The 137009-nt window shown below is 40.2% G+C and overlaps 8 protein-coding genes across 14 annotated transcripts; 2 read left to right on the forward strand and 6 right to left on the reverse strand.

Annotated features, from left to right (window-relative positions):
• The first annotated feature begins 11962 nt into the window (after window positions 1-11962).
• Window positions 11963-14530, forward strand: nanp (N-acetylneuraminic acid phosphatase). The gene is made up of 2 exons (XM_062430779.1): window positions 11963-12076; window positions 13885-14530. The coding sequence occupies exons 1-2, from the start codon at window positions 11987-11989 to the stop codon at window positions 14524-14526; spliced, it is 732 nt and encodes a 243-aa protein (XP_062286763.1). The 5' UTR covers window positions 11963-11986; the 3' UTR covers window positions 14527-14530.
• Window positions 14531-15193: 663 nt separating this feature from the next.
• polr1b (RNA polymerase I subunit B) lies at window positions 15194-21319 on the reverse strand. The gene is made up of 15 exons (XM_062430212.1): window positions 21130-21319; window positions 20472-20639; window positions 20229-20375; window positions 20005-20137; window positions 19784-19920; window positions 19365-19588; window positions 19061-19232; window positions 18646-18814; window positions 18274-18555; window positions 18024-18157; window positions 17769-17939; window positions 17507-17663; window positions 17201-17397; window positions 16871-17121; window positions 15194-16394 (listed from the first exon to the last, which is right to left on the reverse strand). Exons 1-15 carry the CDS (start codon window positions 21304-21306, stop codon window positions 15512-15514), a joined length of 3402 nt encoding a protein of 1133 aa, XP_062286196.1. The 5' UTR covers window positions 21307-21319; the 3' UTR covers window positions 15194-15511.
• Window positions 21320-28679: 7360 nt separating this feature from the next.
• ttl (tubulin tyrosine ligase) lies at window positions 28680-35810 on the reverse strand. Its single transcript, XM_062431060.1, has 7 exons — window positions 35104-35810; window positions 34823-34901; window positions 34476-34708; window positions 34152-34287; window positions 33777-34046; window positions 32382-32525; window positions 28680-32129 (listed from the first exon to the last, which is right to left on the reverse strand). Exons 1-7 carry the CDS (start codon window positions 35270-35272, stop codon window positions 31925-31927), a joined length of 1236 nt encoding a protein of 411 aa, XP_062287044.1. The 5' UTR covers window positions 35273-35810; the 3' UTR covers window positions 28680-31924.
• Window positions 35811-36563: 753 nt separating this feature from the next.
• Window positions 36564-40554, forward strand: fignl1 (fidgetin-like 1). The gene is made up of 2 exons (XM_062430532.1): window positions 36564-36669; window positions 37854-40554. Exon 2 carries the CDS (start codon window positions 37871-37873, stop codon window positions 39815-39817), a length of 1947 nt encoding a protein of 648 aa, XP_062286516.1. The 5' UTR covers window positions 36564-36669; window positions 37854-37870; the 3' UTR covers window positions 39818-40554.
• A 4156-nt stretch (window positions 40555-44710) lies between these two features.
• Window positions 44711-62912, reverse strand: ikzf1 (IKAROS family zinc finger 1 (Ikaros)). Of its 6 annotated transcripts, none has more exons than XM_062430376.1 (8): window positions 62347-62499; window positions 57554-57607; window positions 57281-57394; window positions 50596-50865; window positions 48814-48981; window positions 46634-46759; window positions 46031-46162; window positions 44711-45505 (listed from the first exon to the last, which is right to left on the reverse strand). In XM_062430376.1, the coding sequence occupies exons 1-8, from the start codon at window positions 62489-62491 to the stop codon at window positions 44808-44810; spliced, it is 1707 nt and encodes a 568-aa protein (XP_062286360.1). In that variant the 5' UTR covers window positions 62492-62499; the 3' UTR covers window positions 44711-44807. The 6 variants fall into 6 exon arrangements, with proteins under 6 accessions (XP_062286360.1, XP_062286359.1, XP_062286363.1 ...); XM_062430375.1 differs by having other exon boundaries at window positions 46031-46165; XM_062430379.1 differs by lacking the exon at window positions 50596-50865.
• A 3550-nt stretch (window positions 62913-66462) lies between these two features.
• Window positions 66463-75472, reverse strand: LOC133992274 (protein SPMIP7). The gene is made up of 8 exons (XM_062430992.1): window positions 75067-75472; window positions 73071-73144; window positions 71476-71558; window positions 70850-70988; window positions 69088-69155; window positions 68744-68851; window positions 68514-68591; window positions 66463-66604 (listed from the first exon to the last, which is right to left on the reverse strand). The coding sequence occupies exons 1-8, from the start codon at window positions 75470-75472 to the stop codon at window positions 66463-66465; spliced, it is 1098 nt and encodes a 365-aa protein (XP_062286976.1).
• Window positions 75473-91316: 15844 nt separating this feature from the next.
• On the reverse strand, window positions 91317-110702 carry vwc2 (von Willebrand factor C domain containing 2). The gene is made up of 3 exons (XM_062429972.1): window positions 110052-110702; window positions 108503-108632; window positions 91317-91468 (listed from the first exon to the last, which is right to left on the reverse strand). The coding sequence occupies exons 1-3, from the start codon at window positions 110700-110702 to the stop codon at window positions 91317-91319; spliced, it is 933 nt and encodes a 310-aa protein (XP_062285956.1).
• Window positions 110703-123281: 12579 nt separating this feature from the next.
• On the reverse strand, window positions 123282-134039 carry zgc:110045 (uncharacterized protein LOC664755 homolog). 2 transcript variants are annotated; one of them, XM_062429985.1, is made up of 13 exons: window positions 133905-134039; window positions 131120-131233; window positions 130918-130941; window positions 130758-130790; window positions 130527-130643; window positions 130190-130321; window positions 129645-129773; window positions 128099-128188; window positions 127410-127451; window positions 126914-126989; window positions 125971-126023; window positions 124862-125031; window positions 123282-123571 (listed from the first exon to the last, which is right to left on the reverse strand). In XM_062429985.1, exons 2-13 carry the CDS (start codon window positions 131198-131200, stop codon window positions 123535-123537), a joined length of 984 nt encoding a protein of 327 aa, XP_062285969.1. In that variant the 5' UTR covers window positions 131201-131233; window positions 133905-134039; the 3' UTR covers window positions 123282-123534. The 2 variants fall into 2 exon arrangements, with proteins under 2 accessions (XP_062285969.1, XP_062285970.1); XM_062429986.1 differs by lacking the exon at window positions 123282-123571 and adding an exon at window positions 123932-124496.
• Between the last annotated feature and the right edge of the window lie 2970 nt (window positions 134040-137009).

A 137009-nucleotide genomic window follows, 5' to 3' on the forward strand; every position in this document is an offset into this window, starting at 1 on the left:
TATTTTTCCTTAGAAAAAAATATTTGTTGACTTATATCCCTTCTGGGTTTACATTACAGTAAAACATAATCCAGCCTCATTTCATTCCCAAATGCTGAGATTTGTGCCGCTTCACTGGGAACCAGCACTTACCTCTAATCTCTTTGATCGAGGCCTTTTCAATGACACTCGAGTTGGGCCTCCACCTGCAGCGCAACCAAAATAAGTGTTTGGTAATTACCGGACTGCCAACGGTGGCACTGACAGCTTCCCTTTGTGTTGTGTAAGCCCCGTCGATCCTCCTCTGTTGACATGTGTGTGCTGAATTTAACAGTTACCAAAGAACTTAGTGACAAACCTTTGTTTTCGTATGTTTACTCGTTGCTAATTGATGTCAACATCTGCTACTTTCCTTCCTCCGCCGCGAGTTAAATATAACACGTAGGGCTAAAACAACATGCAATCCATGAAAGTCAAAAGCCATCATTGAAATAGAGTATGATTCATCAAACAGGGCAGTGATGAGATGAATGTATATTATTTTATTGCTGGTAAACCATTTTGGGTGTGAGTGGAACTCACTTAAGTATAACGTGACTCTACCTTCATACAGAAATGTCATCACCATGGATAGTATGTTTTTACAGGCATTTAGGTGTATTAAGGAAATCTCTGTCCCACCCTGGGAAATAAAGCAATGCACATCAACTGGAACCGTGTGTGAAAAGAGCGAGAAGAAACCTCCTGGGTAATGGTGATAAAATAAAACTCTATCTGTGTCACGGTCTGCACAACCTGCCCCCCCGCCCCTCCCGTGCACCAGCTGACATGTTTCCTATAAAATGATTGTCTACCTGTGCAGTACGTGATATTGCCACATTCCTATTTTTAACGCTGATGTATTCGCTAATGGTTGCCATTGTGTTTGCACAGTTGGCTATGTTTCTGTTGCTTTGATGTTTGGTTGGAAAATAACCGCCAGGCCAGGTAATCAACAATGTGGTGCCATTTTGTCTGTCTCTTTTTTATCAAACCGTTTTACAGCTTCCTTGTTTTGGATTTAGGGGACGGAGAGAAGAAAAAAAACAAGTCCGTCTCACCTACTTATCACATCATTTCCAATGCTGTAAAAGACAAATATAAATGTGTGTGTGTGCATCCGTATCCATGGATGTGCCAACACTGTGTTTGTTAGTAATGAGCAGAATAATTCATATAAGAGACCAGGTCTGAAGTATTTAAAGATAAGAGTTGCTAAATTTGTTGGTGCGGTCATTTTGATTAAATCTAATAAAAAGAGATCACCTGTGGTCACTTGTGGATAAGTTTTAACCCACAAATAAGGTACAAACAGGATATCATTGCTGCCTTTGCTGGTATGTTGAAACTTTCATTCATAAGGCTGCAGATGAAGTATAATAGAGCAGCAGTGATTCAACCGGATACATTATGCATTTTACTATGCTGAGCTGTACACAGTCGTGCAGCCTGATACATGTCATGAGAAAGATAATCCAGAGGCGGGATTAGGCAATAAGACCCAACAATTATCTGCACTCCAAACATGCTGTTTCCCCCTGCGAGCCAGTTTGAGTCACTAACATCATTCCAGGAATGTAACCATAGTCTGGGTCATCATTAGCTTAGCACGCTGTACCAGCCTTTACAAACCCAAGTCCTGACACATCATTACCAGCTTACTGCTTAGTCATGGAAAATGATCTAAGCTTTAAAATCATTTTCAACCAGTACATTATGTACCCATAGGTTACATCGCTCTCATCAACAGAGGCATTTTTATGCAATAAGTCAGACTGGATGTTAGTTTACTCCACAGGTTGATTTCCTCTTATAAGCTTCAGTCATAATGGAATTAAACTCTGTTAAATAATCAAGGTTTTTTATTTAACTTTCTAAATGTTAAATTAAGAGCCATTACAATTTCTTTCATTCATCTTTTCTTTAAAAAAAATGAAATTTTAATTTTTCTATCTATATTCTTACATAAATGAGAATCTATTATAGCGTCTGCTTATAGAAGTTGAAACCTCTGTATTTATAACAAATTTTAAATAACAATTATTCCCAGTATTAACAAAAAATGGATCCAAACTTTTAGCTCTGTCCTGCTGTTATTACAGATATTCTGGATTAGCTGTGGCCACTCAGCAGAATGTGACAGTTCACATGATCGTCTACGGAAAGTAAAATAACTACAAAATAACTATATTTACAAAAATATGTTATAAGAAGTGGACTGTGCATCATACTGTTAGTAATTTGCGTTATTACAAATATTTAAGTGATTTTTGAATCAAGTTTTCACACTGCTGAAACAGAACATTAAAGTCTGTGTAAAGTCAATTCATTGATTTACTTCTTAACATATTATACATGTTGGAAAATGGCTACAGAAAACATGTGAAAAGGCTGATAACTATGCAGTACTGAATTGTGGAGATAGAGCCTTGAACTGTTTCTCACCTTCTCATTTTTCCTGATTTTCTGAGCCTGCAAAAAAGGGCTACTCCGTGACGTTACCTTGCTCTCTCCCCTACTATTTAAGACCCTGAGTCTGCTCTCCTCAGTGGTTAACCTGCCTAGTGGTGAGTTATTGTTAATATCTAACACTACTACTTCTACTACAGTCTACAGTTAGCCAGTTAGCTGCCGAGTTAGCCGCCGAGCTAGCCGCAGAAAGCTCTCAGACGTAGCGTCCATGTTTCTGGTAGAGGTGGTGACTTTGATTGACAGGGGACACTTGGTAGGGGGCGGGGTTTCAGCAAACTCGGCGGGCACGCCCACAGCGTTTGGGAGAAGAGAAAGAGGCTGATTTTTACACAACTTTGAAGCCTAATTTCATATATTTGGCAATTTTTTTAATCATTCCAATTCGACAGGGTGGTTAACAACACACTTTTCTGTGGTATGTCAAACTCAGAACACATATTTATTCTTACTTTACACAGACTTTAAGGTTTCAGTTTCACGTTGGCACTTTATAAAGTTGTTGCAACAAACATGAAATGACATATCCAGCAAACCCAATGAGGAACGTTAGCATTTATTCACAGTCACGTTTGTTTCCAATATTCATACTCCTTTTAGCTCCTGCCTGCTGTGGCTGGATGAAAACAAAGAAACTGAACCAGAACAACAAAGTCTGCACCCGTAAAACATAAAAAAATGAACAGAAAGATGTTAAAGGTTCAGTAAAGGTGAAGGGTAGTTACTGCAGAGTCAAGTGAGAGATTTCTACTTTGTCTCGTCAAGTTTCATATTACGTCATTCAATCCATTGTCAATATAAAATAGGCTATTGATTAGTGCAGCTTTAATTACTATTAATTTACTTATTTAGCTACTTTATTTTTTACTATGTTTCCTGTTTTTCTATGTCCCCCCCACTTATATTTTTCTTTCCCATAATGTTTACTGCACACTCAAGATTGCAGCTGTTGATAGCACCATGAATTGCACATCACTATCTGCCCTGCCTCAAGGTCCAGTTCACAAAAGATGTTGCGTTAATGATATTAGAGTGCAAACACGCAGCAAAGGTTTTACAGCTGTGTGCAATTATCCATGTGGCAAAGTATAAACGCTGCCTTTTTACGCCAAGAACACAGACAAGACAATGACAGAGAAAAAGAGAAAAATGACATTTTCATACCACGGGTTTCAAGTCCTGACCACCGAAATGCAGATTCCTGCAAACTTCAGCCAAGGAATTTCAATGTGACTCAGAGAAAGCGTATTTGGGATTTAATATCTCAATCTGTCAAGTTCTGTTGGTTTATCCAAACGCACACCTTCAGACTGCAAAAAAGAAGATGGCGTGATTTGAAAAGAAAATAATACACCACCAAGTCTCTGAAGACGCCAATAATTTCCCTCTAACTGTGTGTGGTTATTGGTGCTGGTCTTTGTGAACTGGACTGTTTTAGCAATGAGGTTCATTTGCATAGAAATAGGGCAGTTTTGTGCCAAATGTATGCATATTACCTCATTTAAATACATGCAGAGGGCAAAGGAGCACTGAGATACTATTTGCTTGGCAGTGCTGTTAAAGGTGCATTTCACTCTTTGCAGGTGCTTTGTGAGGGATTTTTTGTCTCATTTGTGCAGGTTTAGTGGTGTAAAAGCAGCATAGTCCTATTCTGAATCCGCCCCTCCACTTTGAGGACTACATGCTGTTATAGTTTGTTATTATTTCTGTATTGCAATGTGCAAACTCATTGGGCCGTAGCAGGGCCGATCATTTGATTTCCCTCAGCCATATAACAGAGGATAAACACTGCAGCTCTACCCACATCATAGACAGAGACACAGGTGTACTTGTGTCCTCAGAGCAGAGCTTACTCATGAGAAAAAAGGGGGTTGCTACCCAACAGAAAAAAGCCTCTTTGTTGTCCGTTGGTGCTGCCATGCTGACAACAAAGGTTCCCTTGAGTGTCTGAGGGCCAGGTCAGAGGTCTCGTTCCTCTCAGCCAGGTGGGATAAAAGAAGGGTCCCGCTATCAGTGTCTGTCAGAAGCCCTTATCAGCATCTGCTCATAAGAGAGCACAGAAAAAAAGGCTCCAGGATGTTCAGTGTGGAATGTAATTGACTGACACTCCTCAACCTCTTTGATTACTCCCAGAGTTTCCTTAAAATTGTATTTATCCTCTTTAAATGTTCTATAAAGTCATTTCATCGTGTTATATTGTACAGTGTTTGCAGCAGTGTGTTGATGGGAACTGATTAGTATAGTTTGGAGCATGCCTTCCTCCATCGCCTTGGAAACAAATTCCACTTGATCCAATTATGTAATGACATAAGCCATATAGTCACTGCTAAAAGAAGAAATCTTTGCAGACTTTTCCAAACCCCCTGAGGCGAAGGATGCACGAGGAAAACAACAAATACTGCAAATGACCACAACCTCTGTGTTTTTTGCATGCTACTGGTGATGTGTGCCATTATGTAGTTGGTGCACAAACATTAAAAAACATAAAATAAATTGCAAACAAAGTAAAGGAAAAGGCAAATTTTAACAACGTGCGAGTGGATTTTCTTCAAGAAACCTCACAGATTACATCAGTCTGATATAAATGACTGTTAATAAGACACCACAGGTTTTTTTCTACATTTAATTACACTGTATCTATGTTTTCAGCTGGCAGGAAGGTTGATTACTAAGTACGTTTTTGGAGCTAAGAGGCATTCAGAATTTCTTCTCACAGATGTTTTTGAACCCCTGTTAACCACAACTACAATTAATCCACTACACTAAGCTTTAAATTAGCTCTAAAACTTAGGGAAATGTTTTTCAATTTCACAAATAGATGTGGGTACGATTAATCTGTAAGGGTTTACATCTCCCTCTAAATACAAAAAGCATCCATATTTCATTTTAAAATTGCTCTTAAGTTCATTTGAAAGACCATAATGCTTTTTCCAAGGTTGTATAACCTAGAGAGAAATATCCAGCACTTTATTCCGTCTGTGTTTGTGTGTGTATGTCTGTGTGCAAGTATGTGTCAAATGATCACATCAGCTTTGACCGTCTGTCTGTATCAGTTGGACGAGTTGCGTGTGTCAAACTGTCTATTTCATTTGGCACTGTGAGCAGAAACAGAGAGTTATTTTTTTACATGCAGGAAGTATATCAGCATGAGAACTACTGTATCACCTGCTGCAAAGATTTACGTGACTAAATGTTGTTATAACTGTAGGGAGGCATTGTCTATTTATATAGTTTGATTAAAAGTCAAGACAAGAATTTGTCTGAAAAGCAGTGTAGCTTCACTTTAGTTGTTAAAAGTACACATAAAAGATTTAAATAGGTAATAACTGGAAATGATCACGGACTACTGCTTCTATGAAGAACTCTTTCATACTACATGGAAAGAGAAATGTTTTCTTCTTTTTGACTCTTATGCCAAACTCATATGTTTGAGGTGACGGGTGGATGATCTCACACTGAACTCATATATACACGGACGGGCAGGAGTGACACACAGAATCCATATGGAGTCATGTCTCCTCCACGTCAACGCCAGACCCTCCATCTGGAAGCCTCTTTTCAAAAAGTCCTGCAGTTGACACTGAGCATGTCATGTCATCAACACTCCTCCCAGATGAAGGGAGAGAAAAAAAACTTCAAATGGAAAGTGTCAGTGCCGGGTGCTGTCAGAGTCGAGCAGTTACACACCATCTGTTCTCTCCACTCCCAGCGTTTCTGCATCGCACATCATGATCCAATCAGGGAGTAATATTTACTTGGATTTAAATGGAGCAGTTATTTCAACGTTCTGTTTTAAAACTCATCACAACTAAATGAAGAAAGAAAAGTCCTGTATTTATTTTTAATACCAAATGTAAGTTCTTTCTGGAAGCATCCAATACCACTGGTGGAAGAAGTATTCAGATCCTTAACTTAAGTACTAATATTACAATGTAAAAATACTCCTTTATAAATAAAAGTCCTGCATGAAAGGTCCCACAGTAAAAATATATAAGTAGTATAGGCTTGGTCTAGTTAAAGTATTCGAGTAAAAGTACTGCAGTATTATGAGTGATGTAGTATGCAGTATTACAGTAAAAGTAGTGGTTTGGTCCCTCTGACTGATATATTATTATATATGACATCATTAGATTATTAATACATCAGTGTTAGAGCAGCATGTTACTGTTGTAGCTGCTGGAGGTGGAGCTAGTTTACACTACTTTATATACAGTTAGCTAGTTTAGTCTAGTGGTTCCCAACCTAGGAGTCGGGCCCCTCAAAGGGTCAGCAGATAAATGTGAGGGGTCGTGAGATGATAAATGGGAGAGGAAAGAAGAAAAAACATAGTTCTGATACACATTTTCAGTTTTTTGGACTTTTTCTCTAATCTTTGATTTTTGCCGAAATATTGGATCATTTGAACATTTATTCATATGAAACCATGTGATCGGGGTATAGAGGGAAAAATCACTATTTGGTGGAGCTGTTAACAACTCATAGACATCTGAAATGTGAGCCTGACTACACACTGCTTTTTGCAAGACGTCAAAAGACAAAAAGGTTGGAAACCACTGGTATAAGCTTGTTATATTATCCATTGAGTCACATCTTCATCTGAAAAGTAACTAAAGCAATCAAATAAATGTAGTGGAGTAGAAAGTACAATATATTTATAATATAATATATTTCCCACTGATTATTATAAAATTACATCCTGTGACCTCTCAGAATTGTCTTTGCAACCCATTTGAGGGTCCTGACCCTCAGGTTGGGAACCACAACGATTCTATAATTGGAGACATTTTGTACGATTTTATGTTCAGACAACACAACTTCAAAGGAGAGATATGCTGTGAGTTTGCAACTTTGTACTGTAGGAGTAATCATCTGACACTCGATGAGGCAGCGCTGTTGTCAGGTGATTGAAACATCTCAACTTTCTGAATGTCCCTTCAGGGTTTTCCCAAGACAAACGTTGGGTACAAACCCATGATGTCAGAGTTTCAAAATGACATGGGGAAGTAGTAGTTGTAGAGAAATTCACAAAAATTCAGGTCACAAAGTTGACTATTTCTAGTGTTGAATTGAAGTTCTTTCATAAATTTCCCCAGATGCTACAATGACCTGGATGACAGTATTTCTGTAGTTGCAGCCATCATCTGTATTGGTCAAAACTATGAAAAAAAGCCTTCTGCTCTGTTACCTTTTTTGCTATTTGATATCACAATATGTTAGATGTCAAAAAAATCTGGCATAAAGTACAGACTGGGTGAAAACAAGTTGTGTCAGTGTTGTGGTTCGCCTTACATGTGTCAGAGAGAAGCATCAAAGCCTCAGATACACCTCATCCATTCCCCTGTCTCAGCCTGTCCCATCTCGTACTCGTCCAGTCAGCCTGAAAAATGCACCTTAGGGATACGGTGACGTGATGTACAATTCCTCAGAGTCCTCCATCACACACGCATCCAATATCATCCCATACCATTACTCTGGGCTACCAATACTTCACGATGAGTCAGCAAAAAAAAAGTCATCTTCAAACAATCTCTGACACATCGGGGTGCGTTTTGCTTCTTTATGAAAATGTATCATTTACATTTTTTAAGCTGAAGAAGCAACGGCATTGCCATTAATACAATACTGACATGGTAATTTACTTAGGTTGTTTATGTACCTCTCGTAAAAAATGTGTCATTATAATTACTGTCAGTGACTTGCCAGCAGAGCAGTGCCAGATACCTGAGCTCAGGCTGTTGCTACTTGTTGGTCGCTGACAGAAATTAGAGTCAAAGATTACTTAAAGTCACAATTACACCGTGCTTCAACACCCTGATACCTTTGCGTGATTTATCTCCCATTCAAACACAAACTGGAATCAGACACAGTGAATGTGAATCATACTATATCAGCTTTCTTTCAAGTGAAGCAGGAGGGGCAAGTTTGTTGTGAAATCTGCAATTGATTTATTAGTTGGGAGTTTTCTGTCAACCTGCTGCATCATTTGTAGACTTATAAATTATACAAGGAGACTGTTATTTTCTTTGAAATATTATGGCTGTTAATTACAATCAGTTTGATTGTGTTTTGCCATAGCAATGATAATACTTTACATAATACAGCCAACATAAACCATCATCATGCCATCAGGCTGCAGCTTAAAACTTATCATTTTTAATAGAGGGTTTGAATTACAAAGTGAAGGTTTTGTGAGTGAAAGATGCTGGATCCAGCATGTTCTGAGTTTAGCCCATATTATGCAACTAAAAGTCAGGAAATGACAGTCTTGCCTGCTTCAGTTTTGAATAAACATTTTCTCTATTTTCTTTGCATTTTAGCCTTTTTTTATAGGTACTTAGAACACTTAGAAACCTCTTTTTTGAATCTGTCTCCTGTGAGTCTTCCAACTTTATGGAAGTCTATTTCTAAATCACTGGATCACTCCTTCACATGCTCTTCTTCTTCTTCACACACACACACACACACACACACACACACACACACACACACACACACACACACACACACACACACACACACACACATAAACTTGTTTTTGCTATGATATAGTATTGACTTAACCCTAATCTTTACCAAAAACCCCCAAAATGTAATGGTTTACCTTGTTGGGCCTTGATTTTCATCCTAAAATGTGAGTGTGCTAACAGTGAGTACAAACATTTCAATCTGGATCCTAACTTCCCAGCTCCCCTGGTGTGCCCCTCATTACTTTGAGATTGGGGGATCTTCCAGAGCTCTTGGTACTATACTCCAGTGACCACACATAGTTTGTCTCCCTCCCTGCTGCTTCTGCACTGGTTCAGTGGCCGGTCAGAAGAACTCAGGTGTATCAGCACAGAGACGGGGGCTACTGGAAAACTGCCAGACAACTATGGGAGGTCCTGTGTTTTCATAAAGCAAGAACACTCAGCGTACCCTCATTTCAAATGATGCACAATATTACCCCACAAATCCCACTTAGAAAAAAAATCATTTTGTGTTTTTGTGTTTCTGAATTGATACAGCCAGATGCAAAAAAAATGTGATTTGACAATGATAGTGATGTTTATGGGGGATAGACTGCAAGAGGTCCCTAACACACAATTTACGTAAGCTTTGCAAAAAATCATATCGCTCCTTCATCGTGGAGAGCATTGCATAACCGCCCGAAGAGGCACCATCCTGCCCCAGATCATGTTGTTTTTGTTTGTGTGTACGTGCAGGTTGCCAGACTCCCCCAGTTACCATGACAAGTGCCATTAAGCACACCAGTGTCTCTCTATTTAGACTGTCGTTCATACATTCCCCTGCCCTCGATAAAATCTCACATCTATGTGTGTTTGTGTGTGTGTGTGTGTGTGTGTGTGTGTGTGTGTGTGTGTGTGTGTGTGTGTGTGTGTGTGTGTGTGTGTGTGTGTGTGTGTGTGTGTGTGTGTGTGTGTGTGTGTGTGTGTGTGTGGGGCTGGAGTCTGTCTCTATATCAGAGGCGAGGCTACATGGGAGCACCTTGACAAAGAAAGTTCAAGTTAATGCTCTACATTCTATTGACATATTTGATCCAAATCTTTTAGACCTGGGGAATGTTCTATATTTCAGAGCGGAATGGCAAAGACGAGCCAAATCTTTGTGCGGTAATCCGCATATCTTGATTTGCAAGTGACCTGCACATTTTCTATTATACGTGCCTGCTGGCAGGTAGAGTTCAAACCACGAAGGCTCCGTTCTCCTCAAATTACCTGGCAGTGGTTAAAGTCCAGCAGCAACCCTGTCCTCTGTATCCCAGGTAATAAGCTCCTTCATCTCATGAAGACTCACCTGTTTCTGTGGTTTACACTTGTCCCATCCAGGCCTGACTCAGTCACACACACACACACACACATGTGGAGACACCCAAAGATCAGAAACACAAGTGGCTTAGATGAAAGCCCTAATAACAAAGAACCAAGGGAGGGGTCATATAATAAGTGATACTAAAGTCTTTAGACTAATGTGAATATAAGGCAGATCATGCAGTGGCTGAAAGGTGTTTTGGTGGAATGACATCTTTAATAATTGGCATTTGCGAGGGATTCGTGCCCAGCTGAGAGACAACGTGTGACTGTGCACCCACGGCATGGCCACCCACACAGATAAAAGAGGAATGGTGTCGTGCAGACAAAGACACCAGGAATCACAGCTCCTTGAAAATGCCTACACGTTCTTGAAAGAGTCACACACACACACACACAAACACACACACATGCACGGACTGTTAGGAAAGTCAGTTTACTTCTTTCTTTCTTTTTTTTCCTTCTCGCACATCAGAAGGGAAATTCCATCTTTACACTTGTAAATTCACTCTTCATGCATCCACTGTTTATGTTTCTCTTCCCTTTTTAAGGTCAAGTGTCATTAAAAAAAAAGAAGGGTTTTGAAGTTCATTTCCTGCACGTCTGTCATTTCAACATGCATATTCCTCCTTCGCATGCAAACGGCAGGTGTTGTTTGTTCTGATAGATAATAGCAGGTTAGGCTTCTCACACCATTTCTGATTTATAGTTTATCTTTGGCATTTTTTTGTCCAGAGTAATTGAAATAATCAGGTCAGGTTTCTGTTAAAGAAACATGCGCTCTCAGGTAATGTGAGAAAGGCTTGTTGTGATTTCTGATTGGCTTTGGTAGTGCAACAGGCCTGTACACTGTTGCGTGTGAACCTCTGGCACGTTGCCAGACAAGAGAGCGGGTTTAAGGACGGGTTACATAAGAATTGAAGTATGTTTTGATTTGGAAAGAGCGTATGTCACGGAATATGTGTTTAAATTGGCAATACGCATGATCACATCAGGCAAGACAAGTGATGGCACTGATGGTTTCTCCTTTATTTTTGATTCTCGTCATCCTTTCTAAAAATAATGTCGGTTGGTAATATAAGCTGGTCCCTGCCACAGCTCAGTCACCGATGATTGGAAAATGTGTCCATACTGGAAAATGATGCATGGCGTCTGAAACTCAGTGTAATAAAAGAGACAAGTGTGGTAGACTGCTCCATTTTGGTCATTTCCCATATAAAAATGATCCTTTCACATATCCCACATCACATATGGTGAGTTTGTCACGCACTTGTAGTGCTCATTATTTTATATTGTATATCTTATTTAATCACAGTTTTATTTATTTAAATATAAACAACCACAAGAACTAAAGTGTGCTCTATTGACTATACAGTATTATGTTTGCTAAATATTTATAATAACATTAATACATCTGTAATATTGTTAACAAAATGTTTTAATGCCTGTTCTTGTAATGGTCCTCATCATGTATCTTTCAAATGAACTGCTTTTTTTTTTTTTTTTTACATACAGGCGAGTAAATTGTATTTTGATTCACTGGCGCCCTCTAGAGGATGAAACTTACAAACACTGAACATTTAAACAAAACTACAACTCCCGTCATGCAGTTTGTACATCCTGCAGTACATCCGCAATTAAACAAGCTGTATGTGTGTGAAGTGACAGACAGTGTGAACTCCAGTAGACTAATGGACGGTAACACTGTAAAGGCGATATTGTTCGACTTGGACAACACGCTCATTGAAACAAGTCGAGCAGGCGGACATGCGATACAGAAGGTGAGGTTAAAGACTGTACTGTAAATGTATAAATGTAGTGTATGAAAGTTAACTTCCATAGCCATTTGTAACGTTAGTCTGAGGTAAATGCTCAATTCAATAGTGATATGTTGTCAGCGTCACACTGACTAATAATATCATATAGTGTGTGTGTGTAACTCAGGATGCGTTCATGTCCGTGTTAGCTGTTAAAACGTGGATTGTATGAATGGATGTGCTGATTGGCTGAGGTGCGTTCAAAGACAGTGGGAGGGAAATTATACATCCGGCTGTTCAGCTCATGTAGAAAATTTGATTTAACATGACAATATATATGAGTAAAAGTTAAAAAGGTATATAAAACAATTAAAATTAGCTCAACGTTTAACCAGCTACAGCATTAAAAAGCGTCTAACATATTTATGCATCCATTAAAATTATATATAATACTTAACTAAAGAGGCTGCATAAGAATACCTTTACTTCAGATTTTTGCTGACATAACTTCTGTACTTGTGATGGAGCTTTATTACTGCTTTTTTTTTACTGCTTTTTATTGCTGCTTTTACTTCAGTAAGGGATTAAAATATCACTGTAGCCATGGCAATAGGGTGCAAAATTAACTTTTTTGTAACACGGCCAAATGGCTAGTGAAGCCACTCAATAGATTACCTTTGTTTTTGGCTGATGAGTGAAATAAATCTATTTGACCAGCTTTTGGCTCATTATCAGGACCCTAAAATTTATGTTAAATTGACTTTAGCCATCATTTTTATTGTTTTCAACTTCGCTTTTTTATGTTGTGACATGTATTTCTTGGCTTTTCTCTTGTGAGTTTTGTTTGCACCTGTCATGGCACCGGGACAGCTCACACCTTTCATAAAAGTACATGCAGTTCAGTGACCTGACTTTATAACTTCAACCAGAACAGAAATTATTACTCAGCTGGGATGTGTAATAACACTTGTGTGGGTGTGCAGGGCGTTTCCATTTGATGCTACTTTACACCTCCACTTTTGATACCACTATATTAATTTAAAACTTACATTCAAAACATGATTATGTATATTATGAGGGGCAGAAGATCACACTTCTCAGTAGTGTATATAAAAATATAGTTTATAGTTTCACATTGAAAAACTGCTAAATTAAAAAGCACCTTGTGTGTTAATGCACCAGTAACAATCCAGTAATATATACTTTTATTAATATAACATCCTGAAATGAGTCATTCTGCATAGTGCTTTTGATACTTTCAGTGTATTTTGTTGATTTTATTACCATACTTATACTTGGGCATAGGTTTACATTTTTAATGCAAGACTTTTACTTGTAATGGAGTTTTGACATTGCTGTATTGCTACTGTTACCTGACTAAAGGGTCTAAATCAGGGGTGTCAAACTCAAACAGCCCAATGTTCATCTCATGTGGGCCAGAACATTAAAACCATTGCATAATGACCTGTAAATAATATATAATAATATTTATTATAACTTCACTATAATGAACCATCTATTCACAGAACAGATGAACAGCCTGAGGTGCCTTAAGGAAAATGATGCAATTTCAACAATATGATGTCTCAGTCTGAAACACAGTTTGATTGATGCTCATCACAGACAGCTTGTTCACAGTTAGGGCCCAACCGATACTGTATTTTGCGGGCTGATACCGATATTAGGGAATTCTGATATCGACATATTGACTGATAATCTTATATATACACAATATATATATAAAAAGGCACATTTTTAAAAATGTGGTTATCAAACACAACATTACTGCACTGAAACAGTAAACTTAAAATGTTATGCTTTGAATCTTACAGACCAGTGAACTTTTGAAGACCACGTTGGCCCTTGATGACGACACTATCATCACCATTTGTAACAAGTTCAAGCAGAAGCTCCAGCATGAGAGCTTTGACCCAGCTGCAAGCAGATCCATCGATGAGGTGCGCGCGGGTCACTGGGAGGAGAGCCTCAAGGAAACAGTGGGCAGCCGTTCCTCGCCTTCTCTGGCAGCTCAGTGCTACTACATGTGGAAAAACACTCGCCTGGAGGTTCTCAATCTGTCCCCGGAAATATGCAACCTGCTGAGAGAACTCCGGGGTAGATACAAGCTGCTGCTGCTGACCAACGGAATAACCCAGACCCAGAGGGAGAAAGTGGAGGCGGTGGGCTGCGAGGAGTTCTTCGATGCCATCGTGGTGGGGGGAGAGCACGCGGAGCAGAAACCGTTCGTCTCCATCTTCAAACTGTGTTTCAACATGCTGGGGGTGGAGGCCATGGACTGTGTTATGGTCGGAGACTCTCTGGACACGGATATTCAGGGAGGGTTCAACGCTGAGGTACGGGCCACAGTTTGGATCAGCAGTGCGGGAGGCGCTGTGCCAGATGGTTCAGTGAAACCAGACTACACTATCCCCACTGTGCTGGAGCTGCCACATGTTCTGGAACAGCTGAAATAAGGACAACTGGTGAATGGGGGGGGGCTGTCACCTCATGTGGGATCTTGTGGGAATATATAATTACAGATATGTTTAAAGATGAATGTTCTAACTGAAACTTCTTTCCACCAGGGTACTTTTTAATTGTTTTAAATATCTTTTGTTGTTTTTTCATCGTCACTTTTTAACTACATTGGAACAAATAGTGTGGACATTATTCACAATCTGTTGGGACAGAAAGTACATTTAATCAAGTATCATACTTAAATTCTATTTTGTGACTTACACTTGGTGCCATTTTCTGATTTTATATTCTTCTACCTCTACACTACATTTATCTGACAGCTATAGTCACTCTTCATATGACATGCTCATGAAATGCAATAGATGATGAAAGATTAAACCAGTGGTTCTCAATCATTTGGCTTGTGACATTCTTTTCCACCAATCAGACATTTTCCCTCCAATTTCTCTGATTGTTTTATTTAAATTTCAGTCAAAAATTATTTCCAGTCAAAAAAAGAGAATAAATCAGTCACGTGGGCTATTTTTCTATTAACCACTACTTTTAATTCTGATACTTAAAAATAGATTTTGCACCTGTTACATTGTATTTTTACGTCTATTTGTACAGGAGTATAAATATATTGTTGTATTAGCCATCTCAAGAAGAGAACAGTGATTCAGAGCTACAGCATTATTTTTATTCAACACTCAGAATAACTGTACAAGGAGCTATTTGGGATATGCAAATGAACAGATATATACCATCATATTCGGCTACTTAGCCACTTTCTTAAAGTCTTCTCATATTTAAAAAAACGCTTGTGACAAAGGAGATAAACAGTATAAATGTCTTTCTGTAGCATGGTTAATTCTAGCAGCTTCACTGGATATGAAGGCCCATTTTAAGAAAACACATGAACAACCCTTTGATAAAACAGACACTTTCCACTTTAGTCCGTCACTTTTAAGGCATGTTTCTTTCCTCGTCGTTCTGCAAACTTCACTTAACGTCTAATTTGACTTTGATGTTCATGGCTGCGAGCTCGGCTACAAAATAACGGAACACGTAAGGGACAGACACGGAGTCGATGGAGTCACTTTTGCCGCACAGGGTGCAGACAGTCTTGCGGTGGAGCATGGCCGACCAGTAAGGCGGCGGCTTCTCTAAAAGAGGAGAGATCAGGCTGCCGCAGTCCACGCACACCTGAGCCACGGAGCGGTCCGAGCAGTTGAAGAGGCGGTCGTGAAGCAGGAAGGAAGAGCCGTGGGCCAGCAGGGCGTCTCGCTCCATCTCCCCGAAACGGATGCCTCCCTGGATGTTCCTCCCTCCCACCGGCTGGTTGGTCACCTTGTCCCTCGCTCCCGTCGTCCTCACCTGGAACTTGTCGGAGACCATGTGACGTAGCCTCTGGTAATAGACGACGCCTATGAAGATGTCAGCCTCTAGCTCCAGGCCGCTCAGCCCGCTGTAGAGCCGCTCCGTGCCGTAGTAGTTGTAGCCGCCGGCCCGGAGCATTTTACCAAAGTACTCGAGCGCCGCGTCCTCCTCGGAGAAGGTGAAGGGCGTGGCGTCGTGGCTCAGGCCGTGCAGGGCGCCAGACTTTCCCGCCATGCTCTCGATCAGCATCCCGATGGTCATACGAGAGGGGAAGCCGTGGGGGTTGAACAGGATGTCTGGGCTCATGCCACTCTCTGTGAAGGGCATGTCCTCTGCGGGCCACAGGCGGCTCAGGATGCCTTTCTGGCCGTGGCGGCTGGCGAACTTGTCACCGATGGTCGGGTTACGGGGAATTCTTACAGTGATGCAGACGCGTTTGAACCGTCCTGAGCCGGTGTCGTTACTGCAGACCTTTATGTTGTCAACAACGCAGGCTTCTTGGCTCCTGAGGGAAGATGGAGAAAACAACATAAGATAACGAAACTTTATTTATATGGCACTTTTCAAGTTAATGTAGTTCAAAGTGCTTCAAAGCTGATTAACACGCTGATAATAAGACAGAACAAGTGTAGAATAAGGACAAAAAAGAAAAGGATAAAAATGATGAAGGAACAAAAACAAAGAACAAATTACAAAAGGATTTTAAAAAAAGACCAATGCACGTAAGAGAAAATAAGAGTGATGAAAATGTAAAATTAAAATAAAGTAAAATAAATAAGAGAAAAAAGATGAGAGAGTAAGAAAAAGTTTATTATAGTTATAAGTTGGAGGAAAAAAGAAAAGGAACAAAAACAAAGGTAAGAAAATGAGACTATTGCATGCTAGAATCAGAATCTTCATTTCACCGAGCTGATGGAGAGAGGAGAAAAAAATTCCCTCACCAAACACAAAAAAACACAGCTAAAGAATGCTGTCACTTACTTGTAGAAGGTGACGAAGGTCTGGCCGGTGTTGAGGTTGATGTAGCCGTAGAACGGATCTCCGTATTTAAGTGTGGATCCAATGTGAGGCAGCCCGTCCGCATCCAGTTTGTCCATCACCTTGGGGTCGTCCGGCTTGGCCCCGAACACCACGCTGTCATCTCCCCTCACTTTATCCGCCAGGTCCACCAGCTCCGTCTTGTAGATGGATCCATGAGCGAAGCCCCTCTCCCACGATGACTTGTTCACAATCTAAAAGAGATAAAAGTGTGTCAGGATATCCGTTCAAAGAGAGATAAAAATGACAGTAGCTGCTGCCTTTTTACTTTACCATTGCGTCTTCCATATCGTAGCCTGTGTAGGATACGACTGCCACGATGGCGTTGGTGCCGCTGGGGTAGTTGTCCAGGTTGTAGTGGTCGTACATGTAGGGCCTGACCAGTGGACTCTGTGGGGTCTGGAGCCGGTACAGCTTGTTATCTGAGCGATCCATGAACGAGTGCAGGGGGAAACCCATGGTCTGCTTACCTGCGAAGAGTACAAATCATCATCTAAGAGACTATTCGACGACTACAAGAAGATCTGAACACTTGTGTAGATCTATGTGGCTTTTAATGGGGTTTTTTCCCCCACTTACCCATCTGACACTGGTACATGTTCCTAGGACTCTGATTGTGGTCTGAGTAGGGAATGAAGTTGGCCACCACGCTCAGCATACTGTGAGGGAAGAGCTCCTGGTGTGTCGTCACACCCGGCTCGATCTCATTCTCCAAGATGCCCACATTGATGTAAAGCTGCAGCGACACACAAATAGATGATTAGATGAAAGTTTCGGTGTCTAGTATGCAAAAGAAACAACAAATCAGCCTTCAGAGTTATTGTTCTTAGTTTACACATACCTGTTCAAAGGTGCCAATCATCTCCTGCTGTCCGTGAGCTAAATTTCGTACAGGCCGCACCATCCGACAGGGCGTTGTGAAGAGGAACAGGCCGGGGTACAAGCTGGCTTTGCCCGTTTTGGGTACCAGAACAATCTCAGTCCATGGAGGGATCCTCTTCTCTCTCAGCACCTGGAGATATATATACGATTTAAACATCAGTTTTCTGCCTAAATAATGCGCCTGATGCAGCAAGGTGACGTTTTACCATCCTACCTTAAACCTGCGCAGAGAGTCAACCACAGTAGAGGCTAATTCAGTCTCCACCCAGCCTACGACAGCTCCGTCCAGGACCACGGGGTAGCAGTCAGAAAAGGCTTGGCCAGGAGTTCCATCCACTGCAGTAACGCCTGAACCACCACAGACAAAAACAATCACATGATGCTGTTTAATCCACTGAGACCTGCTTGAAACTGTGCGTTAGAGAAGATTTAAGGGCAGGACCCGCCCTGGACAGAGCGCTCACCTAGGGAACAGAGTAGACCAGGTAGTGATACGGTGGACAAGGTCTGCGCCACTATCTCACAGCTGGCAGTCATGTGGTTCATGAGTCCGCAAGGCTCTCCGTCTGGAGTGTGGACGGGACACATGAAGCCCCAGGACTCAGGCAGCAGCTTACGAACCGAAGTGGTCCTCATCTTGGCGAAGGCCGCTCCTCTGTGCACGCAGCGGAAATGCGACAGGTAGCGGATGAAGTTGAGCTTGTCGGCCACCACGCACAGGCCCGTGTTCTGCAGCATGCCGAGACCTGAGGGCGACGGGGAGGGAAGATGTTATTAATGGAGGAACCAAAATTTACACGGTAACATCTACTCATGCTCATGCGGTCTGGCCGTACCCGTCTTGGAGACGAGGTTCCCGGTGGCAAGCATGTATTCAAAGGGCCTGGTCACATCTGTGCCCAAGTTGAACATCTTCATCAGGTTCTCAGCAGTCAATGCGCTCAGTCTGCTGCCTCTCTTGTCAAAGGCCAACTTCACGGACACCAACCAGGCGGTCAGTCTTTCCTGTCAACATGTTTCACACAGCCAGCGTCACATGTTTGAACAGGAAGGTGTCGTTTTTATTTAATATACGATTTATTTGACTTCAAGATAAAAGCACGCTGCAGTTATACATTTCTGCACTGATTTAAATTGTGATCAGTGCCTTTAATGGATGTTTATATTTCTGACTATGTGCCCATACTCAGTTTTAAGGCGGTTCACACATCGCTCGATTCTTGTTCACACGACTCATTCGAATAACTTTACCTTCAGAAACATGAGGTAGAGCTGACCAGGAGTGAGCACCTCCTGACACATAATGCTGTCAGGGTTCTCCTCCATGCACTCCTGCTTGGCGTACGTGAAAAGCTTCCTGGTCATCAGACACAACAGGTAGAACTTCTCTATGCTGGATCTCAGGTGGATGCAGAGGCACTCACTGAACAAAACAGAAACAGAACTCACTTTACTTGATTGAAACCTACTAAATATTTAATGTAATAAGCTTAAAATTGTGTTTTCCAGCTGCAAGTAAAGAATAAAGGTCATGCATCTGTCTTTGAAAACTTACTCTAGCAGGAAGTTGGCACACTGCTCGTTTGTGTACCAGTCAGGAAGGCTCATCTTAACCCGGAAGCGCTCTCCGAGGTAATTGAGCACGCTGCTGCGGGTGATGCAGTTCTCCTCGTTGACGATGCGCAACATCTCGGAGACGCAGCTCTTGTAGAAGGAGTTGTCCTCACGGCCTTTGATGAGCTCCTGGTAGATCTGGTAGTCTGTGAAGTCCACCAGAGCCTGGAGGGAAAACAAGATGTGTTCAAAATCCACAGCAGAAAGCCTCATATTAAAATGAGAGCTATTAACTCATGATTGGTGCAAGTTTGGTGATTTCTAAAGTGCATTTAAAAAGGTCTGACTCAGTGAAAAAAGCATGGCTAGACACCAAGATACTATCAAATATTTCTTACTGCTATAAACTCTGATTACTACCTTAAGTGCGAAGCCTAGTGGGAGGAAGAAGAGCTCTTTCTGGTAGATGAAGTTGAGCATCACGGTCCCGTTTTCCAGATAATGCAGATTCATGTTGACGGCTGTGTGCTCATCCTTCACGCAGCGCATTGAAATACCTGTGAACAGGAGATGGAGCTTTAATCTAAAAGCTCATAATTAAAAAGAAATATTCCTGTGTGTGTGTGAGTGTATGTGTTTACCATACTGCGTGTATCCCTGCCCTCTGCTCTTCCACTTCGGTCTCGACATGGCGATCGGATAGTTCCTCCTCGGCATTATCAGCATACGAATGACCTTCTCGATGCCGTTCACGACAAAATAACCTCCCATTTCCTGTAAATGTTAAAGAGGCGGTTTGTAATTGAGTTGTAAAGGATGCGTGCATTGAATATCTCCTCAGTTTTACCACTTTCACATATCTCACCTCTGCTTCTTCATGGTGTTCCACAAGCTCTTTAGGGGACATGCCATGCAGGTTACACAGCTTTGTCTTCACCATAATCGGCACTTGACCCAGGGACTGTTTAATGATGCCTTTGGGGACGCCGTTGACCGACCAGCTGACGTCCGCCTGTCGTAATGCAAAACCATAACAGATTAAAGCTTTAACCAAAGTGTTATTGTCTTCTCACGTGTATTTTTGGCGCTCCCTACTTTGCACACTTACCACAATCTTGCCTTTGTAAGAGCATCTTCTCGCCCGACACTCTGCTGGAAACACCCTCATCTCCTTACAGATGCTCCCTTTGGCCACCATGGGGTTGTAGATCATGGCGTCGACGTAAGACAGGCTAATCCTTTCATTTCGGAACGTGAACTCCAAAGGTGGGATTGCCTGAGAAAGACAATACACATCACATGAGTACCAGCATATTACAATTCACATAAAACTAAACATACATCATCATTATGCTCTTAATAAAGCCTAAAAAACTAGAGTAAAACTTTGTGTTTCACCCAGCAGGTTATAACATGATCACTTCAATTGTCAGAAACAGCTTATGATAGTGGGTTTCAAAGTGAGGTCTGGGGATCCACAAGGCTCTTAGAGGGGCTTCCAGGGGGTCACAAGCAACAAAAAAGGGGTAATAATTCACTTTAATTATTAATCCATCCATCAGCAACACAGAGACAGAATATGTGACTGTTATGATGATGATAATAGCTATAATAAATGGGAGTGTCATTTCTGTCAGGTTAGGGAAATAGTTTAATCTGCCCTTCTTTGATCACAGTTTTTTTTAAGTGCGCCTTTAATACACAACTTCGGTATTTCTTCCATTGAGTCCTGTATTAATTACATGGTCAAATCAAGCTCCACTGACCTGCACGACCCGGCTCAGTCCATCAGTGACAGCCTGGTCAAATGACTCGATGTGAGCTTTAGTTAAGTCCTGAACAGCAGCATGTTGATCCTCCTTCAGGACCCCAAATCGTCCCTCTGTCAGATTCTTTAAACTAGGACCTTTTGGTAAATTAGTCCACTTAGTTGAGAAGTCCATGCTTGCACTTCAAGTTCTTCACATGCTTGTTTATCACATGTGCAGGGTAAGACCGGATCTACAGCAGGAAGTATTCCTCTTCACTAAGGCTTTGTTGTTGGTTTACTGCCATCTTGTGGTGGGAGTTATTTTTTCAGTCTCAGGTCGCCTTTTTGCCATATTCTGCATATTTTAAACTTATTCCGTTTTTTTTAAATTGCAGGTTTATTTACACAGAGATTGTTTACTGTATATGGTAACCTATTTTATTTTATTTTATTTTATCTTTCATTTGCACTGTATGTTCTTGTAATCATTTTAATGCTCTATTTTAGTCTAGCTTTTTGTTTTCTTCCTCTCTTCCTATTTTTTTGTACTTTGTTTTATTTTTATTATAATTGGGTTCTTTTTTATTTGTATGTTTTAATGTTTCCAATTTTACTGTTCAATTGTACTTTTTTCCTTTTTATTATAAGTGGGGGGTTTTAATTGTATGTTTTTATGCTTACAATTCTACTGTGAAATCATCAGATATTTAGTTTTTATGTAAAGCACATTGAGTTGCCACTGTGTGTGAAATGCACTGTATAAATAAAGCTGCCTTGCCTTTATTTTTCTTTATTTTTTTTTTTTTAATGTATTTTATTTTAGCACTTTCACCCTTACACTGCTACTCTTTCCCCACTGTACTGCTGTGTCAACTTAAACTTCTCCCAATTGGGATCAATAAAGATATTTATATCCTAACTAAGCCTCCGGCTGCAGGTGGAGTCAGAGTGTAGCTGTCAGGAAAGACAGACAGAGGCTGCATTTCCTACTGATTAAACAAGACAATTCTACTGGCTAAGAAGACTTCAAACTACAATATACACAGTTTTGATCTTATTAAACTACTCTTATGTCTTTCACTATTTACACAATGATGATACTTTCAGTTCAGTTTCTAGCTCTTTTTACTGGTGGCTGCCCAGGCTCTGGTTCTCTTGAAGTATCAACAGCATAAAGGCAACTTAAGCAGCTTAACTGCTTAACAAGTATTTGATAATGATGTGTGGGAAAGCTTTTATATATTGAAACAAATGACCAATAGATTTTTAAGTGATCATAAAAATTTGGCACTGATTTGATTGAAAGTGTCATGATTTGTCACAAAAACACCTCAGCATGTCAACAACCACTTCATGGTAGAAGATATTCTGAGAAAGATAATACTCAGTGAGGATGTTACACTATTATACATTCTTTACTTAAACCAATGATTTTGGTTAAAAGGGTTTTATTTTTTTGCTTATTTCATTTTCCCCAATCACAACATTTAAGACAAAGACAGAACCATGAACTGAGACGATTTTGAATTTTTTGACTTTTTATTTGAGGACTCTTTTTACACACTGTGAACATGTTAAACACTGTGGAAATCTTTCACTGTGTGAACAGCACTGCCCCGAGTCTTCTCTGCCGACTGGCCCCCAGCCTCTTTAAATGCATGGACTCCTGCTGCTCTCATCTTCATCTTCTGCGTCTTGTAGGAAGAAAAAGCATAAAGATACATTTAAAGATTTTAAACATAAAATAAAGATTCATCTCCTTCCTGTGGATACTTATAACCAACTTACCTCATCACTTCTTGGGTTTTTCTTCATCAGCTTTCTCCTCCTGGGCTTGTGTGCATTCTTCTCTGCTCTCTCTGTTTCTTCATCTTCATCCGTCTGTCGTCTCATGTCTCCTATTCAGGTCCTCTGGGGTCTTCTTTTCATCCAAGTACACTGAAAGAGAACAATCACAGAGAAAACAACCAGGCCAAGTACAATACAAACATTTATCTCCTACTGTTTGGGGTCAATAGTATAAACAATTTTTTTTAAAGTGTACATTTTGTAGTCATCAATTTCACTGTTTTATATTCCAGTTCTGACCCTCAGTCAAACAATCAGGTCAAATGTGACCCTGAGAAGGTGTCGCTTTTATGTTGACTCAGGGAAAATTCCATTACGAAGAAGATTAATCTTACTTACCATATTTTGATTTTTATATTTGGACTTTTTGGTCTTTTTTTCCTCCTTTTAGCCTCTTGGTTTCCCAAGCTGCACCACTGCACTGAATTTCTTGTCACTATTGACTATTCTGTATTCCTCTGTGACATCTTTTTCTCCTCTGCCAGAGAGGAGCTTCTCTGGGAGGGTGTAACATGTGGGAGGTTCACATTATCCCCCCCAGATCATCCCCAACTCTGGCAACACACTCTGACCCGAGTCACAAGTTCAACCACACCGACCTGAATTATCAGATGATCATCTCAAGTCAGAAAACCTTTACAATGTATCACCAAAAAACCTCACGATGCAGGACCTCAAAACCTCACACCACGAAAACAACACGTCACCAAAAAACCTCAAGTCCAGTGTTCACCCCACAGGGACAAGAGGGGGCCCGCCACAGTGATACCAGGGGGAGAACCTAGGAGACCTCAAAATCTCGCATCACAAAAACGACGCGTCACCAAAAAACGTTGCATCACCTCATGACGCATGACCTCAAATCCTCACATCACGAAAACGACGCATCACCGAAAAACCTCGCATCACGACGCATGACCTCATAACCTCACATCACGAAAACGACGCATCACCAAAAAAACCTTGAATCACAACGCATGACCTCATAATCTCACATCACGACGCATGACCTCGTAATCTCGCATCACAAAAACGCTGCGTCACCAAAAAACATCGCCTCACGACACATGACCTCAAAACCCTTCTCAGCCAAAGAGCTACATAAGCCCCTCTCAGACACTTTAATCTTAAATGTAGTTTCTAAGTTTGCTCCTGTTTTTCTGGGCTGGTTTGTTTTCATTTACTGTTTTTATGGATTGCACTTAGTTTTTTTCCTGTTTTTTTTAAATAACTTGTACGGAGTGGAATGATATTAAACTTAAACTTAAACTTAAACATCACATCACATCACATCACATCACGTCACATCACGTCACATCACATCGCATCACATCAAATGACATCAAATTACATTAAATTACATCAAATGAAATCACGTCACATCACGTCACATCACGTCACATCACATCACGTCACGTCACATCACATTATATCACATCAAATTACATCAAGTTACATCAAATGACATCAATTTACAACACATCACATCACATCACAACACGTCACGACACATCACATCACAACACGTCACGTCACAGCACGTCGCCTTGCATCACGTCACAAAATGTAACGTAAAAGAAATGCCAAGTTTTGTAAATTAACTTCTAGGGCGTTTTCCTGGAGGGACTCCGTCCACTTTTCCAGCAGCTCTCTTCTGTCCCCTGTTCCCACGCTGCTGGTTCCTCTCCTTAATAATGGCCTTCAGCTTCTTTACCCACTTTGGCGGTGGACCGGTGCTGATCAGCTGGCTGCTGCGACACATCTGGGGTCGGGCAGGGGGGCACGAGGTACTGGGCTGGCTGGGTGCTGCCGTCCTCTGAGGGGGGCTTCCTGGTGGTGGTTTCTTCAGGAAGACCTTGTTACGATCCTGCACCACTTCACAAGTCAGGTCTTCACCCTCTGGGACTAGAGGGGGCCCGCCACAGGAAGTCCAGGGGGAGATCTTTGGAGAGCTACAAGGGGAGCTACGAGGGGAGCTACAAGGGGAGCTGGACGAAGAAGAAGAGGAGGAGCTAGAAGATGAAGAAGAAGAGGAACGGCGGGAGCAAGGGGATGAGCAAGAGGAAAAAGAAGAGGAGGAGGAAGAGGAAGAGTAAGGGGGAGAGCTACAGGGTGAGCCAGAGAAAGAGCTGGAGAAGGAGGAGTTAGGGGAAGAGCAAAAGGAGGGGGGGGAAGAGGAATAGTAAGGAGGAGAACTACAGGGTGAGTCAAAGAAAGAGCTGAAGAAGGGGGAGTGAGAGGGAGAGCTTAGAGGGGAGTCAGAAGGAGAGTGAGAGGGTGACCTGAGTGTGGAGACCCTGTTGAGAACCAGTCTGGGACTGCCAGGCCTGCTGGGGTTTGGGAGGAGGGTGGCAGTCCAAGTGAAGCTCTGGTTGACCTGAAAGTACAAACAAAGCCAACATTTAAAAAACATCACATGTTATAGAAGTACAAGTCAACACATCACACCTCTGCTTCAACAGTATACTTACAGTAGTACTTTAAACCTGCTTAACAAGTTATATTTATTAGTTAATAGACCAGATAAATGAAGAGATTATGGGTTACGTTGTATCAAGTTCATGGAGACAAAACAGCCAGTCATTTAAAGTCATAATGTATTTTAATGTTGTTTTTACTGAAAAACTACACTGTCAATTAAAATAAGTGTGTACTGCTCTGTGCAAATATTACAAATTATGATTATTATTTTAATATGATGTAATAATAAATGTGAATGGTGATTCTAAACTGTTCAACTGAGGAAAAAAAAGCAGGAAAATTGATTTTAAAAATCCTGATTCCATTTCATATCAAAAGTCATGCATTTTTATTTCTGTTTTGAGTTGTAAATCAATGATGGACTCAAACACCTGTAAAACTTCATACTTATTTTTGCAAAGATTACTTTATTAACCTTCAAAATTTGTCAACACAACAAATTTGCATTAGTCCTTTTAAAGTCTTTAGAGAGTGAAGTTTGGTCAGAAAGTCAGACTTGTTAAATTGATCCTAAATAAGAGGTTCTGAATGTCTCAGTGGTTTAAAACACATTAAAACAACATGGACTTTAAAATAATACATCTCACAAGCAAGTGTGCTGCTATCAGTATCAGTCCATGTGCGATGATGGGGGTCTGTTTTAGCAGCTGTTTATGGATCTGTCTATATCGTAGGCCTATATATGTAGATTTTAAAGGCTTCATTTTGATCAACTAAACTAAAACTTAGATATTTTATAACTTCTACCACTTCATCCCCATTTCTAGACAGATTCAGAAATGTGGACACTTATTTTAGCTGATTTGTTTGCTTAAAAAAATCCATATCTTTCATCCTTTTGATTATATTTGTTGTTTATAGCTTGATTTTGCCTCAAATTGCTTCACAGAGGGCTTTCATCAGAACAATCATTGAGATACATTTACCAGCCTTAAATAAAATGATATGTAGCATCTAAGCTATTTTCCACTGAGATGAAGGCAGAATGATATGAAATCAGGTCCTATCTATGAACTTGTGGTCATATTAACATAAAGCAACATTTGCCTTTGACAGGTGCTTCATTTTCCTGTCATTTGGGACTAACTTAGGTTGGAGGGGTGTTCATGTCTGAGCCTTTTTACTAAACATGAGTGTCTTATGAGGGTTCTGAAAGTCTCGACGGTCAAATACATTGAAAACACCATAGACTTTCTAAAGTGCTCAAATCTCACATTTGCCATGATGAAAGTTTGCTTTCTCTCTGTCGTCAGTCTCTGTGAGTCTTTAGTCCTTGTCAGGATGTAAGAAGTCCTCACTAGAAGCGTTAATTTCAGAGAAATCGTCGAGTGAAAGTCAAGAAAAGTCACTTTTGTTGAGCATTCGGTGTTGTTTGTGTTTAAATGAGGATCATCTAGAAATGATGCGCCTGGACACCATAGCAACCATAGAATCCTCAGCGTCCATTTTGTACACATCTGTATTTATAGTCTTATTATCTCACCTCTGTGATATTAAGTTTCATCCAATCAACGTGCAAAAGTCCTGAGATCAAGTTAAAATCTAATTATTAAGAAATATATCGATCTCACTGCGCTCCGCGGTCACACTCTGCTCTCTCATTGACCAATACGTTTGGTTTCAGTCTGTATCAGAGTACAGTGTCCTTTAGGAGTCATAGCCTATTACTCATTATCAATTAAATGTCAAGCTCCCTTTTTGCAGGCTATTTATAGTCTATTTAATCTTTATCAAGGTCGCCAAATCTTGAGCGTTTCGCATCTCACACTTTCAGGTCAACCAGACAAAACTTCCGCAAAATAAATCACTCGTAAATGGAAAATTAGGGTTGAAGTGTCACATAGGACAACGTCAACTGTTTATAAGCTGTATTCAAGTATTTATTGTGGTATTTATTTGTATTATGTATGTATTTGAGTTTATGAAATAGATAACTTCCATCGGCAGGATCCATATGTGTCTCTCTCTGTCAATTGAGAGAGGGGCTGTGCGCATTTTACGCACGTGGCACAGCACCGGTAATGTGATTTCAATCACCTAAAAGATCAGTGAGGATTTAACGAGAATTGATCTTCAGTACTTTCACACACCAGACAGGTTTGATGTTGCACACTGATTTGGTTTGGGATGTGGAAGCCGTCCTCAGACACACAGGCCTTAGCATAGGCAGAAACTGTAACATCGATTCAACTCTTTAGGCTTAATGTTACAGCGTATATATAGTTTATATATATATATATATATAGTTTATATATATATATATATATATATATATATATATATATATATATATATATATGTATATATATATATATATATATATATATATATTGTGTGTGTGTGTGTGTGTGTGTGTGTGTGTGTGTGTGTGTGTAAATATATACAATAAAGCCTATAATATGCAAAAAGTTTGATCCAAAGAACTGAACAAAAAACGTATTTGATCAAATGGTCACTACCAAACTGACACATGGAAATCCTCCTTCAGATAGTTTTATTCCAGCTGGATGGTGTCTTGGTAGTTGCAAATAACAAAACTGCAATGTGTAGCTACTGTATAGTCTGCTGTGAAGATGACGATTGGAGTACAGCAGCAAACCTTTCTCTTGGGCCCCAAAATCTAACAATAACTTAATTTAATTTACAAATCCAAGTAAAATGATTTCCGTAAATAAATTATGTATGTGGGAGAAATGGAGCACAGTGGGAACACTCACCCTTTTGTTATTAGAACTTAACAGGTGAAATTAGTCCAATAAAGCCTCACAAATATAGTCCTCCACCACTTGAGGGCACAATAGGACAAAACGTGTCTGTAAGAGAATCAGACTTGGGGAGTTGAATAAAGAAAAGCAGAGTGGAAACAGCAGGAGATTATTATGATTATATGTGTACATATATGTGTGTAGTGTATATGTTTGATGCATACTTACATATACATTTGCGGATGTTCTCCATTACACATGTGGACTCATCTTTCACACTCAGATTCAACAGTGGGAAACATTTATAACTGCATATCTGATGGCTTATTGGAAAGATAGAAACCCCTGACTCTTTATCAGTGAGTTACTGTTTATAACTGTCAGTTTTTTTGCCTCTTAAGGCAGTTTGATGCATTGATGTAGTAATAACATCTACATTATCGACAGAAAAGGTTACATCAGCATAACATCAAAGAATGAATTCAACACACAAACTGAAGCAAAAACTGAACATTTATTACAGGACTGTTGTATTACATCAATCTTTACATGTTTTTTTCAGTTTATCATCCACAAGCTCACAGTCCAGATAAACTAAGCTTCCCTCATCTTGTTCAGTGTTGCTTTGTTGCCAGAAGAAATATACGGATATTAAAGAAACAGTCCAACATTATTGGATAAAGTACTTTTGTTTTCCATTTTGATGAGAATATCAGTTTCAAGTGAATCAAGTAGACGGCTTAGAGTAGAAATGTATGCATGACAGAAGCTCTATGATGTTTTTGTTTTTTTATTCTAGTAATATTGTTTCTGATAAAGACAAATGCTCATGCAAGATTCGGAATAAAACATCACCTATAAACAAAAACACAACACACACACATCCCTCTGAATATGACACTTGCTTTTTAAGATCATGTTGGCCAATTGATGCGATAATGTCCAGATTGCAGCAACTACAAAACATTATTAGACAGTGAAAATACAGCAGGAATTGTTTTTTTTCTTTGGTAAAAGATGAGGAAATCTAAGAAACATCAAAAAATAGTATAGAATATGAAACACATGAGAGGAAACATGATAATAAAAAAGAATGAGTCACATGTGCAAAGAAACTCTGAATAAGAGGAAACGACATCATTGTATCTAAAAAAGAGGTTGAATAATAAAAATGAGGCAAATTCACTTCAATACAAACAAACAAATGAAGGTGCATTTAAATGCTGGAGGACCATTGCTTCTTTTTTATCAATATGCAATTCCCTCTAAGGCACCCTTCCCTTTGATGGAAAGCATTTCCCTACAAATTCAACTTAAAAAAAAATACTGAAAGTTTGCTTTTGATATTTCCAAAAAAAAAATCAACAGTCATACCTGCATCCCATCTGTCAACACAATCATGACTTTATCTACTTCAATATATCTTTCCAAACCTTCCTTTCATCTACAACAGGGTTGTGTAATACTGAGCGTAGCAGAAATGGATTCATATTTTCTCTCAAATCGAGTTAAATAATTAATTTTTTTTTCATAGAATAATAATGAATTCATGTTGGCGTAACCTACCCTGTAACTATTCCATCTTTCTGACATTCGGCACATCACCCAAACTTATCACCGTCAGCCACTTAAACATCCTTCATTCTTCAGAGTTATCTTGTAAACACAAATACACAGTGATTAAAACATAAGTAAATGCTCTTATGGTGTCCCTTAACTTATGAAACTCAAGACATGACAAGCGAAGCCTCGGCGCATATGAAATTAGGTTAAAAAGAGAGGAACAGCGGGGGGGGGGGGGGGGGGGGGGGGGGGGTAGTGACATGATGACACGCCTACCTATTAAACCTCCTGTAGTGACTTATTATGTTAAATGAGTGTAGTTAAACTTAAATGAGCCGCTGGAAACGCTATGGTTGAATTTCAACGTGAAAAGTCGCCACTGGGGAGCAGGAAATCAACTATCTTACTGTCACAAGCTAATTTAAAGTTTCCTGTCTACAGGAACAAGTTTGCATTCCTATTTCAACGCACGGTAACATAATAAGTTTGGATACGAGTCATCTAGGACAGCTACAGCTCTACAAGGTCTCACCTATTCACAAAGAGGCCTACAGTCAAAAGAAAAATGGAGAAGTAAAATAGTTTAGCGACCCCATGAAATAAAATAAAAAAATCAGTCATTCATGATGAGAAATGTTTATAATACTTTTTAAAAAATAAGCCAACTGGTGACATGATTAAACACCAGTAGTAACTGAAGAGGAGGCAGTGATGAGATGAAGATCTGTGTATACTATGACTTTCTCACCTTGAAAGGTAGCTGGATTCACAAGATCATAACATCACGAGATACCGTTAGAACCCAGCTGCTTCTTAAGGTAAGGCGGTGATAGACAGATGGTTCATCCAATCACCTGCCAAGAATTTTCTTCAACGTGCTCGCCCTTTCATGGACGACTTCTCGGCTGGTTCAGTGATGTTCTGGGGCTGCTGCTTACTTCTCTTTGTTTAAAACATAATTTGACACAATGACAGTATAAATTAGGGCATGTTTAGTCATTATCAGGTTTTCCTTTCACGCAAAAATGTTGTTTATGGACGTGAAGTTTCATTTCATGGGGCCGTAGTAACACACTTTGTACAATCTACTCTACTTGCATTTCAAAAAACAGTTCAAAAATCCATACACATGTCGACAACACTTAACAATTTACAGTCTAGCTTCACGGAGCAGGAAAAGAAAAGAAAAAACGGTGTTGGATGTGGTATGAGGATGCAAACGTCTACATGCTTTCATAAAAACATGCTCTCTTTCTAATGAAAAACAAACCTAAAGACGTCTTCAGCTGTGAAGAACTGAGAACAGAGGCTAATACTTGGTGTGAGATTTTCCCTTACTGCAATTGAGAGGTCAAAAGGTCAGCGACACTTTGGCGGAGCTCGTTGGGACGGGATTAAACGTGGGATTCCCAGCTGAAGGACGGCCTCACCCTCCTCACTAATGCCCCCTCGTTTCCCCCCCATGTTAATAATATGTAGCGTCCCAACCGTCCAGTGAAGAGCAATGTTGATCTTAACATCTTGAATGTTTATCTCATCAGACACATTGGGTTAGTGTGTTAGTCTTTAGATGTTTAATCATATCCATCACAGCCTCTTTACTGCTAGCTGTAATAAAAAAAAAGATTCAAAAAATAAGAGAAAAAGTGTCTGATGAGAAAATTAGCATTCAAAACTCCACAAATTGACTAAGCTCTCAAATATCAACGTGTCTATTTTATGTTGATTCTTATGGACTGACCTGACCGAACAGACATATGGATGTATTGAGCAACAGTGCAAAGGCTTTTTAGAACAAGTACAAGTCACGCTAATAGAGCAAGCTATAACTGGCAGTCTTTTTTAAGGGAGCATGGTTGGAAATGTAAGGCACTACAGTCTCAGTTGGAGCGTCTCTGCATCCTTCAGACCTTCGTTCTGTTTGGGGAGAAACTGGTGGTGGTGGAACTGAGACAGAAGGGCTTCTGTCCTCGTTTGGACCTCCCAGAAAGTTTGTTTATCAGTTCGCCGCCATCTCTAGATTCATAATATGCATAATCAGAAGAGCGGAGATCGTTTTCCGCGGATCGGTGATTACCATAAAAAGAGAGACTTCCTCCGGGTATGACAGGCAAGGTACAATTAAAGGCATGTGCTACTTCTCAGGTGGAGGTTTTAGGAGTGAGGACAGAGCATGGAAGAAGCTTCTAGTGCGGAGGAGACGAGTGCGTGTGCTTACAGCCGAGTGAAAGGGCCCACGTGGAGGGGCCCTCTCAGTTTGGGGGAGGAGCAGTTGGTGGAGTTGGTGATGAACGTGGAGGACGGAGAGGAGGAGTAAGGAGAAGAGGAAGCTGATGAAGAGTCGCCACCGTTGTTCAAGGTGAAGGTGCTGGAAATAGCCACGTCCACAATGCCCTGACAGAGCTCTGGGTATAGTTTCCTGGGGGAGGAAGGGATAATATTAAAACAAATTAAAAAAGAAACTAAATTCAAATGCTCAGCTTTTAAAATAATAGAAACTTTCTGAAAGCAAAACACAGATTCCAACAAAGACACAGGATAATTTCAGATAATTCAGGTCCTATCTTTTGAAATCCATTCAAAGATAGTTTCCCTCCTATTGTAAAAAGAAGCCAAAATGAAATCCTAAAAAGACTATTTTTTAACATGCATCTGCTGCACTGGTACTGACTGTGCACAGGCTGGAGCTCCATTGATCTCAATGAGCCACACTTTGAAGCTCTCGTCGACCATGAAATCAAATCCAAAGAGCTGGAAGCTCTGGTAGGACAGGTGCTTGGTGCTGATGGCCGGCTCAATGCATGACAGACAGCTCCTGTAAAACCAGACAGTAAAATATATTTCAGCATTTTCATCTTTAATATTCCTCATGTGCATAGTTTCAAACTGCTTTACTCTTTACATTTATACTGCCTTATTACCAACTTGTCAGTCATCTAACAAAGACCAAAATGACTTAATGCCCTGTCCAATCATTTAATGGGTTGGTCTTTAAAACAACAGAAAAGTGTGAAAAATGCTCATCTAAACCTGAACTTATTCAATTTACTCTAATGTTAAACGATGGGCTCAAAGTCTTCCCAAGTGTGTCTTCAAACAGCAGTGTCTATATGAACACTAGAAGAGGTTTCCTCTCTATAATCATTCATGAAGGGATCTGCTAATGGCTAGTATGAAAAGGAGGGATGATTACGGAAAGAAAAACCCATTTCAATGTTAAATTGGGCATCTGACTGTTTATCTTAAGCAACTATTAGCAGCAAATGGTCTCATTTCAGAAGTTGAAACCATCAAATGTTTGGTATTTTTGCTTGAAAGCTGACTAAAACAATCGATTATCAAAATAGCTGCCAATTAATTCTCTGCTGATTGACTAATCTATGAATCGACTGATCCTTGCAGCTCGACGCTATATGGAACATTTCAGAGCAGCATGAAGTAATCACCAATCTTTGTGCTGTACTGTAGACCCAACTGTAATGTCTATTAAAGACGTGATAATCCGCAGTCTAAAAAAACACTTTATTATACCATCGTAATACTAAAATGATTTAAAACATTGATCACATTTTGTCCGTTGTTTTATCTTCAGTCATACTGCAGTTAAAATGCATTTAACTTGAATTTAAAAAAAAGCCAAAGCATCTTCAGAATATAATTAATCACTGAATGATTGAAAGTTTGCTTTTGTCAACAATCTCACAAATATGTGTTTGCAATATATACTGTGTTAGGTAGCAGTAAAGATGGAATCAGTGGCTCAGCACATGCTCCCATGCCCTCAAACTACAGCAAAGACAGAAGATCATCTAATGTTGCACCTGTTAACCTTGTTGTTGGTTTGCAGCTGTCTAAAAAAAATAAAATATCATCAAGCAATCATGAAACATAACAACTCAATCTGTCAGAAGCAAATTATGAAGAATGTCTCTACATGCACAAACAGTATGTGCTGGTTTCTGTGTTTGGATATAAAAACAATATATTCATTTAAAAACAGTGAACGCAGAAAGCTGTTAATCTCTGCATTAGTTGCAATCTGACAATTAAATCAAGAGGGACCTACTTTATGATCTGCTTGATCTGAGGTAATATGGTGGTCTCCAGGGTGACATTGTGAGTGTTCAGCATGTACACCCTGAACTCGTCAAAGAACATCTCATTCCCCTCCTCGTATCGTCCGTAGTTCTGCGAGTGCTCCTTCTGGATGCAGTGGTTGGTCAGGTGGCTGGTCATGTCCTGGAGGTCGGAGCTGTTGTAGGGCTCGGAGGAAGTCCGCAGCACGCCCTCGCGGTATAAATAGATGTTGTAATGATGGTCCACAAGCACCCAGCTCCTGGTAATAGCATAACATAAACCAGAAGGGCACATTCAGCACGAGTGATAAAGTCCAGACAGACTTGGATATTTTTTGATGGAGGTTTAAACATGAAAAACTTGCCTGATGTCAAATTTCCGATGTCCTGGCTGCAGAAGTAGAGGTTTCTCTAAATACTTCTGAATAACATGAACCTGTCCCTGATTGTCAATATACTCCAGCAGCTGATTAGCATCATGGGATATCAGAATACCAGCACCTGTTGCAATAAATCAGAATATGTTAAGATGCCACACCCTAAACTGCAGAACTCTTCCTTTTAAAGATCTTTTTAAAATAGACAGCATCATCTTTTCAATTCAATTCAATCTAAGAAAACATTATAAAGAGAGTGTCTGACTTCATCGATTGGATTTGTACCAATGTAACTTGAGTATTAGATTTTACCTTTAGCTCCAGCAGATGACTTGGCTATCCACACTGTTCCCTCCCCACTTTCTTTTTTAGTGTGATAGGAGGCCAAGAAAACTTCACGCTCATCAGTCTTGGGATTGTTCTTCAGATGGCTGATGCCGTTAGTAGCTGGAGCCACAGGAGTGTTGAGGTTAGTGGGATAGATAATGTAGGATTCTGGGAACCAGTTAGAGGAGTCGGACAGCTCTGGGCTGGTCTTTATGAGCCTGGCGGTGAAGAAGGATAATGGTCAGCTAATGTAATCCCTGTTGAATAATTTACTTACAGAGAAACGCATTACATAAGATATCGATTTATCATTTAACAAGGCAGAAACACACTTGACCAAAGATGCCTTCCTGCACAGCTTGTCTGCCCCTCTGTAGTAATTCACCAGTTGCACCAGTCCTGGTTCATGACCTGTAAAAGTCCAAGAAAAAAAAAAAATCATAAAACATTCAAATGGGCCTACACTGCACATTTCAATGAGGGCCACTGGCTGGATACATCTTCCAACAGGAAGCTGGAGCAAGCGGCCATGCACAGTCACAGCAGCTGTCTCATCCTGAGTGGGTGGACATCAAATAAAACACATTGTGGAGTAAGAAAACACACAGTTTACCTAGACGTCCAAAGGGTAATCTGTTCCTTTCACCGAGCATCAAGTTGAATCTGGGATTGTCTCTTTTCAGCCTCTTCCACTGTCCAGTCGAGAGGAGGATTTTGGAAACTTCTGCATAAACAGTGCTGTTTTCATCACGGGTGACAAAGGTATACACAGGGGAATTCATTGTGGCACAATAGACAGTGGTTAGGGGGGATCAAACAATAAAACAGCTAATAAAAGGACTTTGTTGCTAGTTGTGTTGCTGTCTGGTTGGCTCTGCAGCAGACAGACTGGTCAGGGTTATCTCCTCTGTCCGTGCCATGATGATGAGTCAGTCATATCCTGTCCACGTTTCCCTCGTTCACTTAATATCCACTTCAGACGTCAGAGGCTATAGCTATAAGGTTACAACACATGTCAACATATGAAGGATGGTAGTTTCTTATTGCTCGACAGACAGGGCTCCTCCAGTGTCCTCAGACAAGGGTGTGACTGCTTGCTGCTACCGGCTCCTGCGGCTGGTCCCGTCTGGATTTACATCCCGTCTCCGGTTTGGCTAACAAGCTGCGACCGTTGTTAGCAACTTTTCCGGTGTCCCTCCTCAATAAAATCCCTCCTTAATAATGAATAGGAGGGAACGTAAAGTCACTTGCTAGTTAGCTATACAGTATCACATACGCAGCATAATTGAGTGTGTTTTCATTCTCTGGAAGCTCCGCAGCCACTGCTGTCCACTGTCGACAGCATAAACACAAAGCTCCACGGCTCTGGTTAATGTAGTTTTTGTGTCCCCTGATATGTCGCATAGTACGTCATTTGTGTTTCTTTTATGTCATAAAAATAAACAAAGACGAGTTTGAATAGTTGAATAGTTTATAGATAGGTTAAAATGTGTTTGAAAATGCATGGTCATTGTAACTCAGTGTCCAGTTGAATTTTTAAGGTACACACAAACTACAATTCCCAGAATGCAAAGGGGTAAAGCGACCATTTGACCATTAATTGTGTTTCGCCCATTATGTCCACAAGATGGCGTCGTCGACCTCACTAGTTAACGGCTTGTGTACCAGCAATGTTGAAATCATAGTCCAAACAAAAATAGTTTAAAACTCAATAAGGGGTTTCGTTTCATGAGATTGATGGAATTATGTAGCGTTGACCAATTATTTATTTTTGATCAATAAGTTGTATTTAGAAGTTGATTAAGTCGTGTAATAACATATGGTGCCCGTTCTCCTGGCTTAACTGGAGTATAAATGGAGCACCCCCAAGTTGTGACAAGTCTGTCAAGTTCCAATATTTTAAATTTTGTTATTTGCTTTCTACAAAGCTCTTTATAGTTCCTAAATTTCCATCTCAACTCGATGATTTGGCAATTCAATAACGATAAAGTGGTATAAAAAGGTTGATGCCCGCTTGTTTTCTACACCCGGTGGAAGCGACGTTGAAAGGAACAAATGCGGGTTGTACAGAGAGCGATGTGGAACGAGACAGGAAGTGGTACCCTGGAGGAAGGAACCAGGTGGCGGGAACAAATGAGTCGTCCGGGGAGTTTACAGCAGTTTTCAACAAGTTAGCGTCGTAAGTTTATGCCCGTCTTGTTCTTAGTTTTGTCAGAATATCATAAGATAATATCATTTATAGTAACATGCGCAGTATTGATGTGTGTGTGTGTGTGTGTGTGTGTGTGTGTGTGTGTGTGTGTGTGTGTGTGTGTGTGTGTGTGTGTGTGTGTGTGTGTGTGTGTGTGTGTGTGTGTGTGTGTGTGTGTGTGTGTACGCGCGCGTGTTGTGGATTGAATGGATTGAATACAAACCTAAACCTAAACCTAAAGGAAACCGCAGTAGATTTATAAATGAACTTCCTTCCAGTGTAGCTAAGTTACACATCCCTCCAATGAGATATTTAACTGCTTGATAGTAAAAGAGGCATCCCACTAAGTTAACGTACTGAATTATACGGAATATTAAAGGCAGCTTGGTCTAATGATGATATGTCATTGATTTTGCATGATGGGAATTGTGGTATTTTCCAAGTTTAACCTAAACAGGCTAAAGGTCAGGATATCTCAGCCACTGCTCTTTCAGTTTTGACCATACTTCTTTTTTTTTTGTCCTTCTGACTCAACTGTGTGGGAGTGAAATATTGAATCACTGGTGTATTCATTAACAATAATAAACTTTATTTATCGCACAAATCATGCATAAAATGTGACACAAAGTGCTTATCTAAGCTTATCATAGCACTTATGATAAAACTATAAAAACAAGTAAAAATTTAAAAAATAATTAAAGACAAGATAAGATGGTGGAGCTCTTTAAACCCTCAGACAGACTGTTTCAGAATTTTGGGCCGTGATTTTAAAAAAGGCTGCCTCTCTGTGGCTTTCACTTCTGACCTCAGGAACAATCAAGAGGTTTGAGCCAGAAGATCCCAGGGACCCAGCAGGCACATGTGTCTCAACCATGACCCACAGATCAGAAGGGGCAAAGACATTCAGTGATATAAAAACAAATAAAAGAATGTTAAGATGAATTCTGTGACAAGACAGGTGACTAATGTAAAGATTTTAAAATTGGAGTAATGTGGGCTTTGTCTGATTTTCATCCGAACACGAGCTGTAAGAAGGTCCCTTTATCATATACTCACATCCAATGTAATATATGAGTCATAACTTTTGTGTGTGTGGGTCACAGGTAATGTGTGCCTTGGCTGTTACTGAGGTCATCTATTTTTAATCACTTTTCTCCCCTCTCCTTCATCAGGCTGGAGCAGGCCAGGCATGAGTGGTGCACACCTGGACGAGTGGCAGAGAAGGTCCTTTGACATTTCATCTGGCAACTGTACACCTGAACAGACGGCAGATTCCTACCGGGCCCACATCCTCTCCATTCAGTATGCATGGGCAAGCTCCCAGCTCTCTCAGGCCGGCATGGCCAGCCTGCTCAGGACCTACTCGGAGCGTTACGCCGCAGTGCTGGACTCAGATGACCCCCGCACAGGGCTTAACAACTATGCAGATAGTGCACTGCACCTGGCCCGCAATCAGAGGAACCACAGCGAAAAATGGGAGTCCTCCCTCACCGCGGACAGTGTGCTGGAGCTGCCCTGCGTGCAGAAGATGATTCAGGCAGGGACAGGGGGAGGAGGTTCCCTGGTGGCACCAGCAGATGTTAACATATCTGTTGGACAAGAGAGCAGAGTCAGCTCCCTGTCTGCTTCCCTTACTGGAGTCAGGTCAGAGGGTGCATTCTTCAAACCTGCAGGACCACCACAGCCTAAAACAGAGGTTAACCACACCGCCAGTAATCCTGCTGCTAATATTTTTGCAGAGAGGTCAAGAAGCTCTGAGGGAATCTCAGGTAATCCCAACTCATTCTCCCGACCTCCAGCCAGACCTCAGCCTGTGTTCAGTCATGTCCCCTCAGTTCCTCCACAGTGCAACCCCGGCCCTGCAGGCGGCACACAAAACTACCAGTCCTCCTTCTACCAGAACTCCAACCCGGCAAAGCGGAAGAATTTTTACAGCTCAAATGGAAATGATGGTGGCAGAGGAGCGCATGGAGGTCAAGCAGGCGCTGAACCGAGAGCTGCAGGTCAATTCAAAACAGCTCACCAGCAGTTTTTCATCGATCAACAGAAAAAACATTCCCATCAGCCCCAGAGAGGTCAGACGCCCGGGATGGCAGCGTGTGTGAAGAAATCCCTGGGCGCCAACAGGCCTAGAGGTACGTTTTCTAAATTTGTTTCACCTATACCAAGACAGGAAGAGGAAGAGGGCTGGGCACGACAGGATTCTAACCAGGAACCTCAGATTCTAGACGAGCGGTTGAAAAACTTCGAGCCGAAGATCGTGGAGCTGATCATGAGTGAGATCATGGACCACGGGCCTCCTGTGATCTGGGATGACATAGCAGGCCTGGAGTTTGCTAAGACTACCATAAAGGAGATCGTGGTTTGGCCCATGCTGAGACCCGACATCTTTACCGGCCTCCGCGGCCCACCCAAAGGCATCCTGCTGTTTGGACCCCCAGGAACCGGGAAAACCCTGATAGGAAAATGCATAGCTTGCCAGTCAGGCGCCACCTTCTTCAGCATCAGCGCTTCGTCACTCACATCTAAGTGGGTGGGCGAGGGAGAAAAAATGGTGCGAGCCCTGTTTGCCATCGCACGCTGCCACCAGCCCGCTGTCATTTTCATCGACGAAATCGACTCGCTGTTGTCCCAGAGGACAGACGGGGAGCACGACTCATCGCGCAGGATCAAGACCGAGTTCTTGGTTCAGCTGGACGGGGCGGCCACGGCGGCAGAGGACCGCATCCTGGTGGTGGGCGCCACTAACCGGCCACAGGAGATAGACGAGGCGGCCCGACGACGCCTGGCAAAGAGGTTATACATCCCCCTGCCCGAAGGAGCCGCCCGACGCCAGATAGTCATTAACCTCATGGCTCGGGAGAAGAACCAGCTGAGGGAGGAGGAGCTGGAGAGAGTGACGGAGGCCAGCGAGGGCTTCTCCGGAGCCGACATGACTCAGCTGTGTCGGGAGGCGGCACTGGGGCCCATCCGCAGCATCCAGCTCAGCGACATCGCCACTATCACGGCAGATCAGGTGCGCCCAATCCTCTACAGCGACTTCCAGGAGGCCCTGAAGACTGTACGACCCAGCGTCTCCTCTAAAGACCTGGAGCTGTACGAAGACTGGAACAAGACTTTTGGATGCGGGCGATGATGTCAGCTCACCTTCTCTCTCTGTTGAACCGATTGTTTATTAAACTCATAGATCTTTTAATATTTTCCTTGTTGAAAAGTGAAACAATTAGTCAACTGACAGGAAAGTAATTGGTGTCATTTTTCAAGCTTAAATCCCAAACATTTGTTTCCAGTTGTTAAATGTGAGAATTTGCTGCTGTATTTTGTCATATATGATGATAAACTGAATATCTGTATTTTGTTTTGCTGGTGAGACAAAACGAGACATGTGAGGATGACACATTGGTCTCAGGGGAAATTACAATGGACACACAGACAATATAGCAGTACAGAAACTGACACACTAACATAGTTTCCTTGATCCAGGGATTTACAACCATCCTGACTTTCTGCAAAAATGAATAAGAGAGCAATGTGTCAATATAATCTCTGAATTGCAGACATTTGCATGTAATCTTTGTGGTGAGAGAATGAAAGAAATGTTCTGTTTGGCAACGTTATTGAGAAATAGTTCTGCAAATAGTTTCAATTATGCATAAATAGTGTTGGGGTTTTTTTCAGTTGTGGGTTTGCGTGTAATGGCCAGACTGTCTCACTGTTGCTTTGGGATTTAGTGTGAGCATCAGGCACCATGTGTAAATGTTAATGTATGAAGTTATTCTTTTTAATTGTGTTCCAGACCTCTTTTGTAATACTGTAAATATGAACATTCATTCTCAGAGATATTCATGTTGAGACTGTTTCTTTGTACTGTTCTTTATTGTGTCGTCAAACTGTTTTTTTTCTAATAAAATACATTTATGTTAAGTAACTTCTGTCTAAACTTTTCTATTTATATAACAGCAAAGTAATAGTTTAATCCATTAAGAGCAGTGTGATCACTTTATTAACAGATAGCTCATCTCAGTATCGTTTCAGCAACATTTTGCCTTCAGTCTCTTCCTGAAATGTTCCTGAAGCTGGATGTGTTAATCATGTCACGGAAGTTGGGCAACAGCAATGCATCCAGAGTCTTATGTGAGCAAAAAAAACAAACTGTTGCCCTCTTGCCCCCCTGCCTTCCTTCCCGTTAGTGATTAAGACAGCTGTGAAGGGGAAACAGGAAAATTAGTTACTGCAATACATCTTTAATATTAGACAATAAGCATGTGCTCAGTGCGCTAAGGTGAACTGCTGATGGAGACGCTTCTCTGTGTTAATAAAGCTAAGCTGGCCACTAGCTAATGTCCCCCCTCACAGGCAGAGAGTCTCACTGGTCATACGCAGGCTGTGCCATTGAAGGGGACGATTATAGATTGTGCACACATGAAATGAAATTGTCATGTAATTTTAATGAAACGATCTTTGAAAATCTGGAAGACCATGAAAAAAGACTTTCATTTATTTTTCATCTTTTTGTCAAGTCCCTGATAAATATTTCAGACTGGTGTGGTTGGCCACTGTATTGAAACTTTGTTGAATTAGCCAGCAGTGAAAGGAGTCGCACACAACAACCCCACCCCGATCCGTCACCCCCCCGCCCCCCATGGGTGTCTCTGAACGTGGGGACTCCTCACAGCTGGACCGGGACAGATGCACAGAATTCCTCTGGTGCTGCCTGGATCCACAGAGTACGGACTGAGAACTGTGCCATATGGTGCATGCTTGTATCTTAATTTGACTGTGGCTGTGCAGCAGTGGTCACATCAGAGGTTGTGTATGAACACACACACATACACATAACAATACATTTACTTTTTTTTTAAACAATTAAAATTAATGTTGAAATACTTGACAGGGCTTCAACTAATGATTTTTGTATTTATTAACTTATTTTTACCTATTTAATACCTGTTTTCTTGATTAATCCGTAATTCTTATGGTCAATAAAATGGTGAACAACACCAAAGCTCAAGGGTGATTGTTTTATCCAAGAGTCAAAAACATAAAGATGTTTCATTTACTGTAATACAAGACACAGCAAACATTTAAATTTAAGAAGCTGAAATTAGGGAATTTTCAGACACTATTTAAACGATTAATCTATTATACACATGGTTGCCTATTTGTTTTCGTTTTTTCAATTGGCCGATCAATGAATTGACAGATCCTTTTAGTTTGAATGTTTGTTTTTTTGCTGCTAAAATTTAGAATCTGAAATTGAAACTTTTTTATGTAAACACAGACTGTATTTGAGAAAATCTGAGTTGGACATTTCTGCTTTATAACATAACTGCTTTATATTTGCAAAATAATGCATAATTAAAAGATTGAATTTGAACCTTTTCCTGCTCTTTACATCAATTTAATATTAAGACATTCTGAAAGTTCATCATTCTGATTTGAGTTCATATTTAGATATTCTGGCTATTATTTAGTCTCCGTTTTTTATCATCTTCTTTAATTTGTGGTGTTCAGTTTCCTTCTCCAACTTTCCTGTGGGTGTAGGAAAGCAGAATGTATCATCATCTTGAGTTCATGAACAAAATAGAACTATTGTCTTATTTCTTGGGAATTAGTTTTTGAGACAATAGACATACGGTTCTGTGAATCCAAAGCCAAAAAAGCGATCATATGACATATTACTCATGCTCATGTCTGTGATCCTGTCAGGAGAGTCAGTCCCAAAAGTTATGTAACACTGGCTGAAACATTGACTGAATACACATAGTTTGCATTTAATATTTGAATGTGACCATGGATTAATGGGACACAGTCTTGTAAAGTGTGAAAAAGGTTGAGTGGTAACATCTTGAAACTGTTGGATCCCATAATGAGCACAATTGGATTTGGTTAAGTTTGATTCTTAAAGGAGTGTTTCAGTCAGTTGGCTGAAAGGGGAAGTGAGATTTGGGATTCTGGCAGGGCCCGAGTCGGTTGGCCAGATTATCCCTCTCATGCAAATGCCCTCCCTCCCCTGTTGGGTCCCAGTCAAGCGTGGGGGGGGGTGTGGGGGGTGCAGCGCTGGCCACAGCTGCTTCCCGTTTCTACTAAATCACACAGCAGCCATCTGGACGAGGCTGTCGCCGCACAACGCCACCGAGCTCCTCCGCCGGCCCCAACCGGGCCTCTCCAGACAGGCCTGGCCCTCAGAGCCTCGGCCCCTTGCCTTCTGCTCCAATGCCTGATCCCCTCTGTCCCTGCTCTATGCTGCTCTTGCTCCTCAGAGGACCGGCCGTGCACTCTTCAGGTCCTGGACAAGACACATGTCGACCTGCTGGTGTTTGTGTGTGAGTGTATGAGTGTGTGTGTGTGCAGGGTCTTCACGGTCAAACACACCCTTTTGTTTATGCGCTGCTTATGCTGCCGGTTCTCCCTTGATGTCACAATTATAACACGAGGGTCTCTGTGCAGGCTAATGCCACTGTGGAGTGTTGGCCTTGTCTGTCTGGCATCCTTGGCTGATTTTTGGAGATGATACAAATAAATCTTTATAATTGGAAATCATGCAAATGATGGTTTATAGCAAGAAAAACTAAAGAAAAGATCAATATTTAATCACATAGTATTTTGTAGCCACACAATGTGATTTCATAGCATAAAGTAAACCTAAGTATTTATACATTTAACCTTTAACTCTAATTTTTCCTCTTAGTGTGTTCAATGTTTTTTTGTTTGTTTGTTTTGCATTTTGCGTACTAATGCCAGTCATTCACTCCTGCTCAGTTTTTCCTTGACAGGTAGGAGTGAGAAGCGTCTTGAATGACATCTAAACTTAATTATTTCAGAAGCTTCGAGAGAATGAAATAAACATTTCCATATTTCTTAAGAAAGTGAAATGATAGACTAAAACTGAAATAAACTTTCCATTAACTCCTGGAGTCATTTTCCTGTGTTGAGCCGCGGACCCAATTTAACCGACAGTCAAGTATCATTTTTAATAAGGACATTTCCATATTATTTGACAAGTGGTTAATAAAGCAAAGTCAAGAAAAAACTATGCGATTAAAATTTTTTGCATTTGTTGTGAAATATCAGCATGTGTATATAATTCTAAAGATCTTCCCACTGCCTCCTGTTTATTAAACACTTTCCTCTGGTATACATTTCACTCCACACTGACAAACAAAACACTTCAACACTCTTTTGCATATATAAAATATCTTTTATTGATATTTTGCAAGCATAAAGCTTGGTTCGAACCTCAGATGGCTCTTATTCATTAGGTGAAACATTAACAGGTACAAATTAAATGACCAGGATAATATTCTGAATAAAACCAAAAATAGCTTCCAGCAGCAGTCATGTTTTCACCTCAAACACATTAAGTACAGTCGAACAGAAAGAGAGGCAGCTTTTATTCAACTATTCTACCGACAAACACCAAACACATGTAATAAATACAAAAACAGATAGGCAAGTATATGTGATATAAATAATATGCAAGATGGTACAACTACAACAATACGGTTTTGAACTTGAAGTGGTGGAGTTTCCCACACTGATTGTAATGGGTTTTTTTTCATTGATTGTATTTAATACTCGTATTAAAATGGTTTGCCTGCACAGCAAAAAACTGAAGAAAAACACGTTTTATTTACATATCAGATATTTGGGCACAGACGTTTGATAATATATGTATTAATCTATCTAGCCCAAGATGGAGTTTTTTTCTTTATCAAAAAAAAACTATACTGGTTTTTCAGGAAGAAGAAACATGTTCATACAAGAGGCAACTTAAAGAAATCTATATAGGTGCGACATAGGCACAGTCAGATAGACGACGTCTTATCTTCACTGAACATTACTTTCTGTCTTTAACAGAATGACACAAGTTGAGTCTTCCTCTGAAGAATGAAAAAAATATACATGTATTTTTCATTAGTTGAATACATTATCAGTATTCAACAAACATGCATACTGTTTGAAAAAACTTTCAGACATTAACAGCGTACTTTACATTAATAAAATCTGCATTCATTGTGTGTGTGTGTGTGTGTGTGTGTGTGTGTGTGTGTGTGTGTGTGTGTGTGTGTGTGTGTGTGTGTGTGTGTGTGTGTGTGTGTGTGTGTGTGTGTGTGTGTGTGTCCTCAGTAGTGGTGCTCCCCTCGTGTCATGTGAGAGGAGAACTCGTATCGGTCTTGACCACGGTGGCCGCAGATGTTGCACACGAAGGGGTCTCTGAAGCCGTGGCAGCCCATGTGAATGGTGTACATGACGTGGTCCAGGAAGAGGACGCGGCAGTGTTCGCACCGGTACGCCCTCACCTGCTCCCCGTCCGCCGTCACCACTTTGAAGCCCTCGGAGGCCATCTCCATGCTGGCCCGGATGGCGTCGTACTGCCTCTGCTGCTCCTCTTTCACCAGCACGCCGTTCCTCACCCCCGAGGTGATGTGGTTGGTCAGGTAGATGAGGCTGGTCGCCGCCCCGCCGGGCCGGTCCTCGTTGTTGCTCTCGGTGTCCGTGGAGTCCTGGCCGCTGTGGCTGGGCGAGCCGTCCTTCTCGCTGGAGGCAGACTTGGACTTGGAGAGCAGCAGCAGGTTCTCAGCCGCACTGTCTTTGGCCGACAGCCCCGTCCCCGCGTGGCCCTCGGCCCCTTGCTTGTGCATCGGGTACATGGAGCCGAGGCCCACGTCAGAAGACGAGGCCGGGGAGGTCTGGACCAAAGGCCGGAGCGACTCGGCCCCCAGGTAGCTGATGGCGCTGTTGATGGCCTGATCGATGACGTGGGGCTGAATCAGCTCACCCGCTCCTCCATCGTAGGAGAGGTCTGACAGACGTTTGTCACCTGAGGGCCCAGAGAGACAGATTAGAGTTTAAACTTTCATCTACATCCTATGACGTCAACATCTTGCTAATGAGCCTGCTCATCTGTAGCTGAGCTTTTAAATGAGTCAATGTTTTTGTTGTTCCTAGTTTCATATTTCATATTCCATTTCATATTTAAATCATCCTCAGCCTCTGCATCGTTTCTTTTTTGTTTGGGTTTTTTTTGTTATGATTATCCAGATTATTTTAATGCACAATGAATATGCATGATAAAACAAAAAAAATCCTTTAAATCAATGATGAAAAATGATATAATACAAACAGTTAATGGTTAGGCATGCCTTAAACAAATGAAAGGCCTTTTTTTTCTATTACACTGCATGCATCCTACAGAACCAGGGTGGCAAAAAAATATGCAACAGTAACTGGACACATAACACATTGCAGCTTCACCAACACAGTCTTTTCAAAAATTTGCAGCATCATCTTTCAGCAAAAGCAGCAACATTGTATTCACACAAAGGAAGCAGATTTAAGCCCTTACCCACAAACTTCTGTGGCATAGTGCTCTTACGTTTAGCTACATTATTAGCTAGTCTGTCTAGCACCAAGGCTCTGTCAGATCCCGTCTGGCTTAAGTCTTCCCTCTGTTCATTCTGGTTGCTTTCTTCCTTTACTACTGGAAAGCAAGACAGAGAAGTAGATTTCAGAGTCAAAGTATGTGGAGTTTGTTTAAAATGATGAGCTGGTGTAAAGAGGGCTTTTGACACATGTATGCCTGATAGTGGAGTTTTTTCTCACAGAGCACAGAGCGGATTATTCTGACACATGTGAAGCACTTGGTCTGTAAATATAGTATTTGATCATGCGCACAGATAAAGTATAGATATGTGTCTAAGCTTCAACTCAAATATCTTACAGCGTGTGTTCACTTCATCTCAACTGCAGACTCCGATCGGAAAACTGTACTCAAATATGAATGAGATTCATTTAACCTGACCTGTTGGAGCATTTTAATAACTGCAGCATTGTCTGCGTGGTGCGTCGCTGTTTGAGTACATTGCGAGTCCTTAGCTCGGAAGGGTAAAATAGGTCATCAGATTTGGGTGGAAGTGAGTGCGAGCGAGCAGCCCCGTGAGGCACCCACCTGTGTAGATGCTGTTCTGCAGGCCCATGCACTGGAGGTAGTTGTGACACCGCTCCTTGTGCTCCTCCAGAGAACTGCGCTGCTTGTAACTCCGCCCACAGTAAGCACATTTGTGGGGTTTTCCAACTACAAAAAAAAGAAAAGAAAAAAAAATACATCAGTTAACAGAGCAGTACAATGTAGAATAAAAGAGTCAATATTGAAGTATTGGCAGTTTTAGTTTAAAAACGGTTGCTTTAGATGCTGCCTTTTTGCAAAATGATATCACACAGCAAAACAAAAGAAGAAATGGTTATATTATATTATATTATATTATATTATATACAGTTTGACTACAGTAAATAAAAGAAAATAAATAAATAATTGGAATGATTACAGGAAAAAAGTGCTACCTATAAAAACTGGACAGAAAACACAAGTTTTGAATGACAGGATATTTTTGGTACATCCTGTGCAAAAACTTTTGGAGATATTTTTATATTTCTTGGGATGTTTGAGAGTGACTGTGCTTCCAGTGAGGTTACAGAGAACTCTTCTTTGTTGGGTTTCAAATTTTTCTGGGACTTTTTGGGGTTTTAGCAATTTGGGTAGAGAGGGTATTTTATCAAATGGTTCCTCTTAATTCAATTTGACTGCTTGTACACTTTGACTACTTGTATAATAAATGGGTGAGTATTTTTCCTCCAGAACTTTATTCCTGGCTGTGAGAATGTAAATACACAGTTGAGTAAATTAAATATGAAAAATCCAAATGATTAAAAGAAAATTATAATAATTAATTATACTTATGGTGTCTGCTCAGATTTTTTGGAGCGGGGGTCGGGAATGTTAGGGAGACTCGGTGTCCCAGTCTGCCCCTTAGTCCTCCCCTACAACCACACTGCTACTCTCACTCCTCTCACTTCTCCCAGTACTGTTCTGGTACTTTCCTCTAACTCCCCTGACCTGCCATCCTCAAGCTGTCCACCAGATGCCCTCGGACTTTCCCTCCTTTCCCCGTCTAGACACCTGTTCCTACTTCTCATCGGTCCTGCGGTTACCTGGCCTACTCCACCCACTCCTCACCTACGAGCCATCCCTTTATCAGCCAATTACTTCATATAGCAGATCCTTTGTTCCATTGTCAGATCATTGCAGTTATGTTGTTTTTTGTCAGTTGTTTTTGAGCGTCTGTTTTCGATTACCTGGACTTGTATTACATCTCCGCTGCTTGCTTGCCTGTCTGTACCTCATCCCTGCAACTCTGTGGGTTTAATACTTACTACCACCCATGCCTATGAGCTGTTTATATCGTCACTTTTGATGATAAAATCGCTGAACTGCTCCTGTCTGCCTCTATAGTTTGCATTTGGGTCCTTCCCCTGCTGCCTAATAAACACCAACGACACTTGAACTCTTGACTTTCTAAAATTCTGGCAACAGCCCTGAGAACGCGCCACCATCGTATCTTATTCTTCTGGGCCATAGCTCTCCCTTGTCGTCCAAAAACTATTCAAAATATATCCGTTGTATATAATTATTAATCAGGAAACATCCCCTAACAATTGCACTAGTTACTCCTGTTTATAATTGGGGCTGATAGCCATAGACAGGGAATTCAAAAAGTATTTAAAAAATTTTTTTTTAAAAGGGACTAATTGATTTTCATGGGATTTGTTGACAAAAAGAACAACATAAGTAGCACCACACGCCACGTTCTTTGCATTTGAAAAAAAAATCTTCGATGCACCCATCAAATTTCCACTCAGTCCAGTTCATTATGTCATGAAAACCAAGTTCTACAGACTTAAAGTGCCGCCTGGTTAATCAGAGTGATCATAATTGACATCAATCACTTATTGCTTAGCAGTGCAGTAAAGCTGAAAAATGATGTGCATTAATAATTTAACATGTTCCGTTCACATACTATCAAGAGTAGGCTGTGCAACTGTATTTGTACTGTGTTTACACCCAAAAATTTCATTAACACATACTTCTGCAAAGCTTTTGAAAAAAAAAAGTGACACCATATCTACACCCTGTCAACTTCCCCTTATAGTGCTCGGAGCACTCACTGTATGAACCGCTCAACAATTCATGCGTTTTGCAAAGGCTTCCACCAAATGTTCCTACTAGAATTACCATGAGACCATGAGAATTACCAGTAGTTTTTTCTGTGTGGGTGACCTTTACGTACTCACCTGAGTGGGTGCGTAAATGGCCTGTGAGGGCGTCCCTCCTGCGACAGGCGTAGTTGCACAGGTGACATTTGAACGGTTTCTCCCCTGAATGGAGTTTGATGTGACGCAGCAGGTTGCCCTTCTGGGTGAAAGAGGCACCGCACTGGCTGCACTGGAAAGGACGTTCTCCTGGGGACAAAACACAAAAGACGCACATTACTGTAAAGGGGCAGACACCTGGAAAACGCACAGAAAATGAGCAAAAAAATGAAGAATACTGGCACCCAATTTATTTTGTTTGTATTCTATCAGGCAGTTTTGTGTTTTATGACTTCTTCATGGCACCCCTTACCCTAGTCTCTCCCTATGTTTCATCCTTCCACTGACAACAATAAAAGCACAGAAATCTTTGTCTTTGCTATGTGGATGATAAAGCGGGCTGCTGCTGCTGCTGCTGCTGCTGCTGCTGCTGCTGTGGGAATATGGGGTCACTGCACTACAAGCATCCCTAAGCGCCACAACAAGCCGGATGATGGAGTGTCTGCGGGGTGATCCAGCCGCTTCTGGGAGGGTTTCGCAGCAGAGTGACACTCCATCTCTCCGTGCTCCCCCTGCCCCACCGACTTCTGGCGCTCTGATCGAACAAGAGCCTTTCAGACTCAGCCTGCCAGTTTCGTAATGCACCATTGCCTAGGTCAATTTGATCTGAAAATCTCATTTTTTCCTCTTCTTCGTCTCTAAAATAAGAGCGGCACATCACAATGCAAATTCAGCCTCATTTGAATAAAACGAAGGAAACACTTTGTGTTGAGAGCCAGTCTTCCTGATCAGCGCTTCTGGAATAAACCAATATCCAGCCTCTCCGAGTGTTGTGGCATTCTGTGAGAACGTTTTAATATGGCTTTTTTTTTCAAAGGCCCCCCATAAAATAAGAGTCATCAGTGAAGCAGCAAAAATATATAAAAAAGGATATTCATTAAAAATGCATTTCAGGAGCAAAGACTCACCACAGAATATTTTCTATTTAAATAGGAGGCACTTCATTATATCTTTTATTGTACGTTCTTTTGCATTTACATTAGTCTGGTGTTCCTTTCTTCCATTTTGAGTTTCATTAGTTTCTAAAGCTTGACAGTTACGTGCCTTTTTCAAAAATGTTCCCCACCACTGGTTTGGGCTCATTACAATAGAATATCAATTTTGAAATTTGAAGAACTTTTAATAGCCAGATAATTGTCAGTTCATGGAGATTCCATTTAATTGCAGCAGATATCCTGTTTCTCAACTCAGTGTGTGTGTGTGTGTGTGTTTTTTTTTTTCTCGGACCAAGTTTGTCTCTGCTGTTTTATCGCACAATAATATGATCAGTTACTTGCTTGTCATGTGATAATTCAGAGTCATTTAGATGAACAATAATGAATGCTAATGGTACGCACAAAGTCTATTTCACGCACGATAGGAAGGTCTGCATGCATACAGCCAAATACGAGGATGCCATTAGAACTATAACTGAGTATAAGGGGGGACTGCAAACATAAGCACAGGTTTATTTCTAAGATATTCTAGGTGTAGGCAAGACACAATGTTACAGTTATATTTACTGTGACCCTGCCTGCGTTAACACCCAAAAAATAAAAGGGGACAACTACTTTGACATCTTAATTTTGCCATTTAAAGCATAAGGAAATGCTCTAAGTATGAGGAGGAGTCACAGCAGACACTTAACTGCCCCTAAACCATCCTTTCATACTAACAGAGTACATGGGTGCAAAGGAAGGGCAAGAAGTATTGCAGATGCCTTACCAGTGTGGCTTCGCTTGTGCACCATCAACACATTGGGGCCAATGCAAATTATCCCACAGATATCGCACTTGAGCTTCCCGTTGGGCAGCCGGATACCGCCGGCCGAGGTGAAGGCCTTGGCTTCGGGGCTCGGCTGTGAGCCGTTCACCTTGGCGCCCGAGGCATCGATCACGCGCAAGTCTTCCGCGCATTCCTCCTCCTCCACGCCATTCATGTCACAGGCCAGCCCATTCTCCTCATCACTGCGAGCCTCAACTTTAATGTTACAGGCTGGAAAAGAGGGCAAGGAGGGGGGAGGGGGGGCCACGGTTTAGAATACGAGCATGGTTCTTTCATGATGTGATATACTAGAGATGGGCAGTTTATCAGTGTGATATTCATGCTGTGACATGAGAATAAATAAAGCGGCTTATTGTAACATAGTGGTGTAGCCTTAAAGTTGCCTTATCCTGCTCTGAGAGGTTTAATAGGAAAAGGATGATGATTTTCCGAACCAATTCATTTAATAAATGAATGCTTCTGATAAATATTAGGTCTTTATATCCACTTTAACTAAATGATCATTTCTAAGAATGTATTTGAATTTGTTTTGCCTTATAGGTGAGCCTTTTCTTCACTTTTACATAAAATTATATTTTTCTGTATTATTTGTATTTTCTTCTGTGAATCATTTTTATTTAAAATGTATTTAAAATAATTTAACTGATTGGTTTTCTTTGTCTTAATATTTTGACTTTTCTTTTGCTCAGATGCTTTTTTTATGACTATGATGAATATGTTGATCAATTCAAATTGTGATTTGAAGGCCATGAAACTGAATTTTAAAACTATATATGATAAAATATAGCCTAGCTTTATTTGAAGTCAGTATTGTTCTGTTCATTCCCTCTTGCCTCTGTTGGTAGACACTGCACTGCAATATGACTAAAGCTACAACAGCTAGTACACAATAAAACATTTTCCTCTTTATTCCGGGAATGCTGAATCAAAACAGCCAAAATCCCCCTCCCTCTTTTTTTTGTCAATCCAGCCTGAGAAAAGTCACAAAAACAGTAGATAAGATCAACCCACAGCCTACACATTATTAACCGTAGACAACACTACAGCTTTTCTCTTTTTTAAAGCTTCGTAGTACGTTTCACAAGGATACACAGGTGGGTAGCGAGTCTACTGTTTGTGGATGGTGCCGATGAAATGAAGAAACACACAGATCATCTCACACCATCACACTTTGGTGAAACAAATGACAGAGATAAACAGGAAACAGAGACACAGGAAGCAGTGCGAAACTAGGGACGACAGCGGTGTCTATGAGAGCAACCGAGTATGATGATCACACACAGGCACACTCGCTTTTGGCATTTTCATCATCTTGGTATTTATCACTCTAATTCCTGACATTTCCAGGTATTTAAAGCTGTAATATAATACTGCCTGAGTGATGATTACCAAGTATAAAATTACCAAGTATAAAAAAAAGTCCATAATCTCCATTTATTTTCTGGTGTTCCCAAGCCAGCAAAAAAGAGAAGTGTCATCTCTGTTGAACCACAATCTCCTTGTTTTCCCACCAGAGAACTTTACAGAACTTACAGATATTGCAAGTCCCACAGCTACCAGCCTGTGGTTTGCATGTCACGGTGACAGCCTGATTTCCCCATGCCTCTACCTCTGTTTGTACAACTGAAGAGGAAGAAGTGGAAATCATGAAATATAGGAATCTATGGAAAAGGGGAAGCTTCAGAAAGAGGGCCTGTCTAACTGAAATACCAAGAATTATGGAGAAGTGACAGAAAGGGAAGCACGGGAAAGGAATTGTATAACAGCTTCTAACTGAAACTTTTTTTTTTTTTTTTTTTTTGCAGGAGTCTCGTTTTCACCGAGAGCCACCAAGGGAGCATAAGTCCCCTAAACGCACAGTACATAATGTTTCCCATTGAAAGCAGGAGGTGGAGCAAAATTGGAGAACTAACGAGATGTTTTTGGTTACTTTTGTGATCAACGCCACATAATCCGGTCGTCCATCTCCACACAACTTTTTTTTTAAACGTTTTCATTCATCATCGCGTGACAAATAATCTGCTCATCTGTTTGACTGTTGAGTTTTTGGACAGACTCTCTTGTCTTTGTGCTGAGCAGATGAGATAAGACAAACACTGGCCATGCACGCAAAGGGAAAGGACGGCTTCACCATTTACAGAATTAACATGTTGCTTAAGTTCTGTTCAAGAGCAAAAGCTGATAATGGGTTTTGGTAGAGAATTAGTTACCAAACAAGTAAAATCAAGTGGACAGCACTAAATACAAGTCTAAATCACAAAGATGCATTGTAATCCAATCACTCAAACTGCTTGCTGAGGCCCATTTAACCACATATCTTTAGTAGTATGAGCACTAATCCTATATCCTGATGAACTAGGACTACAGGAAATATGTCATCAATACAGGATGTGGTGGTTGCTTTGGTGACAGCACACCAACACCAAATGATTTTGTGAAGTCATTCTCAACAGTTAGCTCATACATGTATAGTATAGTTCTTGACACATTTCTGTTTTCTGGCGTCAGATTGATGTATAACAGTGTGAGGGGCCCTTGGACCTTCTAATAGAAAGTCGTGAACTTTGAGACACATGATAGACACAGGTATGAATGGCGATGTGTCCTCACTGTTCACTTGTGTTCAAATCACCGAAACGCATCTTAAAACTAAGTGTAAGCAGCCATTCTGATGCAATGTGGATCACCTGTGTAAACAGTAAACTGATGATATTGTTGACAATATGCTTTTAGTTTCACTTAGGAGTTGTGGTTTAATATGCATGAATAGCCTATCAGTGGTTTTGTCAGATGAAAGTACCCTTTCATCAAGGCTGCTAGTCATTTCACACATGTATCTTTTAGCAACTGTTAGCAAACAAAGCAATTTAAGCTATCTATTACAACTATTCATCAGTAACTTCTACTTCAGCTGTTTATCCAACATATTTAGCCATCTTTTTAAAATCATTTTTTCCATTACTTAGCCAAATAATTCAACTATTACTTGTAACTATTTCCATTTATCCATTAGGCTACTTTAAGCTAACTGTTTCGACTGTTAATCAAGCTAACTGTTTATCCATAGTTTTAGGTTTTTACTTTTTTAACAAATATCAATTATTTTAGCTAATTCATCAAATGTGTGTGTTACTTTAAGTTAATAGCGTTAACCCTTCTGTTATCCTGCTAACTAATTTACACACACAATCAGCTCCTGATATTCAGGTGTACCAGCTGACTCAATGTGACAGTTTTTTGTAATTTCAATATTTCAATTTCTTTCTTTTAGTTTTAGTTGTGAGACTCCACAATCTTTTCACATAATCTCAAACAACGTCACAGGTACAACCAAGTTTACAATTACCATGGTTGGGAATGAGTGACTCATTTACACTTTCTGTGACATTTTGTAAAGTTCAGTCAACACGTGTCCTACATGCCGTGTGTGTGGAAGTGAAAGAAAACTACAACCTGATTTGAGCAGATGGAGTCATCGTTTTTGGTGACTTTACGTCAGCAGGAAACCAATAAAAAGGTTCAATCAGAATATTGCCCTGCTTAGTACAGGTGAAAGAGCGAGGGAATCATTGTAACTAGGAAGTATAAAACCCTTTATATATGTTGGTTTCTCACTTCTGAGACATATAATACACCTGCAGCGAGGTTCACAGGTTATGTCAGCTGTATTAGCTGAGACAGGCAGAAGGGAACCATGAAAACAAGGCCTGGGCCACCAACTTCACAAGGATATGGGGAAGTTGTGACTAAATTGGGAATAGGAAGAAGGCTTTTTGACTTCATATCATGTTTGTCACAGCCACACATCCTGATTTGCTCGTTTTGGGAAGCAAGTGTCAGGTCACGAAGTCGACAAACAAAACAGGTTGCAATAAAAATGGTAATAACCTGATGTGGATCTAAATGTTATGCACAGATTACTAGTGAAGGTACAGATAATGTGGCAGAGGATAAAACACTGATCAACTCCAGAGAAATGAACTAACAAACATAGGAAAAAATAATGTGATGCAAAAGTGTAAAAGAGGTATTTTAACAAGCTATATTAACAGAGGGAGATAGCAGATATAGGAAGCAAGTTAGCAAGTGGGTTAGTACTGCAGCATGGAGACACAGGGTGCCTGCTGGGGGTTCCTGTTACAGAGCTGTGCTGCTCTCACTGCCTGAAAATAACCCTGTGTGCAAGGTAGTGGAACCACATGTGTTAAACCACGCCAGCAACACACTCAACACCACTTGCAGGAACACCAAAAACAGCCTTCTTTTCCCCTCACACTTTCAAAAAGAAAAAAAAAACTTGCCTGTGTTTTCGGGAACTAGACAGCTAAGTCTCCTTTTCAGTCTCATGTCTCTGACATAGCTGTCTGATTCACTGAAAGTGAAAGAGAAATCTTTTCACTGGGATGTTACTAAGGTCATTTTTGCCGCCTTGTGACTTTAACCATATATGCTTCACGTGTATCTCCAACTTAACCTCACAAAACAATAAAATGCATTTGGTTGCTGTCTGTGAATTTACAAAACATCGAACCAGGAAAATGTAGACAAAAATATTATTCAGTGTGATGTTTGACCTTCTTTGTGCATGAAGTCAGCCTGTATGTGGATTGCAGCAGTGTGAAAAAGATGCAATAATGACGATCCTAGCTGTGAACACTTATTCGCAACAGGAAACAACCTGGTTTTTGTGGTTTTGAGCTTTCAATACTTCGTAGTCCCACGTCCCACATACAGTCCCCCTGCTTTTCGCCCCCTTTTTGACAACAGAGAACTGAGCAGCACATGATCCTTAGTGATAATTATAACTCATTCTGGCTTTTTATCATAGAGGCAACGATGCAGAGATGTACCAGATACTCACACTTCCCTTCTTTCTTTCTCTGTCCCTATATAGACACACACACACACACACACACACAATTGTACGCAGTGATCATATTGGACAGGGAATGAACAGAAACTCACATGCAGTACAAAAAGACACAGATCAACTCTGCCAGCTGTGCCCTCTTTACTTTTTTACTGTACGTGCCACAGATGAAAGTCAAACGTTTAAATCATTTGTTTTTCTGACTCTCCCGTCTTTTCTCCATTGATCTCAGTTGACTGACACAAGATGTACAGCGTCAGATAAAATGTGGCTAAACACACGCTCCCTAACTTTCAGTGTTTCCGTTGTTTAGATCCTCTTTACAGCACTGGTTCAGAGATTCCTGCAATGACAGCTCAACAGTTGTAAAGTCAAAGCATTTGTGAGAAAATGTATGTGTGTGTGTGTGTGTGTGTGTGTGTGTGTGTGTGTGTGTGTGTGTGTGTGTGTCTGTGTGTGTGTGTCTGTGTGTCTGTGTGTGTTTGTGTACTTGCAGGTGTGTGACCTATGTGGTGTAGTGATGCGCTGATCTCTTGAGCTTGGCCCTGTTCCTGAAGTCTTTATCTCCAGGAGTGTTGAAACTGTCTGATGGCAAGTTCTTCTTAGGAAACTCTTACACATCCTATTTCAGTTTCCTCTCACATTTTATTTTTGACTGCGTTCTGCTAATCTTTGCCGTTATCTGGATACGTGGAAAAACACTGACCAGGGTGGGTCAAATTTAAACAGTCATGCTTGTTGTTGTTTTTATTCTTTGCCACTGAGTTAAAATAATTTGTCATTAAGAAATAAAATATATAATAGACAATTTCCTGATCCTGGGTTGCCCCCTTTTTCTTTTTCTTTTGCACATCTTTAAACATTTTATTAAACATGTTTGATTCATTCCATTTATATCTCGTATATTTGTGATGTTGAACATATCATACATGAATAAAAAATAGATGAGTGACTGTTAAAAACTGTGTCTAACATTTTGGATATTTTGTAAACAGTATTCTGTTTGAATTTCATGCACCAACAACAATAATAAGCACCTTAATACTCATATAATTAATCCGATGAAAACTGCATGTTATATCCCATTCATCTCGCCGTCATGTAAAACCAATTAGCCTCTAATGTCCCGTAATGATTCCACCTCAAACATTTCCGGTTTTCTAACATACCACCCGTGTTAGAAGACCTGAGATAAATATACACAGCAGATGTGAATTCCCTCGCACTCTTCATCCTTGTTTTCGGCTTGCTATTCCCTGGCTTGATGTTCACAAACTCAAATCAAGGCCACATTAGCTATTCCTTAAGATTCTGCCTATTAATGACATGCCATGGATCAAAGGGATTTTTTTTTTTTTTTTTTACCTTTTCTGCCAATGACCTAAATGTGCCTCTTTGCAGCTTTAAATTAATTTTTCCAAGAGATTTGGAACGGCAAATATCTCCCACTGGATGTGTACAGGATTAAGTTATAAAACATCCTATGCATAAATATATATGTACATATGCTTTTGATGCTGACATTACTTTGATTCAACCATTTTACTCTGATTTGGCAGCTTTGAAAGTAAATACATTACTATTGGGGAAAGGCACTGCTGTGGTTTAGACTCACTTTCATAGCTGCTTCATGGGGTACACTCATCTTAACACAGCAGTCACACACACCTATGTTAATTTACTCTTAATTCTGTGGATGCATCAGTAATGTTCTGCCTGGCTGTGAGTGCATTTCGGAGAGACGTCGCCTCGTACCTTTGTCCCCTCTGTTGTTCTGCTGGTGGGCGGAACTGGCTGACAGGTCCTCTGGGACGGCCATGGGCTCCTCTGCCTCCTCAGATGCTTCGTTGGCAGGGGGGCTCTCCCTGCCTGGGGAGACACACATCAGCAAGCACCCATCATTTACCGTGCAACCCCCTTGACGTGTCTCATTCAGGAGAAGCAAAATTACCTCTGAGCTATGTGTGGGCCCTATTGTATCTACTTTGTGCACTCTACAGTTCAATCATGCAGTAGGTAGTCTTTTACCTGGCATCTGGGCCATTTCCTGGGCCTCCTCTGTCTCCATGCGATGCAAGTACTCTAATGGGAGAGAGATGGAGATGTAGAAGTGTGTAAGTTTAATCAAGTGCACGCTGGGGAAACAACATTATAAAAAGCTAGAGTGGAGTAAAGGTTGTACTCTCTCGGTGTGACTCTGTCACCTCGGTGAGATCACTCTTGTCACAGTAGTAGACACACCACTGTCCTTCACATTACATTACAAAGAATTACAGACATTTTCATTACAAGTCTGACAGAGAGACTGAACTTGGAGAGTGGCTTGGTCGGTAGCGCAGGGTTGCCTGGAATGGGCTTTCAGACCACATTTGTTATTTATTGTTAATTTCCTGCCACGTAATCATCCAAAAATGCAAACTGACTGGCGCAAAATTAAGCAGAAAATTAACTGGCCCCCAGGTCACCGAGGATGCGGGTGTTTGCCGTGCCCAGCTGATCGGCGCTCGTGTTCTCTTTAATTTACTGAGCATGCATCGCTGAGCCCGCGGCCTGAGCACAGACGCATGCAAGCCACAATCAGAAACAAAATGATGGGAGGAAAGAGGGGGAAGAGAAGAAGAAGAAAAAGGAGAGAAAGAGAGGGCCACTAAAGCGGCGAGATAGATATAGAGGTGTAGAGATGTAGATAGCAATAGAGGGCGAGAAGTCAGAAGAGCAAATGCAACAGGAAGGCGGAGAGAAAAAGAGATTAAGAAAAGAAAAAAGAGACAGAAAAGCAGGCAGAAGGACAGAAAAGTTTTCTTTATTTAAATTTTTTTTTTTTTTTTTTTTTTTTTTTAGCAAGACGAGGCAGTCGAGTCCAGAAGCAATCCTCCGGCCAGGGCTGAATATCTGAGGAGTCACCAGTGCTCGTGGCCCCATTAATAATGGATGGCCCTCAAGCCTGCAGCAGATGGGCCCGACAGCCTCAGCCCAAGCTCCGCCACTTCAAGAAGCCCTTGGTGGGGCTGCTGCCCAGTCCAAGCAGCCACACAGGGAGAAGTGAAGCTCCCGAAAATAGCGAAACAAGCCCAAGGGAGAAGGGGAACCTAGGCCTTCCTGTTTTACTGACAGATGGCTCCACACATTTGGAACAAATAGTGGGAAGCGACCGGGCGGCTCTGTCGCAACGCACAATATTCTGCGGAGTCAAGTCAGGAGCTGCAGACGCCCAGGATGCAAGTGTGAGAGGAGGAGGAGGAAGAGGCGAGGAGGAAGAGGCGAGAAGGGGGGGTGGGGGGGCAAAGGTCACTGGTGCAGATGATTCGTTCAGCACAACACAGGGTTTTGCGTGTTACTGTGCTGAGCTACGCCTCTGCACCGCCGTCCTTCAGCATCTGGAGTTAGGAGGTCGGGGACAGCGGGGGTGGTGTGTGTGTGGGGGGGGGGTATATTCTCATGTGCCCTTTTTTTCTGGGCAGATGGTGCGAAGGGGAAACACGGATGTGTTGGTGGGGGGGCTTCAACAGAAATAAAAAAAGAGAGTTCCTACATTCAGCCACAACCCACTTGCGTAGGCATGTGGAAAGTAAGGTGCACACTCAATATTCAGGAAGTAGCTATTTTGTTCGAGCACGCAGTGATACTATTTTCATGCTGTTTATATTTTCTCTCTCTGTCACTTTAAAAAAAAAAACTGCTTGTAGTCCCGTTTTTACATGCTGTTAATTTCGCCAAAGTTTAAAGTTATCAAACACATATCGATCATTTTAACACAGCTGCTGCCACAAGCTAGAACTCTTTTCTATCTTACTTTACTGAATCAAACTCAGGATTAATCCCCTTATTGCTCATATCCTGGTTGTAACCAAAAGGAAATGTGGTTGTGTGTGTGTGTGTGTGTGTGTGTGTGTGTGTGTGTGTGCGTGTGTGTGTGTGTGTGTGTGTGTGTGTGTGTGTGTGTGTGTGTGTGTGTGTGTGTGTGTGTGTGTGTGTGTGTGTGTGCGTGTATGTGTGTGTGTGTGTGTGTGTGTGTCATGAACAAGGGGCAAGTGGACCCTTTCAGTCAGTGTGATGGAAGTCACAGAGAAGACTTCACAGTGAGCACAGGGGGGACTGGAAAAGTTCGGTCTGAGTACGTCAAGGGAGGAGAGGCAGGAAGAGGGTTGTGGGTTGAAAGAATTCTCAGTCCTCCTCCTCTGTGTGTGTGTGTGTGTGTGTGTGTGCGTGTGCGTGTGTGTGTGTGTGTGTGTGTGTGTGTGTGTGTGTGTGTTTGGTGGATGGTGGTGTGGGGGGGAGGGGGGTTGGGAGGTTAGAGGCGTCTGCTCAGAGTGAGGTGCAAAAACTACACCAGGGAGCAGGGTGGAGATGAGAAACAACGAAACCGTTAACAGATACTGAGGACCACACCAGTAAAGTTTGGATACCCTAGAGGAAGCTCGTTTATACATGAGTGTACAAAACACACATTTAAAATCAAATATGAATGTTAGACTACACGGAGCAACACTGAAATATCCAAATGTGAAAAGAAATGTAACAAAAAGGGACACACAGCGTTTTTACAGTTGCATTCAGAATTTAAAGATTAAAGTTTTGTGTTATTATTTTTTTATAATTGCACAAATTCTATGTAATAATCCAACTGTAAAACATAATCCTATTAAGTGTGTTACCTTTTATGAAATGTTGAAACACTACAAATAAAAAACTAAGAAGCCAAAGAGGTTCATGTTATATATTTTTATATATGTTTCTGCTTATGGAAACTCTATTTTTTCACTTTAATAAACATAGGTATATTATATAATTGCTAAATTGCTAAATCATCATCACACATTATTGCTGACCTCACTCTGATTACACATACAAACAATATGAATCATATCTTATCATTTGTTCCTGAAATACACTGAAAGTTTCCACGCAGTTACTACGCAGACTTACTGACGATTAATGAATTAATAATTTTTGACTCCTGTGGGTTCATGAGAAGTAATGAAGCTGTGGGCGCTTTCTTATCAAGCGTTATAAGAAGAGATTATCCTACACAGCCAAAGCAATGTGGTGCACGGTCAACTTTGTTCATATGCACATGGAGATTCTCATCAGTAATTCATGAAATGTCTGAGTGTAAGTGGGTAGATAGTGTTATAGCGGATGTGTTCTGGGAGCCTATCGAAGGGGGTGAGGGGAGTGTAAAGGTGCGCTGAAGAGAAGTTTCCTTCATTTGCATCTGACACACTTCACTACTCTGGTATTCAGACAGTACAATCATTTTAATAACTGTCTGTCTTCCTCTGCCACCCCCCTCACTCTTTTTCTCCACAACCCCCCCCAACCCCTCCACCCTCTCTCCCCCCCCCCCCCCCCCCCCCCCCCCAACACTTCTGTTTCTACTGACAAGAAAGATGATGTATCTGCAGACAGATTTGCAGCACTTTCAGCACTTCTCTTTCCAACTGAACTATGTAAAAAGTCACATTTGTGCAGGTGTTTCGCCAAAGTTTTTAAGTTGATCTTAATTTTGTTAAATTGCTGCATTTAAGTGTGATTTGAGTGAAATTACAGGATTGTAAACTTCTCTTAAATGTCTCAAACTGTGAGTAAAAACATTTTATTTCATAAAGTTAATTAGTATATACAGATTACATTTTTTCAAAATAGGATTCTGTCTCATGAGAAACAATAAAAATGTAAGATTTTTACACGTTAACAACACTTCAATGCTTGACTTAAAACGCTGTGGAAAATATACAATATATAAATCCATACTTAATCAAACGCTAATGGCCAGAATTCTTTTTTTAAGTCTCAGCTTCTACAACCAGGAACTTTGAGTTTTGCAACGTGTTAAAAAAAAGGGAAAGAAAGAAAGAAGCAGAAAACACTTTATTTCCTCAACTGTTTGAGACTGAATTGTTGTTTTAGGTCTGGGCGTTGATGAGCAACTTTCTACCTCAGAGTCAACCTTGTAAAAAGTTTCATCAGACCTGCCTCCTCTATGTGTCTCTGTGTGTTTTTCTCTTCCCTTCACACAGTCGTTTAACAACTAACTGAGACTGTGCTTCGAACAGCTGAAAACAAAGTTTACCGGTATGGAGAAATTATCAAATTGATCGATTAATTCATGTGAAACAATATTTAGATGCAGGGTTAGTGTGTGCGTATACTGATTTCCTGTTTCCAGCAGCGCTGACATATTTTCACATCTTTGGCCCTTAAGAACCCTTTTCTTACGCCTGAAACACGAGTTATTGAAATGAAAATATGTCTTTTAAAATACATATGACACTTTGGAATCAAATGGAATGTCTGAAGTTCGTGTGCGCACATCTGTTGCAACAGGTGCCTTAACAGAAGTGTAAAAACGTTTTAAACAGGTTAAAAATGTAGCGAAATGTGTCGATAATTAGTAAGAAATATTAAAAATTAAAACAGTATTTTTAAAAAGGAATCAGACTAATTGTGAAATACTTATCCATATGTTCCCAAAAGAAAAAAGACACATGGAAAAAGGGGAACATCCCACAAATTCCCTTAAATTACTATTTACATACAAATAACACGGAAAATAAATATCTATTTTTGGTGTAATTAATGTTAAAAAGTAGTAAAGTTTGTTAATGAGTTATATCCCCTCATGTCAGCAGAGAAACGCGCGCACCAAACGGGATCTGATGCTGCGCCGCACCTGCACCGAAACTCTAAGGAGTCTCTTCCAGTCAGGTGCATGTCTCCTAAAAATCTTTTTAAAAAAGCAGCGTGGGATCAATTTAAAGGTCTTGACCTAGCCTTTGAGATTAGTGTCAAGCTGTAAAGCGCGGTGGAAATCACTTTACCTGCTATTCCTTGAGTTTGCAGTATGAAGTTCTTCCAACTCTCCCCGGCTCCATGTGCAGAAGGTCGCAGCGCCGCGGCGGCCCCATGGAGCTGCGCCCTGAGTCCCTCCCCTCTCCACTGCACTTCCTCGTTCCAGCCCAACATGACTATGTCTCTGAGCTCGACTGAGGCATTTTGCTTGCTTTTATCCACAGGCCGATTCTGCAGCGGGGAGTCGAGCCACGGAGCCCTTGGCACTTGCTTTGTGCCGTGCCAATAAAAGCTGACACCCAGTAGACCATTACTGGCAGCCATGCATGAGATGGGATGAGGCGCGCGAGGAGAGTGGACCATTCATTGTTTATTTATTTCATTCTCACCGAGGAAGCTGATGGGGGGGTGCTCCTCACTTGCATATTGGACAGCTCCCCTTCTGTCACCTGTTCTGGCACCGTTGAAGCAGTCCATAAAATTAACACAACTCTTTTCTTTCCCATTTAATGAGGTTTTGCTTTCTCATTTTCTCTTTAATGTTTCATCCATTTTTGGCTGCTCTTTCTATTCTGTGTTGGCCCCCTCTGTGTTAAAGCCTCATGACCTGCCTTATCACATCAGCAGGTGTCCAGAATAAAGATTTTTAAATGTTGTTTTTTTCAACATTTTTCTTACTTCTGTTTTAGGATGATTGTATACTGGGTACACAGAGTGAGTGGCTCAGTCCTGCAGAAGATCATCATGCAGATATGCATTATATTCACTGAAATGTGGCTTTCCCTTTGGTTTACTGTGCAGGATTGTGCAAATCAACCCTATGTATATAGCTCTGGGAGTCCACATCCATTTTAGTTCATCACCTCTGCAAGCCACTTTCTAACTTTAACACTGGGCATGGAGTCGCTCATGTGAATTCACAACTGCTTGGTAGTGACTTGAAACCGAGATACCCAACATTGAATGTAAATTAGTAAACTGTCTCCACACACTAAGCTCAGTGTCACATACAACTGGATGGGGTGACATCATTAATTTCCCACCATTTCCTGTCATCATCCAGGCTGATAGTATGAACATACCATGTAAGGGCAATGCGCTCAACTTCAGCACAGCAGCAGCCACGTATCACTATACGGAGCCCTTTCAGATGTTTAATAACTACTTTCCAGGTTTCATGTCATGCCAATTTGAGTTGTCAATCTGCTGCACAATTGTGTAGTGAAATAGAGTGAAGGGTGCCTATATAATGTCTGAAATTAGTGAAATAAATATAAAATGTGGATTAATATTGATAGAAATTTTAAATAAATTATGACTTACACTACTAGTTTGGCTAAAATACCTCACCTCTCATTCTCCTGTCATTATTATCTCATATGAACCTCTTGTAGAGAGGATTTTTGCTATAATAATTTTAGTTCCAATCACTGGCATGGAGTTTTTTCTCCGTTCTCTACAGTATATTTCATTTCTGATGAAGTTACTGGAGTTTTTCAATTTCCCACAATAAGTGGTTGTTATTTTCTGTTAATTTGCCTTCCAATGTTTACTCTTGCTTGTGACTGTTTTTCCCAGTATCCTACAGTCCAGGCCTCGCAGAGCGCCCTTATCTCAGGAGAGGCTGTATGTGTGCTGGATTGCTGAGTCACCTTTCGTGGGAGGCTGCCCTTATCTCCTAACAAGCAAGACATTCAGGCAGTTAGTTGCAAAAGGAGGAACTTTGGGCAGGATCAGTGTGGCCTGCTGTGTCTTCACGGCCATAATATGGGTTGCTGCAACGCTCGCTTGACTTCCTCAAAGCCTCTGTGCTGGTGCTGCCCCCTCTATTAGGTCAGAGGCTGCTTTTTTTTTTGTGGACATTTGCAGGTATGAGAAGCTGCAGGAAGAAGACAGAGGAAGTGCTGGGACTGAAATGTGACTCGACGCTATCAGCTAACGCAGAGGTGTCGGATCATGACTGTGGTCTTCCATGAACCCAGAGATACTGTCCTGTTGAGTGACACAGCAGTGGCTTTCGCTTCGCTATAAGAACAATGATTCAGTCAATGTTTTTTAAGAAACTACTGCTCAATACTCACCGTTGGCTGAGTTCCTGATCATCATCCCAACTCTGACTTCTTTAAAACATGCAGAAATCGTTATTAGTCATGTGGAAACGCTTGTATATTAAAGCACTTCCACTGAACTGTGCAGAATATAAGATTAGACTTCATGTATGGACTGTAATCCACAGCTGCACATCAAACTAAACACAAATAACCCTGTGCTCCTTCGGGTTAATCTGCAACCTGCAGCAAGTTGCTGTAATTAAAATCATCACCTGGCAAGTCTCAAAACATCATCAGGCGATGTAGCCAGTCGACTACCGAACAATAGGCGCAGGCTGGTTCTTATTTCATGGATCTTTAAGCAGTATTCACTGTTTTCACATTGGGAAGCATGAGCAGCATGTAACCCTTAATTGGTTTCATCACCTTAATAAGTCAAAGACGTTCAAGACTGATAATCACATTAAATAGTCCAATTTATCTAAAAAAGTCAATTGCAAACTGAAAAACTCTCTTTCTTTAGGAATGCATTATGCTCTGAGGATGTCAGAGTAAATTAAATTCCCCTCTGCACACTAAAGCATCAATTTCCTTATGGTAATTATCTACTGGAATAGACGTGTCACTAGAAGGAGTCAGGCATGCTTGACATTTAGCCTTTTTATGGAGAGGCGATGAGTAAAAATTAAGATGAGGAAAATAAATTAATCTCCGGCCCAGGCAGGCATTGAGAGATCCTGGAGGATAGTGGCTGAATCAATCATGATGTTTGTGAGCCTGTTTTGAAAAGGAGCCAATGATGAGATTCAGACCACAGGCTGGAAAATCAGAGGAGGAAGAAGAAGAGGAGGAGGAGGAGGAGGAGGGTGGTGGTGCTTTTTTAGCAAATAGTTATGAGTGCTATGAGGAGGATTGTGCAGTTTTATTGCTCTTAAACACAACAGCAAACATAAAACGTGGGTGCAATCATATAATAGTAGTGGTAATAAATCATTCTAAACTATTTTTGACATTTTTGGGAAATACACTTCAGTTTTACAAGACGATCAATATCATTCTTCTTAAATAGAAAACTGGTATCATTCTTTTCATCTCTCCCTAAATATCACAACACTCCTTTAAGTGTCTCAAACATCTTAAAAAGACATATATTGGTAAAAATACAGTCACATAGTAGTTTGATAATGGTGAGATGGTAAATGAGAGATGCTGGTTTCCTAAATTAAGGCTACAAATCAAGATTTTCCTGTATACTATTAGTGATTACCAGATGTCAACCATGCCTTAAAAGGAAGACGGTTCCTCCGGCAACCGAAAAAAGGAAGGGGCCAGTCTAACTTGGTGTGATTAATAACTCATAACAAATGTATAAGAATTCAGATGTGGATTATACCTGCGATTTATTAGTGGTCACACGACTTGTAAAATCAACAGTGTTGAAGTAGAAATCCTTGTGCAATGTAAATCTAAACAAAATATAGATGAAGAGTAACAGGAAAACCCGCTCATCCCTATTTCCTGTCAAAGCGCGATGCACAAAAACCACAGACAAAAGCTATAACTGGCAGACACTTCATAATAATGTTGATTTGCATTACGGTCACAGGAAACTAACACCTCAATATGATGCAAGTGCAGACTCTATTTAATATGTGCTTTCTGAGACAATACCTAAAATACCTACTATTGTTTTATATATGTCAAATAACATTGTCATGTAACATTAGTGCAGAAAATCCTTATTTCCGTCACAGTATTTCCTTTGTTTTGTCCCTGTTTTTGCCCTTCAGGACAGAAACACACAAAAATGTGGGCTGAAATACACACACACAAACACACACACACACACACACACTGAGTGAGGGAGTCAGTGGGAGAGCAAATCTTTAAGAGGACAATGCAAGAGCTCACTACACCAGCGTTAGAAAACCAGTCATCTAAATCAGGGAAATTATGATAATGGGGCATCTCATTATTCTCCAACTCACTCCGAATCAGTCACTGACATCACTTCATTATAGACGTATTCATATAAACAGATTGGATGGCATAAAAAGGAAGCCGAAACCTTCAAAACTTTCTCATCTGCTTTGTCTAATGTCTCCTCGTCTGTTGTTGTGCGCTTGTGGCAGGAAGTGCAGGTCTGAGGAAGGGGTTGCTGGGGGTCGTGGTGGTCACCATTCTGGACAGGGGCGCCGCATGGCCGAAAACAGGACCCCCTAATTCTTGTATCGTTCTATGAAAAAAATAGCATGAATTTATGAGTCAGTCAATCATGAATAATTCTGGATCAAGTAGAAATCCAAGAAACCAAACACGAATATTCATAGTGCGACATCAGATCACTCAGACTGGTGCAGGCTGACTACCTCAGAAATACCCATAGGCACTTGTGTAATGAGTGAGCTCTGGCAGGCAAAAATCCCGAGGATGTTTGACCGTTGCAGCAGACAGTTAATCAATCCAAGCACTTGTCTTTTTTTCTGTTTTGGGGAAAAAATATGGGAGGCCAGCCTAATCAGCAGAGGAAACAGATCTCAGGGGGGGTCGGGCTCCAGGAAAATGGATCTGGGTTGTGAAAACCACGATTACCACGAGCTGCTCTGGATTCAGCCATCTGGAGCTGCCTGCTCCAAAAGCCGGTAAAGTTCGCTCAACTGGGGCCCAACTAGGAAACAGGTTTACACCTCCTTAACAGACAGAGAGCGCTCCCAGAGAGGAGGGATGTTTTGCTGTCTGCTGCTGCTAGACTAAAACTAAAGTGGGACGTGTTGAAGTAGATATTTTATTTCATATATAGCAACATAATCACAGTAAAGTCTTTAACACACTCAAATGACTGATTGCAGCTGCTTTTGATGTCATGTAAAGAAACCACGAATCTGCTCGAAACTTTTAATGCAAAAATGATCTTTTGCCCTCAAATGAACCTTTCTTGTCATTTTCTCCCCAGTTTTCCAAGACTTCCCATTTCCTTTCTGTCTATCTTCAGGAATGACATCCATTGTTTTCTTTACATACAGCAGCCTTTCCCTATACATGATTAACTTATGTTCCACAAGGGAAAAAAATACAGGTGATTAATTATTATTTTTAGTATCAGTTGTATTGCTGTTCACCTTACCTAACCCAAACCCTAACCCTAACCCTAGCCTTTCTCCAGTAGCACTAGGCATTCCTAATCTTCCTCATTGTGTATTCTTGTGATTCCTCGACTTCTTCAACAATTTGTTCTTTATTTGTCCCTTTAATCAGTCCTATAGTTCAACAGGAGAGCTACTGTGCACCCTGACCATTCTTCTTATCGCTTGTAGTGTTTTTTTTTGTGGCGGTGATGAATTGTGAATGAAGGATCTCATAAAGAAACTCTCTGCTGCATTTTCATTGTTTTGTCAATATTTGAAGTAGAGCTGGTCGATTTAACTTCAGACATATTGTCTCATTTTCTGAAGTGTTTTTTCTCACTGTGGCAGGACAGCTTAGCCTATTTTTCTTTAAAATATCTTTTTTAAAAGCTCTATACAGTATAAATCAGCTAATTTTGCCTGTAAATATGTCAAACGTTTTAAATTCTGCATTTATTAAGTATAATTCACTGTAGTCTGAGTATTAATGAGGATTACCGAGAGTTGTTATTCACTTTTAAAGGAATGGTGGTGAATATGAGCACATCTGTATGGTGCAGTGTGAGTTGAAGCATGATGCTAGATGAGTGAATTAGATCGCCCTCCAGTGGCCAGTTGTTGTCATTGTACTGTGTTGTAAAACCAATATTATGTGCATTATTTATGTACTGTAGATATGAGTAGAAGTGGGTGAAAACAACCTCTGTGTGACAGTGGATACAACAGAATACTAAACAAAAATTTTAAGTTGATGATTATTAGTTAACTGATTTTATAAGATGAAGACATTAAAGAATATTTTTATTCTACTATATCAAAAACATAGCAAAAACCTTTAAAAAAAGATAGTTCATAGTTTTATAAAATGCAACCAATAAGAAGAATTGTGTTTGTTTTGAGTCTTGGGTGACACACATTGACAACAGGATCACACATTTTAGAGATAAAGGGTGATAAACATCAGGTAAAGCTTTATTTTAAAGTTCAAATGGCTCCATAAGACCTACTGTGAAGACTCACCTGCAGACAGAGTCAGCAGCAGCATCAGCCGAGTGAGCATGCACAGCTTTTCCTGTGTAACCAGGGATGGTGGTTCGGCTGGCCCAAAAACAGACATTTAAGATTATTTATCCAAAACTGATACAGGAAACTGAATATCACAGAGTAGAGGTTATTTCAAAGGGAACAGCTTTGTCAGTATCTGCCCTAGTTAACACAGGGGGGTAAAACACTGAAAGTGAATGTCTCACCATGCTGTAGGTGTGTAAGGGGGCACAATGCTCCTCTTTAGGGTCAGGGGGTGGAAGTCTTCCTCCATGTTGTCAATGTTATCCATGTTTTGAGAGCCAATTGTACCACTGTAAATATATGAGAACACACAGGGACAGACACACACAAACACACACACACACACACACACACACATAAACTCTAATGCCAGTTCATACTAACATGTAAGGCACTATCAAACATGAAGTACTCACGTGTATAGCGGGATTTGACCTGATCTCCGACATCCACTGCAGCTGGAAAGAAAAGGAATTAGGAGACCCTCATTAACATGAACGCTAACAGAAAACTTACAATGACTTACAATGATATGGGTTTCCTGGCATCATTCCTCGATCGAAGCTGCTGTCTGCTCCACTCGGCTCCAATAGACTTGGAAAGAACAACAGATCTTTTAGAAGGATTTATCAGGCACTCACGTACATTAAGAGACACAGTTTGACTGTGTTCTCTCATAAGCCCACACATCTTCACTTTCCTACATACACACACACACACACACACACACACGCACACACACACACACACACACACACACACACACACACACACACACACACACACACACACATACACACACCCATACACAGAGGTAGACATGACTCAATCCCAATCAGTCAGAGCTTTAAGTGCTGCATGCAGTGTTTTATTAGCAGTTCATTATTCCCACATTGATTTAAAGACTTTAATGATAACTTTGACATAATTATGTGTTTCTTGATGTCAACAAACTGCATGAAAAAAACGAAACCATTAAAAAAAAAAAAAATCAAAACAAGCAATGTGTTAGTTCTTCTCTGATAGGAACTATAGGAGCACCACCCGAGTTTAAACATTCAAGTCTCTTCTTGAAACACATTTGTACAGACAGGTTGTTCTTGCCTTTGAGTTATAGCCTGCAATTGTTTTTTTATTTTTTTTATTTTTTAGCACTTTGTACTTGGACTCGATTGGAGTGATTTTATTCTTGTTGCTTATTATTTTACTTTTAATTCATTTTCTGGTCTTCCTGTGCTCTATGAAGCACTTTGTAACAACTGTTTTGAAAGGTATTATATTATCGTTATTATCAGTAGTAGTAGTAGTAGTAGTAGTAGCAGTAGTAGTAGTAGTAGTATTAATAGTACAGTAACTACTACTTACTGACTTCAGCACTCATCCCATTCATGTCAAATGAAGATGTAAATCTTTAAAGATGAATATACAGTCACACATATAGAGTTTCAATTTTTAAAAGGGTCTAAAAAGAACTTGGCACTGTAGTTTTTAGCAAAAGTTACTCAAACAGAGGTAAACTTTGCATTTGTTGGGGACTATATTCAGCCGTGGATTAATACACATTTGGTGTGCTAGCAGCAGCATGACGGTGTTAATAGGATTGACTCAAAATAAACTACAGTGCCCATATTCATGGTAATGAAGGAACATGCCAGCCGGTGCAATAGTGTGACTCAGTGATGTGGGGTTTTTTTTAATACTTTTTGGGCAACAACACTGTATGATTCAGTGGAATAAGGTATATCAGGCTATAGATACACATATGATCAATCAATTTGTTTGTTTTTTCTATTCATTTAGTAAATTCATGGCTGGTTTTAGTCTTTTCATGGGATTTGTTGACAATAAGCAATGAAATATCCTTCATCTGTTTACTCCAGTCTATATGCTGAATTTTACATTTGGTGCCAACTGGTCAACATTGGTTATGAATGTGTTTTTTAGTAGTTGTTTTTTTTGTTGTGTTTTAAGGCCCTCAACCTGAGCCTGGATAGTAGCAGAGAATGAATGAATGGCTGAATGATGTTTTAAGGCCTCATAGGAGATTAATGTAGAACACATAACAAAGAGAGATTTTCTACAGATGCTAATTACTTCAGCACACTATTCCGTGAAATATTTAGTTTCAGACATGTTGTTTTAGTTCCTCTGTCCAAAGTGATCCGCTTTTAACAATCTAATTTTCTTCAATCAGTTGTGGGAATCAGTGTAAAACTAAGACGCCCACAGCTGGAGAGACAGAGAAGAACTGAGCTCTTGTTAGTAACAGTTCATTCTCTATGGCTTACCTGCCACAGCTGAGGTTGGCTATTGTAGCGTCTCGATGATGGACGCTCACTCACTGGGTCGGCCATTTTCTCCCAGGTTGTTTCTGGTGCCTTCAAGCGTCGGGGCAACTTTGAATCCCAACCAACTTCCTCATAACTCCTGCAAATGAACAGGGAATTCTGGCTGTTACGCATCTGAACCAAGTGCCTGGAGTGTAATTGATTAACTGGATTCCCAAAAGTTGCTCTAATTTGGATTCTTACACAGATACCTTCATTGCACAAAGTATATTGGACAGCTTGTTAACTGAGGAGCAAATTCATCCCAGAGGCTTTAAGCAAAGCTGCAATTCATCTACATGATTTCATTGAGCAGCAATTAACACAAGAGGACTCAGTGTTCCCCGATGACATCACTGGAGCACAAAATCATAAATATTCACTCTCAATAACCCTTGAAGCAAAATGACTGTGTGTGTGTGTGTGTGTGTGTGTGTGTGTGTGTGTGTGTGTGTGTGTGTGTGTGTGTGTGTGTGTGTGTGTGTGTGTGTGTGTGTGTGTGTACTGGACATTGTAAATGGTGTGGGAGGTGTAAGTTTCGGTCTATCATCCTGAAGGGAGGCAAGTTACAGTCTGAGTATTCTGACCTCTGGGTTGCAGAAGTGTATCTGAAGCGTCTGACTGCCAGTGAGTTGTCTGTCAACAGTCTCAGATCAGAAGAGAGGGCATCCTTTAAAAAAAATCAATATTCAGATTTTGATTATAGTGTTATTTTGTAAGTCCATTTGAATATCAGTTCGGAAAAGCCAAGAAAATGTTTATTCATGGATGTATACTTTTTAAAAAATCATCACTATACCCTCACATCAAACCTCACATGGTTATTAGAGCATTAGTATTTCAGCAGCATGCCTAATGATCTTAAAATGATCTCTGTTATTTGTCAGCCAGTAATGACTCTAAATCTGACACCAAGCCTCTGCAAAGATTTATCTAGTTAAAATTCCTGCAGTAATTGTAGAAGAATATCAAGATCGAGGCTTAAAGGAAATAGAAAATTACAAATGTCTAAAGTACAACAAGGTTAAGTGTCTATAGCTGTTATAGGTTCAAATTCTGACCCTTTACAATAATGAGTATTTGCATTATTGATTAATCTGTAGATTATTTTCTCTATTAATCGATTATTTTGTTCCAGAAAATAGTGAAAAGTGTTGATCACTGTTTCTAGAGCCCAGGGTGACATAGTCAAATGTCTTGTTTTGTGTACCAAACCCAAAGATATTCAGTTTAACATCATAGAAGACTAAAATATTCACATTTGAGAAAGTGGGATCAGAGAATTTGTTTGTTTTTTTTCTTTAAAAAATGACTCAAAATGATTAATTGATTATCAAAATAGTTGGTGATTAATTTAATAGTTGACATAGTTTAAGTTCAACTATATGAGATAAAGGCTTAAGTCAACATGCTAACACAATGGCAAAGATAACATGCTAACGTTAGGCAGGTATAGCTACGTTTTCCAACTGTACTCAGAAGTCGGACTTTCCGAGTTCCCAGTCAGCAATTTCCACTGGAATGCCCCCTGAAGTCAAATGTTGTCTAAATGATTAACAAGTGAAGACAAAAAGGCATTCTTATGTGAATCAGAATGAGTCAATCAAACTATGTAATGTTGCAGATTTCAATATATTATCCACCACTCTCCTCCCACGTCTCAACGCAAACAGGCATTAATCAAGCCTCCATTCACTAGGCAACACTTCACTTCAACTGAGTGCTGCACAGCTTCCCCTAAAACATAATAATGCATGTCAAGGTAATTATAATTACTTCAATTATCAGACTCACAAACAAAATAATAAAGCATGATTATGTTCTCAAAGTGAACACCTGCCCACTAAATAGTAGCCTTCACTGATGCGATCCATTAACAAGAGAACCAAAGGGAGGTATGTGTCTATGTGTTACTCTTTAAAATTGAATCGGTGTTTGTGTTATGATAGCGAAGTGATGAAACTAATAACTAATTTGTCTTAAAACCGCCCCGGCATTAGTTTGACCAAATGTCTCACAGTGTGTGCACTGCAGTAGATTGAAGGAATAAATCAATGTAGAGTGTTTATGTGCTCAGATAGTTAAACAGGGGGGAAAGGAAAATGTAATATATGTGGAATGTGAATACTAAGTGAGTAAACTGTGTTCATTCAGTAGGAAAGTTAATTCAAGGATCACCCACCTGAGCTCCAGTGCGTTTATCAGGAAAACTGCTGGAAAACGTTGATGTCTTCAGTGAGTCTGGATGAACTGAAGCTTAGGAGGACACAACAAGGGGATACAGGCAAGTTATTTGTTATGAATATATATGCACAGAAGTAACTGCTGTCAATGTCAGAGTACCCCGCGAGGTGGGCCTGGGGCTAAAATCAGCTTTGGGCCACAATTGTCCCCTCATTCATCCCAATTTCTGTGTAAATGAATCCTTTAGCCTTACATTCATATTCTAACCCTACACACTATCCTCTCATAAATTACTCTGTACACCAAACTTATGAATCATAAATCTATTTGTCATTCGTAAATACCCATGAGCCATAAATATAACAAATAAGTAATTAATCCTTAATGAAGCTTTCAGAGACCAGAGAGAGTCTTTACACTATTTGTTTCTGGAGAAAACAACTTCCACAATCACACTATATAATGATCGCATGTCACATGAAACAGGAATTGAAATTGAAATATTTCACTTTCTTTGTTAATTTCATCTCATTTCAGGAAATGTGATGCAATGTCAGACTATGAGGGTGGTGTTTAGGTGTTTGTAGTGCTCTTGGACACTTAATGAAGATTCACAACAGAACAACTGAAAAGAAACATGAAGGCTCCAGCTTAGAAACAGAAATTGCATATAATTAACTTAATACAGCAACTGTATTCTTCTTATGGGATCTAAATAAGGATTAAAAACGAAATACTTAGGGACAAATAGTGTCAAAGGAAATAAATAAAAAGATAAATTGCAGCAAGAGAAGCTATCACACTGATATTATCCACCATGGCTTATAAACACTGAGGGAAATACTGCTGCTGTCTAATGACCAGGAGGGAGCTCTGCAGCATCCATAATACATTATTAAATACACTCAAACAGAACAGAACTATAAAACCAACTAATAAAACTATATTTTAGTGTGACACAAGTCCCTCTATGAGACAGAAGCCACTTTAAGCCTCTTTTTTAAGGCAGCAGCAACGTATTTGTAGCATCTTTTTGTTTGGATTGTCATTGCTGAGGTTTGATATCTTAAGATTTTACATATTTACTCATCATTTTCATTGTTTCACTTTTAATGAGTAGCTTAACACCCACTGGCCGCCAGTGGTTTAACTATCACTTTGCTGCCTTTATTTATTTTTATTTTGTATTTATATAATGTATTCTCAGACAGTGTGTGTTTTTTTATCTTGTGTCTTGTGTTTCACTGCTGCCCTTTTCACAGCCGACATTTTGTCAAAGCAGCAAAGCACAGCTGTACATAATAACACTCACGATGGATCCATTCAATTATTGTTACAGTGAGCCATGGCAGTGAGCAAGTAACAGAGAGCTGGAACTGACTCACCTAAATGCAATGCAGCCAACATTATATGTTATGTGACTAAATCCACCTGTGCATTTCCTGCTTTGACAAGTCAAACTGTCTGATGTTTCTTTTTGTGATTGATTGTGACATTATTGATGAATCTACAGATTATTTTCATGATTAATTGAATGATATTTTGGTCTGTAAAAGTTAAAAGTACTCATCACAATTTCAAACTACTTGTTCTGTCTGAGCAGTTTAAAATTCAAAGATATTCAATTTACATCTAGACAAAGCAAAGCTTCACATTTAAAAAGCTTGAACCACAGAATGGTTGGCACTTTTGCTTGAAAAATGATTTCAATGATAAATAGATTATCAAGAAAATTGATAAATTGTTGTCAATTGTATTTCTGTCAATCAACTAATCAATTAATTCTATCAGATCCAGCCCCAGTCATTTCAGTTTATTTTGTGCCCCTGAGGTTTGGTGTCCTTGGGCAGTTGTCCACTTAGTTTGGATGGTTTCCAGCTTTGACTAATCTACAAGAGATACTGTCAACATTCATAACTACAGAGTATCTGATATTAATTATGATCAGTGTTGTCATTGTGAGCAAACGTAAACATTATCTCCTGTTATTTTACCACTGAGCCTCGCTCTTATGGCTGCATCTGGGATCCTCCTGGAGTTCCAGGCCTTGTCCTCGCTCAGGTCCATGCAGATACCAAAGGAATTTGGTGTTGTTTGTGGCCTCTCTCTGAAATCTGAGGGTACCCTCAGACCAGAGGCCACATGATGGAAATGTATAAATTTCTGTCGTCCTTTCACCCCCAGAGCCACCTCTGCTCCAGCACTCAGCTGCCCGCAGGATGGGTCCAGCAGGGGGATGTCCTCTCTGTGAGGGGCCAAGGACGCATGCTGAGCAGAAGAGTTTACACTTCCAGGTTCCCGTCCATCTCTACCAGCAGACCGGTACAGACTGGAGTTCAGCCGTCTGATTGTATGCAGTTCAGCAGAGAACGGCCTAAAAGGATCTAAAACTGCAGTCATCATTGCTGGAAGAGAAACCCAGTGTGTGTGTGTGTGTGTGTGTGCGTGGATGACAAAGCAGATCATAGATCTGCTGTCAGGCATAAAGATACAGTGAGCTGGTGTCCCAGAGACAGTCTTTGTTTGTGTCTCGGATCAAATTACTGACATGCACAGAGGTCACATGACCTGCTTGGTTGTTGATGTGTCGAGCTCCGCATACCTGTGCACAACATTCATTCTATATTTATTATAATAATGAAGAGCAAAGATGTAATTATCATCCTCTGGCCCATGGCCACAAATCAATGATTCGGCTCAGGGGAGCATTCAGGACCAATAATGTTTCCTCTGAGCTGCTATGTTTTGGCACCTTACAACTACTAATTTATCACACTGACTAAATAAAAATGTTTTGCCAGCCGTCAGTGGGGGTTATTGTCCCTGGAAAATAACTTCACACAAATACGTTTTGGTGGCAAATAATAATGACTTGGCCCTGCCTCAGGGTTTAGTGAAATGACCCTCCCGAGAGAACGCTACATTACGTCTTGTGACGGGTCAGGGACTTCTTTTTTCTTAAAACTATTTTCCTCTTCAAAGATTCCTTCTTGTGATCACTAGATGGAGTAAAAGAGCCTGTTTTGGCAGATAAGAACTCCTGGAACAAGCCTGTATATGTCCTTTGTCCCTTATGAATTAAATGACACTACAAAAATATCAAAGAAAAAATTTACATCCCACTTGGAATATTATGATGATACATTATGAGATTAAAAATACCATTATAGCACAACAAGGTGACCGTAAACTACCTCAGACCCACTATGACTCCCAGAAGGAATATTAAAATGATTCTTCTACGGGCATATAGTCTTAATGAGCTATTGTTTCAAGTAGATGTGGTGTTAGTTGGCAGAAAAACTTTAAATATAGCCTGTTTTTTTAAGTTGAGACTAAACTAAATGAAAATTATGTAAATCACATGGATGCAAAAAGTGTTTTTACAAAGGGCATACTCTGGTGAATGCGCCAGCTTGAAAGAGCTGTCTGATATTCACTGAAGCAAAAAAACACCAAATACTATGTGCCTCAGTGCCTATTAATTAGTTTGCTTGGGTTGAAACGCAATGTGCAAATGTAAATATAACACATAAATATATAGGCACGCACACGGCACAGTGTAGCTGTGCTTTATTTAAATAGTGACGGGCTAGGTGGCATTTTTCTTGGGAGGGAATTCATGTTAATGTGTCAGGGGGCGATGATGCTGATGCTTGCTGATAGATGATTTTTACTCAGGCTGTCATTAGCAAATGTAAACACCCGAGAGCTGTTGAAAAGGATGTGTTAAAAATAGCCTAATTAGAGTTATTCTGATAACTGAGTGGTGAATATGCCCGACTCCCACACAATGTTCCTTCACAAAAGGAGAGCACAAATGACACTTGTGAGATCTGATGTGGGCTCCTTTTGAAATAGCTCTCCATATTAGAAAAAACAACAACAGAACAAAACATTTGTTGCATCAATCTTATGTCTCACGAGAGCTGTGCTGATTGTATATTCATATTTGTTTATGTAGGTCCAGATGTCCACATGATTTATTGCATTTAAAATCCATTAATTATTCCTATATCAGAAATCCCTGCATGCAGCATATGAAATTCCCCCAATGCTTTGTATCCCAATTATTTCTAGAGGTTTTCCTACCAACCTCAGACTGAAATGACTATTTTTCACAGGGTATTGGATATTTCCGGAGTAAGGAGTCATTACCATCGGAGCAGCCCTTGTTACTGGATCTTGTGTTATTAGTCAGCTTGTCTGCCATTTTCTAGACTCCTCCACAGTCTCAGAAATTATTTAAGTCTCACATCTCGCCCATGGTGCTGAGCCCAATGTTACACTGTAGCAGCCACTAATTTGCAGTGGCTGCATTCATCTTAGAGAAACTGTTGCTCTGGATTAAGAGGTATTGTTGTTGCTGCTGTTGCTGCTGTTGCTGTCGTTCCCGCCCAGCAGCAAAGGGTCATCAAAAGCAAAGTCACAATTGCAGTGTTGTGGCTGAAGACAATATGGGCTGATGCTGCTCTGGGCACGATATTATTTTTGTTAATCAGACAAGTGGGCTGAGGGTGACCCAGAATGACACCTCAGGATCAGACAGGCAGGGGCCAGGAGGAGATATGGCTACAGAGAGCAGGGAATGGATCATCCAAAACTGGAGAGGACGCTCCAGAATATATCCAGACAGCATATTTCATCACTGAGTGCACTAGGGAATCAGAGCTTCAATTAACCAGATAAATGGGAAGAGATGACTGACAGATATTTGTGTCGGTGATACCTCATGTTATTTCTAAATATAGCTTTGATGCATTAGGTGCCTGCAGAGATACATATATCTCATGAAAGTCATAACTATATCCTGCTGTCATTTGTATGCATGAAATACAATACAGTCCATAAAAAAGAACCCCATCCAAGTCGGATATTTAATGCATCCACTGCTGGGATTTTATCCGTATGTCTTATAAACTGATGAAAATGCATGACCTTATTTATAGCATAAGGGCCCTAAGTCATTGCTCATGGGTCGTATTCATCACACTGTAAATGCAGTGAATTGATTACTGCCCGATGACCATGCAAGCATGCAATAGATTAGAGGGCAAATTGGCTGAAGTGAACTCTGTCTCATGCTGTGTGCGGCACCCTCATCCATTTGGAAAAATCCAAACAGAGTGCAGAGATGAAGAGCTCCCATGAGCGGCGGGGGTAGCCATGTCCTTAGAGAGTGGCCGAAGGCTTTATTGTAGTGCTGCTTCCCTGCCCTCGGTTGCTGCAGCTCTCCGCTTGTCACACTCAGTTAGCTCAATGAAGTAATGAATATGCCGCTGTACATTTTTCATGAGGGAGGTGGGAGTGAAAAATCTGCTCTTTATAATGCTTTTAATATGGAAGTTTTCACACACACTCTTCCCCCGCAAAGCACCCTCCGGACTATCATGATGCTGCATGAGCATGATGTTTAATGTTAACATTCCCCAGGGGAGAGTCAGCATAATGCAATGTCACTTTCAGTGATGAATATGTTGACTACAGCAGATATACAAGCAGCTGTAAATCATGAGTAAGTTGGGAAAACAGTGGCTGTGTTCTTTTGTAATGAAGATAGGGACTGCAGAGGAAATAACTGCTGGTGCTGTACAGTGAGCCACCTATTCAGGTCTCACATCATTACAGTAATTAATTAGTTTACAAGGAAGCACACCCATGAGTTTCCAAAAATGGAGGACTATTAAGTGTGAAAGGGAGACATAACGTTCCAAAGATATATGCAAATGAACACAAGTGCTGTTCAAAGATAATAAACAAGCAAGTAATTAGGTGAATGACTAAGATTTGGCACATTTGTAACTCTTCTTGAATTAACTATTTAAACCGTTTAACATGCATGGAAACAGGAAAATACTGAGATGACACTATGGTCCAGCTGGTAAGATCAGTGATTCACTACATTTGCAGTTGCCAGGAGGAACATAGAAAGATTGTAAGCAGCTCCACTAATTAAAAAAAAAATCATTATTATTATTGTTATAGATTTGATGTGATGCTGATTTTAGTAAATTAACTGTCACAATAATCTGTTATGTTGACCTCTCACAGTACAGACCCCCCACCGACCTGCTATAACATCTTGAGGCAATGGACTTCTAAGTGACTGCATGAAAACTAAAGCAAACATGCAGTTATTAGCCATAAGTAATGGTTTGACAGTTGAAATAGATACCTAAAATTTAATTAACATGGAAATAGTTAGCAAAGACTAATGGATAAACAGAAATCATTACCTAAAAGTGAACTGGTCTAATGGTTATAATTTCTATAGCTAAATATAATAGGTAATGGTTTACATTGAAACTGTCTAAAAGCATTTTATTGAACGAGAATGGGTAAACAGAAATAAATAACATATGGTTCAATAATTAGCTAAAAGTAATGGATAAACAGTTGAAGGGTCTTGCAAACTTTACCAAACCAAATTAAACATTTCAGTTGTCTGAAAAAAATTATTGAAACAACATCCACTTTCATGTGGTGTTACTTAACATCCATTTTAAAAATCCCTTACACGCATTTGGAACATTACCGGTGGTGTCATTGAAAAGGTACCGAAGCTCACCTGACAGGGATGTCAGCTTATGTCAGACAAACACAATTGGCAACCATTGTTTTTAGATTATTCCTACTTTAAGGGATATTTTTAGCGTGATCTCAAGATGGCATACAGGACACCACTCCACATTTTTGCTTGTGATCTGTGCGCAATAACACACCTTTGATATTCAATTACGAATAAGACGTTGCATTGGGCAAAGACACAGAGAGGGTAATGGACTTTCTCTGTTACTCAGAGAGACAGACTTGTCTCTTGAGACCTTGGTTTTCATTATTAAACCCCAACCACATTTCCCACCTAGGCTGTTTCCGTTCCGTCTAGCCAAAGTAAAATTACCTGCTTTTGAAACTTCAACACAGTAAAGAAGCCACACAGCGAGCATGAACGTCTATCTCCTCTTTGCCAGGTGGGGCTTTTTATTTACCTTGCGAGGCAGCTGAATTCACAAGATCAGGACAACTGGCGTGTCGGGTTAGCTTTTTATAGAAGGGCAAAAAACAAAATCTGCAGGGTTGTTTGCATTAAGGTCTGACATTACAGCATTCATATACACAATTGCCCAAGGGAATCTACAGCAGCATGAGAGTCAGTGGCTCATACATTCACTGGGCACTCTCACCGTATGTATCAAACCCTGGATGATGAATTACCACGCAAAGGCCATGGAAAATTAAAAAAAGAATACCCCAGTATGAATTTTGTGTTGCAAATACAAACACTTTGTATTCTGCAGGGTTGAGACAAAAACTGCTTTCTTTATGATAACCTAACAATCCACAATGCTATCTCCAGTCTGACAGCAATTTATGCAGATGTGCGCAGCTCAGCGGGGCCCTGCTGAATTGAACCCCCCCCTGAAAAGTGTTCAGCAAGCAAGTCACATTGGCATCGGCATTCTGTTGTGGATAAAATGCTGAAACGCTGTCCAAGAGGCGCTAAGCCTTATCACTCACTGTCCTATAACAATCTGTGATGGATAGGGCCAGATTGAACCAGCAGTTGCCTATCTAACCAATGTCATTTAGAGAAAATAGGGGATTTGCTTTCTCCTGGGCCCAGAATACTTCTTAAAGATAATACAAAGGCGAGTTTGGTGTGTGCTTCCTATATCCTGTCCTTCTAAGATCATGGTGGCAGTCAATTAAAGCGTATCTGTTCAACACATTCTCATTCCCAACTCATCAAATACGGCTGCTTCTTCAGTGGTCCTATGCTAGGCTGTTCAATAGATATCAATGGTGTAGTGTTCCAGGCAAAAAAAATGAAAGCTTGGTACCAACTGTTTTTGGGACAGAGTTTAATCAATCTGTCGCTTCAGTTCAGGAGCTCACTGTTCGCATTGAGTGGGAGTTTTGTTTTTAACTCTCCCTCATGTGTTGGTGCACAGTAAGTGGGAGTCTTTACATTTTATGTGATTAAAGTGTTATCATTACATTTTCTTCAAAAGTGAGGTCTATTTATTTTTGTATATTTGATTTGTCTTGAGAAGGTTGATTGGATACTTGTAAGACATTGATTTAATTCAACAATTAAGTTGATAACCATACTGGAAACACCACTGTGGTGCTATTTGTGTTTTCCTTATCCCCTGCTCACAGTGGGCATGCTTTAATTTGATTAATTATTGGTCATATCATTTTACTAATTGGCAGACTGTGGCCAGCTGGATGCAGTCTAGTCTCTTTCTGCAGTTCAGCTCTTGGTAGCTGGTTGGAAAATGGCTTCCCAAAAGTGATGCTTTTGCCATGTGGCTATGGACCCCTGCAATTACTATCATGAATGCCTCCCCTTGCCCTGAGGGCTATGCATTTGATAGAAGATGTGCGAAACCCATGCAGTGCTGCTACTGAGCTCCTGATCGCATTTATAGATACATTAAACAGACATCCTGGTTTGTCCAGAAATATTCAAATTTCAAGCTGGGGTTCCAAATATCTTTGAAACACTATAATGTCCCAGTTTTTAACATTCACTACCAAATTGTCCTGGTTTTTACCACAATTAAGATGATAAACTAATATTATATTTGTTTTCAGCGCTTATATAGACGCTTATATCATGTTCTGTCCCACTCATTACCTAACCCAATATAAAAACATAAAAAATTCCCCATGCGTCTGAAGTCAACACTGATTTGTCTGCATGTGTATAAATCGATCAATGTGTCGTTGTCGGGGTCATTGCTAGCCTATGACACTTGCGTTTCTGACAAAAGTTTCTGACAAAACTTGTCAGTATGCTAACGATTAGCTGTCATGCTGAAAAGAGAGTCAGCCTTTTCTAAAGACTTCTAGGAGGCTTACCCTTTCCTTCTTAAAGTTACCCAGCAACAAAAATGCTGCACATACTGCGAGAATACATTTTCGGTCGCACAAAGTGTAAACGCTGTTATAAAAGATCATTAAGACAGCTAAACACAAGTGGTGGTTTTCCTGAGAGCTGAGTGCTTCAGAAAATAAACTCTACCTGAGAAGAAAGACTGCAAAGCATAAAGTACCCGCCAATCTTCTCAAAGGTAACTTTCTTAAAAGGCTCTTTCTTTGGTTTTTGTTGTAAAGAAATGATTTAAACTTTTGATGTTTTAATCTATATAAAATCACAACCAGCACTGCAAAGATGTAACTTAAAAATTATGTTGATGTTATTTATAGGCCACAAAGAGATATATATATATATATATAGAGATTTGACTCAGCTTCCACTTGTCTGCTGGGGTGTTTTCCATGGTGTTGAAAAGGTAGTGTACTAAGTGCTGGAACCATCCTGATGAAAAGACTTATGGTGTGTGCAAAGGCGCATACATGTACATGTGCATGAACATGCAGTACACATAGAGGTCCCAGATATGATCATCTTATTCATAGAGCCAAGTGGGTGGAGCAATCTACACATGGTAAGGCAGCAGCTTATCCTCCAACTGCCCAATTGAGGGAGAGCAGACACATTTCTACAGTGAACAGAAGCGCACACTCCTGATTACAATCGAGGATGGAGCTCAGGGAAAACTTCTCCTAAGAAGCTGCTTAGTTCAATTGCTACTGCATGAGAACAAGCACAGCAAAATGATACCCAGCTGAAGATACTGGCAGCTATTCAGAGTCTTTCTGACAGACTGGGTAGAATCAAGGCTTCTCAGCCTGTCCCTGGCACAGTACCAGAGCTACATGAGCCAACTGTGTCCTCCCATGATGAGCTGCCTTCATATCGTGGAGAGAAGTTGGATCAACCTGATGTCCTTTGATTATATGCTCAGTTCCCTTTTTGGAAGTGATAGGCTGTCAGTGGACACAGTAGAGGAAGAGAAACTGAAGTCTTTACTGATTGAGGTAGAGTCCGATCATGGTAACACTGGAGAAAACAAGATCATAGCTATTGATATTTTGTCAAAATGTTCTAGTTCAACAAAGATTGCAGACCTAAGAATGCCAGCTGAGGCATTGGCTCCAATAAAAAGGGTTTGGTCTGGTATTTCGCAGTCCCAATCATCAGTTTCTGTTCCAACGGCTGCAGACCCTTCACAACCCTGCTACTGCACCACAAAGGCCCCAATGTTGATCTAAGACTGGGCTAATGGACATGCCACCAGTCAAAAGGGTAGCCCCAATGTCACTGGGCCCAGAAATGGTGGCTGCCAACCCCCATTGGCCAGTCCTGGAATGTCACAATACAGACTGCTTGGTGTGTTGAATTTACAATGCAGCCACATGAGCAGCCTGCTCTGACAATGCACTATTTTGTCGGCAGGTATTAGAAAGACTGCCAGGCTTGAGAATCATTATACCGTAAACTTAATTGACTCATTCCTTATACGTCATGTTAGCAAGGGACATCGGTGCTGCCATGTCATCAGCCCTGCTGGCATGCAGGCAGATTATGCTGGCACAGACTTCTCTACGGGAGAATATTAGAAAAGATGTCAACATAATGTCTGTAGTACCTGGCAGAGTATTTCATCCAGACTCTCAGAGCATATTGGATAAGGTGGTGAAGTGTTGCCACACAAGGGAATGCATTCAGTGCACATTCAGCAGAGCAGGTGGTGCCAGGTACAGGCACAGGGGATCCAAGTGTTACTCGAAAAGAAGACAACTTTTTGTAGTAACAACTTCTTTACTGGCAACTGCCATGTTCTTCAAACACAACACAGTACTTTTCAATACCATACATCCCTTCCAGGACATTCAATAAAAGTATCCACTTTCCACTACTACCTGATAACATGCATACTTTCACACAGGCTGATATGTGTCCAAATAGAATATATTACAACCATTACAAAAAGTATTAATTACTATGAGTTAACATTTAGCCTCCACACCAGACTCCATGGACTTGTGGTCTCTTCGTATGATTTGACGAGTGGCAGGGTACGGAATTTGCAGCCTCTGGTAGTGGTGTAAAACACCCAACACATCGTCAACAAAGGTACCAGCCATGCTCTTACTCTAAGGAGACACGCTGAAGAAATCCCTCTCTAAGTGGTTCAAGACCTCAGAGGAATATCACCTAAGGTTTGGGGGCCAGCCACCAATGCTGTTTTTGAGCTACGTCTGAACAGGCGGGGAAAATGTGTGTCAGACCGTTGAGTTGTGGCTACTGGGGTAAATGGGTACAGAATCCATTTTTGGTCTGTCCCCCTTCCTTTTCCAGGGTCCATATGAAAACAAATGTTGGGGTCTATTGAGGGTTTACATCCCTATATTAAGGACACATACTTTCATGTCCCCATCTGCCCAGGCCACAGACTGTTTCTGCAGTTTTTAGGTGCAGGCATAAGGTTGGCAGTTTAAGGTCCTTTGGCAAAAGGATATTCAGACAACTGATTGATCTGCACTTCACATCACAGTCAGGTTGTACCAGACAGAAGGAGGATCATCAATCACATACAAGCCTTAGGGTTCAAAGTAAATATAAAAAGGAGCATTCCCGACCAACACAGCACACAATGTTTGTAGGTCTGTGCCTGAATTATCTCACAATGTCAGCTTCCCTCACCCCTCACAGAAAACTTCTTTTATGAAACTTTTAACTTTGTTAGAGCAGTTTTGTCTAGGCAGGCGGCTAGAAATGACTCAGTTTCAGAGGTTGTTGTATGTGATTTCACCAGCAATGGCTGTGATCCTCTTGGGTCTTCTTGGTCATCCGCAGTGGCCAAGCTTCTTCAAGTTTGCTGAAGAAGGTTTGCTTAACAAACCTGAAGAAGCTACAGATGAAACGTGTTGTTCACTCCTAATAAAGTCATAGTAATGTCATTTCAGTGTGCAGCGGTTTATTTTGATCTTGACATTGCCCAGCATGCATCACCTTTTCCATCACCATGATTAGAGACAGAGAAATATTAGCCTTTAAGCCTATCATCTCCTGTAATTTTGCCTCAGTTTAGCCCATGACTAAGAAAGACACTATTTTGAAATTATATATCATTATATTTCATTGTGGCTTAAATGAAAAGGCCTAGGCTAGATGTGGTCTCATCCCCATGTGTATGCGTAACCTTTGCATGTATAAAGTTCACATTTGTAATGTCTTTTGATATTGTTCTTGTTTTGTTGCTTCCTGTGAAGTTTGTTTTGAAAAGACTGTGAATAGGGAGAGTAGGCTATAATGAGAGTCTAGCTGTCACGACTGGAGGCAAGCTCTTACATTGGTCTATGAACTGCAAAAAACAGAATAAACAGCATTAGACCATCAGTCCAGGGTTACATTTTTTGACTGGAACAGTACGGCACTGACATCTATTGAACAGCAACGTGCAAAACTAATGCTAGAGGTATAGCCAGGCCCACTGACCCAGAGTGATCACCAAGGCCGGCCCTGACTATGTTGTTGCTCTAAGATTTGAAGTCCCCAAAACATTCAATGATAGTGACTCCAGACCAACAACTTCAAAAATGAATTCACACTAAAATGAAATGCAATAATGGTATCTCCAGCCAAGACGAAGTCCTCCCAGTCCTGCAGACAAAAAGGCAGTTGGGGGTCAAGGGTGACTGACCAATAAGGCTTTAAAAAACAAAGCAGATGAAAAGCAATGCAAAACAATGGGGCAAAAAGAGAGAAAAACCTTAAGAATGGAGAACAAGTGCATATTTCCAAAAGCTGTATACAAGTATACCTGTAAGTTAAAACAACAACCCAAAAAACTGTTCCACTCATTTGGCACCCTGGGCGACTGCCTATTATCATCTGTCTGTCGCTGTGTGAGATATGCCCCACAGATGTATGAATCAGAGGAAAATTCAACACTGCAATGACCGGTGTCACCCTCATCTGGAGGCAAGACAAGGCAGAAAGGTGAAATTGAAAATGTGAAATGTCTGGCTAATGGCACAGGAGGAGTGCTGGAGATATAATACCAAATCTATAAAGGACAATTTCAGGCTCCAGCCTCTGGAGAGTAAGGCGCTCAATCATGAAGTGATTCACTCAGATTGATCAAGGAGCGTCATAATCACATGGGAATGTTACATGTGGCTCCAAGGATGACTCGCAGAATTGTCAAGAGATTCAAAGCTGAATTTAATGGATTTGAGGTGCTTAGAAATCATTTTCAGAAGGTGCAAATAGAATCCTCAAAGCATTTTAGCAGCATTTAGCAGCTGTCCACTGAAATGAATGTTCAGAACAGAGGAATTTGAAGGAATAAAGTTGCCATCAGAGAAACAGAGGGCTAGGATCGGCTCTGTATTTTCATAGCACAGATTCAAAAGGAATCGGAAATCTACTAATGAACTGGTTGATAACAGTCTTGTATTAAGCAGAAAGGCTAAATGCACTTACAGATAACAAGGCTTCTTTTATTTAAAGTTATTCCGGTTAAAAGCTCAGTGCTCCCTCAGAAATTGACATAAATGCAACAAAAGTGACATTAAATATTCATTATCTTCAACTGTCATCTAGCGCTTCCTATGTGAAGATAAATGTACAACAAACAACATATCTTAAATAATTATGCACTTCTAATGAGTAAGAAGTCTGAAGGTAGATCATTACTGTGTTATGGGGAATTCTTCATGTAGCAATGTTTCCTTGTGATATTCATGGCTGCATGAGATGCTTTGTCAGGATATCAAAGTTACCTAACAGACACAGACAGGCAGGTGAACTGCACTTTGAATCTTTGCTTATTTCCCCGTATTGTGGGCTTATGGAACATTTTCACCTCCATCAACTCATTGTCTCACAAAGCTTTTAATGCATCCCACAAGATTGCAGACAGATAGGACCACTGACTTAAGCTTATGTTCATGTGTGGGAAATCATGAAAGAAAACCTGAGCTTTCAAAACTTTTGATTGAAGCTGGCAGTGACGTTTGATCTAAAGCTTCTCTCAAATGGCATTTTTGTTCAAAATGTTAAAAAGGAAGCAGCAAAAACATTCACATTAAGTCCAGACATGCTCATGAAATCATTTCTGTTTGGATATTTTGTATTGCAGTGTGACTTAATCATTTGATAAAACAAAAAGAGGGGACTTCTTATCATTTTAAAAGACACAGCAGGGCTTTAAAAAAATTAGATTAAAGGACCTTATCAACCAGCTTTTGGAGAAGTTGAAAATATTTATCTCTTCCTAAAGCGTGTGTGATAAATTAATGACATGGTTTTCAATAAATGATTGGTTAAAAGACATTTTGGAGATGTCAAAAAGTAGGAATGTGCCAGAAGTGGAGAAAAGGTCAGTTGCTATCTAAGTTATAACTCAGTCTAAATGCTGTTTCATTCTAATGGAAGACAGTCTTGCAGCTTCATAGAGAAACATATAGTGAGTCTCGGGATTTGTATGTGAACCAGTTGAAAGTGTTTCTGTTTGGTTTAACTCTGTGCTGGTGTTTTGCCAAACATTCAACCATACCTCGGGACTGAAGAGGCACGCAAATCACAGTAAAGCAAAACATATTTTTTTATGATTTATTTACTTTTTTCCCCAAATAATTAATAGAAAACCATATTGATATCTTTCAGTGAATCATATGATAATGTATGTTTATGTGCACATTGTACTGTGTAACACATAGGCAACTGTACCTGCTCAATCATAGAGAACTAACACTTTATGTCAAGCTCAAGTCCTCTGAGTCATTATTATTATACTCATGTTCATATCCTGCTTTTAAATGAATAAATGGTAAAAAAATAAAATAAAATAAAAAAATGTAACCCCCATCACCAGCTGCTTCAGAGAAGACTTACTTTCATCAAACCTTTCCACAATCAAATAAAGCGCAGCTCTGCAGTGTACCATCATGTTAGTGTGACTGACAGTACACTTGCATTAACAAACCTTTATTGAAAAATCCTTTTGTCTGTGTTAATTTACATAATCAGTGACACAAAATAAGGTCAAATAGGAAAACACAACAACAGCTCTTACATACTCCTCTAGAGTGCCTTTAAACCTTTGAGAGAAAAACACTAGAAAAAATATGATTTTTAGCTAAACACTGATGACAACGCTAACATAATGATGTTTAGCAGGTACATTTACCAAGTTTATCATTTTAATTTTGCTCGTTAGCATACTAACATTTGCTACTTAGCACTAAACATAAAGTACAGTAAAGACTGATGGGAATGTCATTAGTTATACAGTTATTTGGGAACCCGTAAATGTCTGTACAAGGTTTTGTGCCAATCCATTTGGTAGATGTTGAGATTTTCAAAGGAATGAAATAAAACCTTTGACCTGTTAGTAGAGAGGAAATGTCAGGGGGTCAACAAAGTCTTTAAGATTCATCACCTGTGCACCATCTGTGCAAAATCTCACAGCAAAACACTGATATACAATAGTTGTTGACATATTTCAGTTTAGACCGAAGTGGTGGACAGACCAGCCAATACCATCCATCGAGCAATGTCGCTAATATGGCTAATAATAAAAAGTTTGAGGAATAGACGGTACTTTAATGTTTAACTGAGTTCAAATAAAGAAATTAAACAAGGTGTACCTTAAAATCAGAGGTTTGCATTTAAGGTTTGTAAGGGTCAATGGAACTTTAAATTAAGGGAAACCTCTGTTGATGAGAAAACTATTTAAAACAATGTAAGTTTTTTCTACACTGGAGGCATTTTTCCTCATAAACACTTAGAATGATGAACCAGTGAGGTGTAGATACTTTGCCTCAGTTGTGTCATTCGTCGCAGCATATTTCACTGTCATTTATCAAAAGTCAATAACTCTGAAAGACATTTGATTTAATGCCTTAATATTTGCGAGTTAATAAAAGTCTCTCGATGGTCTTTTGTTGACCTGAGTTGTGGGTTTCTCAGAACTTACGATGCTCTAATTTCAAATGACAGAGCTGGCCGATTGCTATAAATGGATAATGAATTTCATCACCTACTGTAATATGAACGCATCTCATCTCAGTGCAGCAGTATGCATTGTCCAGAACAGGGCAGAAGCCTAATTAAGCAGTTACAGCATTATGGAGACCGGCCTAATCTCTTATGGGTTTCTCCAACAGATGTGTCCAATTAATGGCCTGTCTTTGAAGGAAGACCAGTTTAGATGCGTACCACTCTGGGAATTTTATTTCAAAGTAAGAAGAGCCAGCCTGGTTTCTGATGAGTAGACTTTATAGCCGGTCTTAATCATGGCTTTCTTTAACACAATCACACACTGAGACCAGACTTTGAATAACTGCAGGGATACGAAGTGGTCTAAAGCCAATTGTGAGTGTTAATGACCTGGACAGAGCAGATAGGGTGGCAGATTAACATCCTTGGTCAGAGTCATTATTTCACTGGCTGATACACAGCAGGTAAGCTGCTTGGGAAATTTGACATAAGGGAGTATTATGCAGTGAAATGAAAGAATAGAGAGATGGCAAGACAGTAATTCCTCTAAACAGAAGAGAAATGAGGGGGGAGAACAAGGCACATAAAAATGAGTTATTAGTTTTATAAGTGAGAATTGAAGGATAGAGGAGGAAAAAGCCCTCCATCATTTACCACTCGTATGCACAAGCACAAGTCCTGTTTTTCTTGAATGAATGAGCTTGGCGTGAGAGAAGACCCTTACAGTCATAGAGACAGGGGAGTTAAAGCTGGCCACAAACCTTAATAGATCTGTGCCATCGCTCCCCTGCTGCTCTGAGAGAACCCTGTCACGTAGCATGTACATGCATTTAGGCTTATTTACCTCGATCCTTCCGGCTGGCTGACAGGCACGTCTCACTGCTGGAGATGCAACATCGTTGTCTGGCAACCCTTTGATCAAAGAGTTTAGCAGCGTGGCCAGCACATTGCAAAGGGTGACAGAAAGAGCCACGTTGCTGATGCAAAAGATGACAGGAAGAAGAAAAAAAAAAGGGAAACATAACATCTGCATCCATTTATCTCAGCCTGCCCTTCAGCGTTCATAACCCGGACTTAAATTATTAATCATTATTTTGATCCGCTGGTCGAGTGGCACCATGGCCCTGCTACATTCATGAATTCATTACCCATCGTCTTCAAATGGAAGATGAAGACAAGCAGAAATAAGGTGCAGGTCAGACGACCTCTCGATTTTTAAAAATCTTGGAAGCAAAATGGATAAATATACTGGAGAGTTCAGTCTGGTGTTAAGAAATGAAGAAGCAACTATTGAGATTCTAACTTCCCACTCTCCTTGTTTGTATTGTGATGCTTACAGCTACTGCAAATGAAACCGCAGCATCACTAAATAACTTAATATCCTCCTGACAACTCATTAAATATTTACCTGTAGCTTTCACACAAACCGTTCTCATCCTGAAAACTTCAAAAGAGAAAATGCTTACATCAGTAGAGCGGATTTGCTCAAGTTTGTCACATTCAGGAGTTACCTGTGATATCTGAAAATGTCAAATCATTTATTTCAAAGGTAGAGTCTTGGTTGATCACCTCGTCTCAGTAGCATTTGTTGATTTAAGTGAAACCGAACATTTATTCATTTTGAAGCCTGTAAATGTAAAAACAGCTTCGGAAACTAAACATGAAGACCTTCTGTACAGCGGGAAAGTACCATTCGAGCATTTACAGAGCACAGACTGGCATTTATTTGAAACATGAACACACAGTACCAAGAGAAATACAAAAAAGCACTTTCAAATCAAAACACAGTTTGAACATCCAAAAAAGATAAAAGAAATCATAAAACAGTCGGCTCCTCTGGAATTTCCTTCTGTTTTCTCGTTTTTCTTTTTAACTCTGCACTTAATTATCCTACACAGCAAATCTTCCTGTTACTCTTAAATGGACAGCACAAGTCTGGTCTGCACTTTGGTGGTAGGGGGACGGGTGTCAGGATTTGTCGCGTGACACCACATGTCGAGACATTGAGGTTTTCACCTCCAAAGACAGCTGTGTGTGTTCTATACATTCTGTTATGTTATGTTGACTTTTTGTCCGATACATTGCTTATTAAAATACAGAGCCTATAAAAAATATGTTCAACTAGTTCAGCATTATGACCCCTATATTTGTATATATTCATAAATAATTTAATACATAGATAAATAGATATTCTGTGTGTGGATTATAAATCTTCATAAAAGCCATTTTTTTTCAATACAGGAGTGACTACAAATGCTGAAATGCTCAAGGGTCGCTGTCCGACCCTGATGTCCGGTAGACTGGGTGAAAGGCAGAGAGTTTACATGCGGATTGGCGCTGCTGTTGCGTGCCAATGTCCCTCTCACCGTGCCAGTCTCTCTAGCTGCGCTGGCACTCGTTCTTACTGCAGGTGGCCTGACGTTCAATCTGCCATGTGCCCTCCTCGTATGTGCAGTAGCAGATTGTACACTCATCAATCTTCACCTCTCGGCCGGCCGGTATCACTGCTGTGTCCGCATAGCAATTTGGCCCTGTAGGAGGGAAAGAAAAGAAAGGGAAAAGTAGAGCAAATAACAAGAAAATAGGCTTTATGTGTTTCAAAATGGACCGTATATATTTTTAATGTGTTTCTTTTGTGTTGTCGGCACCTTGTCATGTAATTGAGGTCAGGCTCAGAACACTGGAAAAAAAATCATTATTTTCTTTGTCACTGTGGAAAGTGTGCTGTGGTCAAACTAAAGGAGGCTTGATAGCGCATGTGAAGACAATGGAAGAGAAGCACTGCTGGGTCTTTGTGGTGCTAACACACAGGAGCTCTTGGGTAATTTAAATTTACTTTTTATTCCATCTTATGAAAGGCTCTTTGCTTTGAATTTTAAAAAAAGTAAAATGCAAATCTCCTTCAAAAACAGTCCAAGAAACACTGAAGGGTTTGTGCAAAATCAAAATGCCTTTATTTGAAATGGAATTTTGTTTAAAATGACCAACACATGGTGATTCATAGGTCTTCATACACACCTATACTGTGTTACACTAATGATAATGAGTTGAATGGGAGGTTGGTTTTCTACTAATGAACAAGCCTGTTGGTCAAAAACAAGAAAGCGATAGATCAATAGAAGAGAGAGGGAAGGAAGGAAGGGATAAGAGAAAAGGAAGGACGGAGGATGAAAGGTCCACATTTTTCTGTTCATGACTACAAGCACATATTGACTGGAATAATATTTCAAAGAAAAGGAGAAAAGTCTATGTCATCATTGAGATTGGGGTATTTTGTTGATTTGAGTCGTCTTTTTTAGGCAGTCACCTCCTCAGATGTCCTTTTCAACAACTTCTAACACCATGACATTCAATGTATAACGGTTGCCATGTCCCATTTGCACATAATGCGATGCCATAGCATAATCAGCATTGTTCGTGCGAATGACATTTTTATGTTCTGCAGTTCAGTCTTTTAGTCTTCTTTTGTTTCGTCCTACATAGAAACAACCACAGGGGCTCTACAGTCTCTATCAACACCATGTGTGGTTTTGCAATTGGCAAAGTGTCTCATTTGATATGTGCGAGATGTGCTCCCATCTTGAAAATGATTGGTTTTCACGACATTATCACAATGAGTTTAAAAGTTCTACAGGGCTTTGGTAGCCAGGTTGTTGGTAATGGAAGGGGAGGATAGCTTCGTACCACCTTATCTCTCAGGGTCGGTGCGTGTCTCAATGAGAACAGAGGTGGTTTCGTGAACAGTGGTTGTCTCTTTCCAATTGCGCTTACTGATTTTTCTTATTTGAGATATTTGTTTACTGTATTGCATCAAAAAATATGTTTTAGAAAACTGGTGTGGTTTCTCTTTGGGTAAAGAGTAACTATTTTCTATTCAAGGGTTTTGCTCTTTCAAGTGATTTATCCACTGTATTTCTTTTTGTATTCTCGTTCAGTGAAGCAGTTCGCCATGTCTGAAGCCTTGTCATCAAACTCTTCCACTGTGTCACATAGAGAAATGGATCATAGAGAAAGAGTATGCCTTCCAACTAGAAAAACAAATCCTAGACTGCCTTGTTTCTACATGGTGCCAAAGACTCATAAAAATCAGTCAAATCCGCCTGGCAGATCATGAGTGGAAATGGCTCCGTTCCTGATCCAATTTCAAAATTCATTGAGCACCAGATCAAGCCTATTCTTCCAAACCTATAATCTCACATCCAGGATAATACATACGTTTTGAACAAAATTGATGAAATAAAAAAACATTGGAGATGCATGCATGATTACAATTGATGTGGAATGGTTCTTCACAATGATCCTGAAGAATATTTACAAGCTACGCAACATTTCCTACAAATGAGAGATGAGTCAGCTCCCCCAATAGATTTTTTATCACTGAACTCATAAGATAGACATGTGAGAATAATGTATTTCTCTTCCAGGAACAGCTGCACAGACAGACACGGGGCACAGGAATGGGCATGACCTATGCACCCTCCTATGCCAACCTGTTACTATCAGTATGGGAGGAGAAATTCATTTGGAGCTCATCCAACCCCAAAATAAGGTGACTTGGATGCTACATACTGTAGACTAACATTCTTTATGCATTTCTAAAGAACATATTGTACTTGAACTTCATAAATATTTTAATAAGAGCAATAAGAGCCTAAAACTATCTTTGGAATACAGCAGAAAGGAAATCAGTTTACTAGATATGAAAATCACTAAAATAGATGATTTGGATTTACATACTACCATCCATCAAAAAGACAATGATCAAAACACAATCTTACAGCCGATAGTTTCCACCCAAAGACTCTTATAGACAACATTCTAAAACGACTAAGACGAGTATGTGACACAGTGGAAAAATTTGATGGCAATGCTTCAGACATGGCGAACTGCTTCACTGAACAAGAATACAAAAAAAAAAACATGGATAAATCACTTCAACGAGCAAAATCCTTGAATAGCAAAACAGTTTCTCCAAAGCAAAAGGAAACCGTACCAGTTTTGTAAAACATATTTTGTGATGCAATACAGTAAACAAGCATCTCAAATACGAAAAATCATTAAATTGGAAAGAGTTTTTTTCATAGTGACATATCTCTCCAACAATGTTCCTGAAACCACCTGCGTTCTCATTCAGTTGTACACTGACCCTGAGAGACAAGGTGGTACGAAGCTATCCTCTTTAGAAACCGACAACCTGGCCTCAAAAGCCCTGTGGAACTTTTATATTCATTGTGATAATGTTGTGAAAACCAATCATTTTCAAGACGGGAGCACATCTGACACATATCAAAGAGACGCTTTGCCAATTGTAACACCACACATGGTGTTGATAGACCGGTGTGCCCCTGTGGTTGTTTCTATGTAGGACGAACAAAGATGACTGATTTGCAGAACATAAAAATGCCATCCGCACAAAGAATGTTGATTATGCTATGGCACTGTACTATATGAGAGAAATGCGGGAAATGGTAACCCTAATACACTGAAAGTCATGGTGTTAGAAGTTGTTGTACACCAACACGAGACCTTTTGGACTGTGCATCAAAAAGCAACAAAATACCCCCTTCTCAATGATGAGATTTCTCTTTTTTCTATGAAATAGTACTTCAGGAAAAATGAAAAGATTGCATTATAATATATGAAACTATTGATGGTTATAGTAATTTTGTAGTCAATATGTGGTAGTCATGTCAACATATGGGAAAGGATTAGGTCCACCTTTACTTGGTAGCATCATTATATCTATCTTCTTTTTAACATTTAGGTTCACCCCTTGTCTGCTCTTTCTCTCCTTCACTTCCTTCCCTCTTTCCCTCTCCCTTTTATTATGTATCGCATCCTTATTTTTGACCAATAGGCTTGCACACTGAGAACCAATAGAGAACCATCCACTCCTTCAACTCATTAGTGTAACACAGTATACTGTAGGTGTGTGAACTACTGCTGACAATGACCCTGATGAAGACCTATGAGTCGTATTGTGTTGGTCATTTTAAATACATATTGCCATGTAAAGTATACGCATGTTAGTGGCCTTGGACATTTTTTAAGGGAGATTTGCATTTTACCTTTTTTGATTGAGACCATATTCCACCCAAGATGAGCTTTTCATACAGTAAGATAAGGTGAGTTGTCTACTGCTAGATAAATACATCACGTTGGTAATAGAGTAATCTTGAAGAAGACGTGTGTCACTAAGGTTTGTTTGTGTTATTTTTCTGCTACTAGACCCACTAAGTCTTCAGTCAGTCTTCAATGTGTATAATTCAGGTGAATGACTGAACATATAATTCAAAGCCACCTTTTTTTGTGATACATCAAGGATTCTAGTGAGTTTTAAAGTCCATGAATTCACAGACACCCTGTCCGTCTGGAGCATGCAGTCAATAGTCTGGAGGCAGTCGAATAACGAATACAACAATCTGTGATTTCTATTGAGAAAAAATCTTGTTCTCTTCAGTCAATAAACCTTGTAAGCAAGTTGTTATTTGTGAAAAAATCAGGGGTGGGGGGTGTTCTTGAAATGTTTTTACTCATGAAAATAAATGACGAACCACAGTGAGTCTATACTATGAAGCCTGGCTTTTTTTGCAGCTGTTTCAGTAACAATAATTAAGGACAACAATAAAACTTGAACTTGACCATGGCATTTGAAGGAATAATTTAACCCATTTATTAATTTTTATTCAATTCATCAAGCTGTGCGATATTTTCACTCTCAGTGATGTGATGTCAAGTTCATGCCTTGTCCTTTCCTCATGTAGACACATAGGAGATGTGATCATATACAACAGAACAAAAGGTTAAATGGTAATTTACCATGCCAGCATTAAAATCCCCCAATGCTCCTTTCAGTCACCAAGTGCCAATACACTAAATGTCATTCCTGAAAGTCACTGGTTAATTCAGCTCTATACACAGCGCACAGCAAACCTCAATACTGAATAGAAAATAATCACAACATGTAATATCACAATATGTTGTCATCACAAATAAATAGGCTACAGTACATGACTACTTGTCAGACTAAAAAACGCAGTCTGTACACAGACAAGCTGTACACTGAACTGACCCATCTGTGGTGACAGAAAACCACTCTCCATTCAGCAAAGCATTTCGGCTCGATGCAGCCTCAATCGTAGCCTCAGAAGGCGCAGCACTAGATTATAAGCCTGGGTTGTTCATCAAATTGTTTGAGTCAGCCTGGGAGTTCCCCTCCATCCTAATAACAGTAGCTTCTGTAGTCTCATTCTCAGCTGTAATATTTCAAATATTTCTTTGTGAGAGTCCTGTAAAATACGATGATATGGCCTCTTAATCCTTTAAACGTTTCCTTTATTTGGCTACCTGTAGTTTCAGCACTGAAATCATTGCTGAAATATGCGGTCTGTGCTTGGTGACACTCTTAAAAGCATCATCATATGTAACCTGGACGCAGTGTCATCTCTATTCTCACACAGTGTGCTGACAGCGAAAGTCAATTTCTGATAGGCTATTATTGCTGGTGCTAGTGCTGTTCTCACATTACAGCCCATTACCTAGATTTTTTAAAAATGAGCCTATTTTTATTTTAGATATTTTTATATGGGTGAAGCAGCATACATTAATTGTAAGGGAGATACAATTTTGTCCCTGCTGGGGATAAAAATAATTCAGCAGAGGCAGTTTATAAAGACCAGGAGGGTGGGGTGGGGGGATTCCCAGCATCCCCCCCTGGCAAATCGCACCCTGCTTAAGTGACTAAATATGAGGATAAGCAGCAGGTGAATCTATGCCCTGACACAGAGTACAGAAACAGATTTTATTTCACAATCACAAAGTGCTGGGGAACACTTTCTCCATTATGTATGTTGCCAGCTAGCTAGCTGAGTTTAAGTAAGACTGTGTAACCTTTGAAAGATTAAATAATTATGAAATTCCTCAGGCAAATGGAAAAGCTTAGTTCATAAACAATAAAATACACCCTATCACCCACTTCACTACACTCAGGGGTTTGCCGCATCACTTCGTCTGTAGGATGAGTAGCTTATGGTGGCTAATTTTAGCTAATGTTAGCATTTGTTATTGCAGTTTTACTGACATTACTGACTGAGCCAGTTCATAGTTTGTTCGTTTGTTTGTTTATGCGTTTATCTTTATCTCATTATAACAGTCCATGTTTCTGGCTATAGCTAAAGGCAGTTCGGTGCTAACTGAGGAAACAGCTAACGTTATGAAGATGAATGCATTTGCTACTGAATAATGAAATCTCAAATGATTACATCTTAGTTAGCTTGTTAGCTGCATTACTTACTGACTAATTAACATATAGACTAGGTAACTAGTTAGCTGCATCCACCAACATGACAGCCTTGGTTTTTGTTTGACCAGAGTTTCTTGTTTGCAATTTAAGTCTGCCACACATGCAATTCCCAAATGAGAAAAAACATTGATTTTTTGCTTTCATTGGTGTTTACAAAAGTTGATATATTCCAAGATCAATTGTATTTACAGTAGGCTACCAGTCAAAACTTTGGGCGCACTCAAATTAATTCAAAAGATGTGTCCAAACTTTTAACTGGTACTGTATACTGAACCTGGAAAGTTAATTATTGAACTTCTTCCCACAAGTACCTTCATGTTAACTGAATGCCATGAGATGTGTCTGAATGCTCTGGAACTTTTTGGTCAAACAACACAAGTCAAAACCATACCTCATCAGATTTGATTTATACTGTCATGTTGTCATGTTACATTTTTAAAGAAATGTTAATAATAGGCCTTTTTTTTACAACAGACATTTAGAGATGTCATAGAAAAAGCCCAGGTGCTATGGTGTCAGCCTATTCATAACTCAAGTCAAAATGTCTTGCCTATTTAATATCCAGTACAGATATTCATTGATATATTTGAGCAGATATAAGATGTAAGAGAATATGAGCAGAATTACGCCAGCAATACATGTCAGCTTTTCACTACACTGATGAAAGTAATCTTTCATGCAAACACACATTGTGGAATGAAGGCCAGTGGCACACAAGCTTAGTTTAAAAGTAGACCTTCAGTTATTGCTTGACGTGCCTTATCTGTTGCAATGACCACATTTCCATATAGAGTTCAGTGCACTTTTATCTTATCCTTTTTTTAAAGGATAGTTTTATGACCTAGTTTTATTATCCTAGTGAACTTGAATGCAGTTAGTCAAACAAGAGAATGAACACAAGAGACCCAGTGCACTGCCCTTCATGTTATATTTCTCACTAGAAAATGGGCTCCCACATCTGGGCTCTCATTGATTTGATTTCAAAAATAGTGTTCTGGTTATGGGATTTTAAGAGGCACAAAAAATAATATTCAAGCCAAGATTTTTGGACAGGCTTGTATTTGTGTCAGTTGACATTTGCTGACATAATTTAATTCAGACTGAACCCAATGGATAACACATTAAATATAATGTTTTTGAGTTTTCACTGAGGTCATTTTAAAGGCGGATTTTACACATTCTGGCATTTAATCCCCAAAATACTGTGAATCATCAATTGCCTGTGTATCTGCTAATCAAAATAGCTCTTCCATTAGCCATTATGCTCTTAAGGCCACTGAGTGACTACTCATGGTTAATGTAGAGGTGCATTTTAAACCTGAAAGATCGAGCTCAAATCAGGAAAGAAATGCATCATGGAATTACAGTATTTACATTGAATCCTTAAGGACCCAAATCACATGATTATCTCCTGCACTGCCTTATTCTGCATTTAAGTAGGGCTTTTTTATTTTGGTGTATTTGATTGAACTTGACGCGTGCGCATGTGTGATTTTATTCAACAATATTTTGCTCCACACTCCTCAGATTAGCTACACCACTAGCACACATCTTGCTAAAGGCGGCTTCTCTCCATATGTAACTTCAAGGTTGGACTGCACAGAGCGGGAATAGTACATAAAAACCAAATTAAGCACTGTTACGCAGTGCTTTAATAAAGTTCTGAAGTGCAGCCCCAAGGGACTGCTTTTTCTTTCATTATTTTGGAGAAAATTGGCTCTTGCTAATGAAATTTTGATGTTGAAGGTAATAATTGTTAAGAACTGAGCCCTGTAAGTGGCCCAGACACATGCAGAAAAAGGACTTTCACTGGAGGCTTATTATGGTGTTACATTCATTGTGCCAGCATTGTGTGTACACAAACCCACTTGCCAAGCCCACAATCCCAGACATAAATGTCCTCCAACCACATTAGCTTCTTTGGTACTAGATGAAGGCTATTGTCTATGGTGAAAGTGCCTCTGTGCTCATAAATCATCCATTATCTCCTAAGCTGCATGGCAAAATATAAACATTGCGGGAATTGCTTCCACAGCATCAGGTATAGCATAACAATGGATATTTCCTTTAGACTAACAAGGTCTTGAGCCAATGTGTTGTATAATTAAGATGCTGATAAATGGGGAGTCTTTCAGCTGCACTCACCGCGTTTCATTGGACGGCAGCACCCAGAAGGAGCGTGCTGGCACATCAATCAATGTGAACAGTTTGCCGAGGCCTGTCAAAATGTCAACCCTAACACATTTATAAGTCTTCAGATGAACACGCACACACCCTATCTGAATAACAACTCATCCTGTGGCCCAGGCTGCTGTCGCTACTGATTCATCATCATTAGCAGCATTTAGGACACAGCGTCTCGAATAAAAGACGCACACGTCAAGGAAATGTTAGGAGAGAGAGAAAAAAATTGCAAAAAAAAATCATGCACTTTACAAAATGAATCAAAATTACTTTCTCCTGGAGCTGGGATTGAACTACAGCCTGTCAGTCATTCACAGTTGCATGACACTCATTTGTGTTAATTAATGCATGGAGTCAGCGCCACTGTGCTTACTCATAGCTGTCGCCCTATTATTCTGTCATTCGTATCACACCCACCTTTTTGTCATTGTTTCATTAATATTGTATATATATTCTCGTCTCTCCATCACTCTCTGTCTCTCTTTGCCTCTCACTCTCTGTTGCAGAAAAGATTTTTTTAGGCACATCAGGCTTCACAAGAGCTTTTCAGCAACACTCGAAGAGGCAGAGACAAATGGACTGTGCATGTGCATGAACAGTTGGACCCAAACTGTCACTACGGCGTGTTAGAAGTTGGCATGGATGGCGTGTGAAAAAGATAGCCATTAGCACCTGTGGCGTTTGGCTCTGTAGCTGCGCCAGATAATGGAGAGAGAAACGAGGACATCCTGATCATCTCACCCCCTAATTCGGAAATGTTAAAAACTTGAAGAGGTCCAGTATAAGGTAATGGAAAGAGAAGGATAGCAGAAATCACTCATCTTAATGCGTTTTCTGAGTACATTTGCATTATAAATGCAGAATATCCACTGACTCATTCACATTGTGTACACTCACACACATGCACACACACTCGGACTGTGCTGGTCTAGTAACTGCTTTTATCCTGTGAGGTGCAGTTTTATTCATATGTGCAATTTGATTCAATGTGTGCAATATACTCATGGTTGTTTACAGTATTTTTATAAAATTGACTTAGTTATACTTTTATGAGTTTTTATCATTTTGTTCTTACATTCATGAGACAGATACAATGTAATTTCATTCTGTGCACTTATCCTGCGTACAGTCTGAATGACAATAAAGATAATCTTGATCTTTATCTCGACAATAACAATGATGTTGCTTTGTAAAGAGGGGGACATTTGAGGGGAGAGACTATGATTTAACAACAATATAAATTATTTCTTTCAGAGATGCAGCGTGAAATGGGTTTGGATTTTTAAATCGCATCAAAGATGCAGACAAGATTTTATAGAAGTACCTTGTATGAATGTTTGTTTGCATATGTTGTCTCCAGCCACACTGCCCACTGATAATCTTTGTGGCTGAACAACCCAGCTGCACACAAGTAGCTCGACTGTCATAAATGATGTCCTTCACAGAGACGCTGCCACAGACCCTTGGCAGTCATCGCAGCTGGGTCCAGGTGACAGACTTTACTCGGAGACGTCCATTTACTTAAGCCTCATAAACTGTATAAATGCATTAAATGCTCTGATATAAAACAGCAGTGTTCTGCTCCTTTCTGTACTGTGAAATACACATTTGGAAGTCACATTAACTTTGACTTTTATTCACAAGGAAAATTTTACAAAAGAACACCCAACAAGCAGAACAATGTAGAAAGCCACTCAGTCATCCAGCAGTACTCTAATAATGTGAATAACCATTACCTTTCATTAAAGTGACCTTTCTCTATTGTAATCATGACTCTAACGTCCAGTAATGGAAAATGGCCTTTAGATAATAAAATACTGAGCTTTAATGAAAGAACTGAACCAAAAGGTGAAAAATGAAAAAAGTAACCTTTTGTGAATATATCAGATGATACACAATGTCCTCCTTCTCCTGTCCAATTTATGTAAAAAATGAAATTAGCGTACAGTATTGTATACAGTACTTTGGAAAGAGAAGAAATGATTGTTTTGTCAATTGACCATTCGCTGAATCCATGTGTTATAAGCATAGACTGTATATAAGAAAAAGGTTATAAGAGGTGGATACTGCGCCACTGCTCAGCCTTGCAGCTAATTCTTCCCAGTGGCCACTCATGGTATTGCAGTGAAAAATCCCCATGTGGCCCAAACATTTTCTCCATAGACCCCCAGAAGGGTAAGAGAGGTGTATAAAATAGTTGACAGGTTATTTTTAACTGCAAACAAAATCAATTGTGACTCTTTTTTTAGATCCATGGAGATTTTATATTTATATTAAATTGAAATATCTGTGAGAAAAATTTAACATCTATGCAATGTAACATCTATTGGCGAGCGGGAACTAGAGGGCTGCATTATCCCCCCACAAATGAACCTGGAAGCGAGAAACCTTTTTGGCGTATGTGCCAGGCGACCAATTCTTTTGGACTGAACAGGCGCCCAAACAGCAATTTTCCAAAATTATAGATAACTGTAACTAAGCAGAGCCGATCTGTCGAGCCCTGGATTTCCACATGCCAAAATGATGCATGTTGATGCACATCCATCATCCACATGCTCTAAGAAGAGCAATACTCAGTATCTGAAGTCTGAGTCTTTTTTTCACCTTTGCGAAAGTTGAAACACTAGGGCATAAGTGTAACCTGCAAACATTTACACTTACAAGTACCATAAAAATAAGGCATACAGCTTACAGTTTAATAATTGGCTACAAACAATGTATCTTAGCACAAATACCATTTTTATTACATTTTATTTATAATACTGCATTATAATAACTTGCTCTATTTTCCAGTGCGGCTCTTTATTCAATCTCTTATTTCAAAAATCAGCAATCAAGAATACTTTATTATCATTCTGCCCATGAGACATGAAAAAAACAAAATGCAGGACTCTAAGAAGCTAAGAATAAATAACTTCAATACAATAATATAGCGGCAATAGAACAGCAGCAGCATTCCTGAACAAAGTCAACCAAATCAACCAAATCACTGAGTTTTAGTGTTAAGGACAGTCATTATTTCAGCTGACAAAATTCACAGTGGTCAATTAGAAATTAAAAGCCTGCTTATGTGTGATATTGAAGAACCTTTTTTTGTATTATTTACTATGAATTCTGGTGGTCAGTCAGTATTCTTGCTGTTGTTGTTGGCTGTATTATTATGGAGAGGTCCAGAAGCATTTACTTTTTCATTTATTGAGCGAGGCCACCTCTGGTTGCTACACCAGTCCTTATCGGTATCATCAGGATGAGATGGAGGCTGCTTCAAATGAAAAATAAATAAATAAATAAATAAATAAATAAATAAATAAAATCACGCCATTTCACATACAAAAAACCTCCCTTGTTTTGAAGTGTTCTTTTGGGGGAAAAAACAACCCCTGCTCCATCTTAAAAGACCCTTGCTGAATCATGTCTCTCTTAATTGAAATGGGTCTCTATCCCTATTGGCAACCAGGCTACCATGTCTCGTGTTGCTCTATTTGAAGTGATTTTGGCTTCAGTTCAGACTGTTTATCACATCCCCCCAGATTAGTGTTGACCCTAATGTCTGAGTCTTGAAGAGCACCACTTGTTTCCTCATGCGTTGCCAAGGCGATACCCTGCAAGAGCAAAGGACAAGAGGGAGGGAGCCACGGCGGAGGTGCTGAAGAGAGAGGCTTCTCCTGCATTGATTTTATCCCCCCTAAACATTCTTCAAAAGCAGATGCTGCAAAACAAAACCTGGTTTCAGATTTACAACAAACACCTCTGTGTCTTTAACGCCTATACATAAAAAAACAAGAAAATAACACTTCAGAAATATCGGCATAGGGGAGAAAAATACTGAGTAGTAGTAGAGAACATGTTTTCCCTCTTTGACTTGTATCGACTGGGTGTTCTTTGCATGAATCAATATTGTTTAATTAAAGTTTATGGCGGCAAGCGAATGATAGTCAAAAACTTTAGAGGGTATGAAACCATTTAATTGCAATGTGTTCCAGTGCTTTAACATAATGAGTAAAAAATGATGAGAACCTGCCTCCATTCACAGCTGTTCTTTGATATTCATGAACAACTGTCTGGGGTGGATGTTAGCGATACCTCTCACTTTCATCTTCCTCCCCTGGCTCTTCCCCAAGTGTCTCCTCGCATACAGGCTGAATAACACATCTGAGACAGGGTGCTCTGCCATAAGCATTGATTTTGCATGCCTGAAAAGGCCAAGATAATGCCTGTGCATAATTGATGAACTTATCAAACACTGAAATACTTTATTGTGATTTATATCAATAGTGAGGAAAATGGTGAAGAAAAGAGCTGTTAGCTGGGAAATGAGGGTAAAACCCACTAAGAGCAGGGCTGACTTGTTGAATGAGAGCCCGAATCCCCTTTTTTTCTCTTTAGAGATCTGATGTTTCAATCTTTCACCTCATTTGTTCCATTTTCTCACCTTTCCTGCACCTTTTATATGAATGCTCCTAAACTCTATGACACAGTTTTCTTTCCTCATGCTGGCATTACACATATGGAGGAGTATTTAATTCTTTCCCCGTTAACGAGCCGAGCTTTGATGTGACACTTGAGATGAATCGGAGTTCCAGGGAGGTCTTAACATCTGTCTGCACGTCAAACAACATCTGTAGACAAGACAAACAACAGCACTGGAGCAAGAACTCTCCAACGAATTCCAATAACCTTATTTTACATCATCAGTGGGTTTTTTGTGTGTTTTTTTTCATCCCTGAGCTACCACTGTGGCGCTGTCTCGTATCGAGTGCTGCATGATTAACGGCGGCAGGATGGGAGTTGACAATCAATGATCCTCATCATTTAAATCACAGCTCCTGTTAATACCTGACGAAGAAGCATCATGAATAAAAGACAAAGTCAAATCTGATGTATAATCAGTTTGATATTGATACAAGCTGAAGGAAGATCAATGGCGTCATTTAGGTTGATGAGTCACGCACTTCTGTTAACATCTGGTAAATGTATCTTCTTACTATTTAATCAAGAATCCTCTATGTAGATCATTTTAAAACCTGTTGTTCACGTTGTGGTGTCAAGACTAGCATGAAATGAACTGAAAATACAAAAAGCTTGTATGTGACAAGACTTCAAAGCGGCATGTTTCTGACCGATGATTCCCTGGCAGAGACCTCTATTTTCTACAGCAGGTGGAAGGTGACCGGCAGAGCCAGACACTCTAAGATGTTTGGTGATTGAAGCAGAGCTTGTTTACACCTTGTATTCACACGGTGACAACCCTGTTGGCCATATTCATCAAATCAGAGCCAGAAAAATTCCCCATTCAGTAAGAGGTTGTTAATCACATACTGATACACAGATACTCCACTCTGCTTAATTAACAGTTCGAGCCCTCATATTCACAGCTACCCTCAATGTGTGCAGGTGCCAGCAGGGATCATAGAGATGAGAGCTAATGCTTACATTTTTGCCATAGTCCTAAAAAAATCAATTTATTTTAACATAAAAATCTCACCTGGTGCAGCTTTAAAAACACTGTCACCTGAACGCTGCACAAATGAGGCATAAAAGCTGCCACAGGCTTTTTCTGCATCTTCGTAAATACCACTGTGCTCCTGCGGATTACTATGAAAAAGAGGTTGGCAGAGGTTGCATGACAATGTAGCAAAAGATTCCTTCTTTTAGCAAAGTGCAAAAGAGGTGTATGTGTGAAAGGAAATTATATAAAATTGGTCAAAAGGTTTAGCATTTCCCTTCCATAAATTTGGGATACTCACAAGACACAGGAAAGTCAAAATCAAAGCAGCAGAGCACAAGAGCTCCTGTTTCTTAGTCCCTGTCGGTCAAGCTCCAAAATAACTGCATCCTTCAATTCCCAGAGTGCATCTCAATTGTTTCATTGAGTGGAGAAGGGAAAGGAGCAAGTAAAGTTTCAATAGGAAGAAGTTTCTTTTCTCATGGACAATGTAAGGCAGGGCTATTCAAGTATATTTCCTCAAGGGGACACACTGTCAGAAAGCTAAGAGCCCGCGGGCCGGACATTTCCCTGAGCTATTATTCTTATTATGTATGTACACTTGACAAAACGCATTTGCACTGAGAGTTTGGATTTTTTTTTTTTTTTGCTGGTGAACATTCAAACCCGACAGATAAGCTGCATCAAAGCTGGGATGTTTTGTTTTGAAGTGCCTCCGCAGGTTATATTAGTTTGCAACGGAGCTGCACTCATTGCAGAGCAAATATATTAACTTGCCTTCAGCAGTTTCAATGTACACATATTTCTCATATTTCAGTCACTTTTGAATGGACGATTTTCAGCATCAACTTTTCATTTTTGTGTGTGTAAATTTAGTATTAGCTAGCTAGGAGCGCTTATCCTTTTCTTTGCATTTGCATACCGCCCCCTGCTGTACCAGAGTATGTAGAACAGGATGTAGTTTACATTGCACAGGAACACTCTAATGGTTTGAAGGATTTACTGTGGCAAAAATGTCCGTTATTCGTGTGATTTATTTTTTTTTGTAAACAGGCCAGTGGGAATTGATTGGCGGGCCAGATTTAGCCTGCCAGTTGAATAGGCTGGATGTAAGGTGACTGACAGTTGGGGTACTTTCACCATTCTCTTGGATGGATCATCAGTACATAAAATTTACAACTGTGATAGAATGATAAAGTTCTTTGATTAAAAAGTATAAGGTACAAACCTGTGAACTGAAGATGAAACATTAACGATGACTCCTAAGATGCATCTGTGTAAGAAACATCCAGTGACAGCTTAAAATTCTGCTACATCTGCCACTAACAGTAGGCAGAGGCAAAAGATTAAGGTGTCAAGGAAAATGATTCAATCTAGAGATGAAAGCCATTTACATTGACTGCAACAAAGACCTCTTTTGAATTTGCTTCCGCTCTGATTTACCCCTTAAAAGTCTTCTCCATAACAATGGTGGCCGAGGCTCATGGATATTGTAGATTTTAGAGCCATTCGGACATCCTAAACTGACAGAAGAAACATGGTCTCATACATAAAAATGAAACAATTCAAACTGATGAATAAAACAAAAAATGTAGTACCGTTACATTATCCAGAAGGCTCAAGTATTTCTATTTTGAGGGATATTGATGATATCATTAAAATTTGAACTGAGAAAAACTTTCCTCACTCTCTGCCTAGTAAAAGCCCACATATTTCAACCCCCCACCCCTATACACCCCTTGCGCCCGTGCCTTGACCCAAGCTCAATCATCAGGGTTGTCTCAGCTTCTCCATGGACCTTTAGAAAGCTTCTCTTGGGCCACAGAGGACATTATACAACAGTTTACACAGACAGAGTGTCCGTTTAACCATAGAATCCCAAATGACTAAAAGCATGTAGCTCAGACTTTGACGGTATTAGTTGTTCTTGCAGTCTTAGATATATCGAGCTCTGTTTATTAAATGGTAATATGTGGTAATCTTATGGTAATAAGGACTGATGCCTTCTTAAAACTGAAAAATCCTTATCGGCTGAATGAGCCCGTGGATTTGGTGGCACTTTTGAATATAGATACACGCCCTCCTAAGTCTGTCACATCTCTGCACACACTGTATCCACTAGTGTCTCCTCGACTGATGTGCCTGAGGATGCAACCCAGCAAATCCACTGGACATCTCACAAGGGAAAATATGGAGCACTGCCCAAACTCTACACAAAGCACCCTCAGCAGGATCAATATGCATATATAAAAAGTGGGTTAACAGCAAAAAAGAAAATGGGAACAAAGGACCCTCATGCACTCCCTAAGATTAAAGCAAGCAAATATTAATAGAGTGAGTAACGCTCCATGACTACCAATGTTTTTGACTTGTTATCTCAGGAGGTTGTGATACATGCTTTTAATTTCATCGAGACAACCACTGATTGATAACCAGTCATGAACATTCATTACATGCAAATGCTAATAAGTATTTTATTTTTTGAGTCTACAGTGATATGTGAATTATAATTATGTGATATCCTGAGTGCAATTCTTATGAACTATTATTGCACAGAATAAGAAGTGTTTTGGGCACCTCATTTGTTTCACCCGGGTAAAATATGATCTGGATCTTTTTATTTTTGCATGCAACTTTGGAGAATAAAGATTTTTTCAAGCTGGTTGGTTTTGTAATTTCGCTTGCACACTGTGTTCCTTCTAAATCTCCCGTGTTCCTCATTTAATGTTTAAATACATAAAAGCTCACTGTCAAACAAACAGCAACAATATCACAATGTCTTTCTTGGAATTTTTACTGGAAATACATACAGAGGAGGAATTTTTGTTTGCCTTGTCTATTGTCTCTCTCATAAAGCTTTCTTTATTCATGCAGATTGCTTGCTCTTGTTTATAGCAGAGACAGCCTGCGCCACTTTAAGATTCCAAGTCAGAGATACATATCGCAAGTCATCATTCTTTTTGCTGAAGGAAGCAATGTTGCTGACATTGCCATGTTGCATTAGAGTCACACCAAGAAAACAAGGGGACATAATCTAGGACATGCTGTCTGGAATCATCGGAAACAACTTCAGATAATCGACTCTGAGCCGAAGAATTCCTTTCTCAGATGGGCCAGAGCTCTCAAACCAACAGGATTCTTAACTCACAAGCCTTGCAGCACAAAATGAGCACAGGCATACCTCCACTCATGGCAGCACACCAGGCAGTAGCAAGGGAGCAGAACATATGCTACCGCCTCCAACAGAGAAACTCAGTAATTTAATGAAATTAAACCTGAAAAATTACACATGAGCAAATATTTTACCCAAAATACTGGACATGGCTCATTACTGATTAAGCGCATTTTTGGGCGTGACTTCACTGAAATGGATCTCATTACCTCACATATGCAATCTGAAGTGGCAAGAGACTGCAAACACTGCAGTGCAGCATGCTGCCCGCTTTGTGTCAGCGAAATGAGTGTCGTGCTACCTTGGCCTCATGACTGTTGAGGTGCCCTTGAGCAGAAACATTTACACTAATCTGATGTAGTGGCCTTCGCTTCTCAGCAGTGACCACATGCAGACTGTTTGCACAAGGATACAGTGTTTGCCGCAGTGTATTGCTGCTGAAGGAAATTGTCTCCACTCACCGCCCTTGCAGATGGGACAACACTGATCCGGCTCATACTCCGGGTCCACACACTCTGTCTGAGGGCAGGCTGCCACAGAGCACAACACCTCCCCACTTGGCTCACATCGACACTTCTCACATGGAGACACCTGGATAGCAGAGAAAAAATTTGCAATTAACACCCTTATAAACAGTTCACACACAAATACACAAACAGAGAGCCTTTCCCTCTTAATTAATTTCCTGCTATCTTTGTCTCTGGCTCTTTGTGTGTCTCAGTGTTTCTTTTTTTCTCTCTGCAGCTATCTCTGTCTCGTAAACACACACACACACACAAACACACACACAAAATATATCCCTGCCTGTCTGGCTTGTTCGAAACAGTGTGCATTCCCTGTCACAATGCTACATCTACCGGGGAGTCCCAACCTCCTTGACTTCATTGCCAATAAGCACCTCATTTCAGGGAGAGCCGAGTCGAGAATTGAACTTCACTATCCAATCACGGGATATGGAGAAATCAATAGGAATGGGAAACAAAAGAAACATGCTTCCGCAGTTTAAACTGGCTCAGTTATCCCTGCATGCTTTGAAATAGAACGAATGTGGGACAAAGGCTTGAGCTGATAGTATACAATTTGAGTTACATCCCTCTCCTACATTCCCCGTAAAAAGCTTCATTTAGCCGCTTGTATAAAGCCGCACACCTATAGTCTTAACCAGAGAGCAAAGGTTAATTCTACCAGCGTTGTTGTAGATTGCAGAGGCTTGCGCCTCCGCATAGCACTCTACCGTGACAAATGGAGTGAGGCAGCACTTAGTACAATGCCCCAGAACTTAGCAATCAAGCATAAAAACCTGCCTGTTGCTTAGTTTCAAAGCACCCCCTCCTCCACACCCCGCCACACTGCACAAAGGCTGGCGTATGAGGCTTGTGAAAGTAGAGCTTTCTCTAGCTTTCTGTCATCAGAGACCTGACATAGAGCCGTTGGTAACCCAATGAGTTAGAGAAAGAAAATCCCATACTACCCTCAACCTCCCGCTGATGCACTCGTCGACATAAAGAGCGGTATTAGGCGCTGGTGAATGCAGAGTCTCATAAGGGACGTGACATCAAGATTGTGGTGCAATCCTGAGTCTAGCCTTTAAAAGGAGTGTCAGAGGCATTTCTTTTGAAAACATTAAAGATTTCACTGGTGTAGCTCTGTCTTTCTTCACAAACACCCACATGCTGCAGAGCGCTCTGCAGAGTGGTAAACATTACTACAACTGTAATAACTGTAACTCTATCATGTGTATCAACAAACTGACTATGGAAACACTCTGCTGAAGCCGCACTGCTAAATTCTGCCCTCTGGTAATATTCCAGCGTTGTGTGAGAAAAAGACAAGTGCTGACCTTTGCCATTATAAATCTGCCTGTCTGCTTGCTTGCATGCTGCGAGGCAAGGTAACTAGTTTCCGTGTAGTGCCTGTGATAAACTCCATTGAAAGTCAAGGAGTGTTCTGTCAGCACTTCTTTCAAGTTGGGGCATGTCAGAAATGAGTGAACGCAGTTAATGGGCTCACCTTAAACTCTTCTAGCGAGGCGTAGATCTTTCCCCGGAACTCACAGTAGTTTTTTTTCTCCTTGCACTGCGGGCAGCATTGGCTAGTGTCCACTTTAATGCAGCGAGGGTGAACCTTGGGACATTCTGGCTTAGAGCACAGAGGGCCCTCGTCTGTGCAGAGGCAAGGGCACGTTGAAGGGCCCGGGGTGAACTGCTCCCCGATGGCGAACACAAAGCCGCTCTCATCCATGCAGCCTTTACCTCTGTAGTCTGGATAGGCGTACTCGTCAATGGCGTCCAGAGAGAGGGTGACGTCACTGGTGGGCCCCTCGTCTATTTGGTTCATGCTGTTTTGCTCACTCCACAGCTCCTGGGACTTCCCGCCTTTAGATCCTCGTGTCTGGGAGCTGAGGCTCGGCCTGGCACGGCTCAAGGCAGTCCTGTTGGGGCCCAAAGCATTGATTTCCTCCAGCCGCTGCTGAGCACCGTATCCCAGCGGCTCCTCTGAGGCTGGTTTGTCCTGATGTTTGTCCTCCCTGGCTTGAGTTAACACCTTTTCCAGACGTTCTCGGCTCACGGGTAAGGTCGCTACAGGACTACACTGAGAGCCGCTCATCAGGAAGCCGAGAACAAAGAGAACTTCTGCTGTCATGGCAACGGAGTGCAGCATCTCTCCCCACCACCAGCGAGGTGGGAAAACACCTTGGCTCACATAACACACTTCACATCTCAGGTGTGAGCCAGTCCATCTGGAAAGAGAAAATTAGACTGGGGTTATGTGCTCAGTATTTTGTCACTTTTATCCCAGGTGTGGGATTTGTCTTATTAAGCCTTCAGAACAGTGCAAGAAATCCAGCCGACTTCAGAGCAATGCTCCATCATGTCAAGCAAACATCCCACAGAGTGCGACACAAGTCTGTAAGATCAGTGAATTGGATCATTGGGATAGGGAGTATTCATACGGGCTGTGCTGGGTAATCGATACCACTTCGTACAGTAACACTTCCCTGCATCAATCGGTCCGAGCAGTGACAGAGTAAGAGGAAAATGACCAAAAAAGGACCTGATTCTAACACTTTTAAGCTCCTGCTCCTCTTCCGGAACAAAGAATCGGGATCAATATATGCTTTTTAAAATTAATCACAGTCAACTATACAAAAGGAGGAATTGATTTGAAAATAGAACATAATTCCAGTCTTAGAAATCTTAGAAAGATGAATTTACTGTACCCGACAAGCCGTATCAATTTAAAGATGCTGCAGCTTTTGCAAAGAGCTGCAGGTGCCTCAGAAACTTTCCTGTAAAAGTAGCACACTAAATATTTATATTATATTATTAATATTATATTTATACTTTTATAGTTTTGTTCTAATCACAAACACATCACTTTATTTTCTAGTTTTCTGCACTGTGTGGAGTCAATATGCAGCAGCTCGCATCAAGTAAAATCCTGGATCAACTGTAGACATTGCAGAGACTGCACATTTTTTGAAAAGCTCCAGTCAATGTTTTTGTTCTTGTCTCTTGCTTAACTTGATTTACTGCGGCGTCTTGAAATTCAAATGCCTGCTATGATGCCGTGCTGCGTTCGGTGGCCTACTTCCATTCATTTCCTTCACACCAAATGTTCGCTGTCGTCACTGAGCTCCGTTTAACAGGCTGCGGCTGTGTTGACATTCATAGCTTAGTTGGAGAAAAAAAGGTGAGATTTCTCCATATTGACCAACCGCACAATTAACTGTTAACTTCTGTCCAGCGCTTGTTTAGGAATGGTTCACTGTATTGATTAATTTGTCAACCTCAGTGAACACAGCTAATTTCCGACTGAGCGATTAGGGGTCCCTAAACAGGAGGAAAAGTGATCGAATGGGCATTAAGTAAACAGCAATCAAGCATGTTTAATCATGTGGTGATACACAGAGAGAGAAGAAATAATGTTGGGACAAGCAGCTACATTCATTCTATCTGACTCCTACTACGAAGCCGAATTCTCTCTGCTATATGTTTTAAGTCATGCATTTTGATATTCATGAATTCTGATCCATTCTGAGGAAAAAGGAGTTTAAATTGACTGCTGGCACGCCACTGGTATTTGAGCGGTGTGTTTTAGCTGAATTGCTATGTTTGAGGCAGAATCCTTGGAGCTGCTGTGGAACTGAGAGGAAGCAGAACGAGGTGCATACCGATAACGCTGCAGCTGAGAGAGAAAGAGAGAGAGAGAGAGAGAGAGAGAGAGAGAGAGAGAGAGAGAGAGAGAGAGAGAAAGAGAGAAAGTAAGTGAGAGAAAAGAGTGATGGAGGGAGAAAGAAGGAGAGATGAGCCCTAGCCTCATTAGTAAAAGGACCTCATTTGGCTTTTCTCAGTCTCACCTCTCCACCTTAACAGCTGTTACTAACTGTCACACTATACTACTGTGGCTGTGCTCTCTTGCAGGACTGAGCACTGATTGGGTGGCCCTCAGGCTGGTTGTCAATTGAGCACAAACTAAACACAGCACACACTACTCTCCTAAAGGATAAAGGTGGTGATAGATCTGTACTTTTCTTATTGTCATCAAATCCCACGAAAAGACCAAAGCCAATAAAGGATCAATCCCGCTAACAAGTATTATCTGAGGAGCCAAAGTCCTACCCCTCTGTGCCACTGAGCTCCACTATTGCCCTAAAACCATTAAAACACATCAATGAGCCCAACTGTTGCTCTGGCTGAACTATTTTGAGTCAATCCCACAAATACCGTCCTGCTGCTGTCATTACTCACCAAATGTGTATTAATCCACAGCTGGAAATAGTTCCTAACAAATATTTTCTACTGTTTGAGTTTGCAAAAAGATTACAGCTCCCAGATATTGTAGAAAATAATATAGAAAAATGAACTTGTGATTCATTTTAAATGCTAATGCTGGAACTATATCTTTAGCGTGGTCAACAAATCCCATGAAAAGAACAAAAGCAACAATCTGTTAGTCCACGTTTCAATAATTTCTGACTTCCCTACCCCGACTGTGGCACACAGCACCGAGCTTATTTGATCCTACTGCAGATATAAATCAAATAGCTTTGGAACCCCCCTCCCTCCTCCTCCTCCCACTCCTTTCCAACATCAGAATAAAAAGGTAGATATCTTAACAATCGGATAACAGGAAAAGCACAGGTGCAATTAAAAAACATGAATCATAGCTGCTTTCGGTTTCAATGCCCTTTTATTGTGTATGCTGGCTTTGCTCACCGTGACACCTAAACAGAACACAGCCATTGTTAATACCATTAGTTACACCTGTGCCTTTCCTGCTATGACAAGTCAAAATGTCAGAACAGACAATCAGTGATTCGTGCCCTCTTCACGCCGTGCTTGGCCATCTCTGCCGAGGTGAAAAAAAAGCAGCCAGAGTTTGAACTTCTCTCAACCTTACAACTTTTTCTCTTAATTTTATGTATGAACAACCGAATGCCACATTATGAACGCTTTCAAGAAGAGACAGTCTAAAAATATGCGGCGTTATCCTCAAATTTAAACAAAATTACGTCTCTCACCTCTCTGTGACAGACGATTTTTTTTCTTTCCACCTTCAGTGTGGCTGTTTGGAACAACTATAAACACTTTTGATTTGCGACATAGTCTGGCAGCACCTACCAGTTTTTCTCTAGCATTTTTTGGTATACGATGCGCCACAAACAGGGTCAGAAAAGCAGGAAAGCAAATTGGTGAAGTGTTTCCATGGCATTTGTTGACAAAACCAAAAATACAGCAAGGCTTATCCTTCTAATCTAATTTAGGTTATCTGTATTTGCAAATGAGTTTGTTTTCTGCACTCATTAAACCAAAACAAATCTTGCCATCTTTAATACAATCACATCTTCTCTAAATGTCTATCTAATGAATTCTGAGCCACACAGGGTGATGTGTGCCAGATGTCATGAGTTTACGAGCTGGAATCAAATACAAATTTATCCTTGTACTTGAATGCTTTAAGTACCTCTAAACGTTGTCAAGATGCATTTGTGGATGCTTTTCCTTGCTGCTCCTCAAGTTGAAGAGATGGCAAACTTTCTCACAGTTATACTGTTGCATATAAGCCATTTGGGGAAAGGTCACCGATTTATCTTTGCCCTACAGCCCTGCAGTGAATTCACTTTTTTGCTTCACTGCTCTGACTTGAAAACTTGCAAAAAACATTCTGGCCGGAGAGAAGAAAAAAACAAAACACAACTACCAACTGACATGAAGATACAATGCAGTGTCTATACATCTCTGCAGCATCTCTGCAGCAGAGTATGATAGGCTTGTGTTATGGACTATGGACAGACAAAGCATAAGTATTACTTAGGGAAATTACCATATAATGTGTGATAAACTGCAACCATGTCTCTCAAACATCTCTTTAAAATTCAGATGAACCCTCTGTTTTTACCAACACAGCTAGAGTCAAAGTGATGCGGCAGCCAGACTCTGTGCAGGTGTGACCTGAAATGGCCCGTGCTGAGTAAAGCATCACACTAACTGCTGGTTGCAGCCATCAATCAGAGTTTATATAAGCCAGCATCACTGAGTTCATTCACACTTCTGACACATTTGAGCACCCACTTCAGAGCAAAAAAAAATTAGTTCTATAAGTGGAAAAACAACTCTAATTAACACTTGTCAGCTCCGAATAATTATCTCTGGAAAACAAACACTTACTAATGCTGTGGAAAATTGACTGTATAGTTTTGTCTTTGAGAAAAATCACCTTTAAAGAAAAAAACACAGACCTGGGTGGTAATGTTGTTTTATCCATTTCTACCTTTGGTCCAAATACTAAAGCAATTACGGAGTGAAATAATGGGTTGGATTTGGTATGTTAATTCATTAGTCAATGGCCAATAAGGCAAAAAATGTAGAAAGCCTCCTGTGGTGAAATACACATGATGATAACTAATAAAACCAAACCAAACCTCTACCTGGCTTTACTGCTGTTGCTAAGTTGTCATTGTATGTTTTCCTTGAATGGATTTTTGATTAGTAATGATGCAAACAGACGCTGTGAGAACTAATGTACTAGGCCTATGTGTGTAAACTGAGAAACAAACACAACACTGGAGTAAAATCAACAAGTCTTCCAAATTAGACAACCACATACGTTGTTTGACTCCAGAACAACTCATAAGAATGTTTTCCTAATCAGGCACCTATATCAGCAGAAATGGGCAGAACAACATTTTGTCAAATCACTTTAAAAAAATAACAGAAAACGGCTTGGTTCGGGTTATACAAGGATTATGTTTTAGGTTAAACTGATAACTTGAAATGTGGTATGGGTTAAAGTTACTACTTCCTTAAAGTTAGCCAACCATCATGGTCATGGCAACAGTAAACACCACAACAATCGTAGTCAAGGTCCAAACAGTTGGAAACAGGAAGTGCATGAGTCCACGCAAATTAGGATGTAGCCTAACACCCAACACGCCACCATTCGTCAGCTTAGACATCATTTGAACTGCGTTATTTCTCTGGGTGATAATTACTATGGCCACTAGATGGCGTCTGTCATTCAAACGTAACTATAGGTCATTTTTGACGGCTGGCGTTACAAACTCTTGTGTCGTTGTTCTGGGGAGGACAGGCTCCTTTAAACGAACTGAGTCTCATTTTCTAATAGAGTCAGTCAGCCACTGTCAGTCCTCACTCAGACCAGAGATGTAAAACTTGTCAGTTCAAGCCTCGTACCTGATGGTCAAACAGCAGGCAGACCTCAGCAGGACATCCAACAGCAGAGAAAACTGCAGCTTTTCCTGAAATATCACACCATCAGAACTGAGACTCACTAACACTGCAGAAAACAATCATGCAGTGAAGTAATGAACAAACTAAGTTTAGAATTGCTTACTGATGGAATTGATATCTTAACAGCCCAAAAAACATGCTCAACATTGTTTCATCACCTTGATCCTTCATGACTTTCCCTAATAAAAATTGAATGAGATTTGCTTGTGAACTTGATTTTAAACTGATGACATGTTTCAGAAGTTTGCTACAGAACATGACGCAATGCCTCTGCCGTAAAACATTGTTAAATCCAATTTATCTTCATCTGCTCTCTGTCTTTGATTGGTGTCTTACACGTACCCATCCCACATCACAAACAAGCGTGTTTGGATTCCTGTTCTTGGATTTTTACGAGACATCAAACATAAGTTATGTCACTGTAAAGGGTAAAATACTGCACATTTCTTTGTCTGTCAATGACTTTTTGTCAGTCAAAATGAATGTATATTTGCTCATCAACACTGTATGATATGTGTAATTTAAAATACTATTGATTTGGGTCACAATCAAACAATAACAACAATAATAAGAATAATAACTTTATATGTAAGGCACCTTTCATACAAAGACTGGACCTCAAAGTGGGTTTCATGTAAAATGACACCAGGACAAAGTCAAATAAAATGACCCAGCCCAGTTTGTGGCAGAAGAGAAGGTTCTAACTTTAAATACTTTTTCCTTTTAATTAAGTCAGAAAAAAAGAAAAACATATTTAAATGGAAAAAAAGGATTTTTGAAACCCCAAACAATGATGACATGAACCCAGTGTCGACAAAGGGCACATAACAGAAAATATCAGATTACTGCCTGGCAGAGTCGGACATAATGTGAAAAACTCTCCCTGCAATTAAATGTTATGCCTATTTTTTAACCACTGTATACTTCCTCCGCTGCCTCCAAAAGCAGCAATCCCAAAAATAACTTATATCCATCTGGGTTACGATGGAGAAACAAATAATTAGAATTTTAGGAGGATAAATTAGGTCCAATTTACAGATAGTGAGCACTGGCACAAAAAGCAGTCCCAGCATTCAAATGTAGGTATCACATCAGCTTTTACACCCTAATCGTAACCGGACCTTTAAAAGATGTGCTGCCCTTTTAATTTTAAACAGTAAACAGTGACAATTGCCCTAGATGTTATCCTGGGAAAACAGCAGTGGAAAATGACAATGATCCATCTGTTCTACATTGCTAATTTCACAATAATAAAGTTGCTTTTTGGTACTCTCTTATTAACATTGCAAATGATATTTGCTGTCTGTCCCTGTGCTAATACTTTTAAAGGCTGAAGATGTTTCCACTTTCCACTGACATTTAAATGTTACAGTGGCTTTTCACAAGAGAGAGTGAACTCGGCGTTAGACTCTGTTTAGCAGGTTCACTCATTATCATCACTGTGGATATATATACTGTAAATTCCTCTGTCAGAGGCCAAACTTCTGCTTACATCTCAGGCTATTGAACATAGCCGGTTTGACCACTGAGGTGCAGCAACAATGATTCATCAAGCAGAGATTCAACCTGGCTGTTAGTTCACGGTTCAATGATGCTCACCATCGCATTGATTTGTGACTCATAAATTATTGTTGTTTTTCATTACCCAGCAGAGCGAATAAGGCCAATATGTCTTGGGACAATAACCTGAGCTCAGAGTGAAATTTTCCCTCTACCTTGACTAATACTAGTGTTCACCTAGATCGGATTGGCAGGGCTTCAATAACACAAAGCGTGGTGGTTAAGTTGAGTAAAGGTTGACCTGCCTCTTGCTTTCTTCTTGGATGTCACTCAGAGAGGTTTCTTCCAGGGTGGTTGATAGCTGTTTCCCTCACACAATACTGCTATAAATAGGGCCAAATGTACCGAGGCACGGCGCTCTCATCTCCAGGAATTTTTCCACACACAAGCAGGGATGTTTTTGTCTGTTTGTTTATTTCTAATTACTTTTTGGTTTTTAATAAATGTGAGCAGTATTTAAAAGGATTATAGGCTAATTTGCAAATTTGATCTAACTGAAGAACTTCATGGTGGCAGAAAATGATAGCAGCATGATACGGACAAAGTGAGTCTCTGAGCATCCTTTTTGATATCTCTTTCAGGCCGATATTGCACAGAGTGTAAACCCTATAGGTGTTGATCATCCAGCTGACATTGCACCTCCAAAAACAAGCAAACATCCCATTTAAAACCGTTTTGGAGAATAAAACTCCTTCGATGTCCCTGTGTAAAATCAAACTAGATGTCATTGAGAGGAAAACCATTTCCTCGGGGCTAGCATTAACTCAGACAGACAATATGCCCTCACTACTGTATTGCACATAACAGATTCTCTTACTTGCATTGTTCCAACATCCCAGCATGTCATCTGCAGCACACGGGGAATGCAACAATTTACTTTGAGGTCTACTTCAATTTATGACAAAGCGAATCACAAGGGACGAGATGTAAGACGTTTAGACAGTGGTGGCTAGTGGGCTCGGAGCTGACAGGGCTGGGAAAGTATTGAATTAATGATGCCACGCTAAAAACTCATTTTTATACAGATAAACAGTGTGAAATGACGAAATCCAATTAGAGCAATAAGGGACACTATGGCGGAATCCAAGAGTATTAAGCCATCTGCCAGTGAGTAAAGATTGCTGCGGGGCTGTCTAATTGAATTTTATCCTCTGACTGTAAATCTTACTAGTGACCTAAATCAAAAGAAAGTTTGCCTAAACATGCAATGCAAAACCAACGGCCCTTGCAAAACTGTCATATATTCTTAAGATTATGTAGACTGGAATAAGGTGAGAATTTGCTCGTGCGCACAGAGCCTGCCAGGAAAAGTAGTGGAGCAGCAAATATGAAGGGCAAAGTGGAACAGCTTGATTTTCATTAATGTTACTCAACAGGAACAAAGAAAGATGACGATAATGTGATGACGATGATGGAGAGTAAACCTTTTTTGACATGGCTACAGCCTCTGTGTCAAACCCCGCAGATTAGAGTGGTGACATTTAAATTAAAAAATGTCTGCTTTCTGTTATCATAACTGTAAAAATCAGCAGAACATGCAGCTGTAATTCCAGGAAAGCTCAACTATGAGAGATCCTATCATGATACAATCCACTTTACAGGGCACTGTGCATTTCTAAAATGATGAGTACATTGTATTTGGGTTTTGACAGACTATACTCTCAGGCTGTTAGAGGCTGTGTTTGCCTGGATGTTGCATCCTGAAGTGTGTAAGCAGGCTGAGTCTTTGTGCAGCAACTGAAAATCCCTTCAGATGCTTCTTTGAGCAGCATCAGTCCTATTTTACAACAAAAACCAACACAGCTGAATTACACTGATACTGTTACTGTATGTAGCATCCACAGGTGTGACAGCCTTGTCTGCAGGGTTCAACAATCTGCATTAGTCCCCCCCCCCCCCTTCAACCCCCGCTACCATGAAGCTCATTTGCATTTTGAGATAAATGCAGTGTAATTCTCAGGCAGGCTTTATTGTAACCCTGAGTAAGTAAAAATCTACAAAACACCACATTTCAACATAAAGAAACACCGGATAAATCATTCTCATTGAACTAAGTTGATGTGAAGGTTTCAGCAATTAAGCAACTCAGACTGAAAATGCATGAAAAACAAAAAAACAAACAAAGAAAACAAATAAAAAGCTGCATCTCCACAAAGGAATATGCATCAAATTCACCTGTGATCCTTTGGAGTCTGTCCGTATCCGTCAGCGCGCTGGGGTTGAAACACAAGCCTTGTCGGACTGTTGGACAGCAGGAGCACAAGAAGGCAGCAACAAATGATGTACGGTTAAGAAATGGAAACTGACGCTCGTTAAGCCAGTCAAATGCACAGTTTCCTCCGGAGGATGCTCGCAGGTCATCGGCGTGTCTCGCTCAACTTTAATCGCCACAGAAAGTGAACTGCTACTGCTGCTGCTGCTGAAGAAGATGATGATGATGATGCTGATGCCCCCCAACCCCTCCCTCTCTATCCTGGCACTTTATTTCTCACGGTGACAAAAAAAAAAAAATTATTAAATAAAAAAAATAGAAGTGGGAGGAGGAGGGGAGGGGTGTGTGTGTGCACGTTGAGGCGTTCACGGACGCTAGGCGGCGCAGTTTTAAAATGAGTGAAGTCCTGAGAAAACAACAGGCAGTCAATTAACGGAGCGTTTCACAGGTCGGTTCACAGGGTTTGCGAGCTGCTGTGATTAACGACTTTGGTTAATTATCTCGAATTAAGAAGTCGTTTCCCCGACACAGTTGGTCACTGGGTAATTTGTTGCCGAGTGAGAAAGCACATTATAGGCTACAAGAAAAAGTGAGTTGAAAAAAGAAAAGAAAACGAAAGACATAAAGCTGTAAAACATGGATGATTCACCAGCAAGCAGACAGGATTTAACATCAAGGATAAAACAGATAGGACCGTAGATGCATGGGGTTTGTGGAACATTGAGGTTTGAGGTTTTTCACATTTTATTTATTTATTGCATTTTTTTAGGGGCTTGTTTTTATTTGGGTATCATTGTGCTGTTAAAACAAGTGAAAATGTGTTCCTCTTCTTGTACCTGCAGTTGGATGTTGGAGCTACGCTGTGCAGAAAGGTGTATGTGCAGACTCTGTTTTCACATTCCTCTGATGAAAGTGGAAGGTTTCTCTTATGTGCTCACCCCAAAATCTTAAATCACAGCAAGTTTGAAGCCAATCGAGGCCCAACGCAGGTATAACTTATACCAGTATGATGTGGAAACCTTAACTCTCCAGCTCACTGGACTTTACAGTGATGCAGGAGACATCAATCAGCAGTTAAACCTTGGAAATGAACAGATTCTGTATTTCTCAATGAGGAAGAAGGAGGAGATGTCATTTTAAGCCTATAAAATACACCAGGTGTTGTAGAATGGGGTAGAAAGTCATTTTAGATTGGGGAATAGAAAGTAACTAAGTACATGTACTCAAGTACTCGTTTATACTTGAGTGCACTTCTGAGGCAATTGTATTTTACATTTTCAATATTTGGCCACTTCATAATTCTAGTCCTCTACATTAATAACATACAATATATCTGGCAGCTGATTAGAGCCTTCGTTATAGATCTACAATGAAATATGATTCAATGTTATAGGAAATTAAACCACTCATTAGTAGGAAAATAGCTATGAGCTCCTTCTCACCTTGACTAGCTACAACATCACATAAATGCACCAATAATAATCCAATGTTATAATACTGTTATAATACTGTGTATATTATAACTCTGACTTTTGCCTGCATATCTTTTATATACATACTATGCTTTTGGTGCATTTTGCTGATAATATTTTGTTACAGCTTAAAACGATTTTTTACTTGCATTGGTGTAAATTTACACTTACTTTGACAGGAGGGTCTGAATACTTCTTCCACCAACAGCACAGTAGAATATAAACTCACCTCAGGCTGCTAACCCACCAACCCCAATACCCCACCCCCACCCCCCTTGCCCTGTGCCTTGCATGCACATATCAAAAAACACAGACAACTACAGCACCACCACTGATGAAAAGCTTCACTCCTATCAAAGAAACACAAGACTATAAATACTACAAAAAAAGATGGCGATAGATCAAAAGCACAATGTAAGGTCTTCAAAAGTCTTCGTCATCACAAAAACATGATAGAAGATCATACGGGAGATTTGCAAAACCACAAACCACAACAAGTTAAATGATTATTGACTGTTGGAGTGTAAAAAGCAGATTAAAATGTTCTAATTGGATGTGTATATTGAACATATCTTTATGTATTAAGCCTTATGATAATAAAACTCACCTATAGAAATACTGTGAGACTACTGCTCACTAGTCCAGCAGGAGACCACAGGAGGACACAAATTGAAAAATACAATTAAACACTACAAACATGCTCGTCTGTCCCCAGAAGAATATTTTCACAATACTGCAGTGATTTTTCATCTGGAATTGATTGACAGCCCTGCCTACCAATTTAGCACAAAACGTACAGCGTTTATGCACCTTTAAAAAAAAAAAAAAAAAAAAAATCATTTACTTACTTATTTACCTCTAAATTGCTTTTTCAAAACGGCATGATATGGCAGCGAGCTCAGAAATGTGCCCGTCACTCTTGCCTGTGTCAGGTTGAAAAAGGAAATCATTAATATAGCATTAGAGGCTGGCTGTGAACCCACAACTGCCCTGGGCACACATCAGCATACATGCAGCACTGTTCTCTGCTGCTACACCTTCCCCGAGGTTGAAATGTCATCCTTCACTGTCATTACATTTCTGCCCCCATTAACTATTGATTATCTCCACTTCAGCATTTCAAGCCCTGCTGTGGAAATGGCCCACATGGCTCTCTACCCATACTCCACGGATCAGGCTTGAGCAGAAGTGGCCACCTCCTAGTTTTAATACTAAAAAATGGGGGACGTCAGATTCGCAGAGGGGGCAGGGGGGGAGGAGGGACGGGGCAGTGGGGACACAGAGCACAAGGACCGGCTCCTCTGTACCCTACGAGCCCATTAGCAGCATGCTTGAGCGGGCAACTGGAGGTTAAGTTGTTCTTTTTCAGGACCCGTGAGAATTTTGCCACAGCATGTGTTGAATATTTACTGCGAGGTTAGTCCAAGTTTGCTTCTGTTTTCTGCAGGGAAGTGCAGGTGAAAAGTTTGCACAGGGGCTTTGCACCCTTTTTGCTGTCAACAACCTGCATCAATAATAACTCTGACTACTTTGTGCGGGGTTAGCTTAGGAAACCTGCCAACATCTCTTTTTGTAAGATGTAAATGGCTGCTTATACTGATCTCTGTTGTTGTCTATGTGTTTGTATGTCTGCAGGTTATGGAGGCACATTTCCTCTTTGGAGAAATATACTAAAATAGAGAAAATGGTCAGTTTGCTGAGTCTCACGTGTCTTGTCTTTGGTTTTATACACACAAAACACATGAAAACATTTGACCTATTGACATTTTGAGTTCATCAATAAAACATCAATAAAGTCTGAGCAGTGGACATATATTTAATTATATCTTATGTATGAATAATAACTGAATGCTGTTGTTTTGGATATGCACACACAAACACACTCACACACACACACACACATTTGAAAGACTGGAGATTTTTCTTTGAGTCTTTATATCTCAAACACAAAAGTTCAATGCCATGTGAGCTAATAACTGTAATTCCAGCTGAATTGAAATGTGCGAAACTGATTAATATACAAAAAAAAGCTCACATCTACTTAAGAGTAAACAACACATAAATCCTCAGAGTCAGTGTTTGTATTTTAAGGGTCAGGGTAATCTGCAGAGACGTAAAAGATTTTCTATACCAACCAAATTATAACAAAACAACCAATCTGTATTCATAAAAAGTCCCATTTATTTCAAAGTCATTTAATCAACAAAATATTACAAATCTGCATTGTTTGTGGGGCTGGACCCACACCAGGAACAAATGAATAAAACATTTATTACAATAATTGCTCGGCGTCCATTTCAGACGCTGAAAAGTTGAAGCATTTCCACTCTTATGGGTTTGGGGGGAAATAAACAAGAAACAAGTTAGCGCACAGGAACAATAAATGAGTTAGTTAGACCAGTCCCGCTCTACAGGATTACTGTGTAGAGTGAAATCCGCTAGAATCCAATGTGGCTTTAGGATAATCCCATCAGAGCTGCAACAGTGCAACGCTACTACAGAACACCCAAGCCTGTTAGCACTGATGAGAGCCTAGTGAAGGAAAGGAGGAAACATGACAGAAGAGTGGAGCAATCCTTTTTGGAAAAAAAAAACAAAAAAACTTAACACACTTACTTCTATTGTATAAGACAAACATTTTAACAGCCTGCTGCCAACAGAGCACCACGTCTCATGACACTAGTTTGCATTCTCTAACAAAAAAGTGATTGTAAACTACTTACACAGATATAAAACTAAGTCAATATTTGCATCATGGAAAATACTTCTCCTGGAGTAAATGTTCATATAAAGCTCTGCCACATGAAATGAAAAAATACCTTTTTATTGGATACTTTTACAAGCCTGAGTTACCAACATTAATTGCTATGCAAGTCCGTAAGATAAGCCTGTTTTAATTAAGGACATATTTTGATACTACAGTCCTTTCAGTCTGTCTCTAATAGTCTCCTGATTTATGGAAAACAAGTGCTACACTGGTAAAACTTACACACACTGGCGTAAGCTCTTTTTAGGCCTAAATGTCAAATATTAATACTTTGCCATCATTTAATAATGCCTTACCAGTCAGCCACACTGACTATACTTAAAAAGCAGACATCAATAGGGAGCAAACTTCTGCCGCTCAGATTTTTTCATGCCGGGGGTCTGCATTTTTGCGGCGTAAGGGTTTAAACCGTGTGTTAGGCTGGAAGCGGCTGCTGGGTGAACAGTCAAAACAGGGAGAGTTTTCATGCCAAGCAGGCTGGAAACGGGGAGGGCGTAGTGCGGGTTTTGGATGGTTTGTAAGGTGGAGGGAGAGTGGACGTTAATGGTGGGGGCTTGGGTGGTGGCCGCCAGGACGGCCATAGAGGTAGCAGCAGCGGAGGCATTGGGAGCAGACTGAGAGAAGTTCATGTTGAGGTCAACTGGGTTCACAGAGGAAGCGGCCTGCATGGTGTATTTAGCCATCTCTAAGCTGCAGGTTGCGATGTTCAGAGGAGGTGGGGAGGGGGTGTGGGGGGGGGGGGCGGTTGAGATGGTGAGGGGTTAAGAGAAGACATTGGAAAATGAAAGAGGGCGGGGAGAGATGGGGGTGAGACAAAGGAGAGGGGAGGTGAGAGAAAGGAGAAACATAAGAATCAAAGTAGGAATGTGTTAAAAAGCAGAGACAATAAGGATTTTAATGCAGTCAAGAGAATGGAGCAGTGAGTTGGAACAAATCCAGCCTCACCCTGAACACAATAACTCTGCCCTCATACAATAGTACGGTGTTTGGCTGTCTTATCATCACGCTATGGTGTGAAGCCCTGCTGGACGTGGTCGCCCTGTGTAATGTCTTACCTGGCGTTGATGAGGTACTGGGCCACGCTGATGCTGGCCGGAGAGCCCGTGATCGTGACTTGGCGCATGGCTGAGCCATCAGTAGCACTGGCAATTTTGATGTGCGCTCCAGAGACCTGGCGAATCTCATTGATCTTGCTGCCTTGTCTTCCAATTATGCAGCCAATAAACTAGAAGAGGAGAGAGTGGAAACATGTAAATAACAAAAACAGCTCATGTTTCCAGGCTTTCTCAGGAATTAGATTTCAAAACAGCATATGGGAGCAACAGCCACGGTGATAACAGCAACACAGGTTTTCATCTGAAGAAAAACACATTTCCAGCTGTTCACTGTTTTTGTTACAACTGATAAAATTCACAAGATGCAATGTGCCCATACTACTAATAAACCACACTGTAAATATAAGATAACATGAAACAGTATGTCATAATATTGCAAATATCTTCATTAGAGAACTGGCTTTGCTACAACGACAGTTTGAGAGATGTGCTTATTTGCTTTCTTGCTGAAAATCCACCTATCAGCCCTCTAAAGCTCACATTATATATCACTTCCTTAATCTGTACAAAAGCCGCAGTGTAAAACCAACATTTCACTGATTTACGTGGTGATTTAGGAGGAGTTATGTGCCACAATATCTCCTACCCAAGAAATAGCCTGGCACATAACATCTCACAAAACCACAACCCTTTAATTTTTATAGTTTGACATTTGTACAGATTGAATAACCAAGATATAGTATGACACTTAGGGAGCTTTAGAGGTGCTGATAGGGGATTTTTGTTAACTTTGGAAAGAGCCACACAGCTGTATCCTGTAACTGTACCCAACTTCACATCTCACTCCCAGCAAAAAAGCGAATATTCACTCTACCACAAGCATATCTTAATACCACCGCAATTATGCATCCTGTGAATTTATGCAGTTATTTACATAAGCCAAAAAAGACAGTGGATAATTTATTCTCTGCGACAGAGAAGGTGAAACACCGGTGTCCAGACATTCCTTATTAAAGCTGTCCTCTTCGACAGTGTTAACAAAATAAGCAGCGTGAGGATTATCAGTGAGAGTTTTAGTGCTAGGAGAACACAAACAATGTGACACTTACATCATTAGGTATTGCCAGCTCTTGTGAACTTGTGGGGGCAGATGCATCCAATCCTGCAAAGTAGGACAAGGAACTCTAACAACAGTATGGAGCTAATGGCTTCCACTTTCATGGCATGACAAGTTGCCCTACTTTGACTAGTTTATCACTGTTACACTGCTAAATCAAGAGCATGAAAATGGTATATGGCAAGAAATTCTCACTAGATTCACACATATACATATTTAGCACATATTCAACATTGCTACAATCAGAAAAGCAACTTTTTTAACATTACTAAAGAAATGAGTATGTTTTATCACATCAGTCCTGCCTGTGTAATCATAATGTTGTAATGTTTTATCCTCAGTTAGTTGTGACAGAGTATATGAGTGCGTGGGGTGGTTGAGGTCAAGGATGGTCTGGCCAAGACAATGTTAGATTTGAAGGAGAAATGTTGTAGGTGGAGGATGGGGTCAAGAGATTAGGATTTGCTTTGGAGTTGAAATTTGGGAGGATATGAGAGATAATGAGAAATGGTTCAATATTTACTAAACTGTAAATATTCCTGTCATTTTTCACATTTCCCTCTCAGAGAATGTTGCTGTTTTTTCTTTTGTATTTCATCCTGGCTGGCTGAATCTGTTGCATACTCTTTTTAATTATAAATATTTAAGTGTGTAGCTGATAATAAACTAGTTTGGTGGCTTAGCCTTAAAATATTTCATCTTATTTTCTGGTACAACATGTAAATACTAATGCAAAACACAACAGGTTGTTACTTGTTCTATGTATATCACTGTGAAGCCACCGTCTACAAAACCTGAGAGAGTATATGAACTCTGAGAGATTGGAGACATCCCTGATCCTCTCTGAAGTGACAGGGGTGTTTTGATGGTGTGATTTGAAGAGGAGTGAAGACAGAGGGATAGATGGACTTCCCCGGGGAGCCGTGGGTACGTACCAGGGAAGGTAGGGTTGCTCTGCCCAAGGGAAGGGAGGGGAATATGCTGCATAGCCAACTGGTGAAGCTTGGTCAACTGCAGGGTAGGAAGGAAGTTAGAGCTAACCAATCAAACTGGATTATTTCAGAGGAGCTGACAGCTACAATACAGAGCCAATCTGAAGTTCACAAACATCACAGATGGTGTCAGTGTGAAGAGATTCATTTTCTTCAGAAAGCATGCTGGCTTCTCATGGCAGTCATCTCAAAATACAGTCACATCTCTGTCTACAAAGCTAGAACTGATCATGAAAAGACTATTTTTAAGATGTTGGCTTTCATTTCAATCAATGCATGCCACTACTGTGTGTTAGTGTTAGTAATGTCAACAGATCAGGGTTACTGTAGTTTCATCTTTGCAGAGTTGGGTACACAGAGGGCGTAGTGGTGGCTTGGAAGGAATGGGCAGGAGTAGGTCATTAGAGCGAGTGACAGCCACTCAAATGAATACACTTACATCTTGATGCGCAAAAGCATACTGCCCTGGAATTGCAAAGGCCTGGGAGGAGAAAGAGAAGCATATATAAATATAATAGTGGTTATGTGATTGCAGTGAGTAGAGACGTCCTAACATGTCACTTGAAATGTGAATGTGTCACTGTGTGTGAAGAGTAAACTCGTGCACTGAGTGCATTTCTGAAAAATCCATTCCCTTCCTCTTTTCCATATCTCTAATGTGTATAGATTTGATGGAATTTCATCTAAATGTCATCTGCTGTTTTTCCCCCTCTTTGACCATGGCCAGAAATTCAATAACATAAACAGATGTCTGATAGGTCAGAGCAGACTGTGCCAAATTCAGTACAGCGGCTAGCCAGCTCATGGAAAACATGAGCTTTTAGTCACGACATCTTTCAGGTTTCACACTGCTGGGAATTATAATAATAAAAGGCAGTCATTCATATCCCTGACACATTTAAGCTTGGCTGTATACTTTGTAGTATGATGATTACCTCATTTTACCGCCTACAGCATTACAATATGAAGGGATTATTCCTTTATAGTTACACTGATGTGTCCCTCTAGTGGTAAAAATATGCTTAATGATCAGTGGGAGTCTCACATCCCAAAAAACAAGGAGTCTATTCAGTTGTTATTGTTAAGTAGTTAAAATTACAGCCAGATAACCCCCACATGGCTACTTACCTGTGCAGAGTGCTGTTGTGCTAATACTGCATGGGCTCCTGCAGGTATGGCCTTGGGACGATAGGGAATAGTTGCTCCCTTTGGAGGAGACTAGAGACACAGTCATGCAAACCAAAAAGGGAGAAACAATTTATACACTGCCACAAGTGAGGCACTGCTGCATTTTATATCCCCTTTATATCACATGCTGAATCTTTTTTTATACCTCCTTCATGAGTTGTGATAATTACATGAAACCTTGGACCAAAGGCATACATTGGTATGCTACAAATGAAATTTTTAAAGGCTTACATAAATCAGTGACTCCCCCGACCAGGCTTACTTGTAGGGCAGGGGGTACTTCTACCACTTTCATTGGGTATAAATGGTTGCTGGATATTTAATTCATTTACAATAACCGGTAACCTGCCCTTTAAACTGAGTCAGCTACAACACCATTCGTTGCAGTTGAGAGTGAATACAAGTTACCAAGCAAGCAGAGAAGCTGAAATACCTATTGTAGCTAAAAGTGACGGATTAACAGCTGAACTAGTTAGCTAAATGTAATTAATAAACAAGTTAAATAATTAGCTAATAGTAATGGGCAAACAGTTGAAATAGTGAGCTTTAAGTAATTATTAAACAAGTGAAATAATTAGCTAAAAGTGATGGATTAACAGTTGAAATATTAAGCTAAAGGTAATGGGCAAACAGTTGAAATAGTTAGCTAGCAGCAACAGAAAACAACTTTGAAATAGTTAGCTTTAGGTAATTATTAAACAAGTGAAATGGTTAGCTAAAAGTGATGGGCAAACAGTGGAAATAGTTAGCTAGCAGCAACAGACAACAGCTTTGAAATAGTTAGCTTTAGGTAATTATTAAACAAGTGAAATAGTTAGCTAAAAGTGATGGGCAAACAGTTGAAATAATTAGCTTGAAGCAATTATTGAACAAGTGAAATAATTAGCTAAAAGTGATGGGAAAACAGTTAAAATAGATATGTAATAGTTTTTCATTTCAAATGAAATGAAAAGGTGGAATTCTCTAAAAGTAATGGTTTCACAGGTGAAATAGTAATGAATAAATGATTGAAAGGTCCAGTTCTACTACTCAAATATAACCTTGACCAAAGCAACGTAAACATTGACAATTCCATTGTATGAAAAATATTTTAACCACTATCCTCTTATATATAATTAATAGTGTTAAGTAGCAGTTATAGGAACATGGAACGTGGTGTTGTTGAAAGGGTACTTGACCGGCTGTGAGGTCACATCAGACAAAAACGACTAGGAACCACTGATAGAAATCATTATCAGGACAAGTGACAATACATTTAACATCGTAGCAAATACTGCAATTATTGTTGCACTTCTCATGAGGAGTGCGAGCCACTACCACCTGAATACAAAGCGTCAGCCTTGCATGACTAATATGTCCCTGACACTGAAAATCTCCTGAATCTGCTACTGAATACCTTCTTACACATCCTAAACAAATGTGACATACTTGACGCCTAAATAGAGCTGTTGAATGTGAAGATCATCTGCTGTCTGACAGTGCTTACCTCCAGCATGACAGAGCAGATGTGTCTTACACACTGAGTGATGGCCTGTGGAGTGCCGGAGATTGTGACAGCCCTCTCCGTAGAGTCCGGCAGCATGTCTCCTGCCACCTGAACCTGGGCGCCTGTGGTCTTAACATCGCCAGACAAATGAGAAACAAAGGCTATTTATTGCTGAAAAGAGCACACCATCAGCCAAATTGAAATGTTGTTTCAAGCACCGCGCAAATTACACATTTTGACATGCAGGGAGCAGCTGCAAGCCAAATAGCAGTGTTTGCTCCAATATTTGAAGAGCCATGCGCAAATATTGTCCATTCAGAATGAGCATTCAGCTTCCGCTGATCTTTACAGGCATAATCAGTGGATTCTTATGAGCAGAAACAAAAAAAAAGAATCTCACAAACTTTAAGGCAGAGAAAAGCAAGAGAGTTTGACTCAAGTGTCTGATACGTAAGGTGTCAGAGCACGAGGGAGGAGGTTTTCTCACCCCATTTGGGTGCATAAAAACAACTTTCTGATAGAAAATATCAGTAAAGGATTCCTACCTCTCTGATCTCTTTGATCTTTGAGCCACCTTTGCCAATCAGTGAGCCACACTGGCTCCCTGGGAAAACCAGACGAAGTGTCACAGGTGGCTTGCTTGTCACGTTGCTGTTTGTCATTGCTGCCGTAATATCCTGAGGGCGAATTCAAGAAAATGTTGTTTATTTCAGTACAAACTGTAAGAACGTTATCTTTATTTGACAAGTGTTTGGTGCAATCCTTCAGATTTCAGTCAAAATCTTTAAAAAAAAAAACCTTCCTTAAATCTTAATGCTAAGCAGCAGGATTTTATTCAGGCCATGTTAAGGGGGGGAGTTTGTGTCATTTGTGTGTCTGCACCTCCTCAAACTTCTGTGCAATCATGGAGAAAGCTCTGAAGATGCCCTCAGTGGGTCCTGTGATGGTAACTATTCTCTCAGGAGATGATCCCTCTGATATGTTGATACGAGCACCACTCTGGAAAACACACATTCACGTTTATTCTGGCTTTGATTTGTCTCTAATTGGATATGCCAACATTCATTAAATTATACATGTTTTCATAGGATGGTTGTCCCAGCTGATGCTTACCTCCTCCCTCATTTTCTTTACTGTTTCTCCTTTCTGGAATCATGCAGGAAAATATAAAACAGTTGGCCTGATTAGTTTTTATAAGGCGGAGAAAACAAGACAATCAGAAAGACAGCAGTGTGAATCAAGGAATGCTGATGGATTGGAATATAAATCCTACCTTTCCAATTATGCTGCCAACTTCCTGTGAATGGAAAAAAACAAAGCTTTAGGAAGTGGCAGCGCACAAGATTTCCTCTTCACAGCAACATTTCACACACAGACCAGAATGTAAACATTTTAACAGCAATGGCATGCTATTACCAAACCATTAGGCTATTACTAACTTTTCAAATACAAAAAAATACACATCTGCAAATTACCTTTCCATGCATTAGTAGCCTCAGCGTCAGTGTAACATTGAGACTCCCATCTGAAGTAGCCATTTCTTCCTTGTCAGACATGCTTTCTGTTGTTGGGGCTTCACAGCAAACACTCTGCAAACAGAGAGAAATTGTTAAAGGTGGTCTGGGTGTGTTATAAGAGCTCTAGTCTTTTAGGAAATCATCTGTGAAATCAAAGAGGTAATATGCGAGATCCTGGTTTATGTAGTGTAATCTTACAATGACGTCAACATGGTTATTATTGAACATTCAGGGAATTAGAATTTCTGTACAATGCATACAATATAAATGTCTTCTGGTTATTACACTCAAACTGCAGCAGCTGCTTGCAGAAAACGTGAAAGGCATAATTTCCTGCATGCAACAAGGTTTTTCTTGGAAAAAAGGCTTCCAGATCCACAGATGATGGTACAAACATCACAAACTGGATGTAAACTGCATCATCATTGTAATATCAGTCTGCAGCAGAAAAAAAGCAGATCTCTATTTGCAAATGTCACGGATTATTAACTTAACTATTAGAAACATAAAGCAACCGGAAAATCTTCCGAAGTTGAGATGCTCATTGTTACGCTGCTAAAAACAATTCAATTTTTTCCAAATTTATCAGGGGGGCTAATGTTCTCTGAAGAGTTGTGGACCATTGTTGTTTGTCTTCTGATCCTGTAGCTGTGAGTGGGGGAAGATAAGCCTATCACTAGGTGCAATCTTCACATGGGACCGTGTCTTTAGTTCCGGCTAAATACAAGTTGTGTGACTCCCTCGGATAAGATAAGATACAAAGGAAGCCACTTGTGCTGTGGAGGCCCGAGGATCAAGTGATGTATGCGTGACTGTCTCTTAATATCGCACTGACACCACACAATGTCGGCTCTGTTGTGGCCGCGTATCCAATTCGTTGTATTTGCAGAACAAATAAGGAATGTCTGGATTCAGTCGGTATAGGAAAGCGGCTTATTGCACCATAACAGACAGAGAGAAGATCTGAAGTCTATTAAAGACCAAGGTCACCTTGTTTATTAGATCATTAAGTTTCCGAGAAGCGCTTCTATAATTAAATTTAACACTGGGCTTCTTAAAGGTTGGTTTTGAGAGACTGCATATAAACAGTATCTAAAAGAAGTAATAATCCGAATTTAAAAAAAAGAGATGGTAGGATTTTGGACCTACTGAGCGTCCAGTCACATGTTGGCTTAATGCAAACAGTAGATTTAAATGCTGAGAGCTTGATGATGTAAAAGGGGGGAGGGAGCATGGCGGCACGCGATTGGTGAGTGTCTGTGAGGTGTTCCTAGTTAATCCAGTTTTCAGATTGAGAATCCAATCCTGCTCTAGAGTTTACAGTATGTAAAATAACATTTGCAATACATGACCTTTGACCCCTGTTTAGATACTCAAACAAACCAATAAATAAAGTAAACTCCCTGCCGCCATTCCACACCTAAAAAAGACCAAAATTAAGCGTGGGTTTGACTCAAGCATGCTAATGCCGATAGCAATACAATCGTCGGTAGTTATCGAATGAAATGGGACAATATGAGTATGATAATGGCCCAATAAATCATTGTTTCCTGGGAGCTGAGACAAGTTTATAATAAAATATTGTTCTGGCACATTCCACTGTTGATAATACCAAGCTGAGCTAAAAGGCTTAATCCAGACGATTTATGAATAAGCGGAGGTTGTCTTATTGCTAACAAGAGACGCAGCTATTTCTCCCTCAGTGTATCATTATAAAGTTACAGTGAATACATCAAATAAACAGCAACATCTCTGTCTAATCCTATAGGCCGGGATTTGTTTAGTTAATACTAAGACCCTTTTGACCCATTTCTGTCACCTCTTGCATGTCAGCGCCCACTCAAGACTCCCGAACAAAACACTGGTGCACGACGGCACCCACCAAGTATACATGATAAAACAGATAATCTACAGAAACTCAGCTTCCAGAGCACTCACAGGCAGCATTGCCTCAAACAATAAAGAACCAGGGGAATTAATCCTTGAGGGAAATGGAGAACAATGGCTAAGTGGATTACTTGAAGGGTTTCATTTGAAAATATATTCCAGTGTTGAGGACAAAATAAAGACATAGCAATCATTCTGGAAATTGCAACGATAAGATTATTGTATTTTACAAGATTATTGCATACAGCCGCGTTCCATCTTAGAAAAATACCTCTTAAACAGACAGTAATTTAAATCACCCTCCACGAATTTCAAAAGAATGTGTGTAAATAGCTTTATCACAATGAAAGACGTTTCTACGAACCCATCAGTAATCGCTTCCTAAATACCTAAAGTAATGTTCTATTAATAACTATCTGTAAGCCGCCACACATCGCACAATAAGCATGGGGCCTTACAGCATGGCATTCCTCCCTCAGCATAGAGTTGACTCTGTTGGAAATGTGTCACAGGTCTGGTTTAATGTGTTAATATATTGCAGCCCACGCTATCTGAAAAGTTGAAAGAGCAACTAAAAGCATTTACTATACAGCAGACTGCAGAAAAACAACCAACTTGAATTAACTCACCATAATGGAAGTCAGGAGTCGTGCATGAAAACAAAGGCACGCGTTCTTAAGCTCTCGTTAAAAGCACAGAACCAAATAGAAAAGTTCAACTTTCTGTCTGGCTGAATCCCAACATCACTGCGCTCTGCAATATTGTTACCAATAGGAACCGAGGAGTGGATGGCCTGACCCTTGGCTCAGTGTGAGGCCTGTAATGCGACAAGAATAATTAGTGTAAAAGTACTGACCTTATATACAAAATACTCGCTCCTCTTCTTTATTTCTGGTATCTCCTAAATAAACGGCCTCTTAGTTTGTAGTCCGTGTTCAGTGTTTGCCCCCTTTGTTTTCAGTTATCCACAGAGTGGACAGATGGCTCCCTGTGCCCTCAGACCGGCTGGAGCGGAGGCTGGCTTTGCTATTAGTCCCTCAGCTTAGCCCAAGATAAGCCCCTACGCAGGGCAAGTGAACCCGCATCTCTTGCCTAATTCTCCCTGTCACAGCCACCAAAGAGGCGTTCCTCCGCACGGAGCTCCACAAGCTGAACAGGCCTGGGTGCAGGGCAAAGAGGCTCTTTCTTCTGGACACTGTCCAGCACAGATAGAGCAGGCTACAGTTACAGTCACCACAACACACACACACACAGAAAAAAAAATGGGGAAGTTCAAGCCTTTTTCAGTCAAAAACACACTCACAGAGACACCGAAGAGAAGCTTTGTTAACCAATGTTGCTCTGTGACTAACAACTCTGCATGACTGCTGTGTTCTTCATTAGATTTTCAGAGAGCTTCCTGTCTACACAAGGCTGGATTTTCTCTAAAAATAAACCTCCCTGTATGAAATCAGTGCTTTGTACAAGGAACCCGACTAATTGAGGGCTGGGAAGGACAATGTGGCATTTGAGGTATTTAGTGATGTTAAGCACAATGTCTTCGTGGGGTGCTTCTCCCCCCTCTCTGCCATGCCCTCCCCCACCAAGCCCCTTTGGCCTCGTAATGAGGCCATACTGGATACAATACAGCCCTTCTGCACGGAAAAATGTATTCAGCTGAGCTTCAAAATTGTGAAGGAAATGAATCAGTGAAGCATAAGTGGCATATTTAATTACTATTCACTGCGTTGCACGGAGACAATGATGGCTGCTGTGAGCCTCATGGCTCCCTATCAGACATCTGAGCAGGCCACATTACATTCACTTCTCAACAGCCATTTCAATACCACTGCTAAGTTGTATTTCTATGATTAAAAGGGTTGAATGTCGTCATGGGAAGTGAAAGATGAAGATAATACATTAAAGTGATAGTATTTTTCGCTGTTTAAGGGACTTTTTCAGTGTTAGGACCAGTTAAATTAGGATTAGAGGTTAAAGGGGTCAATCAAAGTTCATGAAAGTATTACAATAAAAAACCCAAAATGGTGTCTTTTTGTATCCGAACTGTAAACTGAAAGTGAACCATGACAAAGCTACTAAAGCTATCAATGGCATGGCATCTGACAAAGAATGTGACAGTTATTTCTATCATTTTCATAGACCATGAGATGATCAGGGGTTTCACGCCTATTATTTGTGACTAATTTCTCCTCCTTCTTGTACCTCGAGAGTCAATGAGATTACAGAGTCAGGGATTATATGTAGTGGGATTACTGAGACATGTTGGTGTAATCAGTTACAGTTACTGACAGAGCAGATTTCAATCTGCCTGGAAAAAGTGAGCGGAAACAGGGCTATAGCTGATAAATGATATACACACACACACTCATACATCATTGTCTGTGCCTATCTATAATAAGACTTTCCAAGGTCTGGTAGCTTGATATAAAGTATGAAAAAAATGAAATGTGAATGAATCAATATTCTTAATAACATTTTGAATGTGAACCACTTGTGACTAATTTATTCCTTCATGTAGCCTGTGTGTCAGTGAGGATAAGAGTCAGGGATTATATGTAACGGCATTACTATTATGTGATTACTGGGACTTGTTAATATAATCATTATAGACATACTGTGTATGCTTTAGTGAAAGCGGGGCAGATTTCAAATAGCCTGAATAAATGAGGGGGAGGGGGTGGGGTGATATCATTTAACTTTAATAAATGGCTTTTATGTATAAATATAATATTCACATGGTGCTTTCATTTTTCATTCGTTATTTTTGTGATAATAAAACATTTCAGATTTGGTTGCCTGACATATATCAGCATATATTGAAGTTATATACAGTAAATAGTGTGTGTGTGTTAATATGCAAAACGCCTGCTTCATGTAGAATGTCAAACATGTTTTACAACAACCAGGGTCTTCTTACTGTAAGGAGACAAAATGAATATGCAATAGATGGAATTTCCCTTTCTGTGTATATATTCAATACTGCATTAGACTGTCTTTGCATTTCAGATTAAATAGAGAAGTTGATGTAATATAAGATTTGTCATTATTGTTGTTTAAATCCTGCAGCTTCCTTTACTTTTATAGAAAACATATCCTAGAGCATTTCATCTTTAAGTATTTTGCTCACAACTCTTCATTATCTCCATTTCCATTGTACCATACAAACTGATAAATAGTCATATTGTTATAACATTTAAATATCCCCTTCAGGCATGTTTCAAGATTTTTATTTTTTTTTTAACTTTTATTAAACATTCTTAAAATTGCAATGATCACTTTCTCATTAATGTCAAAAAGTAGTTTATAGCCTTTGTGAATATATGTGCAAAACCGTATATTTAACCTTCATCCTATCCAACATATTTAATATACAAGGTCCTCTGGGACCCCAGGAATAAACTACTGTGAGTAATAATCATTATGCAAAACGTTAACTTCTCAAAACATTATTAGTTATGTAACTAGTCATCTTGATTGGAAACATTATTATTATAAATGATTATATTAAGGAAGCCACAGCTAATTTGCATTTTGTATGCATTAGTGTGTCATACTTTGAATTAGGAGCCATGGCAAACATGAACTCCACAAATAGTTCAATCTATTATAATTACATAGGCAGAATTGGGTGCTTTTGACTGGGACTCCAAAACAGAAACAGAAAAAAATGATATGAAGTCATTAGGAACAAATTAATTGACCAAGTCATGAAAAATTGAAATGATAGAATAAAACACAGTCTGTGAGATAGCCTGAGTATACTTCTGGGGTCTGCAGGTACCCCAGTTAGTAATCTGAGGTTGACATAAATCCATTGGGTGGATTAGGGTAATGTGGGACATTGACTAATGTGGGACAACTAAGCTCCAGTGCATTTATCTCTCTTTCTATTCAATTATTTTATATGCCTATATACTGTGTTAGTTATATTGTTTAACCTAAAAACTGTTAGCCTACTAAA

The sequence above is a fragment of the Scomber scombrus genome, chromosome 12, assembly GCF_963691925.1.
Source record: "Scomber scombrus chromosome 12, fScoSco1.1, whole genome shotgun sequence".
NCBI classification, from domain to species: Eukaryota; Metazoa; Chordata; class Actinopteri; order Scombriformes; family Scombridae; genus Scomber; species Scomber scombrus.

Excerpts from the sequence above, each read along its gene's own strand:
- nanp (XM_062430779.1), top strand. The coding sequence starts at position 11,987 with ATGGACGGTAACACTGTAAAGGCGATATTGTTCGACTTGGACAACACG. Across the intron at positions 12,077-13,884 it reads GCGGACATGCGATACAGAAG|ACCAGTGAACTTTTGAAGAC; the intron begins GTGAGGTTAAAG and ends TGAATCTTACAG.
- LOC133992274 (XM_062430992.1), bottom strand. The coding sequence starts at position 75,472 with ATGACTGCAGTTTTAGATCCTTTTAGGCCGTTCTCTGCTGAACTGCAT. Across the intron at positions 70,989-71,475 it reads TACACTTCTGCAACCCAGAG|GAGTTATGAGGAAGTTGGTT; the intron begins GTCAGAATACTC and ends GTTCATTTGCAG. Across the intron at positions 66,605-68,513 it reads GCTGCTGACTCTGTCTGCAG|AACGATACAAGAATTAGGGG; the intron begins GTGAGTCTTCAC and ends TTTTTTTCATAG.
- fignl1 (XM_062430532.1), top strand. The coding sequence starts at position 37,871 with ATGAGTGGTGCACACCTGGACGAGTGGCAGAGAAGGTCCTTTGACATT.
- vwc2 (XM_062429972.1), bottom strand. The coding sequence starts at position 110,702 with ATGCTGCACTCCGTTGCCATGACAGCAGAAGTTCTCTTTGTTCTCGGC. Across the intron at positions 108,633-110,051 it reads CCTCGCTAGAAGAGTTTAAG|GTGTCTCCATGTGAGAAGTG; the intron begins GTGAGCCCATTA and ends TCTGCTATCCAG. Across the intron at positions 91,469-108,502 it reads TTGTCCCATCTGCAAGGGCG|GGCCAAATTGCTATGCGGAC; the intron begins GTGAGTGGAGAC and ends TCCCTCCTACAG.
- zgc:110045 (XM_062429986.1), bottom strand. The coding sequence starts at position 131,200 with ATGTCTGACAAGGAAGAAATGGCTACTTCAGATGGGAGTCTCAATGTT. Across the intron at positions 130,644-130,757 it reads TAAAGAAAATGAGGGAGGAG|AGTGGTGCTCGTATCAACAT; the intron begins GTAAGCATCAGC and ends TGTGTTTTCCAG. Across the intron at positions 126,024-126,913 it reads GAGCAACCCTACCTTCCCTG|GATTGGATGCATCTGCCCCC; the intron begins GTACGTACCCAC and ends CCTACTTTGCAG.
- ikzf1 (XM_062430375.1), bottom strand. The coding sequence starts at position 62,491 with ATGTTGGGCTGGAACGAGGAAGTGCAGTGGAGAGGGGAGGGACTCAGG. Across the intron at positions 57,608-62,346 it reads GCAAACTCAAGGAATAGCAG|AGTACTTGCATCGCATGGAG; the intron begins GTAAAGTGATTT and ends CTCTCCCATTAG. Across the intron at positions 46,166-46,633 it reads GCAGAACAGCATCTACACAG|TAGTAAAGGAAGAAAGCAAC; the intron begins GTGGGTGCCTCA and ends CTTGCTTTCCAG.
- ttl (XM_062431060.1), bottom strand. The coding sequence starts at position 35,272 with ATGAATTCCCCTGTGTATACCTTTGTCACCCGTGATGAAAACAGCACT. Across the intron at positions 34,902-35,103 it reads ATTACCCTTTGGACGTCTAG|GTCATGAACCAGGACTGGTG; the intron begins GTAAACTGTGTG and ends GGACTTTTACAG. Across the intron at positions 32,130-32,381 it reads GGAGCTCCAGCCTGTGCACA|GAAACTATACCCAGAGCTCT; the intron begins GTCAGTACCAGT and ends TTCCTCCCCCAG.
- polr1b (XM_062430212.1), bottom strand. The coding sequence starts at position 21,306 with ATGGACTTCTCAACTAAGTGGACTAATTTACCAAAAGGTCCTAGTTTA. Across the intron at positions 20,640-21,129 it reads GACTGAGCCGGGTCGTGCAG|GCAATCCCACCTTTGGAGTT; the intron begins GTCAGTGGAGCT and ends TGTCTTTCTCAG. Across the intron at positions 18,556-18,645 it reads GAACCTCGTCTCCAAGACGG|GTCTCGGCATGCTGCAGAAC; the intron begins GTACGGCCAGAC and ends CGTCGCCCTCAG.